General features: G+C 41.5%; 2 protein-coding genes and 2 long non-coding RNA genes across 5 annotated transcripts; 2 read left to right on the top strand and 2 right to left on the bottom strand.

Moving 5' to 3' along the window:
* Positions 1-27,025: 27,025 nt before the first annotated feature.
* Positions 27,026-33,999, bottom strand: LOC139622666 (uncharacterized). Its single transcript, XR_011691360.1, has 4 exons — positions 33,467-33,999; positions 32,649-33,365; positions 32,261-32,387; positions 27,026-31,148 (listed from the first exon to the last, which is right to left on the bottom strand). It is a non-coding gene; the product is annotated as an uncharacterized lncRNA (long non-coding RNA).
* Positions 34,000-35,733: 1,734 nt separating this feature from the next.
* Positions 35,734-39,084, top strand: six3a (SIX homeobox 3a). The gene is made up of 2 exons (XM_071480153.1): positions 35,734-36,667; positions 38,574-39,084. The coding sequence occupies exons 1-2, from the start codon at positions 35,976-35,978 to the stop codon at positions 38,764-38,766; spliced, it is 885 nt and encodes a 294-aa protein (XP_071336254.1). The 5' UTR covers positions 35,734-35,975; the 3' UTR covers positions 38,767-39,084.
* Positions 39,085-59,392: 20,308 nt separating this feature from the next.
* six2a (SIX homeobox 2a) lies at positions 59,393-63,287 on the bottom strand. Its single transcript, XM_071480152.1, has 2 exons — positions 62,396-63,287; positions 59,393-60,805 (listed from the first exon to the last, which is right to left on the bottom strand). Exons 1-2 carry the CDS (start codon positions 62,953-62,955, stop codon positions 60,493-60,495), a joined length of 873 nt encoding a protein of 290 aa, XP_071336253.1. The 5' UTR covers positions 62,956-63,287; the 3' UTR covers positions 59,393-60,492.
* A 271-nt stretch (positions 63,288-63,558) lies between these two features.
* On the top strand, positions 63,559-104,519 carry LOC139622664 (uncharacterized). 2 transcript variants are annotated; one of them, XR_011691359.1, is made up of 5 exons: positions 63,559-64,549; positions 75,425-75,596; positions 98,198-98,242; positions 99,367-103,549; positions 103,833-104,518. It is a non-coding gene; the product is annotated as an uncharacterized lncRNA (long non-coding RNA). The 2 variants fall into 2 exon arrangements; XR_011691358.1 differs by having other exon boundaries at positions 63,570-64,549; positions 99,367-104,519.
* Positions 104,520-144,179: the final 39,660 nt, after the last annotated feature.

Genomic DNA, 144,179 nt, shown 5'->3' with positions numbered 1-144,179 from the left:
ACAAGATTAGTGGCAGCGGATCATGTTTGATTGGGAAGCTCCAAAACAGCCCTCAGGCAACAACTGTGAGACAAGTTGTTGCCTGGCCTGTAGTCAGCGGGAAGGAAATCGTGAAATACATGTGCAAATAAATCAGGACAAGAGGACAATCTGTACTCTCTACGTCACTCTCTCTGACCAACCCACGTCAGTGTGTCTCGCTGTTTTATGTTGCTGCAGATCTGTCCAGCTCACTCTGAGAAGCAGGAGACAACAAAGTGCACTCCAAAGTAATTTTGCCTTTGATTTCGAGATTGAGCTGTGGAGTCATGTCTTTTTATAGAGCTGGACACATATACACACACACACTCACACAACCACGGTCACACACACTCAGGAGTATCTGTAATCCCTAGTTGAGACAGGCAGACACCCCCGGTGCATCACTCTCCCGTTCATTTCATAGATCTGTCATCGTCCCTGGACAAAAGCACCTAGCCAGGATGACTAATCTGCGCTCAGCTCGCTGTCCTGGCTGACTCAGGCTGCCATGTCGATTCTATTTCAGACGTGACTCAGCGATCGCTGAAGCGAGCTATGATTGGAATGGAGACAAGTCACACAAAGGGGAGACAGAGACAAAGATGGAAAGAGAGCAGCAGAGAGGGGGATAAAGAGGGATTCTATTTATTCTGAACTCATTAAAACTTAGTCAAACGATGAAAGATGACTAGAAGCATAGCAGTGCTTTTATCAATGTGTGTGTGTGTGTGTCTCAGTCTTCTCCAGTTTTCCCCCCAGCAATGACAGTGAGGGCTCCAGGGCTGACACAGGGGACAGCCCACCTCAGCCTGGCCCAGAAACCCTCACCTTGTCTGGGCCACTAAGCACACCGCAGCCCCCTCCGTCACCAAGCGTACCCATCCAGACAGTGATGCTGCTGGGCTGAGGAGACTGGGACAGAAGCGGTTTTGGGAGTTGGGGTGCAGGTTGACAGGCTGTCACACCAAATGTATACACACACAATTGCAACACACACACACACACACACACAGCATGAACATACAATTTCAATATGATGATATGTGAGAGAGACTACGTCACTGTTTCTCCCTTCTTCCCGTCTTTCCCCCAACCCCATCCACCAGCACAACCACCAACCTGCAGTGTCCTGACAGATCATCGTCAACGACACAAACTGGTGAGCTAAGCAGAGTCTAACAAGCATACACACCGGCACATACAACATACAAAGACACACAAACACTCCCTTACACACACTCATACAGACAGGGGGTAACTTGCACAAAGAAGCACATGCATGCTTGATAGAACTGCAAGAACACACAAACCTGCACACAAATCCTTTTCACTGGAAACCACACATTGTTTAGCAACAAAGACTTGAGAGTTGTGGTGGGGTGAACCAAAGGTTTGACATGGCACAGATATAAGAGTTAACTAACCACACTGTGGGCAAAGCAAGAGCAGCGGTAATTGTTAAGAAATAAACATTGATCTGTTAGACTGGGACAAAAAGGCTTGAGGTTTTAGATGAGCAACGTCTGCTGCCTGATGTTGGAGACCCTCTATTCTGGCCTCTGTCACTCTCAATGTCTTTCCCACAGATACATTGCAGATCGTTGGGCCTGCTGTCTTTGCCAGGCAGTGGTACACCATTCCTGCTGAATTATTCACGTCTTGCGGAGAAGAGGAGCAGAGAGAGAGAGAGAGAGAGAGAGACAGACCGTATAAAGCCAAGCTAATTAAAGTAGCGGTATTAAAAGTGTGCCCGTGTCTCTTCCAAGAAGAGAGGAAAGAGAGATCAGCGGTGATACCTTTCCTCTCTCCGCGTCTCTATCACTCGTCCCCCCGCCTCCTCCTTCTCTCGCTTCACTTATCCCCCTCTTCCCTCGGCTTTCTCAGGAAAATTACAACCTGACTGCTCACTTTAATATTTCAGCATCTAAGTGAGTGTGACAGGCTCTCCTTTGTGTCGTTCTCTCGCCCCCTCCTCCTTCCTGTGTCCCTACTTCCATCCATCCACCCACCCCTTTCTCTCCCTGCCCCAACCTCCTCTTGTCGTTTGCTTATCGTTCCCCCGATGGTTCAACTTTTACCATGTGACAGGAGAGAGAGAGAGAGAGAGAGAGAGAGAGAGAGAGAGAGAGATGGGGTGGGAGAGAGATAGAGAGATGGGGTGGGAGATGGAAAAAACAAAAACAAATCAGGCTCAAACGGGAGACGGCTCTGCCAGGCTATCAGGCTGTCTCTCTCTGTCTCTCACTGAGTTCCATGACACATACACGACCATGAACCTACAATGAGGAGAAGTATCGCTTCACCTTGATTTACGCCACTCACACTCATGCTCAGGGCTTTCGATGTACACAGGCAGTGTTTCAAAGTGACAGCGAGGGTAGTGATCTCATCCACGGAGACAGACATGGCCTCACAGTGGAGGGTTATGTGTGCCGCTGTGTGTATGTGTGTATTAGAAGTCACCTCCTATGCTTGAGCCACTTCAGCTCATGGGTTCCTTTTGAAAAGACGCCTGCTGCAACCAAAACACCAATGCCCTTTTGTATGTCTGCACCTACACTCATATGTACCATTGTGAGTGAATATGAATGTGTGTGTGGACACGTATTATACACACATGTATTATACATGTCAAAGTATGAGAGGTGTACTTGTTGGTGGAGTGATAAGAGTGTGTTATTGGAGGTGAATAGCCTCGAAGATGGCTCGGTGTGTTGTGTGTTCATAGGCACTATGATACACATCAATGATTTATCTAGTCTCCCCTACTCCCCATTCATTCTATTTTCATCTCTGCCATTTGATATCCCTGTCCGCTTCCACCCTCCAAACACGGCGTATTATGTCCAGAAAGTGAGCGAGAAATATAGAGAGCGCCTGAGGAAACGAGCCCTTTGCTCCAATAAGTAGGAAACTTAATGGTGTAACAACAGCTCACCAGCAACGTAAGCTGCTGTTGCACCCAAGCACCGCAGGAATTACATATCTGCACCTCACACATGCACTGGTGTGTCTGTACGCGAACAGTGGTTCATACACAAGAAGAATCACACACACAAACAGAAACTCTGGACGAGACGAACAAGTAGCGACGTAGACAACATTGATCCTATAATTTACTCCTCTCTGTCAAGCCACAAGGCTATTGATAAAATAATTCCATATGCGGGTCTCGGCCACTGCCAAATTGCTAAAATGGGGCTGCTCTACTTAAAGCGTGTTCCATAATGGTTTTGGCATTGATCGCGGCTCTCCCTCACTCATTCCCAATGCAAACAAACCCCATTCAACCGCAGAACTTGAGAGCAAGAAAGGGTACACGAGCACGCCCTAACCACACACGCACACTCACACACAGAGACCTGAGTGGCAAACACAACACGCACAGACCGACACTTTAACATGCTTATACAGAGCATGCACACACAGACTTTCAGCGCACGCTCTGCTGTTTAAGTGTGTGTTCATCAAACGCTGAAATGAACTATTTGCCGTGGGTTACAGAGTAGAGCTGCACTGTGCGGTGACAGGCAGGTTTTAGGAACGATAGGAAGATTAAGGCCAGTTGAAAGGCCAATTTGACCCCATTTTTACTCTGACGGTACAGCTGACCAATTTCCTGCTGCTGAGTTGCCCACAGGCTGGAATCACACACATATACACACATACAGTAGGTATACTGTAGTGGCAATCTTCTCTCTGTCTGGTAATCCACATCACTGCTATTACAGTCGGTGTATTGGCAATAAGCTTGACGTGACGTGTATCTTCAGAGGCAGTAATTCACTTTAAAAGGTTTACTCAGAACAAAAAAAAAGATTCGCTCTGTTTGTGCTGGATTTGGCACAGCAGTCAAAATTAGCAGCATAACTAAGGGAGCATTTCAACATTTTTGCTTCTAAATCACTAAACATGTCTCCTTAATTCTTAATATGGCCCTTACATGTACAATATGCACGTGTTTGCATGGTTAAACATACAATACCTGTGAGTGAGGGCATGCATGTGTACATGGATACACACACATAGCCACAGACCTGAGCTGCTGTCGGTGACAGAGTGGGTGTGGTGAAAAGTTAAATTCTTTATTTCAGGCAGAAATATGGTGAAGGAGCAATAAAAGAAGCCAAGGCAGAAAGTCACTGTCAGGCTGTCGAGACAGGATATGTTTGAGCCACATTTTTCAGCTTTCCTCCTTCTTCTGTGTGACAGAACAGATCTGATTTCATTTGAATCAACACGGCGGTCTACACAGACATTTTAATTGCTCACGTTTCTCCTGTGGTTTTCATGCATAACGCTGACCCGATGCATTCTTTTAGGTTGCGTTTTACATGTTGCCAAAACACAGGTGACCATACACAAGTACTGTGGCTGATCCCATCCTGTAGACACTGAGGGTGCTGCAGCTGAACTGAACTGCTGACGTGCTGCTTTCATCACACAGCATCTGTAGACATGTTGTTAGAGTACACACACACTAAACTTCTTGGAGACTGAATCAGTGTGTCTTTTTTTTTTTTTTTCAGTTTTACAAACTGAGTTTTTCAAAAATCTTCCCTAAAATGCTGTTTGGCTTTTCATGTGGATGGGGATCAGTTAACAGGTCACATCACTTTAAGCATTTTTTTAAAGTGATCATTTTAAGCTTGTTTGAAAGAGAAAATAAAATGATTTAAATAGGACAATAAAAACAACTGACTGTGATTTTGGACATATTGAAACACAATATAACTGATGGTGAGACTCACTGGAGTCAATGGTCTGTGTCCCACTGCTATCACCAGATGTTGGCTGTGATGTTGCACAACGGGAGGATGAAGAGGAGATTTATCCATTTTCTCGTTATTCTTCCTCCTGAAAACACACAGTGTTTTCACATGTAGATAGTGTTTTCAAATTCATCATGAGAGAGGGAAAGAGCTGAGAAGTGTGACAGTGGAAACATAACACAGAGAGGGGAGAGAGATGCACAGGACAGAGAAGGGTGAGAGAGAGATAGAGTGTGACACAAAAGGAGAGAGAAGGAGAGTCCAGCTGGTGGCAGAAACAGAGAGAGATGTAAGGATATGACACCTCCTGTCTCGGCACTGGCCCTCGCTGGCCTTTGCTGGAACATACATGACAGCGCTGTCACACTCATTTACTCTCCCTCTCTCCATCAAGAGATATATGGAGTGTGGAGGAGAGTCACACACAGTGGGCGAGAGAGGGGCAGACAGGAAAAAAGGGGAGAAGAATGAGAGCAGGAAAGAGGCAGGGAGGAAAAAAAAGAAAGACAGAAAGGTTGATGCAGTGACTGCATCAACTCACTTTCACATTGCTTCCACACTGGTGTCTCTCAGCCTGCCACAGTACTAATGTCCTTGACATACCACCAGCCTGTGTGTGTCTGTGTGTGGCTCCACTCCTCATAAGGCAAAAAAGCACTTTTACTGTAATTGCATTTTTTTTAGCAAGTACATGTGTGTTTCCAAAGCCAGCATAAAATGAGAGAGAAGTGGGAAATAGCATTATTAGCAGTGGTACTAGTATTACATAAAGGACCCAAACCTTACATCCATGTGACTGTTTGTGCTCCCATTCGACCACAAGAGCATTACTGGACGTTAAGACTGAAAGCTGCTCTGCATTAAAAAAAAATGCAAAGGGCCATGTTGGTTTAGGGCATGTTGCTTCACGTACTGGTGAGACGATGAAATATGATCCAGGGAGTCTGGTTCGAGCTATAGAGCCATGAGTTTGAAGTTTTCTACCAGGAGTGTAGACTTGGGATTGGCTCCAGCCCCCCCCGCAACCTGGTTCAGATAAGCGGTATAGATAATAGATGGATGGATGTATGTACACTTGCAAAAATCTGATTGGCCTATGCAGTGAGTTGCTGGATGATACCGCCTTGTGGCAAAAGTTGAGCTGCTGTGTTCACAACCACACTGCCTCAACACAGGGTTCCCATTGTAAATGAGGTCTTGACAAAAGCTCAGTTGGGAGTCAGACCATTTATTTTTATATGTGTGAAATTTTCCAATTTCCCAAAACAAATTGTACATAGAAAGTCACACAGTTGTATATCTTGTCGTCTTGAAAACAAAGTGCCTTTAACCTATTGTTGGATCGCTCGTTCATGCTGTGGCCTTATAAAATGTTCAGCATCCATCCAGAATATTTCTCTGAACATCGATTATTGACAGGTTGCTCAATTAACAGAAATCACAACAATATTCACTGTCCGCTTTAAGCCTCTCCAACATACCTTTTGTTAGGAATATCTTGTGCAAAACTCTCTAGGAAACCTCACAATATTTATCACCAATACACCACATTATATTCCAGTTCAATTCTCCATTCAAAAAATGCCCAAAAACACTGGTACTCATTTTGTGTTGGATCGGGTTCTGGTCAGGGCTAGAAATCCCTCATGGGCCTGGCTCTGTGTACCTGGGCACTGTCAGTGTCAAACTGATGCCACAATCTTGGAAACATGCTATTGCGTAAAATGCTATTATCTGCTGTTGTGTTGAGATTTATCCAAATTAGAATTTAAGACCAAACCAAGAAAAACAGCCCCAAACCAAGAGTACACACAAGTAGTATTGGCCATAATGGACAATAAGTATATTATCATTATCATCTATGTTATTAACATAACAAATGCTGATGAATAAAATTGAATAAACTGTAGAGTACATATTCATATTCGCCCCTCCTCCCCTCTTCAACCTTACTTTGCTCCCACCATCCATATTCATGCCTGTAGAAGCAGGCGGGAGAGAAAACATCTCAGGGCGTCCTGTGATTTGCATGTGATAAATAAATGAGGTGAACCAATCAAGAGGCCTGTGTGTGTGTGTGTATGTGTGTGTGTTTGTGAGTGTGTGTGTGTGTGTATTTGTGTGTGTTTGTGAGTGTGTATGTGTGTGTGTGCTCGTGTCTGTGATGCTCAGCTGGTTAAAATTGCATGACAGAAGTGAGGGGGGGGGGGGGGTGAGAGAAGCAAAAAAAATGAAAGAAAAAAAAATGGCTGGTCCAGCACAGTAGTTAGTTTATGTAAAGAAAGAGAAACACTGAGTGAGAGAGAGAGAGGGGGGGGGGGGGGGGGGGGATGGGAAATGCAGAGTCTTGGAGGGCCCTGTCACACCGCTCGACACAATAATGAATTTCAAATAAGTTATTCACTTCAGGAGTAAGTGGCTGGCACCCACTCCTTACAGCTGGTTTGTTGAGATAATTGATTTTCAAATAGTTTTGAGGACGAGGACGAGGAACGGGGATGGGGGCTGGTGGAGGGAGAGGAGAGGAAAGGAGGGGAGGGGGGGGGTAAGGGGTTGCCGAGCGAACAGGGGATGACAACTACAACAGGGTGGTGTGCATATGTGTAGCACTGGTGCTTTGGAGTGTGTGCATGTCAATTATGTGTGTGTGGTGTGTGGGAGAGAAGTTACAGGGATGTTTTAATTCGCGTAGGAAAGAGGCCGTGTCGGAATGGTGGCCGGGGTGCTAGCTGTAATTAAACTGATACAGCTCTGCAGGCACACACACACACACACACACACACACACACACATATGTGGGAAAGATTAATTTTTCATGTCTCACACGTCTACTTCATCTCTGCTGTCTCTCCTCTCTCGTCCCGGCTCAGGGCATGTTGGCTAGCTAAACTTTGTGCTGCCTCTCGCTGGGCTGTTAACATGGCAGCCCTCCTGCGCTGGCTGCACTGACACAGATAACTGAGCATCCGGGATGACAGCAACACAGACTCAATGAGATGCATTAGTGGCAGGATTTGAATTGACAATGTAATTTACCACATCTCTCTCTCTCTCTCTCCCTCTCCCTCCTCTGCTAAGTCTCTCCCTCTCTATCTCTCCCCACCACCCTCTTCTCGCTATCTCTCTGTTTAATTCATAGCAAGAGGGAGAAAGTGATGTGAGGAAACTCAAGCAGCCGCCGGGATTTCCATCATGAATATGTTTAACACGCGAAACATCATACAGGAGAGAGGTAGAGATAGAAGAGGGAGCAGTGTCCAGCCAAACAGCGATTGTCCTCTCGCATCAGATCATTTTCAAACTGTAATTTTGAACAGATGCTACTAATATAAGAAGGTTTTCAAATTTATTAGAACCTTTTTTTTCGTGTGCGTATATCATAAGTATCAACTGGCAAAAATGCTAATTGCTCTTAAAATAGTTTTGATCAGATCTCTACCATTGTCTGCTGTAGTTTCAATGTGCAGAAAGTCTTTAAAGTGTAGAAAGGGTAGCATACGTTAGCACTGCAAACATTTCATTTGAAAGATCTAAATTTTCATAAATAACGTATGATTTGTGTTTTTATATTCATTTGATTTAGGTGTTGAGGTATGAGCCATAGTATTATAAAATGAAATTGCTCCTCCTGGCTTTTTTTTTTAAGCGTTCCAAAGCACCAGCCCAGTAATTATATCCATATTTAAGAATAATGCAGCAGCAGTTTCCATGAACCACGGCTCTGGACCGGTCCAGAAAGTAGCTTGACAACTATGACAACAACCTGTCCTAAACCCTAGGTGGTTTTTGCCACCTAACCGTACCTGTACTTTGGTTGTCACATATCCAGATGACGTTGGCAACGAACTTTCAAAAACTTTCTGTCATTGAAACTAATCCAGGATTTACAGAATCATCCACCATTAATGCTGTTCGACGGTTAACACACCTCCCTACTATTTCCATGACTTGAGTTCTCAAGAGACAGCACAGCTTTGGCCTTGGGCCTAGATACTCATTTAGACCATAATTGAGCTATAAGCTTAAAGGGTAATCGGTATAGCCTCTGTTTAGCACCTGACTGTCAGTTCATGTGTGTGTGTGTGTGTGTGCGTGTGCATTTGAAACCCAATCCTTGTCATTGTGCAAGAGGAGGAGTCAGGAGCAGGCTCTGTGCAGACATGTACACAATCTCTGGAGCCAAATTCTCACATAGGACAGAGAGTTGCAGACACACACACACATACACATGCACACACATGGGCTAATTGCACACACTTGAAAGCACACACTCAAAACACAATAGTTTTTTTGTGTTTGTGTGCATGTGTGCATATGTACATGCGCTTGTGTGTATTCTTTCTGATTCAGATTGACAGGATGCTTAGGAGGCTGTGTGCTCACTATAATTACACACACTTGAGAAATGTCGGCTCTCGGTGTTGGAGGGGGGTGTAATCAACGCTCTCTCTGCCGTACACACACACACACGCACACATGCACGCACACACACCTGACATTCTTGCAAAGATTAGCAACACACCTCTTTGCTCTGGAATCCAATCTGAGGATGAAGAAAATAAGTCAGGTACACACACACTCACACACAAACAAAGGAAGCATCACTGTCATCACAGTCATCATCAGTGACAGCTGTTGTCTTATCATCAAATCTGTCATCATCATCACTATCATCATCACCTTCATTGTTGCATTTTGTTGGCAGCAATCTTCGTTTATTACTTTAGTCAAAAGCTTGTGAAGTATAATTCCATTTGCGTGTGCACACACCTACACACCCATACGCACACATAAAACGCACGCAGTGGAATAACACTTCCAGCTCTTGTTTTAGTGTCTGTGGACTGCCACGCCACATTCAAGTTCACGTTGAGGTGAGATATTAAGAAAACAGCATAGGCAGACACCAAGTGAACCAAAGAGATTTGTTTGTTTATGGACAGTTCCTACCAAACTGTCAGTGTTGCGCCTGTGCTGAGTATGTAGCATTTCACAGTTCACTTTTGATATTACAGCAAAATACGAGGATAATGCAAATCATTTCACCGTGGTTGCAAAACTTCATCTATATTTATATATGTTTTTCAAAATTCATCTCAAACATGTCCCCAAATCAAAATAGGTGTTTTAAAGCGACACATCACCACTGTTCATAAAATAATTTATTCACTATGTCCAATCTGTCACTCCTGTAGTTGAAGTCTAGTTTGGTTTCGGCAGGTAAAGCTATGTGGGTAAGGCCTTCATGGGTAAAAGAAATCAGCGCTGACTGCTGGTTGGAAACATTGTGCAACATGATTTTTGATGTCAAAGTCACAAAGTTTGTTCAACATCAAAACTTCTTCTGCCGCTCCTACTGAGAGACATGAGTCATTACTGACAGGAGAATTGCAGCAGGGTTTTTTTTTTTTTTTTGGGCGAGGAAAATGTAAACAGGTCATTTTAACAAACAATCAAATAAATAATCAAACAACTGTTGAGGACAGCGACTGTCATTTTTCCTCTGGATCTCTAAACTTATTTGTTAAAGCAACATTGTACAACCTAAGCTGAGTAAAAGTGTCTGTCTTTTTTGTTCCTACTGGGCACCTTAATTACCTCTGGCACCATTTACCAGAGGTTATTAAGGAACAGCTGTCTCCTCCCTATGTTTATGTATGTATGTTTCTGCCCTCCAATCTCAGCCCTTAGGCGACCAGTCCTGCCTTTTAGCATAACAAGCGTACACTCTGCTGTCCAGGTTCCATGGCCATTATTCTGCACCCTGTGGTCCCTGCATTCCCAAGTACTCCCCCAGGTCCAGGGCCTCCCGCAGGCCAGTGTTGAGGGAACACTGTTTTCATTAAGACGGTCATTTTCTGCACACTGTGATTTGTGTGCGTTCTTTTAAATAGTTTTTAAAAAGCCAGGGCCCCTTGCATTAAATACCGCCGCAGTAGAACTATTAAGTGGAGAGAAGCATGCCGGACGAACTGTCATTGTTATGGCATTTCAATTCCAACGCAATGGGATGGCGTTAAGACAGACAGACACACACACACACACACACACACACACACCTCCTTGGCCCCTGTTACAGACAGACGGCACATAAACATCTAAACACTGCTCCACGCTTCTTTTTTCCATCCTTATTGCTTTTGCACAGCTTTTATTATTACTTAGACAAGAGGAACTACAGCCCACACTCACACACACACACACCTATATGCTTACTTTTACACACTCACATACACACAACCTTCCACTGTCTCCTCTTTACCAGCAGCCATTATTCCCCTTTCCCGAACTTCAAGACAGGCAAATTAATTACGGCCTTCTTGATCTAGAAACAATTATGATTACGCCGCGGCCTCCTCAGCAGCCTCAAAGTGTCATGGCTGCCACTCCCAGTATCTTTGAAGTGTCGTGCTGGTGGATGGCACTATTAGTGTGGCACTGCATCTTATCACCATGGCCCCATCACCCTCCTAAGAACTCTGAGGGAGGGTACCCTCTAATAATTAATAATTACCAAATTTAACTGCAGATATGCTTTTTCTCATTAGGAAGAGAGAGAGAGATACTTGATAATTTCTATGTGTATGTGTGTGTGTGTATGTGTGTGTGTACATTTGTGTATAAGTGTATGCTTTGGCATGTGTCTTTGCAACCCTTTTTCTTACAAAACACATAACAGCATAATTACAAAATATCAACACTGTGTATCTTGTGCTTACCCTAACCTTAACCAAGTGTTTCAAGTCGCCTAAACACAACTATGAAAGTGTTAATGATGCTTTAGTTGCCAGGGGCCTGTTTCACCAAATCTGCAACACACAAGCTGCAATTTGTGGAGTGTGAGCATCTCCCCTCTTTCTCTCATACTTCTGATATATAGATGAGTCACAAATTTAAGCAACAACCTGAGAAATTAGTGGAGAAACAGGATGTCAATGAGCATGAGGGGTCAGAGAATGGTTTGACGAGTATGAAAATTATGTGAATCAAATGCTATGGCCTTCACAGTCATCAGAATGGTGTTCATATCTTCAGCAGAGCTCAGACACTCGTAGAGTCAATGCCAAGGTGCACTGAAGCTGTTCTGGTGGCACACGGTGGCCAAACATCTCACTAAGACACTTGTTAGTTTGCTATCTAAATTGTCAGCTGTCTGTATACGCAAGGGCATGCAGGAGCCTCTTTTTCTAGAATTTGCTAGTTACAATCTTTTGTAAAACTGCATGCTGCCACTATTTGCAATCAGTGGAAAACCTGTGCTTACGAAACCACCTTTGTGAAACAGGCCCCAGGAGCAGATAATGTGAGCGAGATGCTGTGAGTTTTTTTTTTTGTGTGTGTGTTTTTGAAAGTTATTTCTGGGCTGTGCTTTTTCTTTCATTCACGAATTCAGTGTACCTCTGAAAGACCTCACAGAACTGAAAATTAGTGTGTTCACCTAAGCTGATGAATACCCACATCTACTGAAGAGTCATTAAACCCAGATGTGAATGCTGATTGTAACCTTTTTCACTGCTGACAAAAGCCAGGTATCAGCAGGCCGTAGCGTGTTTTTGACCAGTAAAAAGTGGCTTTAATGTGGCGCAGCATAGTGTGGAGACTTAATGATCATCACACTCCAATTTCTTTTAAATGAGTCAGTAGAGTCAAGTTCATACAAGTTTAACCAATCAAAATTGTCACAGAAGTTGGGCAGATAGAGAAGATTTTCAGGTATTAAGGTATATTCAGGTATTTCTATCATACATCAGCTGATAGAAATTATTCATACATCAACAATGATTGAAGGAGTATTTGTTTTAACCCTGGTGATGTGGTGTTTTTATGTGTGTTGTTTCCGATAAACATGAAGTGCAGAAAGACACAGTGTGTGTCCACAGGCATGAATACGTTTGTTTGTCCTGAGTGGACAGAGAGCTGGTTTAGCCAGACAGACATTTTATCAGTCTCCCCTATCATAACTGAGACACGCACTCAGTCATGTTCACGTCAACTCTCTGTCGGTAGCATAGCAAAGCCTACAGGGGGCACAGACTCACACGCGTACACACATACTCAGACACACACTCACACACCCACGTGTCCCAGATTCTAACACAGAAAAGCACTTCATGGACAGGCTGTCTGGGGAAAGGTGTGGACAAGATATTTTGTGGCCTTTTTCTTGGAGCTGCTGAGCTACGCTAATAGTTCTGCATGCGCGCACACACACACACATACACAAACAGACACACACAGAGCCCTAAGAGACAGGTCTCACTCCACTGTGTGGGGCTGAATCCCTGACAGCACCCGTGTTTCACAGTAAGAGACCCCTATTTCTGCCACCCAGAGGGAGGGCAGGAGAGACAGAAACCAGCGAGAGTGAAGCAGCCAGAAAAGATAAAGTTGTCCCCATGTTTTTGCCTCGTGCTCCTTCCTGCCGTCTTTGCTGTGGTACAATACATCAGCAGCATGAGACCTGCATCTTTATACAGCCAAGCTGCGAAAAAATGGAATTATTTCTCTCAAATGATGTGTGACCCCAAAGGTCGTTCCCAGTTCTCAAGTCTTTGTACAGCAGTCCATGTTCCCCTGAATGAAAAGCCTGCTTATCAATAAAGAGGCCAAGCACTATGAAAGGCCAGAATGTGGGGAGGAAGAAAGGGCTGACTTTTAAAGGTTTGGTCTGCAGGAAAGGCAGCACACGTGGCTGACAGAATAAATGGCAAACTCATAAACCCTCGCCTATTCAGCTCAACTGCAGAGCTGAAAACAACAATAAACACCTGCATCTCGGAGACTCTGGAGTGTGTGTTTGTCAGATGTGTCTCAGTGAGGAGGTGATGCACAGATGTGTATGCATATGAATGTGTGGATGTATTCTGTACAGATAAACTTTTTTTATGTTGCTTTCATTTGCGTTACACACATTATGCAAAGATGGTGCAGACAAGTCGGTCAATCAAATGTGCAACATAAAACATCCAGAATAGCACAATATAACCTACACCTGGAGAAAATCTATAGTGTTTATTCCTCATAAATGTTTTTATTTGCTAAGATTCATGCAAACATGAATCATAAATCACAAATATTTTGAATATGGCAACAGAAAAGCCTTGAAAACAGTTGCCTCTTTCACAGAATTTAGTTGCGAAGTCGCTTAAAAGGTTGGTTCACCCAAATGACAAAATAGCACTTAACTCTTGTTGTATCTAACCATGCAGAAAATTCATATGGGGTATTTATTTTGTAGAAAGTTGTTCCAATAAAAACTATTCACAGCGAGGACAGTGGATTATCCAGAGTGACACGGACACTTGTTTTGGAAAGACAAGTCACTGTTGAATTTTTAAGTGTAATTTTCAATGCTGCAGCACTCACCTCCGGTGTATTGCTTTTGGGTTGTATTGTATTAATTTTGAAGAATGCAATCATCTTTTAGGCAGACAGAATTCAAGCCACATTTAAAAACAAAGCCATGTATTTAATGAGCTTTGGAAATGACTTTTGGAGTTCTTAATTAGCTTGCATTTCAACAGGATCTTATGCCATTGCCAAAATGTCAGTCATACCACACACTTGTGTCTTGGCTTGTATTTTGAAATGTGCAGGGAAAAGAGAAAAACATCCGTGGCTCTGCTATACAATTTATTTATCTAAGAAACACAATGGGAACGTATTCTTCAGGATGGAACGCCGCAAAAAGGTCAAATCAATCAATCAATCCCTCGCGCCCATCTCTCACTGCTCATCCCGCTTCCTGTCACTCATGATTTCTCTAGTTTCTCATGACTCCTTTGGCATCATCCCTCCCTCCTCTGTTCCCTCTACAGCTTGTTCTCAACATTCTGCCTCCAGGAAAATAACATTACACCCTGCTACTGAAAGGGCTTTTTGCATGTGTGTGTGTGTGCGTGTGTGTGTGCATGTGTTCACATGCATATGGGCAGGCAGTGGTTTGGGTGTGTGTGTGTGTGTGTCAGTACCTGTTTATATTCATGCTGTGTGCTTTTAGATGTTTGTGTGAATGACTCCATGTGTGTATGTGTCGGTGCATGTGCACACACACACACACACACACACACACACAGAGGTCTGGTGGATTGGGTTTTTCAGCTTCATGGCTGCCCCTGGCCTCCACAACACTCCCACAATCAACCTTCCCCTGCCTGCCTCACTGCTCTGACCTGGGCTATTGTCCGGGCACAAAGCACTTTGGAGAGCAGCACCTCACCAGGCATTAGCATTTTAATCACAACACACGTAAACATTGCAATGTCGCATGAGTGTAAAGCCTGTCCACAAAACGCGAATATGTCAGTAAAGAAGTGATTTTATTTTAGGAAAAAAAAAATCATCTCTGTCACAATAGGAACAAAAAACAGAGAACAGTCATCAGAACAGAATAATAACAGGGTTTTTCTCAGTTAATAAACTACTTTACTCTCTGCTTCAGCTTGTCTGCCTTATTTTTCTCACAATGCTTCCATTACCTCTCCAGCTCCTGCTGATCCACAGGTGTTTAAACAGAATCAAGGCTTACACATACTCTGTCTTTGTCCAAAGGTGGACGTTCATCCTTCTTAAAGATTACAGTTTAGATTTATGACCTGAGACTGTGCAGGCTACTTCCCATTGAGCTAACTGCATTTAAAAACTGTTGCATAAAGAAATGATTAAAGAAAATGCAGAAACACCTTCTAACGGAAGATGCCATTTGGTGCTGTGCTTTTATGCAGCGTGGAAAATAATGTAACCATTTGAATTTATTACCATCACTGCTTTTGGTATGTTGTTATTTTGTTGTGTGTGACCTGAGAGTTTTTGTTTGGCCGTGCACATCATGTGAAACTGCTCACTGTCAATCACCTGACGCCCACAGGGTGAGGTGGTAATCTCAGCCAGGAATACTGTCACATTAAACTTCACTATCACCTCCACAGTAGTCATTTAGCTGGGATGTAATTATAGGCCGCAAGTTACTTACCTTTATGTAAGGTGTGTTTGTGTGTTTTAAACGACGAAACAATCACTCCTCTAATTAAAAGGTAACATGAGACTCTAAATGTTTTTGGTTTTTTTTTTTCAAACTATGTGTTAGTCAACACTGACATCACCTGATAATGCTGATATGGTGAATGTAGTTGGCTATTTACACATCCAACAGACAAAAAAACACCAGCATTTATTTGGAGTTGTGTTACTGTTACACCTGATATTCAGTCTCTTTTTAGCTCTTTTTTGGTCTCCACCACTTCCTCAAGGAGATATCTGGCTCTTTATCTGCTAAATGCTCCACTATGTTCCTCAGCCAGCCACTAACTTTACCTGCTGTTTAAAAGTATTTATGGGGTTAATGAGTGTTTTTTTCTGAAACTGCTGCTGCTGCTCTGATAAAGAGGCTGTGACGATGATCCAGAGCAGGACCAGCTCCACAACCAAAGCAATGGGCAGAGAGATGCTCATATGCCTGTGGGTTTGTCAGTGCGAGCGACTCTTTTACATCACATGAGGTCATTTGATCCATTGATTATATGATAAATACTGATTGGTGCAGCTTAAAGCAAGTTTCATGCTGTCTTTACATATTTAATGCTTTTTGTTTGTCTTCCATAAACACTTGGTCATGATTCAGGCAATTAAAGCTGGTCGGGGATTTGCTGTTGCCATGTTGTGTGTTCTGCCTTTCTATGTCACAATGTAAAACCTCCTGAGAGAAACAGTGACAATCGGCAACAGGTTAACACTGGCTCCCGCAGGTATCGTGAAAGAAATCCCCACACTTACATGAAAATCACCCATTTATAAAAAGAGGTGTCATATTCCAGGTGACTCCTGTGCCATGCAGCTACGCCTTGGAAAAAAAAATCATAACCAGGCTAAAAATATGCAGCCTGCCTGAATGAAGGCATGAGGAAGAGGATGAGATATCCTCCGTCTTAAAAGCAGTCTTCCTCTTTCATGCCATCCTACTCTCCGATTGGTATAACAGGTAATTAGTGGTGTGTCATGGCCCTGGGGAGCTGAGAAAGGAGGAAAAGGTGGGTGAGGAGAGAGACAGAGAGAGAGAGAGATTTCTGATTACCTGACAAGTTAGGGCTGGAAAGGCTACACTTAGCCCATTAAAGATTTTTCGTTCAGCATGACATTTGAGAGCAGCTGCGAAGCTGCGAGCCACCTTGCCATTTCCCTGTACACTGGGCATCCATTTAGGGACAGGGGATGGAGAGAGAGAGAGAGAGAGAGAGAGGCCACCTGGCCACAGTGGCACAAATGGATTTCATTCACCAAGGTGAACTGTAGTACGCTGATAAATGCACTTCCTTGAATGTCAGCAAATGTCACCCGAGAAGCTATTTGCCACCACTTTAATAGCTTCCCCCGACTTATGGAGGGAGTGACAGAAAGTAAGAAGGTATGCGGTGAGAGAAGGAAGATGATGAGTCACATGGAGTGAGAGACAGACAGAAGTGAGGGGACAAACAAAAACGCACACATGTACGAGGCAACACACAAATCGGCAGAGGGATTAGGCCGGAGAGAAAGAGAACAGATGAGAACAAGGCTGGGCTATTGTCACTTCCACATGATTAAGCAATTAGCTATTTGAGATGTCTCCAACAAGGTGGTGCAGCTAGACAGAAGTGGCTATTTAGAACATAATCCCCTCTCTTGCTTTCCTGCTCTCGAACTTATCTTCATATCTGTTCATGTGTCTCTGCATCTGAATATCCCTCAACCTATGCATGCATTTACAGTATGTTTCTGTCTGCCTGTTTCCCTCTCTCTCTTCCGTGCACATACACACACATGTATACACACACACACACACCCACACACACACATGCACACTCACCCTTGTGTGTTCAAGCAAGAGTTGACATCATTAAGTGTAATGTGAGAACTTGCAGGTACTGTTGATGCCTCTGCTTCCTGAGAACTGTCACACAGGGCTTCAGTTAATCGGTGCACGCACATGCGCACACACACACACATGCACGCACAGAAATATGAATAGACAGAAAGCTGCATAAACACCTTTTAGCACACAGAGCTGTCAAGGCAAGGGAAGGCAAACCAATAATAATTAAAACTAAACCAGCAACTGTTAGTCGGCATTTGAAAATGTCTTTGGTTGTGCTTCATCTCAAGTCATCGCCCTCCTCAAGATGCCTCAGCCTCAACCTGATAACAAACGCTTTAACCCCTGAACAGAGAAAATGAATAACAGGAGGCTCTAGCTCCTTAATCCTGTTGTTTCTTTGCACCAATATTTTTCCTTTTTTTTTCTTTTGTGTCTGTGCACAACTTTTCCAGTGCTTTTACGACTGCACATATGCTCAACGTGCTCGAATTTAGTATGAACAAATATTGTTGTACATGTGAGTGTGTGTAGGTTGTTTTGACTGCATGAGGACAACGCTGGCTGCAGCCAATCCTAATCCCCCATTCATTTCCACAAGCAGTTGCTAAGGTTACAAATTACCTTTGGTGCTGGTAAGTGGTTTCTTTTATGACACTGGATGCCCTAATCCTTTTACTGAATACATATTTCATTTAGGATTAGCACAACAACGGATACAGTTGTTCTTACAATATTCCAACTCCAGCACTGTTTTGTTCATGCTCATCAGACACACCGCTTGCATATCAATGCCTGACTCTTATTTAAAATAACTAAATAAATTAATAAATCATTTTTTTGTTGTTTTTTTTTTAATTCTGGTGTGCTCTGTCTTTTTCCAAACTAGAGTTGTAGGAAAGCCTGAGGGAAGTGAAACTCAATCAGTCAGGTAGTGTTAGAGAGGTAACAACACAGCTATTATCTAGTAAACAATCGATTAGACCGCACTATTCTCCTTTTCAGGCTTCTGTGGTGTGTTCAGAGTGTTTTCTGACACATGCCAACAATGGAGACTGTTTCTTTCCTTTAATCTTCCCCAACAGTTGTTACACACTTACCTGACTGCTTTTAATGAAAAATAGGAAGGAACTTTTAAGTTTTTCAGGAACTGAATTTCACTGGTTGAACATGACAAAAGCTAATGGTGGGTTGACATCCTGATTCAGTGTATTCTGTGCTGCCTAAGGATTCAAGGCCATCAGGTGGAGTAAACTACACCCAGTGAGGTGATGGCATGTTTTCTCTCTCTCACATCAGCTCTTTCCAGTGTGAGTGTGAACTTTTCTGACATAAACCCTTCTTCTTCTGAAGTGTGACAGGATTTGCTCATTAACATGCAAACACAACTTTTATGATTTACTTTTTTTTTTAAGAAAAAAAAAAACCAAAGTATATATTAAGTATTTAGTTTATTTATGTGACACATTGCATACACAAAGGCAATTCAAGTAAATACAATACATTTAAAACACAAATTAGAGAAATAAATTAAATTAATTAAAGAAGGAAAACATAAATAAATAGGAGCATGTTCGGGATATTAGAAGATGGTCTGAGTGTTTAAGATTAAGTAGAAAACACAAGTTTTTTTTTTTTTTTGGTTTTAAATCAGACTCCTGGAAGCTTGTTCCACTAATGTGCAGTATAACTAAATCCTGCGTCTCCATGTTTTTGCTTTGTTTGCGGGAACAGTTAACACACCAGCACCTGATGACCAGAGAGATCAAGAGGGTGCACATCATAAAAGCTACTGGAAAAAATGTGTTGTGGTCTTTAACCATGCAGAGGGTTTTCAAGACAAAGCGGTGGTGTTTTAAACTCTACATGTTCACTTTTCTTTGTCTTTGCTAGGATCCTATCAGCTGCAGCCTGAGAGGCTTTTTTTTTTTGGAGGGGGGAGACAAGAGAAAAAGACTGTTGAAGCTCAACCTGCTGGAAATAAAAGGGTGGATAGGTTTCTCTGAGTCCTGCCTGGACTTGAAAGCTCTGATTCTAGCTGATTTTAAGATTATGGTTGAGTTTGTTTCTGACTTGATGTGGCTATTAGAATTTCTAACTGAGCCTATCCAGCAGGATTTCTCTCTGCATTCAACCGGAACACAGAGATGTGCTCTGAGGAAAACAATGCTTCCTTTTAATGTGCTTCATCTTCCTCCTCTTTCTATTTTTTTTCTACTTTCTCGTGACTGATTCGGGTCTCTTCCTCGTAGACAGAGTAGAGACAAGACGCTAAAAGCAGCGACCGACTGACTGGGATGTTGTGATCTCATTTGATAGCTAACTACCTGCCCAACTGCTTAATAACGAACTGTTTTGATAATTGGCTGCTACTAACTGACTGGCTGACTGGTGGGCTGAATGACTGATGGGCATATTGACTGGCTGCCTGTCTGCCTGCCAAACTGACTGACTGGCTGACTATTGAGGCTTAGTCCTGCTATGTGGTGAGATCATCATCACTGGAAAGCACAACAAAAGACTGATGGGAAGAGACTGTCAGCTCATGTGTGTGTGTGTCTGTGTGTGTGTGTGTGGGGTGGGGATGGGGGTGGGGGGTGGGGGTCTGTGTAAGTGTGTGATGGCTTCATCCCTGTATCAACACAGTTCTTTCTGTGGATGAGTCAGTAGGCAAGGCCTGACCATCATCCTCTCTCATCTGTCTTTATCGTGCGCGCGCGCACACACACATACACACACACACACATACATGCAGGAAATCAAAAAGCTCTCAGCACACATACACACACAAAATGTGGGCTTGGGGGTGAAGTGGTGCTTAGAAGGAGTGAACTTGGGGTCAGGGTGGAGAGAGACAAGAGAAGGACAGATAACCCTTCTGTTGGACGCACTGTGTTTTATTTTCAGCGCCTCTAAATGGCTGTTCTTGTTGACTAATCCTGCAATTTTAAACCGTAACATCTCCTCTAAACTATTCATAAACTACTCGGGATTTTACAGTCAGACCATAGTTACACATTTCCCAAAAGCTGACTCTCTCCTCTCGCTTTTAAGCGTGAGGCATGAGATGAAGAGAGCAGCAGACAGAGAGAAATGACAGTAAGAGCGAGGCCCTTGTTAGGAGGGACACATGGGGGAAGGGATTTAGTGTAACACCCAGCTGTCTACCTGTCTGTCTTATTGAGGGAAAGTGGGGTTTTCAGTGTAACACAGAGCCAAGCTGTTCTCCTCTGTGGCAGCTACAAGTGTGTGTGTGTGTGTGTGTGTGTGTGTGTGTGTGTGTGTACCCTCCTTGCTTGCTTGGTCTCAGGGGCACCATGGTGAGGAGGAGATAGGCAGACAACCAAAATCTCTCTCTCTCTCTCTCTCTCTTGCTCTCTCTCTCCTGTCTCCAGTATATAAATGTCTCCTTACAGACACAAAGAGAAAAAGAGAGGATGAGAAACACTGATTGAGAAGGAAACAGAGGGAAGGCAACAACACACCAGGCCCTCTCCATGCCAACGCAGAGTGTGAATCTCAGTCACCTGCTTTGAGGATGTACGACTTCTTCCACTCCCCCTCTCTCTCTGTTTCTTCATCTGTTCTGTCTTTCTCTCTTTTCCCTCTCTTGTTCCTCCTGTTATCCTTCCTCCCATCTTCTCTTCCCTGAGAGAAAGGTCTGAGAGAGAGGCAGTCCTGTTTGGGTTGCTTCATTCATGTGTAGTCATCCTCTGCCATGAGATGCTGGAAACAGCGGTCATCCTCCATGTAGGAAACATCATTACATTTCTTTCAGAACATATTTGCTCATAAGACAAGGTTGCGTAATATTTACTTTAGGTTGAAAGATCATCTTAAATTTTGTCCATGACAGAAATGTTTTATCTGCAGGTTTTTTTTTGTATGTTGTCTGGGTGATTAGTGTTAGTGTAAATGATATTGTGTAATAATATAGCAACTATTGTAATGTATTATTAAACTTAGTTATCTAAAAAGAAAGTATTAAAAGGGAAACATCATGACAGTATTTTTCATACTATCACATGAACTAAAATTACTTTTTTCACTCAGTTGCAGTTGGCTTTCAATGCTAATATAATAGTTTATTATGGAGGAAACTGACTTTACATAAAGTGAAATAAATCACATATACCATGTCAATTTCCAGTTACATACTATCTTAATTTAGCTAACCATATTTCATTTAATGAGATTAAAGTAAAAGAGACACCAAATTGGTTTATAAACTTTTTTTTTTTAACAAATAGAAAATGTAATAGTAGAATTTAGTCTTTCAAGATGAATATTAAATATTTTTCTCATCTAGAGAAAAAATATTTCTATTTCAACTGTTAAACTTAATATGCAAAAAGAAGCTGTAGAGAAAGCCCAGTATGACTGCTGCCATCTGCATAGCACAGAATGCAATAGCTAATGCAATAGATTTCTTTTAACATATAAGAATCTCAGCCTTTAATGATTAGTGGTTCACTTCTGAAAGAAATAATCTACTTCATATGATAGAGACATAACTTCCATAATGCAGTGGTTCTTGCTGCATTAGAGAAAAGCCCAGTAAAATGGTTTTGGCAATTAAAATGGTGGATAACCCACCTGACCTGCAGGCAGTTATCCCTAATGAGATAATAATAATCTCTGCTAAAAAAAAGAACATTTATATCTATTTGATTTCAGTAACTTACATCACTGTTATGCTGCTTAAATGTGGATGAATATTCATCAAAGTCTTGATGCAAAGGCGCAGAGGAGGAATTGTGTTAATCATGGGGAGGTTCACTGACTTCTTTCTGATAGTTAAAACATTTACCATCAAGCAGTTTTTTTTAACAGAGGGCAAAGAATACAAGTACAAGCCACAAATTAAAACATAGAGGCACAGCAGTGAAAAAAGTTGCCCTTTGTGCTTAATGATTATTGATTTGTTGTCTGCCTTCAGATAATTGTGTTTGCAGAAAAAGTGCCAAGGTTCGTTTTTTTGTTTTGTGTGTGTGTGTGTGTGTTTTTTTTTCCTCAGTATTTTCCTTGCTGTGAAATCTGTAAAATGACACTCCGCCGTTTGAATATAAAACCTTGAAAAGGGCTTGAAAGAAGCTGCATAAACCGCGGCCGCCTTCAGCAGCCAGCCTGTGTGAGGATATAAATAGACACCAGACTTCACAAGCACAAACACAAAAGATTTCTCAGGGAGCCACGGAGGGATGCGAAGTGCTAAACTCACCAGCGCCCAGTGACGTGGTGATATTGGTCGCTTTCCTGCCGGGGGAAGATTTAATAAACGCAGAAAAACAAACACGGTCTGTGCGGTGACGGGGTTGTTGCGGGGTGAGGACGGTGGCGCACTGGACACATCCTCCGGTAGGAAGGAAGCGGAGTTGTGGAAAAAAAAAAAAAGCAAACAGGAGCCACGGTCGGGTCTCTGTAACCCCGCCGTGAACCCTCGACCTTACCTTCCGACTACTTCCCATTACCTCTGCACGACACTGCAGCCCACATACCGCAGAGCGCACACGCACACGCAAGCATTGTGCGGGGCTGTTTGGAAGGGGTGGAGGGGAGCGGCGAGGGCGGCGGCGTGCTGTTCACGGAGGGGTCAAAAGAATGAAAACCACCATGTCCGCAGGGCAATTACAAAAAAGGCATGAAAGCTGGATGCTCTGTGCAGCCACAGAGAACCGGGAGAGAAAAGATTATGTCGCAGCTCGGCATACACGGATTTTATTTTATTTATTTATTTATTTTTTTTTAGCCTGTGAAAAACAGCCATGTTGCTCACTGTTAAACTGAAGAAGTTACATTTCATTTTTCTCATTTTATCTCTTTTGATGGAGGATGAAAAGGGTTCACAGCCAACAAGAAATCAAAACTGAATAGATACAACTCGCATATTAAATGAAAAGCATCTGGGAAAAGTTATATTCATGAGTTTTGGCTTTACTAATTCTACATTTTCAGGATAACAACAAATACCCCATCACGGAAATTACTCATTATTTAATGGATATTATTGTGGTGTTACAAGAAGAATGTCTTAAGAGTAAATTCAGTAAAAAAAAAAAAAAAGAAAAGAAAAAATATATTTACAATAAAACCTATAGCCTATAAGGATTTATAGCTGAGGGAACTGGGCCACAGTATGTATCTTTTACCCATAACAGCCTATAGGATAAAAACTCTTTGAATTTCGGTTTGGTTAACAACTAAAAGTCACACTACAAGTCATCGCCATAATTTAAGTTTATTTATTTTTTTTTTAATGGCTCACACCACAATGAACTATCGTGAATATTGCCAGACCATGTTGTTATGATAATTAAAAATGTTTTATAAACTGTGAAGAAGATTTGTGCAGTTGAATCAATATTCCCAAGGAAAAGTCACTGTCTAATTTCTATACAATTCGTTTTATGGTGACAATATATATCACATTTTTACTTAGTGTTCCATTAATATTCCTGACATATGTTGGTCTCTATAAATTACAATATCGTGAATTAGACATTATAGGTATTAGGCTTTATGGAGCCTGGCAGTTGTGGTATTACAGTTATTTTTCTGTAGTTTGGTAATGCTTTTGGCCTAAGTAAGTGGATGAGCCGTCTCTGCAATGTTAAAAGATAATAGGTTAAGTGAGTGGAAAGGTCGTGGTTGCTTAAGAGGGGAAATGAAGCGGCCACAGGAGACACGGCGGAGGGCAGATCCACAACTACAGCTGCCACACATGAATGTTTGATAAGCGGGCGGGATAATGGCCTCCTAAATCAGTGGAACATAAACATCTCCATCACGCTCTGACATCTGCCATCCAAAGCTAATAACCTGCACCTGAATAATGAATGAGCATTTTTCAAAAAATAAAGCTGACATAACTCACTGTGTCCTACAGCAGGACGGATTTAGGTCAGGTCTGCAGTGTGGTAATTCCGTTTGTTTCGGTCCATCTGAAACATTGCAGCGCTTATGGTGAGTGTCTCGGTGGTGGGAGTGTCACTTCAGGTGTTTGTTGCTTGGTGCTTGGGGTGTTTTGGTTTTTTTTTTTTTTTTTTTGGAATTTGCGTGTGTAGGTTGCACAGAGGGGATGGCAGGTTGCATGCTGGCTCCAGTGGGTTCAGCAGAGTGCGTATGAGCCCCATGCGTATGAAAACATTATGGTTTCAATAGCAGGGAGTGGGTGTGCGTGGTGAGCGTATCTAACTTGATACAAACTACTGATACTGTCAGGCAAACAGCACTGTGGTGAGGCAAACCTGCCCGCCACACACAGCCAGGAAACAGGTATGTTTTAGGCTGCAGTTCGTTGCACAAAGACAGACCGAGAGAATTATTAGAAGAAAAAAAACACTGAGAACCATTTCTATTCTTTGTAGGGAGTCATGGCCTGGACCAAATTGAACTAACCACTAAATTCATTATTTTTCCACAAATAAAGGGCTTTTCATAGAAATAATAGAAACATTTGTGTCGTTTGGTCCTTCGGGGTTCACTTTTTAAGACTTCAAATCGATTATTTCTGCATAGTGATTTAACAAGTATCGGCGGTGACGCTGGATCTCAGAGGATGAGCTGCAGAATCTAAATCCTGGTGAAGGATGCTGGTTTCAGGGCCTCGTGATTTAAAATGAGGCTTTACACACTGTATAATAATAACAGTTATTATAATGATGATCTTTATAATAACACTTTCAGAATAAGCAGTATACAAACATTTAATAAACTGTAACATTGTGCTACACAGATATAGGGACATTGTTTATTTATCTTTATTAATGAACAGTATTTGTCAACAATTAGCCTACAATTTGTTCTATTAGGACAAATAAACTATTTATTAAATGTTTATAAACTGCTTTTAAACATAAAAACGACCTAAAATGTTACAGGCTACAACAACAGTAAAAAAACTATAAGAATAAGACGAATGATAAATAAGGAACAGAATAGCCTATAGGTCTATCCTTGCTGCTGATTGTTAGTTCTATTAGGCTGTTCAACACTGCACACACACACACACACACACACTCACACACACACAAACAAACAAACAAACACACACACACACACACACAGACGACGTGCTGCATGTTGGCATTATTTCTACATAGCACTTGAATTCGTGCGGACCTGCTCTGAGGGTCAAGCTGCTGTTGACCTGTTGCACCTTTCCTCTCCTGTCCTTGCGCCTCTACAGTGGACCAGATCACCCCCCCCCCCCACCCCCCACCCCCCCACCCCCTCACCCCTCCCTCTCCCCTGCTCTCCCAGACGTCCGCTATTGATCTGGCGAGCTAAACGGAGATGTGTGACACAGATCAGATCGGACGGGAGCTGCTCACCCGTGAGTAACCGCCCCTCTGCCGCCGCATCCCTCCGTTATTATCCTGTAAGCTAATATCCAGCTAGAGGACGATTAGTTCCGGTCCTCGCCTCTGATTGGCTGCTGAGTCACGGTGACGCGGGCGACTGGATAAACGCGCACCTGAGATTTCATAAACAGACAAGCGCCGTACAACACCTGCGCCAATCTGTTGCCTAGCAACCATTAGGCTGTGTAGCTCCCTATTTGAGGATTTTTTTTTTTTTTTTTTTTTTGTCGTCAAAGAAAAGAAACCAAATATTGGATCCATTCTCAAAACGTGTGTTATTTATCTCTAATTAGCATCATTGTCTTTCACAAGTGTTTTGCGGTTGTTATGAAAGTGACGCACTCAGCACAGCAGCCCAGCCGCGTCTCCGGACCGCACGGTTTCAAAGGTGATGCAGGACCGAGTGGACGGACGTAAACAGCCCTGTCTGTTTATCAGCCCTGTCTGTGAAAACAAGTGTTTCTTCTTTTAGGTCAGAACTGGAAAGAACTTGCGATTCCTTCACTCTCGGTTCAGGGAGATTGGCTATGTGCGATCATCAAACCCATCCTAAAGGAATATTTTGTGGGTGCCTTGGGAAATACCAATAGAAAAAGAGTCAGTACAAATTTAACAGATTCTAGTATACATAAGTATAACCTGTATTTTACATTTATAATGTAAAATACAGGTTATAGGTCTGCAAATAGGATACAGCCATAAATATATTCTAATAATATCTCTAGAAAGATGTTTCGAGGATTTAGGTTTTCTTAGTAAGAGATTTGTCTTAAAGAAAGGTTGGAAATAACATCATATTTAAGTAAGATGTTCTGAGACTTTGTAAGGCTTCTCCTGGTCTTTTAAATTAACTTTCACAGACACCCGGCAGTGTCAAGAGAGCAGTGTTTTTATAGCCTATTAAGGCGGTTATATCCCATTAATATTAATACCCTTGAAGTGGTGTGTAGGTGGCAGAGTAAGTAACCCTAAGATTAATTTGACAAAATCTCTTCAGCAAGTCCAGCAAAGTAAATATTGAATTAGGGTAAACAGTTTTAATGACAGGCAGCAATAGACAGTCCCAAAGATAATCAAAATAGAAGTGTTAGGAAAGTGTCACATCCAGCTATCTACCTTCCAGCAGCAACTACAGTGCACAGCCACTGCAGCAGTGAATAACTGTTTGCAACGACTCTGCCAGTCTGATATGCTGCCTTCCTGCCTGCTCAGGCCCTCTGCGCAGGAATTGTTCTCCTGAACAATGATCACAGCCGAGCAGACCAACAATCCCATGCACACTGAGCGGATATGACACGGCCCACCTCTTTTACACTTCATGCCTGTCTCAAACTTGACTTGGGGGTAAACGGGCAATCGAGTGGAGTAATGTCAAAATCTGCAGTGAAGGAGGAGGAGGAGGAGGAGAGAGAGAGAGAGAGGAGGGGGGGGTGGGGGGTGGGGGGGGGGGGGGGTGACGTAGGTTTTGTTCGTTGCGTGCCATGCAAACACCGCAACAAACAAAATGTGAGACAATGACAGGATCGTGGGTGACACGGTGACTGTAACCTTCACACAGACTCACACACACACACGCATATGAGAGAGAGAGAGAGAGAGAGAGAGAGAGAGAGAGAGAGAGAGAGAGAGAGAGAGAGAGTTACTCGATATGAATCTATAGATCACTCACATTAGTCGATTACACAATAAAGCTTTAATGAAGCATTTACCCGCTGAGAAAGGTTCAAGTTGTGCATATCGTGAGAACAGTTTGATGACAGTGACAGTCACTGCAAGTGTGAATACACTGAGTTACATTTCATCATAATGAGGAACATAATGCAGGTAAAAATACTCTGTTGCAAGTAAAAGTTCTGATCACAAATTCGGACTGAAGTGAATGTACAGAAGTATCACCAGCAAAATGTACTTAAAGTATCAAAAGTAAAGGTACTCATTACATATAATGGCCAATTTCAGAGTGATCAGAGAGAGTCATTATATATAGGCTAGTCCTATTATATGACTGTAAAGTTATTATGGATCCATTGATATGTAAGACATGTATGTTTTAGCTGGTCAAAGTGGGACTATTTTTAACTAGGCTACTTTATGCTGTTGTGCAGTTTAATATATAAAAATGCTTCATTTATTTGTTAAACAATTAAATATAAAATGGAAATCTCTAAACTGTACCTAAGTAAAGTAATTAAGTCAGGCTAAATGTAGCCCTACTTAGTTACTTTCTACTACTGATAAAGCCAGTCCACCTATGACTGGAGCAGCCTACTTCAGGACATCATCTTATAGTAACTTTATAATATTGAATTGCTCCTACTCAGAAAATAGAGCAGTTAAAAGCTGCTGCTACCTTGTAAAAACACTAAAAGCCAAATTAGTGTTTGTTATACTGTGTGTGTGTATGTGTGTGTGTGTGTGTATAGATAGATAGATAGATAGATAGATAGATCGACGCTTATTATATTATATTAAAATATAATAAAATATTATCACTGATGCATTAACATGCAGGGAGCATATTTAATGTTGTAATTGTTCAAGGTGAAACTAATTTTAGAACTTCATATGCTGTTGAATAGTTTATCCTGTGGCCTAATGTTTAAGATGCATGTGTAAAACCTATTCATTTGTAAAGTAGCAGCTGATAGGAAACACAAACACATCACAGTTGTACTAAGTGGCTACTTAGCACCTGAGTAAATGTGGGTTTCTTTCCACCACGGATTTACTGCTATGTTTGTCTTCTTGTATTACAGTATGCTGTTGTTTCATTCACACATCCTTATGATCTCCTCTACTATATCACTAGCTTATAAATAAGAGGCTATTTCATTACTGAAATGTTAAAATGGAAAAGGTCAGCCGTGGAGCATGTGGCCAGCCCAGCAGCATCTGATCCCCGGTTGAAAGGGAGTGCGCGGCTAAAGCGGTCTCTTTCTGTGCGCAGGCTGTCTGTGGCATCCACATCTCTCACATTAGTAAGCTCTGAGAGCGATGTGTCAGCCAGAGTAATTACGGCTTGTCAGCTTCTGTGACACCGGGCTAAAGGGCCATCTCCGCAGCCTCTATCTGCATCTAAGAGCCGGGGCGCTTAATCAGCCTTGACAGTCAAGCCCAAAACAGTCCTGTTTTGCTTAGAGATTTTCTATCAACATTTGTGCTGATGTAACTTTGGCCACCGTGTTACCTCTCTGGAGTCCAGAGTGCAGCTTGTAGGCCCACGCAGGCAGGTGACAGGCTGATATTCAAAGGTTGCTGAAATAAATTGTGGCCGAGCTGAGGAAGTGGAGGTCTTGTTTTGCTCTTTAAAAAAAAAAAAAAAAAAAAAAAGTCACAGGGGAATGGAAGGTGAGCATCATATGTAAAGCTCGGGGCAATGCATCTGATCTGCACCCATTATATTTATTTCTCCCTCCGTGTGTCCAGATCAACCCATCTACCTGGAAGAGTGAGCACACACGGCCTCCCCCAGCGCTGCTGCAGCTCTTTAAGGCGGGAGAGCGGGCGGCTGTGCGCTTAAACCGACAGTGAGAGAGACCACACCAGAAACTGCGTTTGTGATACGGAGTTAGCAGGACGAGGAAGAGCGATGAAATGATTTTTTTTTTAAGAAACATATCAAGGATGTGAAAACCAGACTGTTTTTCTGTCACTATCACCAGCAGGTGACAAAGTGCCAACAACCGCGAATATGTAGCCTAGTGTTGGCCACTTTGTCACCTGCTGGCTGCTGCTGGATGTAGATTTTTACAAGCAATGGTAAATCCCATCATCGCAAACATATTGCGACAATGTCCAAGCATATCACCCCTCATACTAAAATGTTCTGTCAGTTCAAGAGACAATACAATCTATGGGCTACAAAATCAAATAAGTGGGAGGGGACGTTTTATTTCCCAGATCACAAGCTGTGAAGAGGCTTGGACTATTTTCTGTCAGACTATGGCTCCTTTCTATTTCCACGTCAAAGAGAGAGAGCAGGCTTACAAATATATAAATGACCTCGCATATACAATACAGTGGTAGTCTGTAAGTCCAGAGAAGGTGCATGAAGGCGCGTCCAGTCGTTCATAACCGGAGCCAAGATAAAATTAAATAATGAATCTTGTTGGAATTTGCTTTTTAATCTCTCCCAAAATTTAGTGGAAGCCACCTGTTTGGGAAATGTTGACCGGCGGGGAGGGAGAGACCAGACGAGCCTAATTGATTTTTAAGTGGTGTCTCTGTGGGTTAGAGGAGTAAGAGGGGAGTCCACTTCAGGGATCCGCCAAACTCCTCCAGTTTGTACCTGAATTGAGGGGCATTGATGTGTTGCTGATGCGGCTCAACAAGCCACACTGGGGGCCAGATGAGGGGTGGACGGAGGGGCCAGAGCCCGAGCTGTGCTCGGTGCTCTGCTGGGGGATGGGGGGTGATTATAAGTGAACTTACTTCTGCAGAGGCAATAAGCTGACATGTCAAGCCTAATTCACCAAACAATAGAAGACATGTCAGGTTTGTGATACGGACACAGCCTCTCTCCTGCTCCTCTGTCCTGTCTCTCATCACACTTCTAATGATGAACAGACACCAGTCTGTAACACTGTTGTCAGTTTCAACATATTTAACTTACAGTCCGTAACACAGTGTGTTCACTTACAGCGCTTTATGATCAGGTGGGATTGCGCTATTATTAAGGTCAAGCGATACTTTGGTTGCTAACGTCACATTTTTTATAAAGATAGGTTATATGCACCACCCACCTTCATTAGACACACGTTATCTCTCTCTCTCTCTCTCTCTCTCTCTCACACACACACACACACACACACAGAGGCATGCATGCATGCATCATGGAGCCTGCAGGAGAAAAAGCAACTCTCTCTGAGTGAGCGGAAGAAAAGGGGGAGAGGGATGGCGGCTTGCAGCTCCACTCTTCCAGGGTCTCACACACAAGATCCGGGCGCACGGCTCCATTGAGTACGAGGAGGCTTTTGCATGGAGGTTCATTAGAAGTAACGAGTTGACACAAGGTAAATCTTAATGTTGAGGCGCCTTTCTCTACCGGCCCGGGGAGGAGCCCTCATTAACTGTCGCTAACAACCCGTGTAAATACACTGATTGGACAGCTCCGATACAAGCTCCCAGCCCTGCCAGGAAGTCCCCCTAATGAGACCACACAATAAAAACAATAAAAGAAAGGAGAGAGGGAGAGAGAGGGAGGGAGAGAGAGAGGGAGGGAGAGAGATATAGCTATTAAAAACTTTTGCAAAGATCATTGTGACAACACTTTCATAAAAAATTGTCCATTTCGTTTTTTTTCTATCTTTAATTTCAAATTAAGGCACCGTGGTGTTTAGTGTGAGCCGCACGGAGGGGCGACCTCTTGCACCTGTGACTGCAAGTACTAAGTTGGCAGCTGTTTACAGTTTGAAGGTGCAGTAACCGACTTCATTGTTTTGGCTCTTGCAGTCACTCGATCATGTACAAAATGGCATGCGTAATTTTAGTCTGGCCTATTAGCGATTTGACAAGGAAAAATAAAACAACATTGCCATAGCAGCAGGACATAGGCTTTATCTGAGAGCAGAATGTACTGCAAAAAATATCCAACACTTCAGCTTTAATTTTATCGTATTTTTCCCCAAACGCGCCGAAATGCTCAACAGTGATTTCATTCATTTTACGCGTTGCAGGAGTTTTGCAAAGACAAGTGTTTAAAAGCGTCTTAAAGCAAAACACAATATACTCAGTAGCTCTTTATCCATTACAATGAAAACGGTGCTGATTCTAAATTGTTATGAAAAAGCTGTAATGAAAACAGATGAAATCATCCCATCCCGTTGCCAGGGGTTTCACACATTTTCAGCGAGAAACGCATATTTTAAAACTGTGCTACATTCAACGACTTGTTCAGGTTGATACTTTTTACAGTGTGGACATGTAGAGTCTCCGTAGCCTGGCATGGCCAGCATGGGACGGAGGGGATTGTGCGCCCCGTCCCGACAGCATCACACATCTGCTCTGCAAAGGCACAGATCTCCCGGTGCTCGGTGAATAAAAATGACAAACGTACCAAATTAAAAACTTCACTTTTCTAATCTTGGAAAAATCTAATTACCTCTCTCAAACAGAAAATGCCTGACAGGTTTTTCATCATCATCTCATAAATATATATATATATTTTTTTTTAAGTGTGCGACAATGAAAATGTGTAGTTTACCGAACATCATATGCAAGTTCGCAGATGGAAACGGGTCAGCTTAAGCAGGACTTACAGGAGCGGCGGTTGGAGATCCGTCCTGATCTTGGACAAACTGACCAGTGGAATAGAAGTGAACCGGTGTCAGGTCCGGGCTCAAGCTCGAATGGTGACAGTCCGTGGACTGGAGCCTGCTCACAGCTCTGCAGGGGACGAAGAGGAGCAAGAGGAAAAAACAAGAAAGGGTAACCTCTGATACGACCGGCGAATTCACACATCATTCAAAATAAAATCCAGTTCATTTCTTGACATGTGAAAGGTAATTAAAAGTTCTCATGCGTTAAAAAAATAAAAAACACGAGCGCAAGTATACGTTCATATAAAACTATAAACAGGCAGATCCGTTTAAAAGGAATGAATGAAAATGGAAACCGTGATTTTTTTTTTTTTTTTTTGGTACGTACCCATCATTTCTCCAAAGTCTCGTCCTGTGCATTGTTGCGATGAATCCAGGATGGAGCAGCAGACACATGAGTCTCTCCTGTGTTTGCCAGGGAGGGGTGTGCTGCCTTTTCTGGCCAGCCTCTGCCAAACCGGGGTCAACGAGGGAGCAAAAAATAAAACAAGACCCTTTCTTTCGTGCCTTCTTTCTCTTTCCCTCTTACCTTTTACAGTCAACACCTTTTTCTTTCTTTCTCTCATCCGGTCCTCTTCTCCCTCTCTCACTCCCGTACATGACGTAACATCAGCTTTGTTTATTTGCTCCCCTTATTGGAACAGGCTGATAATGAAAAATAGCCTAACTTAGTAATTGGCAATTAACCAGTATGGTGACAACTGAGATTCAGTGCGTGCTGCAGGAACGGTCTGAGCCAAAGAGCAGCAGCATTTATTAACCAGCGAAAAACGAACTTTATTTATAGGAAACTTTTGCAGAGAAAGTTTGACTGAGTTTCTTACAGTCAGTAAGTAAGGTCACACAGGAAAAGAGAAGTCGGCGCAAAGCAGGCGGCAGGCGTGTCCGACTGCTTGACCAACACATTCCCAGCGTTTCAGCGCGCAAACTGCTGTTTGTGTTGTCGTGTCTGGAGGTTTAGGCTGCGAGTAAACGGAGAAGACGCTAAATGCTCCGTGTGCATTCAGAGCTCTCGTCCCCCGCTGCTCGGAACATTCAGCAAGCCCTCGGATAAACACACAATTACGGCAGGTGAATAAACTTGTTTGGGGGGTGTTAATTACATGCTTAACGTAAACAAAAGCCATGTAAAAGAATGTGAATTACCAGTGGCTTTTCCCCTCAATCCCCATTCAGGTTTTACATTTCATCCTCTAGTCTCTTCTAGGAGTGATTTCCGAATTGCCTGCGAGGGCTCCTCCCGAACAAGTCTCCCCCAAAACATAATGCTGGATAATACCTGCAGCCTGGGCTTAAATGGCGATCACCTAAATTGGTGCACCAGGAACCCAGTCAGGTGGGGTGGGGTGGGGGGTGTTGCATATTCGGAGTAATGCTGCTAAGCCTGCACTTTCAACCTAATGTCGGGGTCGTGCTTGCGTGCATGTGTGAGAGTGAGACACATACAGAAGGGGTGGAGGGGTGGTGGGGTGTGTGTGTGTGTGTGTGTGTGTGTGGAGGGGGGTGGGGGGGCTTCAGCTAGGAGGTTAGTTTTAACACCAGCATGAAAATACCAGCCTTTACTTCCAGTCCACGGAGCTTTCCAACGGGACCAATTCAAGTGCCACTTGGAATTAGTTCTCCCGAGGTTCGTATAGCAGCGCGGTGGGCAGGTTTGATCCCATATACCACCCAAACCCCCCCACCCACCCACCCCTCACACCCCCGCACAAACACGCAGGCACACAATCCCCCAAAGACGCGCACAAAACCCAACGCCTGACCCTGCAACAAGATCATCACCACCCCTGCTCTGTATCACACACACCTGCAAACACAGACACTTGCACAACACCTCTGCACGCACGTACACGCGCGAACCGAAGTACGAGCTTTTTGCCCAAAACTCCGCCGCGTAAACGCGCGTAAAATGTGCGTAATTGCACGCTGGCACCCGCAGTTGTTAAAGTGTGTCAGATAAGGTTAACTGCACGGTGAACAAAAACAGGTACATGCATGTCAAGCTGGTCTACTCACTGTCCCTCCAAGCTTGGAGTCGGTGGTCTATCTGGCCAGCCCCGGAGAATGTGCAAATCTGAGAGAGGGAAGGAAAAGTTTTGAATTCCTGAATGATTTTGTAGAAAGGCGGCTTAGGATCATTATGTCAGCTTTATTGAGGGCGGATTAAGCGGAGTCTAGATGCTACGCCTTGTACACGGCCCTTTCACAATGCGAGCACTGTTCGTGTTAGAGTGAACTCACACTATTTTAACACCCTATAAGCCCTGTCTAAATATGAAGCCGTTTTAGCCATAAACATGAAAATCACACCGCCGTGGCTACCGCTGTAAGCCGAATCCTGTGACTGGATGTGGACACTGATCATGTCCTTACCACCAGATCAAATACATGAGAACTGCTTTTATGTCCCCAAGACGCTTTCATGTTACCATTTGATTGTAATTCCAATACTAATGGTATTAATTAGAGGGCTGAACTGTCAAAAAAACCCCAAAAAACTGATAAACTGGTGGCATTAACGGGCGATGCCGTTGGCAAATTAACTGTCGAACTAAAACGCCATGACCTTTGTTTAATCAACACAACGCTGCGCATCGATATTCATTTGGAACAATAAATTTAGTTGGTTGGAGAGGAGGCAGCGGGCAGGGGGCCAGGGCTGCGCCCAGCGTCCCAGAGGCAAGGCCGGGGACAGCAGGAGGGGGAGCGGCATCACAGTGCAGTGCACCCGGACCAGCACCCACCCAACAACACACAGTGACCACACACCGGCGAGCCCGAGTACAGTCAGGCTCAGACCATGTCATCTTTTTTTTTTTTTTTTTTTTTTTTTTTAAATCACCGGCAAATCCAGGACAAAAGCCAAAAGATTACAGGACTGTGTCATAATTTCATCTTTTAGAAAACAAGAAAATGAAAAGTGATAACACAAATGAAAAGGAAAAACGCAGGAGACCCTAACGCCTTCCTTTCCTTCGCAAAAAAGAAAAAAATATGAAAGGACTGATAAAAAAAAAAAAGATAGCAAAAAGTAGCTAGACTACTACAGGAAAAACTATAGGAAAATAATGTGCAAATTGACCCGCTTCTATTCAAAACGTGTATTCCCGAGTTGCACCGGTTGTCCATTTGTCACCCATTTAAAGCTCCCTCTGCCTCCCTCCCTCCCTCCCCGTCTCTGCTAAGCATCTCCAGTCTACATATCTTCTTTAGCTTTAACGAGCCTCGTTAAGATCGCAATAATATTCCACCCTCTAATTGCTCATTCCATTCAGCAGATAGGCGAGCATTGGCTTGTGCCCGGTGTGCGCGGTGCGGTGGGAGGGTTGCTGTGGAGATCGGAGCCTCTGATAACCCCCTGTGCGTGCTGCACAAGTGGTGAAAGCCCGGCGCTACGTACTGGCTAATGATTGGCACGCTTGACAGTGATTGGCAGGGCTGCCATGACAACGCTACAACGACACCAAGAAGACCAATAGAAAAGGGAAACAAAATGTTTCAATGCTACACTCAACGGCGGATTTAGGGGGGAGATATTATGAGGCTGGTGTCATTAGGCGATAGCCATTGAAACATTCAATCTTTTTTTACTTGCCGTATTTTTTCGGTTTTCCCCTTTTTCTCGATAATTTTCTTTCTCTCTCAGGTCATTTCCATGGTTTTCAGATCCCCTTTAGAGCTTTATCCCTCCCATTTCTTCCTGCCAAACTTCGCTGATCGCCCTCTGCTCCTGGCGAACAGCGCTCCCACCACCAGGTCTCCAGAAGACTTGTCCATGTTTCAGCTACCGACCCTCAACTTCTCCCCGGAGCAGGTGGCGAGCGTCTGCGAGACGCTGGAGGAGACCGGGGACATCGAACGGCTGGGCCGCTTCCTCTGGTCCCTGCCGGTGGCTCCGGGAGCCTGCGAGGCGATCAACAAGCACGAATCCATCCTGCGCGCCCGGGCCGTGGTGGCGTTCCACACGGGGAATTTCAGAGACCTCTACCACATCCTGGAGAACCACAAGTTCACCAAGGACTCGCACGGCAAACTGCAGGCCATGTGGCTGGAAGCGCACTACCAGGAGGCCGAGAAGCTCCGCGGTCGTCCCCTCGGACCGGTCGATAAGTACCGGGTGCGGAAGAAGTTTCCGCTGCCTCGGACCATCTGGGACGGCGAGCAGAAGACGCACTGTTTCAAAGAGCGGACACGGAGCCTGCTGCGGGAGTGGTACCTTCAGGACCCATATCCAAACCCCAGCAAGAAAAGGGAACTGGCTCAAGCCACTGGACTCACTCCTACACAGGTCGGAAACTGGTTTAAAAACCGGAGGCAACGAGACAGAGCCGCGGCAGCCAAAAACAGGTTGGTGATTTTTTTATTTATTTTTTTTTGGCCTTACTGTAAAAACACAAGAATGTACAAAAGTTTGTCTAAAATGCATAAATTGAAAAGAAAAAGAAGAGGTTTTATAAAACATGTAGTTGTGCTTACGGACAGAGGCTGTGTCGGAAAGAGACGAGCCTGGCTGGCAGGGGGAGGGAGCAGGCTGCGGCGACATTTTTGTTATGAAGTGAAATCAGAACAAACATCGAAAACATCATTTACGCTGCTGTAAATGTCTGAAAGTATCCTCTGAAAAATGTATAATGCTTTTCTCTTCATGTCGAAGCGATTCTAAAAACATTTCCGGCAGGAATGTAATTCTACTCTGCAGCTATTTCACACAGAATAGTGAATTATCGTATAGAGAAAACACAACTAGTGCTAAACTCAAGTTAGGTTTCCAAACAACGGAATAATAAAATGATAATAATACAGCCCAAATCACCAACTGCAGCGCTGTTAAAGTGCACAGGCGAGTGCGCAGTGGTCTTTTGAAAAAGAGACAGCTTGTTTATCTTTTGCGTAAGAGTGAAAGTGCTGTAATCGTGGATAAAGTGTGTAAAAAGTACACGTATAAACATTACTGGACTTTACTTATTTACAGTATCACCACTATTTTGATGCTAATAGTGTGGAAAGCCTAATAATTTATTTTTAATAATTTAAAGGTAGGCTATAAAATAAACGGGACTGAATAAGCATTAATATCTATTTAGACAACAGTTAAATCTTTCTATTAGGGCCTTTGAATATTTTTGAAATTGTTCTGTTTTGCACTTAATTCAAATATTACTGTGATTGTTACCAAAGCTATGTGTGGGTTTATTTAAGCTCCACGTCTTATAATAGCTACATCTATCATGTGCTGTGGTGCATTTATCATTTGAACATCACATGGTACTTAGCATCGTTGAAAAAGATTATCTCAAAGGATAATAGAGATATTATTTTTATTACTTGACCAAAATGAGCATGGGTATTAAAAAGCATTGGAAGACATAGGCTGTATTCATAACATTAAGTGTGGTATCATTCCATTGAAATGCTATAATTGATTAGAAAATACCTCGGAGAGTACTAAGCCATATGAACACTATTCTAATCTTTTTGCTAAATGAAGAGATATATTTCCAGACTGACATTTATCCCGCCGTGGTGGAGTTATTATCATGAGTGGATTGGAGATAAACATTTAGGATGATTGGAGTAACCTGGATCTCGACGTCACTCATTCATACACTTCCATCAGACTGAAATACAACTGTGCCAAGGCATCACGACATTTTGAATTTGTACTAAAGGCTTGTATTTTATTTGTATAATAAATAACAATAATTTGGGTATGACAGTGCAGAGTCACGGAGCTTCATGGGATAAAACCGTGCAGCGATGACTGAGAATAAGAAACGTGGAGCTGCTGCACGTAAAAGCAGGACACAAACCAAAATAGCTACAGACTGCTGCTGCCATCAGACTGCTTTTACAAGAAAAAACACCAAGTCGGATTTAAAGCTTATTTTTTTCCTTAGTGATATGACACGTAATTTAAATCGCAGATTGCTGACTTGCGTGTTGATCAGTCTTAGTTTTGTAGAAAAAAACAAAACAAAACAAAGCAAAACAAAAAAAAAAAAACCCATTACATTTCTTCCAACATTTGGTAGTCTAAATAGTGCTGTGTTTTGTCCCCTGAAAGCTGGCTATTTGATAAAAGCATGCATGCATGGCTGGGGCCGGCAGGGGGAAAGAAAAGGCGAGTTTGAACCCCTATTTTGCAGGAGGAGGAGGGGAAGGGGGACATTCTCAGGTCTAATTGCCATTTCTCTCCATTTTTTTCTTCTTTTTTTTTTCTTTTCCTCCCCTCCTCGCTTCTTTTCTTCTCCAGGCTCCAGCACCAAGCAATAGGACCGACCGGTATGAGGTCCCTCTCAGAGGCCGGTCTCACCCCTCACAGCTCGGCAGAGTCGCCTTCAACCGCGGCCAGTCCCACCACCAGCGTTTCCAGTATGACAGAGAGAGTTGATACTGGGACGTCCATCCTGTCCGTCACGTCGAGCGACTCGGAGTGCGATGTATGATACGGAGGAAAAAAAAAAAAAAAAAAACACACACACAAAAACAAACAAAAAGAGAAATATTTACAGGGAAAATGGACCTGAGAGGAAGAAAAAAAGACTTATGAAATATCGCGGATGAAAAAAGGACCGATTGATATAAATATTAAAATAAAAAAAGAGATAAAAGCACGTCGTTTTTTTTTTTTTTTTTATTAAAAAGCGCTTTCAAAGGACCCACGCCTCCCCCTCCTCTTCATACCCCCACACCACCACCACCACTACTACTAGACTACTTGCATGATGTTTTTTTTTTTTTTTTTTTTTTTTTTTTTTTTTTTTTTTTGTAATCAGGGAAAATAACCTGAACGCAAGATTTTCCATCAGGAACATCGATCAGAGGGAATAAAAACAGATCGTCTTGGTGTCTTCGTCGCTTTTTTTTTTTCCCCCATCTCCGTTTTTAGTCCAAGTGGTGATGATGATGATGATGATGATGATGATGATGATGACGGCGAAGCAGCCGCCATGCAGACAAGATGCAATCCTGTTTTTACTTTGTGTTCATCAGACAATCATTTTAAGTCGTAAGCACCTTTTTTAATACACTTCTGTCACTGCCTGTGTGGGGTACATGGTCAAAAAAAAAAATGTCGAACGGAATCGTTTATGACTGTATCAGATTTTTATTTTTATTTTCAAAATTTTATATTGAATTATGTATATCTCAAATAATGCGGTCATTCTCCCGGTCTGTAATATACGTGTAGAAATATGCTTGTACATAATTATTGCTCTCCCCCGTCTCATCCTCTTTTCTATCCCTTCCTCACTTTTCTTGACTTGGTGTTCCTACATAAAATATTTGTCAAAACTTACAACTGAAGTGCTCTAGGCGTTTTTGTTGCTTTTGGTTGTTTTTTTGGGGGGGAGGGGGGTGGGGGTGTTGATAATGGCATATGTTAACAGTCACATTTAAGGAAAAAAAAAAAAAAAGAAAAGTGAAAGAGCTTATTACTACACTTATTCAAGTCTACAGGCTGCCCCCCTCCTCTCCTCTCTGCCGCCCCAGGGTCGCTCAGAGCGCTTATTTACATTAGCCCATTCAGTGTTTCTGTCTGGCGTGGTTATTATGTTAACGCAACATACATCTCTAAATCAAATACAGCATTCAATTTGCTACACCTCTGCACGATGTCTGTCATTCCATCCGATTACGCATAAGGATATTGATAAGTGGCTAAGCACATGTTCATATTGGGTCATTATTGGATTGTGGAAGAATTAATGCTCATCGTGGCTTATGCCATAGGTTGTGTAGTCAGGGGGCTGAACTAAAATTAGTTTGGTTTTATTTCGGGAACAGGGTTAACCCGGGTTTAAAAGACTATTTACCATACTGGGGTAAAATGTTCGGTCTTTTAAAGTTGGATTTTATTTTCCAGAAGTTATACTTTAGCCCTTTCTTGTTTCATCATTCCACCCGTGGTTCAAACCCATGTGATGTAGGTGAAATCACCCTATATGACTGTCTCTGTATCCTACACAAATTCTGGCAAATGTCAACGTCATGCAGCACTTAAAAATGTGAGTGCTATTTCCCCTTTTGTTTACCGTTGCTAGTGAATACAGAAATTAAGTAAACGCGCCATTAAATGGGCTAATCACGATGGGACTCCTCCCCTGTCCCAATCTCCCATTGTGGCCCGCTGAAAAGAGCTTTTCTTCCACGGACGAGAACCATTTCCCCCCTCCAAAAAAAGGCTTTCTCTCCTGCAGTCCCTTTCCATCTAAATCCCCAACCAATTATGCTGCAGACCAGGGCAGATCTGCTATAGGACACTGTTGCAGGAACTATAGTTTTGGTAGAAACACTTGCGCAAAGATTTCTGCCTCCTAGTAGCAGCGCCGAGGATCTCCCCATGTAAACACGGCCCTTTACTAACTGCGGGCACTTCTGTAATACGCGAGTCCCTGTGAGGGTTGCAGTCATGTCTCTGGCAAGAGAAAGTGGGACAGGAGGCTGTTTGGCTCAGGGAGACCGCAGGACGTTCAGAGAGTGGAGACTGGCGTGAAAGCCACGGCGGCGACGTCAACAGTGTGAACAGTGTCAACCAGGACAGATTTGTCCCCGAACTTTGATTTTTTTTAGGGGACACCTGACAGTGAATCTTTGCCGTCTCCAACAACTGTTAACACAGCCCCTTTAGGCCTGCTGTGGTGACAGGGATGAACAGGATGTTTGGGTTATTTTTCCAGGAGTTTGGTAATTTTGTGCAAACTCTGAAAGCTTAAATACAAAATAGTATGGGCGGTGTGAGAGTGTGCGTAAGTGCGCAAAAAAAGAGGTTGGAAGAGGGTATTTAACATTTAGAAGAGAGGCCAGGAAACCAATTCGCATACAAAACGTTTTAAATAATATTGTTTTCATTTGTTAATCGAATGGCTATAAATTAGTGAGAGAGGAGGCCGTGCGCACCGGCGACTGAAACACCAAACATTAACCATAGGTCCAAAGATAGGTGCCATGTGTAAACTACTTGTTTTATTGTTGTAAAATGAAATCCTCTCTGCTGAATCTGAGCCGAACAACAAAAGTTGGGCTTGTTATAAATAGTAAACTTTGTCGTAGATACTTTAGGTCTGGCTGGGGATTATGTTTATTTCTGCATCAATGTTACCAGTCTCCACTGGATGAAATGTGCTATCTGCATGCATAAATCTCCCCCCAGACGGATACCAATCAAAACACAAAAACAAGTGTGTCAAAAGCTCCAGCCACACGACTCAATAGGCCTGTGATCCTGAAATAAACGAGGCCATAATGCAGTCAAACGCAAAGCTCAGCTCCCTGCTGAAACAAACCATCTCACCACTCACTGGCAGTCGATTGCAGATGAAGTAAATCTGTATCATATTTTAAACCCATTCCGGGTCTTAAATCGGCCTGCCAGAGACAGATAGGCCCTATCAAGAGCACCGAGGGGCCATGGCACAGCCGCACCACCAGACCCTTATCATACACCCCCCACCTCTCCATTTACGCACTCCACAAGTTTTATTGGCTGCGACAAGTCCCGGCTATGATTGAGATTAAATTAATCGTAAACTGAAGAGCATTTTTATCGGCAAAGGAGGACACGAGGATTAGGGCTATATCTGTGAGATGGAGCCACAGATATGGACTCATGAATACAAAACAAGCCATGAATGGGCTTCATTTGCGCAACGTTACGTTCATTAAACCCACGGCTCTGGCAACACAGTGTAAATATGCAGATATAAACTTAACTTACTAGAGGAAAAAAAGCAAACAACAAAAAAAAAAAAAAAAAACAAGACAAGCGACGTGTTTGAAATTATGTGTAGAAGAAAAGTCAACTGAAGATGCAAACTTTGTCGTTTTTCTACAGCCCTGCATGGATGCGTTGCGCAGGCACATTATACACAAAAACAGTACTATAATGGATTTCAACAAATACGCCATCAACCTATGCGTTAAAGAAATACAATAGGAATTCCACTTTAGTATATGATATAGAGACACACCAGAAGTCAATCTTAATTAAACACCACAATGATTTTCCATTAGAGCATGTTCCACCATGTAAATGAGACGCATGTGAACAGGTACGGGATTGTCCGCGCTGTTAACATATGTAGGCCAGAGTGGCAGCAGGAAAAAAGTGCTGGAAGTGTGAGTCTATCTGTTGCTGGCTGGGGTCATTAACAGTGGGGGAGCTCTTGTTCGTGATCTGTCAACTCAAATATGGATCACAAGACAAAGGAACTTAGCGAGGAGTAATCTCTGTGTGTGATACTTTCATGAGAGTAAACGAGAATGTGAGACAAGTGCGGCAACAATGGAGACTCGCATGTTTTTCTGTTTTCGCCCTGTGAAGTTGTTTTCTGTTTATCTGTGCAAGTGCGTCTGTCAAACAAGATCTGCATGAGCACCAAGCTGAACGTCAACAACATAAAGACGATTAATTTATTTTTTTTATGGCTCCCAGATTTGAAGTCACAGTGATTTAAAGTGTCTTTAAGAGGAGAACAGCTCAAGCGGACGCTGCTCTGGAAAATAGAACTTATTTGTGTTTGGACTGATGGCTGTTTGCATCGCGATGATCCCCTCAGAGGTCACAGTTTACCTTCCTTTTCACTCCACAACATCTTGTATTTCGAAGTTAATGCAGGCGCTGTCAATCCAACTATAGGGAACAAGAGAAAGGAGGGTGGGTGAAGGGGGTGGGGTGGGGGTGGGGGGGCTATTAGGCCGGAGTCTGGCGGTGAGAAATACTTGCCCTGCCCTGTTTTTTCTCGGATTTCACCAGTTAACTGAACACAACTTTTCTATTAGTGTGTATTCATGCAGCACCCAAAGAGCACCAGTTTCCCTTTAGCCTCACCAGCGCGGCTGTCAGTGCAGGAATGAGCGGGGCCCTTTGGACTAAACTTTGTGCTCCCTCTCTCTCCTTTCTTCAATAGGTAAGACACAGGGCTGCAGCATTCCTCTTGACTGAGAGGTAATTTATACTAAGTTATATGACCATGACCTGCCATGCTGTATAGACGCAGAGCTACTCTCCTCCTTTGCTGGCTCATTATGTGAAAAAGCCTCCTAGCATGAAATTAGCCATGCCTGTAAAGGCCAAAGCAACAGTGTCTGCATTAATTATAGATTATATATTCACATTACCATCAACTTTAAATCACAACTATCCTGCAACACATTTTGGAGGAATTAAAGCAAATAGCGGCAGTTTTTTCTCACATGATGACAATAAAAATGTCATAAAAACCCAATAAACTCAGGTGGAATGATATATATTTTGAAATGGATATATGGTAATGGTGATGCGTGCTGTGGGGCCCTTTTATAATTTGGCGTGGCTCCAAACAGGTAAACCATGAAATGTGTGACATTTTGACTTTTTGTGTCATTTCCATTGTGTGTGTCCGTGTCCGAGGTGCGTAAATTGTGCGTTTTTACCAACGCGAGGCGCCATGCACCTGCTGCTTGTTGTCAACCGATCAATTCCCCCAACCCCAGCACACACACACGCACACGCACACACACACACACACACACACACACACACACAGGCTCTCTGTCGGGCACACACACACTCTCAAAGAGGAGGGCAGCGTTTTAAAAATGTTCTATTAAATTGTAATTTGGAGGTCACACAAGGCAGGAGGCGATGATACAGGATCAGCGGTGTATAAGCTTTCATTATATGTAGGCTGCCGTATACAGGCAGATGGGATCATTCTTCATGGTCAGGTTGGGGGGGGGGGGGGGTCAAGAAATACTTCAGTCTAATGCTTATTAGTGTGGACTGCCATTGCACAAGCCTCATCTTTTTAAAACAAGCATAACATGAAAGCAACCCAACTCTGGCTTACTCAAGCGAACACGATACATGCACGCGCATTGCCTTGCACGCACAGCACGTATGGAGTCTGTGTGTGTGTGTGTGTGTGTGTGTGTGTGTGTGTGTTGGGGTGGGGTGGGGGCCCTTGGTGCAGGCTGTGATCTCTCGCCTTGTGCACACCGAGTGGACAGAGGGCTGAGCAGCTTAAATAGAGCCCCCGCACCTGTGTTTTCTACCGCCGTTCTCAGGCCTTCTTAGCATGGCACTGTACAACACTGATGTATGCACTGAGGACCGCGCCACACACACACACACACACACACACACACACACACACACCATGTGCCAGAAATACAAGGGAAGGATGAGGGAGTTTGTCTTCAGCATGAGGCTGCAGTGGATGATTAAACTGAAATCCGCCATACTTGCCCACACTCCCTCCTCCAGTCATATTTTGGTTAAAGATTATTATGAACCAACTTAAACAGCTCCTCCTTGACCACTTTTTACAATCAAAATAAAGAATCATATCTTGATAAACTGGCCCACCACAGCCTTTCCTTCATTTATACTCTACAGCGTCTCATCTCTGCTCTCACTCACTTTGTAAATAACCCCACACATCTCTACTGAATCTTTGTCTATCTGCAAGAAAACCACTAAAACAGACTCAGTCCTCTTCTCGGACCCGGTGCGTTTTGCTGACACGTCACCCTTTGACTCCCCCTTTTCCTTCCATGAATTGGTGATTGTTCCCTGGTCTGATGCTGCTGCTGAAGGCTATTGTCTGTCAGCTGGAGCTCCTGCCTGCCGTGGTACTGAAAGCACCAGATGAACCTGGTCCCACTTTGGACCGAGTTTTGGGAGGGTAATTCATGAAAAGCTTGTCCAATTTGTTCCAGGTCAACAATGTAAATCGGGCTAATGACACCTAAGGCCTTTGGCATTTAAGACTGTACATCTATATAAATAAATAAATCAATAAAGTCGTTTGGATGGTGTGTATATCTCTCAAAATGTACCATCTTTTATTGTCCATTTAAGGCCTATTTCAAAGTAAAAGTGAAGTTGTTAGAAAATGACAGTTAATGTTACACATTTTGTTTTTAAATACACACCTCAGAGCAGTGTGCTATTGTTATGTTCAGGGTGTTTATGATGGGAAATGACATAAGGGAAAATCATAATATATTCAGGATATAATTATTTTATTTGTTATTTGCTTCTGTGTGGATGAATACAAGCGGATTGTTGATTTTTTTCTGGACAAATTATGTCCTTTAAATGTCAGCTCACAAAGGCTCATATGCACTATGCGAAATATGTATTGCACTATAATCATTCAGCATATATCACAGTGATTGGCCTAATATGTGACACACCTAAAAAGCCTCTGCTTATTACAGCTTGCCTGGTGACACGCCTCCTTTTTGTGCCCATGCACTTAACAAAAGGTCAGGGATTGACTGGGGCCTGGGTGTCCTTATCAATTTAACCTCCATTTACAAAGCCATAGGATGGATTAACTGGGATGCCAGCCTCCCCAAGCCACAAACAGCCCCGGCCAGAGGAAAGTCCACACCATGAGGGGTGGGGGAGAGCAGTGGTGGGATGGGCAGGTGCAAAGCCGGCCAGACTGAAGGCTGAGCAGAGCCGAGAGCCAAACGTGTTCTTTGACTGCCATCTAGAGGAATCTTGTGGAAGAGACATGACCCCAAAGTATCTTTCCGAACTGTTCCTTTTTAGCTTGCACCTCTGGCATGGGAGGCAAAGAGTTCCAAAATTCAAGGTGTTTGACTTTTCTAGTAATCTGCTGAAAAGTTTAAAGTTTTTTGTGAATGCTGCATTACAAGTATTTAAAATGGTCTTACTGTATATACATCTCTCCAGTTTTCAGCCTGGTATAAATGGTGTCTTTTCAAATGTCTGTATTTGGCTGCTCAACATGAGTCCGTGCTGGTGGAGCCTCCAATGTTTCCAGCAGAGTGTTTTGTAAGTGGTTTTACCCACTAGTCTGAGCACTGCTTGGCTGTAATCTACAGCAGAGAGACAAACTGTCCCATCAGTGCTCCGAGTCAAGTCCATGGGCCCTCTTCCTCGTGCTCTAGTTAATGTCAGTGGAGGCACGAACATACATATACAGGCTTGCACCACAGGGACAACTGCTGGCCACTGAAGTCATGGTGCCCACACACATACACATAGTGTATACAGACTGTACAGGGCGCATTCATTAAAGTTTCATTGCTTGAAAGTCAAATGATGTTGGAACACTGAACCAGCTCCTCCATTTAGTGCTAGATCAAGGATTCAGACGCCAGAGAGTGTAATGGAACCCCTGATCCCTGGTTAATTTTTCAAAACTGATACCCTGAGTTTTACTGAGGCAGTCCACGAGCCAAGTGACTGGAGGAGGGGGCATAATGGTGTCCGCTGGAGCACAGCCTTTTAGAGTTTAACTCCCCTATTGTGGAGAGCAGGGGCGGAGGGAGCGAGAGGACAGAAAACATGCAACAGAGAAGGTTTCACTGTAAATGGACAGTAAAATGCTTACGGCAAACAGGCCTGAATCCACCATTAAATCATTGCAGGGGGAGAAGGGGATGCCAGTATGTTACTACACGCCATAAGCAATAACTTCTTCATCTCCCCATTACGGATCCATTCATATGTCCTAAAATGGTTTCAGCCTGATTTCAGGTTCATATGAGTGTATGAGTAACCATTATCTGGGGTCACTGGAGCCGGTTTGCAGTCCCACCAGCTCAGGAGATACATCCAACATTCACAGCCTTATTAGCTAACAGAGCCTGGAGGTAAACATGCACTTTGGGAGAAAAATGATTGGATCTGTGTATTTTAAATTCACTTTTTAAAAGCATATAAGTCAAAGGGCCCATAGAATATTAATTGCAAGATGAATAAATAAATTGTATCTATGTAAACACAGGCAAACGCCATGTTGTATTCTGTGGTAACATTTAAAGAACATACCTGGATCCTGTATGAGGAGCTAAATTGTAGTCTGCTCATCTTCCCTCCTCATATATTCAGCTCCATTTATCCAACTGAAAGGTTTTACTTGTCGTGGCCGCTCTTGGATGGAGATTAACCATCTGGAAAAATGGGAGAAAGTTGAATGAAATTCCTGTTTCAAATCCACCCTTCGTGATTCATTGTCTATGAGAGCATCTACTTAAGAGGTTCATGTAAGATGTACCTTGCTAGTTAATAACTGGCTCAGGGCTCCAGAGGCCCTCAGCCGAAGCTGGCTCTTTTGTCCGACCACTTTTTCTATTTTTAATAGGTTCCTGTACATGAGTCCGCCACGGAGCATCTTTAAAGCGCCTCTTTAAAAACGGCCCCTGTCCCAAGGTGGCCTCCAAAACACATGCATTATTGAAGCCTGCGCCGGCCTTTTCCTCCACACTCCCTTCACTCAGTCCAGTTCAGCAAGCAGCAGCAGCAGCTGCATGGCTCCCATAAGAGCTGGGCAAGGAGAAAGAAAACATGGCCCGAGTGTTCAGAGCTCAGAGACCAGAGGTATGACTATGAAGGTGGATGAAAGAGGAGCAGTTACAGGTCAAAATATCAAATATCCTGCACAAGTTCACATCGTCACTGAAGTTTAGACGTTTCTGTTCAGCTCAAGAATGTTTCTCAGTGAGGTGATCCGCTCTGGTAGTGTAAATACAATGACACAAAAACATTAGTGAACTAAAAGGAAAGATGATATATCACACTTACAATTCTCACAAGGAGTTAATACATCACAAAGAATTTAAACAGTATCAGAAAAATGCAAAACAATGTCTAAATCATTCCTTTTTCAAGATTTTGCATACATGAAACACTGAATATGAATCAATTAAATTTCCAAAACGCATATTTTCAGAGGTGTCCTGTGTAATATGAAAACTGAAAAGAATATTTTAGTTTCATCCATATACTGCCTTTTTTAATCCAACATCAAATCTTTGGCTTTTTGTCAGTATCTCCTTTTCTCTCTGCCTTACACACACAAACACACACACACACACACACCATCAAAATTGAATGCGAGCAGTTGGAGAGAATTGAGAGAGGGCAAAGGGAGAGGTTGAGAGCTGTGTAAATGGTCAATTGGCTTAACTCAGTGGTGTCTGTTCTTGGTGTGACGATGTCAGTGGGCAATGTGCAAATGTGCACTCTTTTGATTTCCCTGATGTAATCCTCTGCAGCGTACTGGTGGCCCATAAAGCCCCGAGGAGGAGAGATGAGTGAGATGCGGGATAGTGTTTGTTCTGGGATTAAGATATCACTTCCTCGCGTTCATTCATTTCAAATGTCTCGTGCATGCAGAGCAGCAGAGTAAACACTGTATGTATGAGTCTGAATGCACACACAGGAACACACTCTCGCTCACAGTATACACATGAGCTTTGTGAGTCTGCACTTGTATTTACCTGTCTCATTATGTTACACTGCCATCTAGTGATCTATAAAAACCCACATCCACCTGAAACAATCTGCAAATCTGTCTACAGTGAAATAATTATTCACTCTTACATTACCTGGAAGTCACAATGTGGGGGAAGGACTGTTTCACTTTCACTTTTACGCTGACGCATCATTTTTCCTTTTAAGCAGCAAATGTTTGTAAAAGTTTTGCATCATTCAGCATGTAATTGCTCAGCTATCTGCACTGTCTCTGTACTGCTGTTGAGAAACAGTAGGAAGTTTTTCTTGAAGTGAAGTGTTATACTGAATATAGCAATGTCACAGGAATGTGGGTTATTAAAGGGAAAATGACAAAATGAAATTTCACAATGCAAATGGCTAATTGTAGTTTTATTATCAATCTCCCGAGTATTTATCATTAGAAATATTTTAGCAGGTTATAATATAATTACATATTCTGCCATTGTGCATGACTGCCAACAGCAAGAAATCAGTCAGTGACACCACAACTTAAAGTCAAAAGCTGTGACTGTGATTAACATTGTTAGTTGGTATCATGATATCACATAGTAATGTGATAATGTACAGTAAGATGCAACTTTTTCCTGTTTCTGAAAGGACCTTAAATGCACTCATGGAAGTAGATGAAGTAAATGAAGCTTCATAGAGTTAATTTAACACCATAACACATGAACTCCATTAAACAACCTTGACTAGCTGCTTATTGTGCAATCACTGTAATATCCCTCTCCTCTCACAAATACCACAAAATTGTGGCCACTCCAAATCGTGATGGAACAAATCCATGTTATATTCAGTGTGTACAACAACATACTGCTACATTTACAGAAGCCTGGAATTATTTTCATCTTTGCCTCGATGTGCCTCACTGTGCAAACAGAAGTCATGCAGCAATCAAAAGAAATGTGGTACTTAAACCACAAGGGGTCATCATGAGCTCAAAGTTGAACATTTCACTTCATGAAATGAAAAGATGGAAGTGACAAAAAAACCCCAAAAAACCCTGAAAGACAGAAGAAATCAAAAGAGCGACAGTATTTGGCATGCCTTCATTAATAATGCATTACATGCAAAGCTTTTGTATATACAGTATATATTCATACATCCACAGCCTTCCTGTTGTCTATGCAAGCCGCTGATGGCACTCCTAGCTTCCAGATCCATTCCAGTAGTTACACGTGTATGTGCCAAGTCAAGTGTACAATAAATTACAAATGGAGAAGCTTTAAGGTCACTGACAGATACCCCCTCACACACACACACACACACCCCACCACCATCCCCACCCCCACCCCTGGTCTATGCCTACCTCTCATTGTGTAGTGAAATTATACCCGTGGCATGTTTTCTGCATTTCTCACTACAAAATTGCTTTGGCTGAAACCCAGGAGCATTTGAAGTGCAGCAGAGAAGCTAATCAAGCAGCAAGTGAACGGCAACAAAGCAAAAGAGACTTCAAGCAGCTGCCACTGCTGTGGGTGAGAAGAAAGATAACAACAAGAGGAGTCCTCAGCTTGGAAACCAGTCTAGTGTAAGTTATCAGGAAGAAGACGACAGAGGGGCGACGGGGAGGGATGGGAAACAGATGGAGGGACTGAGAAAGAAGGAGCTGCAGCTATTTTTTTTTTACATTTTTCATGGTGACTTAACTCAAGTATGAAAACACAAACTGAACAAGAATGTGGATTTGAAAGACATTTATGACTATTGTACTGACATTATATCCACCATTAATAATGTATCTGCTATCATGTGACCACATCTCTTTCCATCATCTTGTCTTTTTTTGCAAACTTTCAGTTACTACAACATAATCTGTCCGCTCTGGGAAGCAACAACAGATGGTTTTGTGTGTGTTCAGTATACATGTTGCCGAAGTCATCTTTCTTTAATAAAAGAAACTTACACAATACTGAAGTGCTCTAGCTGTACTTTGTGTGGATGTAAGACGTGTGATTTCAATACATCATTTATATTGTTAACATGGTTGCTGAGTGCCAACATTCGATGAATCTGACCTCAGATACTCATTCACATTTTTAAATATGAGCTTTTTAGCACGTCATAGCAGCATAAGCATGTTTTTCTAAACAAAATAAACACCATAAAGTGCAATACAGAACATTAATTACTTTCTTTATCACTCAAAAATTATATTCTTGAAATGGGAAATAACAATAATTGCTGGGATTACCACCATGGGTTATCACGATTCATCACTGTCTGACACAGACTGTTCCCGCAGGCGACCAATAGGTAACACCTGAACTTAACTTTAAACCTTATATAAACTTTTCCCCCAGATTGTTTCATTTATTGTATTATTATAAGTGCTGGTCTAATGTCTGTTTTTGGTTGGGTTTTTTTTATGATGTTTATGATTTTATTCCAGTTGCAGTTTTCTGTGTTTTATTATTTGTCCTAGTGTTGGTTGTAAATAGCTCTTATTGGGCCACCATGTGCACTGTTTAAAAAAAAGGACGGGTGGATGAATGAATAAATGAATTCACCTGTTTATATAATTTGCTCCATTTTTTTCTGTATAAACCTGATGAAGATGCATTTTTCTAGCCCATTTAAGAAAGTCTTTTTATATTTTTACTTGATGCACTGTCCATTACCCATATTTTTTTTTACTTGGTAAACTTTTTTTTTACAGTACAGAGTAGTACTAGTAGTAGTAATAATAGTACCTATTTTTCCAAAATGCAACTGCAGGGTTATCAGAGGCAAGCTGTTCTAACTTTTGAGTTTTGTTCATCACTGTTGTCGGTGGGTCTTCTCTGCATCGCCTCTTTACATACCTGCAGTTGCACTTACTGATCACTAGGAGAAAGCAGTGTTTAGCTTACTCAGGGCTTGTCAGCCCTTTCTACTCAGAACTCAGCTGCCTTCCAATAAATTATAGAGAAAACCAAATACTTAACTTTCATCACGTCTGTTCTGAGGTTTTGTTACTCTTTAAACAAATCTACACCACACTAAGTGGAGTGAACACAATGTGGCAATGTGTGTCTGTACAGTATGTGAGTGGGGGGGGGGGGGGGGGGGGGGGGGGTTTCATGGGCATCTATGTCTCAGGTCACTTCGTGTTTATTGTTGTCATAGGATCACATAAAACAGTTCATGTTTATCAAGCAGGCGCATTTATTTACACTTGCCTCTCTTTTTTCCTCAATTTACAGATGTGTTGCTATGGTTAAAACCTTCCCCTCTCAGGTGCAGGGAATGCATGTACACGACCACAACCCACATGTGGCCATGCTGTTATTGCCCACCTAACTGTGAGGGATATTAAAGTTGTAATCTACAAATGAGATGCTATTTTTCAGCTAAGTGCCAACATTAACACATGTAGACACACACACACACACAGTTGAGTGCTGAGTCAACGGTCAGGCAGGTTGAACCCGTTAGTGTGTTTAGCTGGAAACAGATGAAGCTGCACTGTACACACTAAGATCGACAGGCTTAGTGTGCACAATCAACACCAACACTGATTAATCAAAATTAGAGGGAAGTTCCCTGAATCCAGTCCTGAGCTGGAGCAGACAAGCCCAGAGCAGGATATGAATAAGTTCCATAACCGTCCGTTCCTTACAACAACAAATACAGGTTAAAAAAGAGTTGTGTAATAGTGCAGAGGGTTCAAGGTTTAAGACCAATCCTGTTTTCTCTGTCTCGTTACTATATTAGTACTCTTTCCTTTTTCTATTAAGTATTTAGGGAAATATTTAGAACAAGAAAACTTACTAACTTAACAATGCAATGTAAAGAACACAGTTACGAACACTAAAAAGAAGATACAGGCTATGTTGTCACATAAAGGTCAATGGGACAGGAAAGCCAATGCAAGCTGCATTAATAATGTGCAGAGGTCAGACATCATATATATTCATATATATATATAAAAGAGCTGTTGTCTCACAAATTTTACATCTTCATGTGTATATGTTACTATAATATCAGATACTACAACAGTAATGAAAGGGTGACTAAACTGATGAATGGACTAGTTTTACAATAATTTATCTGGGTGTCACTCTGTACTGCTAGTTGATATAACATCAAGTAAAAGTCTAGATAGGCTGCATGTGAAATACAGCGCACTATGAAAATCTTGTGCATGATTTAACCTGCCCTTTGGCGTTCAGAGTGAACACCCAGCGAAAGCATAAAGAATGGTGTAGTTAATCTTTACGGTGGACAGATTTAATGGAACGGTGTCAAGTGACAATAGCTGGAAAAGCCATCGAAGTGAACCTAATGCGATCAGAATAGCCCGTGTCTGTCTCCCATCTAGGAATTTACAGTAGGGGAGAAAGCCCAGGTGAGTCTTTCCTAACCCCAACCCCCCCCCCCCCTTCCACATGCACACATACACACACACACAAGTGTACAAACACACACCCACAAATACTACAACCCTTTCCTCTTCACCTTTTAGACCAACACATGCTCAAACACACACACACCGAAGCTCCTAAAAATCTATGTAGCTCTCACTGCAAAGCTTTACTTCAAATGCCTCTATTTAGCAGCATATAAACATTAAGGTGTAAGAAATCTAAGTGTTAATTAGTGTATCTGTCAACAGCTGTAGCTCCTCCTGTGGGCAACCACAACCACTTAGGGCTGGTGTGTAAACAGATAAATGAATGAAATGAAAATACAGTAAAATATGTCTATAAAAAAATGTCTTCATGTGAGAATTTATAATTGCTCACAAATACTGTACCCCCATAAAAATGTCCTTATATCTGTGGACAATTACATTATAGTGTGTTGTCATTTATAAACTGTTGCATATATAAATTCTAATCCTAGATTAAAATAGTATAACTGAGGCCAAAGAAGCTCAGTGTTTCACTCTGAACTCTTCATTTGTTGATACGTCTCTCCCTGTCTCAGGACCTGGTCTGCCAGGTGACCTTTCACCCGAGCAAAGGGCACCCGCAGTGTGCTTATGTGTGTGTGAGAGTGTGTGTTTTGTAACTGTACGCGTCCAGCACACGGGGAGTGCATTAATGCTCATACTCCCCTGGCCATCCCTCTCTCTCTCTCTCTTTTTTGACCGTAACTCTACACCATGCACCCTCACCCCAACCTACCCCCCCGTCTCCTCCTCCTCGCTCCCAAAGCCCCCTACTGTTTTATCCTGTTTTATGGGACACACCTGATACACCAAAAAATGCATAATGGCTGAGGAGAGGCCGAAATCAATGAGCTCATCAATAAACACACCACCGAGTTTGACCTCCAAGTGCCGTAAAATTAAATAGAAACCAAAAGAAGAGGCTTTACATGTCGGACTTGCTTGTGTTCTGAAAGCAAAATGTTTGGAGTATATCCAGTGGTACCATGACCACTGACCATTTTCTCAATGGCTGTATATTATTTGCAGTAGCCTACTGTTATTTACAGTATGGTTCCTGATATATTTTTGTCATAGACCAGTCAAATAATTTAAAGGCCAAATGTGTAACCCAGGACTAAAGAAATTACGTTAATCTTTTATTAATAAAATAATGAAAATGATTTAGTTTGTGCCTGCTGATCATAATTAAATATGTAGACTACTTTGTTTACAAAAAATACTGATGTAAACAACCACAGACAACATCAGAAAACACTGATTTATTATTATTATTTTACAGTGTTGCTTAATGCATTACTGTAAAATACCTGTCAGTTAATTCTGGAGCGATTACAGGTTCCCAGCCTGTGTTCGAAATTTTCACCTGGCAGACCAGGACAACCTGTGTTTTAAATTTTGGTGCTGGAGTTTGGGTTGGCTTTGCCTTCAAAGTTTATATTTTACCCTGAGGTCTGCTTGTGTTTGAGCTTTCCCCCAAAATACAGGGTTGATTTTGGGTGAGGCTCTGAGAACAAAGATTTGTGTGGCACAAACCGCCATCGTAATACTGATGAACTTTCATTCTTTCAGCCATTCATGTATGCCTGTAAACACCGGCCCAGTCTCGCCTGTTGGAATGACTTCATCAGCCAAAATCAGACAGTCTGTGAAACATTTCCAGTTATATTTGAATCCGTGATATATTTAGGTGCAGCCCAAATCCCCCTTGGCTCAGCTGGCATTTTCCACCATCACATACGAATCACTATAAAGCTTCAACATTATTTTCATACATTAGGTAATTTATTTTTTAAAAAGATTTTATGACATTTATTCCAAAATGAACTGTGTGTAATAGAAAAACACAAAAGACTATTTTATACTGCTCGTGCATTATACTTGATGCTAAAAAAATCACAACTTAGTTTGGTAAAATTATTAAAGGTAGAAGTTAAATTTGGTGCATTCTGGTATTTTACCTTTTAGAGCAAATTGTTTACTGTCCTGCTTCTCCTCCTCCTGGCAATGCAATTGCAGCTCTTACATTATCCAGTCATGGTTTTTACATTAAATCATACATTACATCCTCAAAGAGGAATTTCAGTATTAAACATGTTATTCTCATTCCACATGATAGTTTCATCTGTGTTTATGAATGGTCTGCTGTTACCTGCAACCAGAGGAGAGGGAAGAGTTTGTCTTCCTCACTAACTGTTGACTGAAGTCTATGTGCAGTTCAGATCCAGTAAAAGTGAATATGATAAACACATTGGACCGGCTATATGTTACATGATGCATAAAAATATGTATTTTTAATGTAAAAGATCAGGTTATCATTCAAAATTAAAACAAATGAAGTTATAAATAAATTGGTACACACACTGTTTTGCATTGCTGTGGAAGCCCACAGTGAAAAGTGAGCATTGAATGATAGTGAGGGTGCAACCAGTCGATGTCCCTCTGTCATCTGAACTCACTTTCCACTTTGCAGTCACAGTATATCAGTGATGTTAATCCCAGCTGTCTTACTAAGTTGTTGCAGCCACAAACCTCCAGAAGCAACAAGTGGTGCGAATTGTTAACTGTTCACACTCGGTGCCATCATTTGTTTCAGAAATATTTGTTGTGCACTGTTCTACGATCATTACAGCCAGTCAAGCTTTAAGTTTTGACAGTTAACCGGGACAGTGACTGGAATCAGAGCTTTGTCACCTGCTGCACATTTTGTCTGCAGGATCATTCGGGTTATCTTAAGACCAGTGGATTTCATCTTTAAACTGCGACAGTGGTTTGACAAACCACCCATGGCCCACAGGACCTGAGTTTAAGCCTCTCTGTTCTGCTGAAGTTTCCTTGAGCAAAAATAGTGAATCTCCTCCAGCTCTGAGGCAGCTGCTATAAAAGTCTGACCTCTGACCTCCCTGAGTGGGGTCTAAGTGAAAAGAGAATTTTCCCACTGGGGCCAATAATGTGTCACATTATAACTATCATCACTGTACCTGACAGTGTTGACATCACTTATAAAACTCCCAGGTTAATGAGGCTCTGATGCTTATCACATCATGCTGCTGGGTGAAAGCCTTGTATCCTGACTCGGTGACTTCTGTGCATCAAATAAGTTAAAAGATGATCTGTTCATTCACTGGACTGAGAAAAAATCAGTTTGGATAATGTCAGAAATGGCATCAACATTCATTTAACTTTTTTTTGGCTTTTTTTCTTATTTGGAAAAAATTTGAAATACAAATGTTTTACCTTACAACAGTGACCCCATACATGACTTCACTCACTGCTCATTGTGATCATCTACTCTCTTTGCAATGGCTGCTTCCTCAATCTTCTCCACAGTTTGTCAGTTAGTGCAGTTAGTGTGTTTACTGTGAAGGTGAAGCAGAGCATCACTGTGTTCATCGACAAATCTCAGTCAATTTTAACAAGCCTTTCATTTTCTGCATTTCGGGTTGAATTTTAAAATAAGCCACCAGTTTATGTCTTACATAAGGACAGCTCCCGTCCACCCTCTCAACAGGCAGGTAACCCACTGTGCACCTTTTTACAGTAATGTGGGTCGTAAAAGTAATAACTATAACATTTGCTAAGTATTTCAACGGAAACCCCCTCCTTCAAAAATTGGAGCATAATAGGCATCGACCAAATTATACTCAGAAATCCTTGTATCCAGATGCACGTTTCTGAGAGAATCTTTGATATAAGAACAATATAAGATCAGCCTAATGTCTTCATGTGGCTGCACTGATCTGCCTCTTTTTTCTTGATTTCTTTACTCATTTTTTTTTCGTCATTTAATGAGCAATAGACCTGACAACTGCAAATAATTACCGCAGGAAAAAATAATAATTAATAAGGAATAAAAAAGTACAAAATAAGAACGAAAACTTCTGCTAATGTCAGGTCAGTATATTTAATTATATTAGCGAAACCAACTGAAGCAGAGGAACTTTAAAATTAAATTTCATCTGCCTGAACCAGACACGGAAATTAAGGGAATTTATTTCGCTGCTGATTTTCCAATAAAAAAATTAAGATTTTTTAAAATGAAAAAATATTGTCATTTAATTATAAGATGCAATAAAACAGCGTAGTCAAAATGCATAAAAATGTCTATTTAAAAAGTTATAATAATATAATACCGACACATTTCATGTCTGTTGGCTCTTCAGTATAAGAGAGTGCATTTAGTGCTAATGATTAGGCAGTGATGTAATAATGACAGTAATAACTCATTCCTGATTTGGCCCGGGCCTATCAGTCATGGAGCAGCAACAGATCTCAGTTCAGACCAACTCTTTCTTTCATAATCTATGAAAGTGAATAGACGTGATCTTTACAAAGCCACGATTCAACATTCCCTCCTGATTGCTTCATGATTCGAGTCCTGGGGCGAAGTGGGACTAACTCCACTACAAGATTGTTTGCCTCAGCACTTGACGTTTAATATCCGCAACATCCTCACTCTGTGTTGAATTGACAGGCGATTAAATAGCCTGCAGATGAATTTGAGCGAGAAACCCCGACGAGTCCGCACCTGTCTAAGTGTTTATGCTGACTCCTCTGCTGCTCTCAGGGCCGGCCATCATTCCCGTCAGACAGCCCGCCGGAGCCAAACTAGTGCGCGCCTTGTTAGGCCTTTTCTTCAACACTGGCGGATTTTCCTAACATCTTCTGCCCAAAAAAAACTTTTAATAGCCACTCCTCCCCTCCATGGGCACACATGCCGCACTCACAATGCCAGTTCAAGTTCCCGTTTCAAGCCTTATGGGAAACAAGAGAGAGCGAAAGTACCAGGAGACGAAACTCGCAGCACTTCGCGGGGTTACAGGGTTGGTTTGGTGAGAGACCAACTATTCCGTGTTATGTCTCCTCACAAGCCGCTGTTATAGGCTTGTTTTGAGTGGACCCATATGCACCGCAGTCCTCGTTAATTACAAAGTGGGGGCTTTGAGCTGCATGTGTAATTGACCTTCATGCGCCAGAAGCTGTAGCCTACACAACAAGGTGCGACTGATCCTCGGCGTTTCCAGTCGAGGGGGGGGGGGGGGGGGGGGGGGGGGGGGGGGGCATATTCATATTTACACTCCCAGTCAGAGCTGCCCGGGCCTATAAGGGAATTTATTACTCCGCCATAATGTTCCTTTGCTGTTGTTTGACGTTTTTAAAAGAAAATAGTTCCCCAGCCAGCCTAAACAAAAAACAGCATCCAGTAAACTAATACGCTGACATATCACATCTTCAAAGTCACTGTCATTGCGAGTTGGGGTTTGTAATTACGCATGTTTGCTATTTTCCGCAAATAGGAGGTGGAGGTGGAGGTGGAGGTGGAGGTGGAGGGGCGGGGGGGGGGGGGGGGGGGGGGGGGGGGGGTTACACGGCTGTTCAAACAAAGTGTCTTCTTTCAACGCCCGTTTCCAGTTTTGTGTTTTTTCTCTCTCTCCGCCAAACACTACGGCACTTTTGTTCTCCTGAGCCCAGCGCAGAGATAAGGTGTCATCACTCCAACATCAAGGCTCCCGGTCGGAGGAGCTCGGCCCTGCCTCGACGGCCACACGCCACATGCGTCAGTCTCTTGACTGGTGTTGTTTTTACAAAGGACTGCACCGAGTGTCGACATTTGTCTTCTTTTTTTTTCTTCCTCTTTCATTTTGTCATTTTAACATCATGACTCAGGTGAACTTTGACCTTAAGTCAGCGATCATCATTGGAAAAACCTGTCTATGAAAAAAACTCTCTCCTTTAATAGATGTGTTTACTCATACTAAAATATATTCCCTACATTTAAAAAGGAGATTACATTGGTATTCTGCTTACTGCGTATTTTCCTCCTCTGTATTTCCACGAGCCTGGGAATGAATTGGGGAATGAGGAGAAACAGATAGTTATATCCACCGTAACGACTTCCCCCGCAGCATTTATGATTAGACGGCGGATAATCCCGGGATACCGACCAGTGCACGCCGGCAGACTGCCCACACATAAAGCACAATATCCCCTTTCTGAGGGCAGGCATATGTGTCAAAGGCTAAGAGCTCCAGGTTTTTTGTAATGTTATCTGATTATACTTTTCCCTGACGTTATGAAGGAACTGGTGGTTCCGAGCTCATTCATAAACCAGAGGAAATGTAACCAGCTTTGGCTCAGCTCAGAATTATAGCTTGGGTGTATTATATATGTGCATTTCTGCAATCAAGGTGAAAACAGAACTAGACCTAATCCTTAAAAATCCTCCATTAAAAGCGCAAATGAATGTTTTTGAAAAACACACACACATTATCCAGTAGACAAACATCCTCTGATGGTGTAAAGGTTGACATTTGCCACTTATAATGTGGGAATGTTTGCTTTTTGTAAATACTTTTGACAATGTCACCCATCTTACATATAGATAAGGAGGCGACCCGCAGGGATATAAACGAAAAATGTCAAGAATCATTCAGAATCAAAGAAATCCTCGATTTTAATCCATGTAGTTCTTTTTCTTTTATTGTAAAGGGTATATGAAACTATAGGTGAATCGTTTTATGTTTCATCATTTATCGCAAAGTTTACATGCAGTCTCTTTCCAAATGAAAATGCAAATAATAATAATAATAATAGTAATAATAATAATAATAATAATAATAATAATAATATCAAGAGATTAAGATATTGCATCTTATCATGGCTCTTATAAAACACTTGAGATATCATACCCCATCAACCCCAACCCACCCCACTCAAAAAAAGTGAATTGCTTATGGCTCTCTTGGAAAACCCTATGTAAACAAAAAGGCGATGGGGTACCTTTAACTCGGTTCCTATAGAGTCTGCTGATACATCTAAACCCCTAAAATAACAACGGTAATTGTAACAAGAATTAAGACATTTTATTGTTATTGTTTTCAACAATATAACACGTTACGTTATTACATTCCGGTAAAATACGTTTCCCTTTTTTTCTTCTTTCTTTCTTTCTTTTATTTCCTAAAACGACCTAAATCCACCTCACCTTTAGTCTGCACCACCACTGCAAAAAAAAAAAAAAAAAAAAAAAAAAAAAATGATCCGTCTTATCAAGTCATGTCACCTCAAACCTGTGCATCGTTTGAGTTATATTGTCCTTTCAGAGAATATGAGAGAATTTATGAGAAAATATGCCAACAGGTTGAGAAAGGCGACTGTTTCAAGTTGGTCTGTTTCGAAATTTTAAGTGCTCTGCTTTGACACTTGCTTCTAGAAAATCCTCGAAACAAGTGGAAGTTTGACTGGGGGGTAGGTGGACCTGCTGCGCTTGCTGGCAGATTTCTCCCACTTGCTTAAAAAGACTTTAAATGTTAAATGATTCGTTAGGGTGGCTGTTCGCAGTTTTCCAGTCTGGCTGACTTGCATCTTGCAGCAAGTGCTCAAAGCTCCTCTCACGCCACCTTGCAAATCACTTTTCCAAAAAAAAAAAAAAAAAAAAAAAAAAAACAACAACAAAAAAACAAAACAAAAAACCCCCCAAAAAACTAAAAAAAACAAAAGAAACTGTGCTCTCTGTCCCCCTTCGATGCCGTTTTTTTAAGAGCCAAGGTCCACTAGATTAGAAGACATAGGGTTCAGTATGGTGTCATGGTGCAATGAGTGGTGATGGTGCACCGAGTCTGCACCGCTCGGTACCGGGATGGCGCTGGGTCCCGGCGGGGGAGCGAGGCCGTGCAGGGACGGTAAACCGGCGTTTGAGCCGAGGAGCAGAGCCGGACTCGAAGACGTGTGATCCGGTGTCCCGGAGGGTGTTTTATCGTCATCCGAGCTCCCCAATAGAGTTTTATTTCCATTCATGGAAGAAGTCAATGGGTTGTGACTATTGCTGTTGGAGTTCTCGTTGTTTTCCCTGCGAGCAGAAAACACAATCACTTGTTAGTCTGGTCAAAGTGCAGACAAACTCGTACACACACACACACACACACACACACACACACACACACACACTATACAGCAAGGAAGGAGAATGTTTGAGAAATGTGATCAAGTTGCAACACTTTTTAAAACCATCTACAATCCAGATCACACTGAATAAAAACTAGAAAATAAAAGTTAATAAAACTAAAATTAAATACGTGTAAACCCGGTTAAACTAATTATTTCAAAGTTGTTAGAAAAAAACTACTGAATTCTTAAAAGACAAACACGTAGGCCTACACACACACATGCAAAAAACAGTGTTGTCCATGCTCCTGTGTGCACTGGGATATTAATTAGGTTGCGCCATATTTACAAGAGCCATAATAAGCCTCATTCAAGTATAAATGTTTAGTCGAATGATTTATTAATGCATCTATCAGTAACGCATTCATGCACACATGTTCCAAGGTGCAAACAATTAGGAAGTCATTGAAATAATTAGAGGCTATCGCTCAGTTGACCACAGCGGTGCACAGAGTTACAGTAAATGGTCCTAATGCTAACCTGTGCCTGAAAAATAATTAATCTATTTGCCTGTTGGCCCTGCTTTAATCATTTGTATTTATAGCAAATGGATCAAACCAGAGGGACCTGCGGGTAAAGACGCATATCACTGTGGGTAAGAGGGGCTTTAGACATCTGATTAAATGACAGGTCTAATTATTGCTAAACATGTGCATGTTGCGTATGGCATAGTTCATATGTTTGCAGTGGTGAGTAAGGCTTTTCTTAGTGGGAGGACATGATTTACGTGGAGCTTTCAGCCCGAATTAGTGGCCAGAGGGTGAAAGAAGACACCAACCCAGCGAACACCTGACTAAAACACGTCTCCCAGACCTCTCTGCGCGCCTGCCTGTGTAATTTCCAAACTTTGAAAAGTACAAACGACTCCGAATGAAATGTCAACCGGGCTCATGTGGAGGACACAGAGCCCGGCACACAAATCACACCGCAAAACAACTTTTAAACATGTTCTGAGATGTTTTTCCTCCGTATCCACCACTGCAGTATCTGGAGGGTTAAAGTATATCTTCTCTGATCTGAACGTGAAAGTCAAATGTTCATCTTATAATAAGTGTGATGACTAAAACATAAAAGTGGGGTAAATGTAGCTTTTATAACCTTGTAATTTACCTGACAACGAGCCTTTAATTTTCCGCATTTCAACTTTTACGCACGGCATGCACAATTATCACAAGTTTACTAAACCTTAAAGTCTGAGAAAGGGGCTCCTTCGAATATTATTTGCCACAAATAGACACAGGTGCCTGGATAGGACTTGGACGATTAGTCAAGAACTAAAACAAATATATATTATTGTTTGGACAAAGCAATAAACTGCCAGAAATTATATTGCACAAGCGCACAGTGGTAACAGTGGTTGTGTGTGACTCAGCAACATCTTTTGTATTGAACTTTAACTTAATGAATATTACTCTGCCTATTCTTGCTTGATGTCATAATAACAAAAAAAAGAACAAGATGAGCCTTTTCTGAGAAATGCAGTGTTTGCTCCTACCTTTCCTTTGCCTCCGCTGCTCGGTCTCTCTGCCGTCGGTTTTTGAACCAGTTGCTGACCTGCGTGGTGGTGAGTCCCGTGGCCTCGGCCAGCTCTCTTTTCTCCCGCGGAGACGGATACGGGTTGTGGGTGTACCACTCTCGGAGGATGCTCCGGCTCTTCTCCTTGAAGCAGTAGCTCGTCTCTTCTCCGTCCCAGATAGAGCGGGGCAGGGGGAACTTTCTCCTGACGCGGTACTTCCCCACGGCGCCGAGCGGGCGGCCTCTCAGCTTCTCCGCCTCGATGTAGTGCGCTTTGAGCCACAGCTGCTGCAGCTTCGGGTGGTTGTGCGGCGAAAACTGGTGGCTCTCCAGAATCTTGTAGAGCTCTCGGAAGTTCCCCCGGTGGAAGGCCACTACGGCTTTCGCTTTGAGGACGCTCTCATTTTTGTGGAGGTGTTCGCACGCCGGGAGCGACCAGAGGAAGCGCCCCAGCCGCTCGATGTTCCCTCCTTGTTGGAGGACTTCGCAGACACACGCAACTTGTTCCTGCGTAAAACCAAACGTCGGAAGCATGGACATGGCGACAACGTAAACCACTGCAGATTATATTGTGCCTTACTTCCACGTCTCTCCTCTCAGTCTCACATTAAATCAAAACGCATTAAGTCCATAAGCGACAAAAAGGTCCCCAAAAGAGCAGGCTAAAACTTAAACTGACCACGGCGAGGTAATATCCAACTGCGTACTGAGGAATAAACTCAAGTCCATTCAGCCGTGCAAAACCCCAGGCGACAGCTCCTCATAAAGTTAGTGAGAAAGAGAGAAAGTTGCTACTCCTTCCACCGTCCTCCTCCACCTTTTCTATGCCGTTTCAACATAACCTACTCCCGCAGACCGGGCTCGCTGGCTCGTTTTAATAATATTATTCTAAGCTGGCAAGACAAGCGATTATATGAACTCTGATTGGTCGGTTATTTGACCCGGGGATGGTGAGGATAAGACAATAGCCTTAGTCAAATTATTTGCCATGGTTACGCTGTCACTCAAAGTAACCTGATATGCTTTGAGGTGGCTCCCTGGCAAAGTCAACCCGATTGTTCCCTTCAAGAGACGCCCGCCTACCAATAGAAATATTGCTCAGATTTTTCTTCTAAAACAGTTTTTTTTCTGTTTGCCGTCACGTTGACAGACACCTCGGGCAGCCAAAGAGCGCAGAGCTGGGAGAGTGTGGAGAGGGAGAGCAGCGCCGATCCAGCAGCTGGGGGAAGGATGGCGCCAGAGCGCACAGAGCCTGCTGCAGTATGTCTTCACGGCCCCTGGCAGCTCTCACATATCAATCAAGATTTCCACAACGCCCGGAAACTTTAAAGTTAGTTACGTTCATCATTTCATGGGAGAAGTTACCGTCAACTGCAGACAACAAGCGATGCAGCGTCTAATGAAACGCTCGCAGAGATACCTGACCTCCTTATGGAGGCTACTATGAAGCAAACAATACAATAAATATAAATAAAAAATAACTTAGGGCGGCGTTTTATGTTTGCTACCTCCAATCTATTTAGATCTATTTTATCTGCCTTCGTTTGAAGTTGTAAAAAAGTATCAGTTAACTTTTTAGAAAGGTATTTTAGTGAAGTGGGTTCTAAGGTAATTGGAAATAGTCGACTCCTCTCGCCAGCTACTGTAATAATAATAATAAACAAAACATTTTAGACCTTCGAAGAGGTCCAGACAGCTTTTGCTTTAGAAAGCATTTATCAAATATATTTGATAACTTTGCATGCACTGCACTGTACAGCCTACGAACTGTGCGCTATAATATCCATAAATCAGCTGCAAGCGCGTCTGGTAACTAATTATAACTAATTAAAGGATTAAAAAAAAAAAAAAAACAACTCTAATCTGGTATAAATATGATCTTTTTGCACGAAGTGAATGTTGTTCTTTGGTCGATTGCATGTTGCCATGATAAGGTCGATTCTTCAATGCATGTGACAACAAAGATGATAATGAATATCTGAATGAGGGGTGAGGCAGAGGCTGCAGGAGCGCACAGAATCTGGAGGTGCCAGGAGGAGTCCGGGTGTGCTGTGCGGGTTCCTGGACAGGGAGCAGAGGAGGAGAGTCAGCCGGGCAACCGGAGAGGAGAGAAACGGCATCATCCAGGACACCGGTGAGAGAAACATTTCCGTCTGTATCGAAGTCATCTGGCTGACACGGTTTAGTGCAGCGGAGGAAGATGAAGCCAGAGATCATCAGAATCACAAAGAGTTGAGGACCTGAGTAATCACTTCAACTCGATGATGATGATGATGATGATGGTGGTGATGATGATTGGGAGAAACAAAGAGGAGAGGTGTAGGAAACAGTGAGGGGATGGATTTTAGAGAGAGGAGCTTTTGTGAATCACTGAGGAGAAAGTGATGCGATGCTTGCTGAAATGTTTTCTCCGGCGACAGACCTCTGCTCTCCAGGCTGCAGAGAGAAGAGTGGCACAAAATCACGGTCTTTCGGTTTGTTGTGGTGTCGTGGCCGTTGTCAGGTGCGACGGAGACGTGTGTCACACGGACAGGCATGTGTGTTATTGACTGTTGGGCCAAAGATTGACCAGTTAGATCTCTATCGCCTCACCATGGGACCTCTTCATTAGAGACACGATTGTCAGTTACACCCGCACTCAGTATCACATCACTCCACACTGCTGCCTCAAACCACACACACACACACACACACACACACACACACACACACACACACACACACACACACACACACACCACTACTTCTGTCTCAGCCGGCAGACCTGTTTCAGCTTAAAGTTAGGCTACCTGTGGACTTTAAAAAAAAAAAACTCAAACATATTCCACTCCAGAGAGAAAATGAAATGACAAGTAGTGTGCAAAAATTAAAGCTTTCATTATTATTATTTTTATTATTAGGCTATTATCAATATTTTATTATTATTATTATAACTGTTAGGTATTATATGTATGTCAGGCCTACATTTTATATTTTCAAAAAACAGGTTGCAAATAAATATAAGCAGCACAAGTCCCAGCAAGGAGCTATTTCAAATCTCAGGGGTATATAAAAAATATTTTTTAGTGATGTCAGAATCATTTTTCGCTCAGGTCTCAACTTCACTTTTGCTCCAGAGCAATTTGTCAGTATTGTTCCTCTGCACCGGCCTGATAGCGAAGAGCTATTTCATCTAAGTCGCGGCTCTTTAAAATGAATTATTGGCGTAATTATGAAGTTAGTTTATCGCAAGAGATGAGTCCTGTAAGAGGAGCCTGATCCCTGTTTCCGTGTTGTGTTCTCCCTCTGTTTAATAAATTGACTTGGGTTTCGCCTGAAGCGCAGATCTCAGAGAGCATTAGGGCATTAGGCTGACTGATGGTAATCGTCAGGGGACCGGGCTTCGGCTGAAATGGATAGTGAGAAAAACAAGGAAGCAATTTAACCTTACACACATACTGTATGTAATGTATGCTCATGTAGCCTACTGTCTATTTGACTTCCACGTAAAATACATCAGAAAAGAGACGCAATAAATAATACTACTAATAATAATTATAATGATGATAATGTATTTAAAGAAAAAAATAGCAGGCCACATATTACCGCGATAAAACCTAGCAGATGTACAGTTAAATCACTTTCTGAATGTGTTTTCGTGTGTGGACTGAGCCAGTGAGAGAAAATGTGCAGAGAGCTGCGGCGCAGAGACGCGACAGCGATGAGTGAAAATATGAGCGACTCGGTTTGACAGACGTGACATTTTAAACCGATTTCATGATAAAACGTATCATCTCTGTCCATCTAACACAAACACCTAAAGGCCTCGTAACTGAGCCCAAAACACACAGGAGGCTCTCCCACCGGTGAGAGAGGCGCTGCCGTCTCTCTCACAGTGGTCACTCTATTTTCCAGGGAGGTTATGTATGCGTTTCACATCAAAGGCCATTCATTCAAAGCCTTTTCATTCATTTAAAGATGTATTTAAATACTCACCGTGAGGCTGTTATTGGAAACTGACATGTTGCTACATTTTATTCCTTTAGCTTTGTTCTTAATTTTCTTTTTTTTTGGTAAAGTCCGTCACCTCTGCTTTAACTGCTGGCTGCTGAGCTCTTTGCTTCCCTACAGGAGGGCCTGTGAGCCTAGCTCATCCCTGCCGCACTCTGTCTTTAGTCATTTGGATTATTTTTGGGTGATGATGGTGCAGATGTAACTAAAATAGGGCCCATGCCCCCAGATTGAGTTTAGGATGGCCCCCCATCTTGGGGCTCTCATTAGATGTCATTCTGATGAGATGACACACTATACGAGGATTATTGTTTGGGAAACAGGTATATAAGTATAGCAGGTGTCTAACCCTCTTTGTAATTACTGCCAAACATTAAATCAAAGCAGATGGAGTACTGTGGGATAAGATCGTGTTCAGTGTGGGTCTTTTTTTTTGTTTTGTTTTTTTTTTGGCATTTTTATATAAGAAAGTTTGAGATAATCTCTCCCTGCAGAGACTGTCCCACTCATCATGTTGACATCTTCTAGATCAACACCTGCTCCCGAAAAAGTTAAAACAAACTAGAGTGTAGATACAAACAGTGTAGTGCATCTTCATTGTGCTGGTCTGTTCATGGTCAGAACGCCTGGCTGTGTGCACCAGCAGTGACAAGGCAAATCGGGGCCCAGTGTCTGGCCCTTGACAGTGTTTGTAAACCACTTGTTTCCACTGATCAGTCTGATCAGAGGGCTCCAGCTCTGAAACGGTAATTATTACGCACGCTGATGAATGGAGATCACGTTTCTTCTAATAGCCAACCCGCTATTTTCACAACCTCCCACCGCTCACCTCGGCCACTCTCCACCACGACCTCCACTAATTGAGCTGATTATTGCAAGATGTGTGTTTTGGTGTGTGTTGCAAAGTCTATGTGTTGGTGTGGGGCTGCGTAGGAGGGGATGTGGCTTTTATCCCATAAGACTGCTACATGCACTGACCTAAGACAAGCGCAACAAGGGGTTGATGAGTAACATTCTTTCAGACAGACATCCAAATGTTGGGCCGAGAGAGAGGGAAATTATTAAAACCAGAACCTCTGTGTCTACACTGGTTAAGGGGATATGAATGAGGGTCTATCCAATAATTGGTTGTTTACATCTATCTTGTTACCCCAGAGGCCAGGGCTATCCTATAGAGCAAGGAGGAGATTTCACTAAACCGCACAGGCAAGCAGCAGGGAGGGGTGGGGATGAAGGGGCGGGGCAGAGGGTGTGTGTGTGTGTGTGTGTGTGTGTGTGTGTAAGTCTTGTCTTGATTTCCAGAAGGCTCTGACCGGTCGGCAGGTTCATCAAACTGGACCGTTTACATTTCAGCCCCAGTGTAGAATATACAGGCCTGCACAAAACGCAGCAATTTAACAGGCAGTTAAAAGGTGAGTGGAGCATCACCTTCAGCTGATGATCATCACAGGGCAAATACCAGCGTTAACTAAACCAGGTAGAGAAGAATATCACTTCTATCTTTTTTCATGACACACCTTTTCAACATGCAGCAGGAGCAGCAGCAGCCTCCATGAATGTATGGTCTAGTAAATAATATACTTACACACTGTAAATAAACTATGGTCTGTAGGCTGCTGACTTAAAGCACAAAGACTCAATATTAGAATTCTCCATGATATATAAATTTGACAGTCAGTTTAAATATGAAAATATAATATTATCAAATAATTTTACTCTTTATCAGGTTGGAAAAGCTTCTGAGTCAACACTGACTATATAATAATAAAGTTTCTCATGAAACCAGTGTAATTTAATTCGAGGTTTTGTGCTTTGCTACCTAATGTTTAATTAATGCTTTAATCAAATATTATTCACAAACTCATCACTTGATCAAAGAATCAAAGAACAGTATTAGACAGAAATAAAATAGAAACTGGTTTATTGAACTTCAACTAGCAGCTAAGCTGTTTTCATCTGGCTAAAATTAGTTTTTTTGCTTTTATCTTAAACAAAATAATCTGAACATGAACACTGGTTAAGGCAAAAAAAAAAAAAAAAGCCTTAACCAATCAGTGCTCCACTGCCCGGCCACTACCACCACACTGCTGAGGAACACACTTACACCTAAATTGCAGCTGGTCTGAACACCGGAGCAAACAGCAGCAAGTGTCTGTTTTTCAACAAGGCTGGTCATTGGACCTGATGAGAGAGAGTGTGTGTGTGTGTGTGTGTGTGTGTGTGAGAGGGAGAGAGAGAGAGGGAGACACAGAAAGTGAGAGAGAGCGTGCTGCTTGCTGCTGAGGTTAATTTATTCGATCAATCACTCCATTTGATTCCTGTTTATTTTCAGGAGTCACACGGTCATTTCAGCTGCACACTGAGCCCTTTATGCACTGCCAAGGCGTTTCCCCTCAACCACTAAGACTGTATAGCATGCATTCGGCTATAATTTGGAGAGGAGAGTGGTTCCAGCACTTCTCAGATATTTCACGGTTCCTAACCTTTATGGTGAAATCCCCTCAGACCTGTCTCTTGTCAAACCTGCAGTGTGCAGACATGCAGGTATACGAGCTTCACACATACACTGATTTATGTCAACGCTGTGGGCTTGTTTTAAATGACTGCAAACACACTCCAGTGTGGAATTATGTATTATTATCGTCTACAATTTGGCAAATGGTGCACAGGCCAAAGTGTGTAGCCTCTCCACGAACGCATTTTCTTTTGAACAGGCCCATAGGCTGAATGTTTTCACTGTGAATTTCTTTTTTTTTTTTTTTTTAAAAAGTATTTTTACCTGAACTACTTTTTACTCTCTACTTTATGTTTCATCTGACTGACACTCTAGATTCAAACTAATAAAGTTTGCATGGATTTTCGTGTGCAGTTGATTCAGTTTGTAATATTGCATATTAACAATAAATTGTAAACCTAGCTTGAACTTAACCTGCTCCTTTGGAGTATTTTGTTACAGAAAGCAACTAAGAAACCGCCCTGGGACCAATATGTAGGATCAGATAAACCTTACGCTGCTCTGCATCCAAGTGGACAGAAGCCTGGGACATATAATTGGGTCATGATAACCAATTGCTTCTGATCATGTAACATTTGAAATAGCAAATAAATTTCTCTTTTGGCCAGAAACATGGGGGGAAAGCTTGCCCCACCCCTAAAACAAATAAAAAGAGGACTCGACTATGATACCACAATGTTATTTCTGTGCGAATAAGGCCAGAGCTCGGAGCAGAGCATATTTTGGAAACTGGTTTTACTAAAACACTAAAAGAAGCAAGGAGACACAAAACAACAACATGTCAAATAACCCACAAAAAGCTCTGCAGCTGACGTGCAGCTTTTACAGTCTGACTGCTTGTTAAGTTATTTACTCCCAGAAAACATGGCTCAGACAGCCAGAAAATGTGTGAAAGTTTGAAATGGGTATTCTCTTTAAGTCAAACAAGGGGACTTTTGTACCCTGTATGAATCTTATACATATTATACTATAGTATTCCTTTACACAACCCAAGCATTTCACTTAAAGCAAAAGTCTGCAGTATTGCTTAATGTTTTTCCCTCATGCAACATTCTTCCTCTTTTACAGAGCTGGAACTCATATGTCAGGAAAGAATTTATTAAAGGCGACCCGCTGTAATTAGCAATGTGCTAATGCTTGAATTTGTATCCATTCCTGTATGCAGGGTTTTTACAGCCCTTCGTGGTTTCACTTGAAACACAGGCTTGACCCTGTGTCACTGGCCATATGGGCAGTAAATAGTTCCATGATAGAGTCAGTGGTTTTACTGATACTGTACCGCAGAGAAACTTCTATTATACATCAAACTACATGGTGTTTTTTTATGACATGAAGATGATTGACAAGGAATTTTTGATAACATGATAGGTCCTGCGCTTTTTGAATTAGCCTCAGTGTGCACGGGTTGAAAAGAGCTCGACACAAGCTGCTGTAACTTTTAACCTACATGTTGAAATTTATTTCTACACATATACTCGATGTTTTTATGACATGAAACTATTTTTTTTAACATCATATAAATGATTGCAATTGAAACCGGGGGCTTGAATTCTGACAACATAATCTGCTTTGCACTAGCATTAATTACCTATGTCATCCCTGAAGAGTCAATGGACACCCTACACTGCAGCCCACTTACACGATACCATCAGCCTCGGTTTTAATTGGATTGTTTCATATGGATTAAATGCAATACGAGAGGTCATCGGGTGCTACCAAGAAAAAAAGAGTCTGCAGCCATGCAAGAGACTTTGTGAGGCTGGACTTCAGCACAGTGATGACTTGCTTTGTTTAGCTTAACATTTGTTTATCAGCACAAAGTACGGTTCAGACACTACAGAAAAAGTCAGGGAATCACCAACATTTTTACAAATTATCCTGGGGGGGGGGGGGCTGGGTTTGAGTGCTTGTTGGGACATTTTACTCTAACCCACAAATGTCAACCTCATGGTGGCGCTTGATGAAAAGTCAGGGTAGCACCAAAGTCATTATGATACATCATCTGGGATCCATGAAAGTCTGTACAAAATCTGGCACCAAACACAGGGTCACAGGGTATGTCACTGGGTGACAAGTCAAAAGTATCAACAAAGACTGATGACAGATCAACATTGCCATCCCTATAGCCATGATACTAGCATGGCTGATACTTAAAAAAAACCTGCACATAAAAAGACAGATTGTTTCAGGCAGCTGATCCTTGTTTCCAAAGAACACAAATAACTTTGATAGGGGACAGATTTGTGCTGTCATCACAGCAGACCACCACAAAAAGACCAGATCAGATCTTCTGATCAGTCCCTGTTGGCGCTGCTGCCTTGTATTTACAGTACAGCTCTTACTTTTATCTTTTCACAGTTTTTTTATGCATCCAGTGCATTAGTAATTCAGGCTCTGCAAACCCCATTACCACTCTGAAGCCTCCAAGAAATCCCATTAATGTGTCTACATTCATCGTCTAAATGACTTCTCTCTCATTAAACCAAACCATCCATCAAACCCTCTGCTGTATTCTGCTCACTATTGAGCAACATATGAGATATTGTGAAGATGAAAGCAAGTGTTTACTTTGTAAATAGAAATGTGGAACCATGTATCGCTCATTTGTTTTTATATGGAAGAATTGGATTTCATGATTGCTTTTTAATTCTGCCTGTAGGGTATATTAAATGCCTGCAAACCTCTGAACACTTTGTCCAGGAAACTAACAATTATAGTCAATCTGAGCGTATGGCAACCGCAGCTATTTGAGAGAAAAGATGGGGCTCAAGCTGAGGAACTGCCTCATGCATCATTACATTTAACTTAGGTTTAGTTTCTCCATATATTGTTGCTGTTTATGCCAATGATTCAAACGATTCCCTTTTGAATGTTTCTCTTAAAGCCAGGGCAGAAATTATAATGCAGGATTTCTCTTTACAGCAAATGATATTTGGACAAGCACGACTATAATAGCGTGATAGCTTCTTTAAATCCTTCAGCGACCGCTTGCCGAACATTCACTGTCAACATTTTTTAATCACTCACGGCTACTCAGAAAAACGTCCTTAAGGTTATGGAAAATATGAAAAAACTTGAAGCACAAGACAGGATGCATTGATTTTAATATCTAACCAAACCCTGACTCACCATGACCCCCTCCCATCAACTTATTCAAAGAATACTTCTGTTTCTCTTATTAATATCTTGTTCTGTTAAAGACCACTCAAAGGTGAGGGGCAGAAGAAGGACTGACCTATGAACTGAGAGTTTGTTTTGTAGGTCAACTCTCTTAAGTGCCTTTGACCCATTCAGTATGTCCATATAACTACTGCCACTTTGTCAAACAGGCGGTCAGTTCTTCAACAGCTCTGTTTTTAGTAAATGGGCTGACTGCAAGATGAGGACCACACCATTAATCTGTGCAATACAGTTTTGTATATTCAAAACAATGATATGGATTAGTGATTATTTGTCTGTTGATTTGCTGTGAAGCTTGACTTGGGAATGTCATGGTCTGTGCTTTCCACCAGGTCAATATGGTGGGGGTTGTGACTAAAGCATCAGTATTATAGCCCTGCGTAGAATTGCCAAGGATTCATATCTGCTTAGTTTCCCTGAGAGTGTAGTGGTTTGATCTGAGAGGGCTCCCCAGACCACCAAGGAAAAGTTGGAGACGAGCTGATAATGATATACAGCATGAGCTACGACAGACCCAGAGCTTTCTGTACCAGCTCTGGAGGTCATCCCTAGTGAAGACGTGCCTGTCGGCGTGCAGGGGGATGATGAGCTTTCACACAAACAGAAAGAGGGGATTACTGTCAATTGCTCCCAAATTGCAATAATACCCGCTGCAGGGCCACCCACACATGTGCTGAGAGACAAGTGATAAATTGCTACATATGTCCATTCCACAGTGGCAACTCCTGACACCAGCGATCTCCATTCTTTAATGCTGTGTGACATGCAGAAACAAGTGGAAAGGCCCTGACTGTAAGAGACACTGTCAAAAATGTTGACTTGGATAGGGAGGTTTAAAATAGAGCCTTGTTTCATTAGCACTCACAATCTTCAGTTGGTTCAGCTTTAATGAGATATTTATCATTTGAAAAGTGTACCATTTACTTTTACCTTATAATTTAGAGTTTAAATGTTTAAAAAAAGGTTACAATTATTACATTTTGATCGACATCACGGCGCCCTATCATACTGAGCAGTAACATATTGAAGAATTCCACCACACAAGGATTTTTTAGCAACTCGATTTTTCAGCCACTCAAAATGAATACGGCATATCATATTTTGAAACTAAACCCTTCAATAGGCTCTGATGTAGGAATACATGGTAATTAGTTCTGATCATATCATTCCTCTGCCTGAGAGCCAAGCAGATGGCTAATCCAGTCCCAGTATCTAATCAGAGCAGTCATTCTAATGACAGTATAATTTCATAAGAGGCCTTTGTTTCAGAATATTCAGGAGCAGCATGGGGGAGATCGGAGAGATTCATCATCAGCGCAGATTGGAAACAGGCCCTAATAAATGACACATTTGCTTCCTGCCTGCCTGTGTTAGGGCAGAATGCAGTGAATGTGGTACAGTGTGTGTGTGTGTGTGTGTGTGTGTGTGTGTGTATGTGTGTATGTGTGTGTGTGTGTGTGTAGGGAAGGAATGACATGGTTGGAGTGTGTGGGTGGACAGCAGCTGCAGCCCTCTCTGTGTGCTTCTCTGAATATGTATGTGTATGTATGCCTGTGTGTGTGTGTGTGTGTGTGTGTGTGTGTGTGTGTGTGTGTTGTATCTTTAGCAGTGAGAGCATCAGAGGTCAGTCAAGTTAATGGATGAGGCATTAATATAGAATTTACACCTTAAGGTCAGGGCACCAAAAGTGAAATCAGTGCTTGCGATGCAGCTGGTGACTCAAGTGTGTGTGTGTGTGTGTGTGTGTGTGTGTGTGTGTGTGTGTGTGTGTGTGTGTGTGTGTGTATGTGTGTGTGTAGTCTCTCACAGTAGTGTTAGCCCATACAGAACTCTTTACCGCTCTGATATGAAAACAAACGCCTGAGAGATTTCTGAGACAGACAAAAAAGAGAAATGCAAAGAGAAATGACACCCATAAAATTACACGCCACAGTAAAATTCAACCATGTTCCTGTGTCTGCTACACATTGAGACACCAATCCGTGAAAAGACTTATTATTTACAGCGCTGTGGGAAGTCACCGCTCAGCACAGACAGATAAAAATATGTAGACACACGACAGCAGGATCTTCTTTTCTCCAACTTAAAGCGCAGAGCCGTTTATCATGTTGGATCTCAGATTGCTGTTTCCTGCAAACTGCATGTAGCCTGATGTTGTGCTTCCACCTTGGGAAGGAGTGTCCTGGGGTCAGGAAGTGAATATGACACACACACACACACAGAGATACACAGTGAATCTTTCCCCGACTTCCTCACTTGCTCTCGCATGCACACAAAGGTACGCGGTTAAATTCATTCACCACCGCGCACAGCTTCGTATTGGGTTGATGGAGGGGGCAGGCAGGGTTGTTGCAGCCAGAGTCATATTTACATCAGCCACTGTAATATTATCAATAAAAGCCAAGAGGACAGCAGCTCGCCATAACTCACTACAGGCAGGGAGCACCACAGCTGTTCAGAGTTCATCTTCCTCTGAAGCAGCGGGGGTTACGAAGAGAGATGTTACAGCAGGGACAAAGAAAAAGACCAAGGAAGGAAAAAAGGCGAGTAGAAAGAAAAGAGGACAGATGAAGAGACAAAAGAGGGGGATGGGTGACGGTAATTCATAGACAGGTATCCAACATAAAGCTATTACTGGGAAATAATATTTTATCATTAGGGCTGCAACTAATGATTATTTTCATTATGTTTATTATTTAATTGATGGTAATAAATTAATTCTTTAGTTTAGAAATTTTTTTTTTAAAATGCTCATCACAATTTCCAGGATGCTCAGTGACGTCTTCAGATGTCTCGTCCAGACACCAAAAAACAACAAATTTAAAATCATATAAAACAATGGAAAAGGTAGAACCAGAGAACGTTTTGTATGTTTGATTGATGAATGACTCAAATGATGGTGAAATGGTATCATGATTATATGATTGTACTGAATTATTGCTTTAAAAAATTCTGTCGTCCAAATGAATAATCTCAAGCTACTTTTAGTCAACAGTAACGAACTGAGGTATTAGGATTTCTGTATGATGTATTAGTGAATGATGGACCACAGGTCAGTGAACACCAGTTTGATCACTGTATATGAAATTTTTCATGCAGTCGCCATTTCATGATAAACTAAATATTTAGGTCAGGTCATCTGTGCCATTATATTGGTTTTAGCTACATAACCCAATTGATTCAAACAAACTGAACGAAAGAGGAAACTGATTTTGTAAGTCATGGACTGATGTGGACTGATGAATTCAGAATGAATCAATATGAGTTGTACTCTCATGCATGCTAGCAATCATCTGGTTTTTTTTCTGTCTTTTGTGAAACTAGGTGTCACGTCTCATTTTGGAATGATGCTCTTCAAATACTTCATCACCGGCCTTCTCAGTTTCGCTGCAGATGCTGGCTGACCTCACTGGATGACCTCACCAATCACAGATCAAAGTGGTTGGGTTTCTGGCTGGTCAGGTTAATCAGAGGACCACCCTGAAGAACCAATCAGGTAACATCTTACTTGACTTAAAGGACTTAGGCTGCTTTTGAAGAGTAACTCTGTTTGTTTCCTCCAGTGATGTACATGTTTGAGATTCTGCTGTTTTCTCTGAGCATGTCAGTGAGTGTCTTTTGGGAGATTCTGGACTTTGATTTCAATTACATCAGTCATTAGTCATGATTGATTTGTTTCATTTTGGGCTTTGAATAACATGGGCATGCACGCACAAAATTAGTGGAGTGAGGCAAATAAAAGGGAAAAAAATAATCAGAGGTTTATACATAAAGTAAAGAATTCTTGAGCACCAAAACCTCATTAAACAGAAATCTAACGCCTGAAATTAACATTGGAAGGCAAAAAATTCCAGTCACATTGGAGTATGACAAGAGAGTGTGTATGCGTGCATACATGCATGTATGTGTGTGTGTGTGTGTGTGTGTGTGTGTCCGTGTGTGCTGCTAAGAATGGAGTGCTTGTATCACTTGCCCCTTTTTGAGGGGAAGTGACATGAGATACTTAAAGAACAAAATTGCCTCACTTAGCCAAACAAACTACTTCTCCTGACACACACACACTCTCACTCACGCACACATGCATACACACACACTCGTACTCGCACACACTCGTCGAGGGCGCTCTAATGGCCAATAAACTCAGGATGTTCGTTCCTCCTCTCAGGCTCACAAAAACCGAACAGCGAAATTATTAAGAGTAAAAGGATTCCACTGTAGCTCTGCCTAATGACCACACACACACACACACACACACACAGAGTTTGAGGGTCAGTGGAGGCTGAAGCAGATAGGATGTACATAATAACCCTAACATGGCTTTTATAAGCCTTCAGCTCTTTTGAAACGACAACGGCTGGGAGAGAATCCAGGCCTGCTTATAAAAATACTGAGCATTCTGGAGCAAGACTTTGAAGTTTTTTCTACCTCATCTCTACAGAAGAAACACTCAGGTTTATGGATACATGTGTCGGTGCAAACAGAAAGACTACCAGTGGATATGAATGTGTACAGGGTTGCACTCTTTAGGCAAGATTAGTGTGAAAAGGTCAAAAGTCATGAAGAGATGGATATAAAGTTGTCAGATTACTGCCGTCAAGCCCAATGTTACATCTAATATATGAACAGGGGATTTCAGATGAAACCTTCAAGTCTTCAAGAATTTAGAAAATATAATATGACTGAATAAAAAGAATTAGTGTTATGTAACGGAGGATCTTAATGTGAATCTTGAGCTCTAAGATAAGACATCCTACTCTACTCGGCACATAAATAACCTAAGAGACTTTAAAGAAGAGAAGAAATATGAAATACAGTGGTGGGGTTTTGATGCAGAGAGACACAGGTTGCTAACAAAAATTTACAGTGCATTTCCTTCCTTGTCTTAATACTCCCTCTTGAACCGTTTACAAATTATTGTCTGGTCTCAGCTGGTAAATTCACTTTCCCTCCAAAGAACAATTTTTGCTCTAATCCCTCTACAAATTTCAAGAATTCTGTCATTTTATGGGGATGGATAAAAGGGGGGGACTGGGCCATGTACAGTGCAAGTGTGTGTGTGTGTGCTTGTGAGGAAGAGAAAGTACACCCCCCCCACCCCTCCACCCCCCAATACCTCTAATGGTTTCTTTCAGGACCATATGTCCTTTGCGTCAGCACAGCAGCAGTACGGCCTCTACAGTTACAGTCGGGTTCAGTGTGAAAGACAGACATGTTGTATAATAGAAGGTGGGAGGTGGAAGGTGGAGGGCATTAAGTTGTGTGTGTGTGTGTGTGTGTGTGTGTGTGTGTGTGTGTGTGTGTGTGAAGCAGGGAGGGGGAAGGGGGGCTTCAGAGCGTTTTTGAAGAAGCAGATCTCTCCGTATTGCCTTACCATCAATAAATCTAGGAGCTCGCTATAGTGCTGACATAAATTAGCTTGCAAACGCCCCCTCCCCCCTCCCCCTCCCAACCCCACCTACCTATCTGAAACCTCACTACCACCTCAACCTCTTCTAAAACACACACACGCAGCTGATAACCCCCCCCCCCCCCCCCCCCTCCTCAAACCCTGATTGGAACTTTATATCAATAGGTGTCATGCTCTCTAGTTGCACATGCAAATAGTGCACTTACAGGCAAACACGTGCATGCATGCACGCTTTGCACACAAACTGACACACGGCAGCACAGACACCCACAGCCTTTTGGGTAATTAGTAGTCTCTCTCGGCGGTGAGCGCATTTCCTCCTCAGGGTCAGTGATAGCAAAATGCCTGTTAAACTTTATATTCCCTGATGGGGCGGAAAAGAGAGCGAAACAGAGGGAGAGTGCACTCTCATTAACACACTGCTCTGTGTTTGTGTGTGTGTGTGTAAGCCAGGAGTTAAACATGTGTGTGTGTAGCTGTCTGGGTGGCGTTTCCATGCTCAGGACCAAGTCTTGTAAAGGTGAAAAGATACTCTTTAACCTCAATTTAGACCGAGCCTTAAAACTCCATACTGGATGTGTGAGGAGAAGAGGTACAATATGTGTGTGTTTTAGTCTCTGTATTGTCTCCTTTCCTCAACAATCTGGGAAATTAAAGAAATGTTTAATTATTTTATGCAAAATCGCATGATTGGATAACTGTCCAGTGATGGAAACAAAAAGCACACTGACTGCTTTGATATTGAAAATGACTGAGCACTGAAAGAATTAACTGATTTATTCATTGGCTGCACAATAGAAGTCAGTTTTCATTCATTTCTTTGGCTTATGTAATAGTAAAATAGTATGTTGAGGTTTTGGACGGTTGGTCAGACAAAAGTTATTATTTTTTTGTTTTTGCATGTGTGTAGATGTGCTCAATTAACTGATGCAGTTGTTAGGCTTTTATTTAGTATGTAATTATCAACAGATTTATTACTATTTACTATTATGCCTTGGAATGAAACTGACATTATTAGTTTAACATTTTGTTCACATTTTGCATATTCTAACAAAACAGAAGAAATACATGTTATTCTACAGTAACTAGAAGAAAATTGACAACTAAATACTTTACATCTATCCACCCAGATCCACTTTATATAACAAATAATTTTCCTGTTTACAAAAAGATGGATGTTGGAGATTTTAATGGACTCAGCAAAAAAAGCTGCTCTGAGGCACTTTCACATTGTAAAACACACACACTTTTGGTGAATTAAAGAGATTCTGTAGATAGCTCTGAAAGCTTATCCTGTGCACCTCAGCAGATTCTAAAGCTCTTTTTCTTATGTGATCATTTTAGGTAATTGAATAAATTCCCAGAGCTCTGGGTGGAATTAGAAGAAGCTAGACTTTGGTCAGAGGAGAGCTTTTAAGAAACCAGGGAGCACACATCAGAGGCCCAGCAGTCGATGGTAATGTAATGAACGTTTACATTTACCTGCCTCTCACCTTTTCTGTTGGTATATACCCACAATCTGCACTGCACTCGTCAAAGCGCTCGTCCTGTTTGTTTTCATAAATATACTGTATCTCTTTTTTTCCCCTCCTCATCTCTCGCCGCCTCGTCCCTGCTTCGAAAATGAAATATTTGGTGTTTCAGTGCGGGGGCTGATCTGTGGTGAGTGTGCGTGTGTGTGTGTGTGTGTAAAGGGGGGGTGGTGGTGGCAGAAAGCTGTTCACGATGCCAGAACTAGCACTTCTGGTTGGAAAAACGGGGTCCGAGTTTTCGTCAGACGTGCAGCACAGACAGACATGGAGAAGGAAAGGCTTTTTGAAAGTGCAGTCCAAGAGCAACAGAAAACACTCCCTCTTGACCGTGTGGTCAAAAATGGATGTAGAGGGAGAGGCGGCCTCTGGCGTGACGCCTGGAGAGAAGGGGGAGCAAACTCACCCACCTCAGCCTGCACTGCGCCCCCATCTCCGCTGCCAGCTGCAGGCCATGGGTGTATGGAAAGACGGAGCTAAAGATGGAGGGAAACAGGTAGAGCCGAGAGGGAGGGAGAGGCAGACAGATAAAGAGAGAGCATCAGTGAGAAAGACGGGCAGATAGAGAGACACAATCACGTATAAAAGCGCCAGGGAGAGGATACTGAGAAGCACGGAGGCATATAATGAACAAGGTCAGAAAGACATCGCTTGGCAGAACAGGAAATGATACAGGATATATCCTGTCTTTCTCTCTCTCTCTCTCCCTCTGCACTCTCTGAGGCGTGTGCTGTAAGTGACAGCGCTGCAGAGGGAAGTTGACATTGCTGAAGTATGAATTTCACCCGTTTGTGTTTTGCAGAAAACACGGAATCGAGGCTGTCTGTCTGGATCAGGGGCTGGGCCCTTGACCCCTGGATGACCCCGCCGGCACACATGGCAGGGTTTTATTGGCCAGTCAGATTCAATTTATTAAACACTGTGCAACTCTATTCTCAGCTTTTGAGTTAGTCTTTCCAAATGTGGTTGTGATATGCATTTGGAAACAGATATGAAAGGTATGTCAACCCTTTCTATGACCACTGATGGCCTCTTGTTTTAGATACACACTGTTTTCTTCACAGTATTTTCACATTAACTCGCGCGTATGATAAAGTACAATACACACATTTATATAAAACTCACGTTTAAATGTTGTATGTTCTTGTACTTCTCCGCTCAGAATAAAACCAACATGTAGTAAAAGACAGTTATCCTTATATATACAGATTACTTAGAAACTAAAAGAGGACGTTTGTCTCCAACAAGACAGACAGATCTGATCCAGATGATGAACATGATACAATACGTCCTTTAACAGTGAAACACAAACAATTCCCATGTGGTATGCAAGAATACATATTTGCATACACATATATATTTAGGCAAAGATACACACACACACACACACACACACACACACACACACACACACACGTGCGCTCACACAACAGTAGGTAATAGGATATGCTTGGCTATGGAGTGGTAGGGTAAAGTGAGACCTTCCTGTAATCAAAAGAAACAGCGTGCTACAATAAAGGCTGTTTTGAAATGGTCTGTGGCCTGAGGGATGGACCCTCTGTTGGAATGAGGAAGAGAAAATGGACAATAAGCTGTGTGTCACAGAGAGAATAGAATAGAGTAAAGTAGAGTAGAGCAGCAGAGAAGTGGCTGGCTGCAAGTCTTAATGACACAGTGTTCCGCTGCGTTTAGATCTCTCGTCTGTTCTTCCTTTGTCTTCTTTTCTTTTCTCCTCTTTTGTCCTCTCTTCTCTCCTGGTGTTGCAGGTTGCAGTGTGTTTGTGAGTCTCTTGGGTGAGATCCATCAGTTGAATGGATAGAGGCTATGCAACAGCAGCACTAATGCGAAAGGAGGGCAGGGCGTATTCCCTTTCCAAAATCCACAGAAAACGCCAGTCTGGAATCAATCTGGTATCACACTACTGGCCCCGAAACACACACAAATACACACATTTTAATCTTTAACCCTGGTGAGACGGGCCTGTGCTATTTTTCATCCCTGTAAGTTTATGTGTTGTAATGTTGTATCAGGTCTGGGATATGGTTCTCCGCTACATCTCTGACTTCACCTGCTGCTGAAGCTCTTTACCAGAGCACTGGGAGTTAACTGCTGTCATAAATAGTCAAAGGAGTGTGTGCAGCGATCTGCAGGGCAACACAGGGCAAAGATATATCTGACAGGAAAAGAGCAAATCTCCTCTCCATGCTACCTGCTGTAAAAAGTCATGTGTCAGCGCTCGCAGCCTCAGATTAGACAAAAGCTATTTCTCTATTTCTGAAGAAATAAAGAAATAAATAAAGAGAAAGTATGTGAGGTGTCTACAGCACACTTAAGTTGATTTGCCGGAGCACATGGACAGAGCATTTACAACATGAGATAAATCATGTCAGTTCAGAGAGTATCAAAGCTCATTGTGAATTTGTAAGCAGCACAAAAAACTTCTGATTTTTACCAAACTTTTTCCCCCTCTTTTGAGACCGTTTGACGTGAAAATATTCATCTATTTACCTATTTAACAGAATTGAAATATAATCATATTTCAATTCTGTTTGATATAAATTCCAGCAAAGCATCAGCGGAGATATAAACAGAATTTGCTGTCAGTCACATGGTGTATCCTAAACACATTTATCAAGCTTGTTTTGTTTCTTGTCCTCACTGGAACCAGCAGCCAATACCACTAAGTCATGTTTTTTTTTCTTTTTTTCACCATAAACCAGACGTTGACTTTGTGTGGTTAATGAAAACCCCTCTCTTCATTAACATTTTTTAAATAAATGATTCTCATGATTGCTCTCAGTCATAAGAGTAAAACAGCTTCTGGTTAGCTTCTGCTGTCAGTAATATCTGTGGTGCAGTCTTTGACTTGCATCATTGCATGCATACACACTAATACAGAAGAGAAGATCAGGTCTCATGATTGTAGAAGTGTCAGCTGCAATGAAAAACGGTGACAATTTTCATGTTCTCACTGTAGGCAGTCTAAATATGTAAAATTTGTTCTGAGGGTGGTGCTATATGAAACGCAATGGGTGGCATTAAAACTAAAATTGAGCTCACTGAGCGTATAAAAAAAGAGTTCATCCTCAGGTGGGCAGAACACGTTCAGAAACTTTGACAGGAATCTGCTCAATAAATAATATTGACATTTCTTTTGTAAAAGTAGAGACCACAAACATCCAAAGGACATTCAACAAAAATCTGGCGACTGGTTGAATGTTGTTGGTTGTACCATCAACTAACCATCATTAGCCACGACACTAGGAAGAGAATAGATGATTATTTTTAGGAAGCTGAACTCCCATTGTTTTGTCATGTCTGTTTACCAAGACCTCTGTGGCGTGTTTATCAGTGTACAAAATCATGCTTATTTACCAGAAAAGACACAGGGGATTGTCCCTTAAACAGCAATGCACATAATCTTTTCTGTGGCTGATTGCTATCATTGCTGAAGTGGATGTATAGTAGTGCAAAGCCAAATTAGACAGTGTCCTCTTTTCCCGTAAAGAGTCATTGTTCTTCACTTCTAAAATGCTCTTAGATTTATCTGTCAGCCATCAGGGCAGCTTCTCCAGGGCCAAACCAGACCAACAAGTGAACAGACAGCGTATTGTTCCTCCGTGGCTCTTTGCTGCCTCACCTCTGTCTCTGCCTGCTTAATTAAAGGTTAATTACGTAGAATAAATGTGCACCGCCCGTGAATGCTCCATATTTCTGTTTCCATCTGCACAGTCTGTGCACAGACTGGATAGGATATCTGGAATTTATCAACTAGTTCGGAGTCAGGCTTTACCTAACTCAGAGTGTCAGCAGGTAAAAAAGCAACATATGGGAGTGTGGGGTGCGTGTCTTTGCACATAGGCATATGCACACACCACACAGACACACACAGACACACACAGAAGAATTCAGCACTCCCTGCGTCATTTTTAATCAAGAATACGATCCCTCATCCCATCTGGGTTTTCTGACTTGGTGGGCTGCAGCATGCATCAGTTTATGAAGGAGCTAAGACACACACGCACAGCGATATGCACACACGCACATACATATGCAAAAACGGATAGACAATCTGCGGGGTTGCTAAATCTGAGACCACCAGCTGTATGCTGGGCGTTTGGCCTTAGCCATTGCAAAGAGCAGATGGTACCACTCTATTATTCCACAGGGGTAGCCACTGTAGCAGCCACTCTGACACAAATACACACAAACACACAGATATACAGGATCTGGTTTGGTTTACGGAAACAATTGTTTCCGTAAGTCGCACAAAAGCAGGTGTATTTTCTAGAACATTATCATAAACTCTAATAATTATCTCTGTCGGGTGTGTGTGTGTGTGTGTGTGTGTCTTGTGTCTTTGTTCTCCTTAAGGTTGATTTAGTCAGTAAATCCTTGTCCTAGTGTTGGAGACGTCCTCATCACACCGTGATTCCCTCTGCTCACTTACTGAATTGGCTTTTTTTGTGTGTGTGTGTCTATGTATGTGTAATGTGTGTGTATGAGGACAGAGGTCAATAAGATAACATTTGGTGGACCACCTGCCAGGAAGCTCAGTTTGCTAAATACAAAGTCTCATCTAACCCATCACTGTGTGTGTGTGTGTGTGTTTGTGTGTGTGTGTGTGTGTGTGTGTTGGGAGCCATTTACCTGAACGACTGAGGTGCAAAAGTATTTGATTACTGATAATGTAACAGGACAAGAACCACATGAAGAAGAAGCAGAGCAGACCATGCAAGCTGTGGGTTTCTACCACAGACACACACACACACACACACACACACACACCTGTGAACACACGTCAAAACCGTACACAAAAATACGCATGCAAATAGCACACACAAGTCCTCTCTTTTGTTACACTGCCCAAACTCTCACCTAAAAACAATGTAGACAGAATTGAAACTGATTTATAGAGAGTTTGTAAAAGCCATCTCCATCTTTAGAAGTGTTTGCTCTTAAATGGGGCCTACGTGACAGGAATGCACAACCAGACGTCACCTTTGCTTGTCATTAGTGCCAGATGGAAATTGTTACTATTGGAGTAGACATTAACAAGTTCTGCTACCAGCTCACTGCCTCATAACCTGGAGGAGAGAGGTGCCTACATCATTAGCTTTAACTAGCTACACTGATAGCAACACACAGGGTGGTTCACACAGAGAGAGAGAGAGAGAGACAGAGAGAGAGAGAGAGAGAGAGAGACAGGTACAGAGACAAAAAGGTGATTAAAATGAATAGTTGTGGTTGTGACCAATGATATGATATAGATTAAATAAAGATGTGTCCATTCATCTATAAGAACAAAGTTTAAGTTCTTATCCACAAGAGATTAAAGATGGACTGAACACATTTTTACTGTGTCTGTGTTCATTCAGCCGTGCGTCTACAAAGGGCTACGCATACACCTTCAGTGTCTAGATGTCTGTGCACGTGCCTCACAACCAGAGGAATTTTAATTGTCTGAGACAAAGGAGGATTTAATTTTTTCCCAGTACATCTATCTTTCACTCCTTCACTCTCCCTTTGCTTCTTTTTTTTCGCCGTCCTTTCTTCCATGAAACAATAAAATCGTCTGGCCTCTAAGTTATGGAGAGCTTTTGAAGTGGCTGTAGGAGCCAGTAAATTTAGTGGGCACCTTTGGGAGCTGGTTCAGTGGTGCATTGGCTGTACCTATATTTCATGTGTGCACGTGCACGTGCCTGTGTGAGTATGTGTGTCTTTGCATGTGCATGCACGCTCACATGAATCACGGTGGTGCCTCTGTTTCTGTGTGTGACACAAATGTGTTTAGATTTGGTGTGTGCTCGTGCACGTGTATGTGTGTGTGTGTGTGTGTGTAAATATTCGTGTGACTCTATTTCATACTCACTCTGATTTGTGGCTGTCTACATCAAGTTTCCCAGGATGTTGTAAATCTTGCTGGACAAACTGTGTTAGAGCTAGATGCACATGCACATGTCTGTGGTATGTGTGTGTGTGTGTGTGTACTTGTGTGTGTGTGTGAATTTGCACTACGTATTGTATCAGTACTGGGTTGTCTTTGACCATCTGTGGCCAACCATTTCCCACTGGTGCTAGTTGGCCTTTCAGAGCATTGAATCTGTGGCAGAGACAGTGGATAAAAGAAATCTCTCTGATTGTTTGAACAGTCTCGCAATCCATCTCTCCACCGATCTGTTGCATCATATTTTTCTAATTATGATATTACAAGACATTTATAATAACATACACGGTATTTTAAGTTGGTGACAGAAGAGGCAGAAATGTGAAAACACAAAAGAGGGAAAGATGTTGAAAGATGTAGGAGAAAATGAATAGCCTTTTTTTTAATGTAACTTCCCTGTCTATCTCTCTCTGCTCCTGTCCGTTCTTTTTTCTTCTCCACCTCTCTCTCTCTCTCTCTCTCTCTCTTTCTCTCTCAGTTTTCCTAGACACCTGTGCAGGTCTAGTGTTTCAGCCGAGTCCCTGAAAAATAAATGTGGAGCTCCAATCTCTTAATCCACTCGGCTCCACGCAGCCACGTCACATGACACCGCCACGGCCGTCCTGATGCCCAGACAACATTGGAGGGAGAGTTTGTTTAGTGTGTGTGTGTGTCTTTGAGACAGAGAGAGCCAAAGAAAGAGAAAGCAACAAGAAAGTATACAATTGCTAGGGTACACAGGTTTCTGTGTTCGTGTGTTACATACGCCACTCGTTGTTCAGTCCAGTTTGTTTGTGGGTCCTGGTCATCTGTGTCTGTCTGAGCGTCTGCATGCTGAATGTTTTTTAAGAAGAGGAACTGAAGTTGGGAAAAGAGGGACAGACTAATCTTTTTCATCCAAATCAAGGTCCGTGGTCCATGTTTTGTGTGTGTGTGTGTGTGTGTGTGTGTGTGTGTGTGTGTGAGTGAGTGAGTGCGCATGTGTGTTTGGGATGATACCCTATCCACAGCAATCAGTCTGACCTCCACTCTGGAGTGAACTGCTCTCAATGATTAATGGATCTGCCTCCGTGCTCAGTCGCCAAGGCAACCCGAAACCTGATAGCCCTCAGGAATTCGCTAGCTCGCCCTCAAAGTTAGGCTGTGTGTGTGTGTGAGTGTGTGTGTGTGTGTGTGTGTGTGTGTGTGTGTTGCTAGGCTGTGGGTGGGAGACAGAGTGAGGCTAAATGTGACTCTTTGGAAAGATGGAGTTGGTTGTGGTAAAGGTGGGAGAGGAGGAGGGAGGGAGGTCTGATTCAGTAAATAAAACAAGGTGATTTCTATTCTGCATTTTTCAGTCTATTTTTGTTTTCTGAAATGTATCTTCTGCATTTTAACAGTCAGTCATGACAGTCTAACCATTCATGTCCAGAAACCTTAAATCTTAAAGAGCATCATTTTAGGCCATTAGTATCACAGTTTGTTGAACTTTTGGAGCACGTGAAATCACACCATCACCAAGAGTCACCTCCTCCTAAGGTTTAAATCCCCAGCACCCAGATTCACAGCAGCAATCTATACTTTGTGTCAAGATCGTTTATTTGTGCGACCAAGCCTCGGTCAAAATGAGTAATTGTGGATGAATAAGTGCATTTGCATGTGTACAGATGCATCGATGTGTCTGCGTGTAGAAGCTTGTGTGAGTCCATCTGAACCCGCTGATGAGTAAATCCATGTTAACAAGATGGCAGCTCTTGAGTTGAAGTGCTGCTGCCCAGCTTGTGGACTATATGCTTGACAGACCAACTTAACACTACAATGTTATTTTCAAAGGGCCACTTAACACTTCATTGATCTGGAGACCATGGGGGCTCATTAGACGCAGGCTCAGGCCTGCGTCTAGCAGTCTGCTGCTTTCATATCAATGAAGAAGAGCTAATATAGATGATTTCTCACTTTTTAATCCCTTCTAGCAACCACAGAGTCTCTGCATAGGGCCTAAAATGGTTCAGACAAACTGGCTCAGCCATGGATATGATGAGGTGATGAAGAGCTACAGTGTTCAGTGTTGTTAGTCTCCAGGTCTCCATGTGTATGATTTTGAGCTTTTCAACAGAGAAACAATGTTTTCTAGGAAAGACATCTCACATCTTAGGCTGTTTAACCGTCTTAAATCAGGGGCTCTGTGTCTTCAGTGTATCAGTTCTCACATACAAGTTGTATGTGACTAAGGTCTGAACGTGAATGTGTCTCTGTGTGTTTGCGTAGGTATCTTGTATCCGGGCCATTGTGATTGTTGAGGGATGAATCTCAGGCAGGAAACCACACAGACAGCACGCTCAAAATCTCTGCACTGTCCTTACCATGGACTGAAATATCATCCCTGTGTGTGTGTGTGTGTGTGTGTGTGTGAGAGAGAGACAAAGTTAGAGAGAGAAAATGACAGGGAGAGCGAGACGGTACTTAACATACTGTATGTGCATCTTTGTGGCATTATATGGAAGTACTGTAGCCAGCACTCTCAGCTTCAAGTGATCGTATCTGTGGGTCCTTTAAGTTTTATTCCACTGTGAATAAAACTCAACTTTCTGTTTTCCTCTTTCTTTCACCTCACTATCTAGAACTTGTAATGAAACACAGATTTATATGCAATCGTTTTGTTTTTTGAATTAGCATTTTGGCTAACGGAAACAACAAGAACAAAGAAATTAGGTAATTTATATGGTAATACAGCTGAAATCAACTTTGTTTGTTTGTATACAAGTCACATCTCTATGGTTATTAATTTTGGGGGGTTATAAAGTGTGCATGCAGATGCTTCTCATAAATATCAACAAACTACAGCAGTATGATCAGGATTTCTTTGATTAGTTCAGGAAAAAAACTATCAAGAGACCAAAACATGTTTCTGATTCGTTCCACTGACAGATACTGATCACATAGTGGAGGTGTTCAAGTGTACATGTGTGTATATTAGAGTGCGTGTGTGTTCGTATGTTACTGTCTGGGTCTATGTGTGTATGTGCTGAGTGACGGACGCAGCGGGGGTATCTGTGACAGTGTGTCAGGCATGTAAACCCAGCCTGACCTGGTCTACTATGGCCCTCCAGGTCCCTCCAGTGCATGTGCGCACGCACACGCACACACACACACGCACGCACACACACACACACACACACACACACACACACACACACACACACACACACACACACAGTTCTTTTTTGTCTGTTCCTGGCTAAGCTTCCTGCGTTCTCACACTAGTTGAGACAGGCAGACCTTTGCTGCTTCACCAATAGGATGCTGCTGTTCTAACTTGTGGTAATGTTTTTCTAATGAGGCAAGTTTTCAGCAGAGTAACACTGATGTTTTTGCAGACAGATTTTCTCACACCAGTAAACTACTAAAACTGCAATATGGATTTACTTCAAAGGTTGGGTAAGACTTTAAACAGGCTGTGACTCAGTTACCTTCAGTTATTTGTATTAGATGACAGGTTGTCTGATAACTAAGCATCTAGCTATGGTTGAAAGATAAGGGTCAAGCAACGCAATTTTCAATTTATGGAAAAGATAACATTTTAGGTATTTAAGGATTTTATGGATTTGCCAAAATATGGAAAACAACATTTTATCTCAGAGGTACATCAGGACCGTAATGGTCTAAACATTCAGCTTTTCAGTAAGATGCAGGATCAGTCTGAGATAGTTGCTACAGCATGTGTCAGCTGAAAGTATAGATTGGATGGGAAAAGTTGTTAGACTTGATTTTTAGCACTAAAACCGTAAGTATTTATTTTCTGAAGGGTCTGACTCTGGTCAAATTCAGTGAACTTAAAGTACTTCAGTGTAAATCATATCAAATCTGTGCACAAAGAAAATTAAGTTATCTATTGCCAGTGCAGGAATTTCACTTTTTCTTTGAGATGAAATATATAAAAATGTTTCAGTGTACACAAGACATTCCATAAGTAACCATGTTGGAGACAGCTGATACCTTCAATAGATTCATAATGTCAAATCAAGAACTTTAATGTGCAACTGTGAACTCAGGCTGTAAGATTATACCTAGACAGAACTACAGCAGAGACAGGCATCGCACACACAGAGCAGGTAACTCATATCAAGCTTTTCATTTAGGTGTAGTTCGCAGGTGGTTTTTATACGGTTTGCCAAACTTGTATATGTTATAGATGATATTGGTTAGCTCCAAGGATACATCGAAAATCTGTAAATGTAAAAAAGGACTTTTGGATGAGCGCAACAATGTCAACCTCAAACACCCCAAACACATACACCGCCTACGTTTGCAGAGGCAGTGTATGTGTTTGTTCATTTACAATTATCCATAAACAAGCTAAAGTCAGACAAAGTTCAAGCAGACATAATGTGCAGTTTTTCCAACCACTGAGGCAAAAGCAACAGAAATATTAAATCGTAGCAGAACATCCGACCCGTCCTCTCATCTGACATGAAGACGCATCTGTGTCTCTACTCAGGAATAAATGCTTAGGAAGTTCAATGAAATGTTTGTTGTTGTGTTGTGTGTTTGTGCGCATGTATCTTCCCCCACTGACATGATAATTGTTTGTGAGATTTAAAATGAGGGGCCTCTGTGTGTGTGTGTGTGTGTGTGTGTGTGTGAGGTGAATGAGAAGAGGGACAGAGGAGGGATAGAGAGAGTATAAAGTGTGTTAACATTTAGTGCACGTTCACATGAATGTATAGTGGACATGTGTGTGAGAAAATAAGAATAAAGAAAAGGAAAACATGAAAACCAGGTCAGGTTATCGGTCACAGCTTACTTATACTGTATGACAGTGAGCCTGAGGAAATCAATGATTGGACCTGTCATTTGTCAATGAATACCAGAATGTTTAACTCCATCTGTCACCCTGTCTTTCACACTCTGTGCCCTGACGAGTGGCTGGAATTAGTCAGAATCAAAACACTGACATGTCTCCAAGTCACTTTTTGTAAAGGGAAAGAACAACTCTTTCTCCTACAGCTATGACACCACGGTGCTGTGGATTTATATCAGTCTACTTTGTGCCATACACACTCTTAACTCTTAAAGGGGCCTGGGGCAAAAATGAATTAAGGACCACCTCGTCTGAACAATACTTTACTCCTGCTTGAAAAAAGAAAAGTTTGCTAAGAACTAAAGTGACCAGCTGTTTTAGGAACTCATTTACCCTCTCTAAATAATGGAACTGCATATTCATGTCCTGTTTGTGAAGAATTACATATTCAGTAGGAACAACAGGGCTTTGAAATTAATGCATCAGGCGCGGTAGAGAAGTCAAAAAGTGTTGAGAGAAGGTTTAACTTATTGGTTTGGGTGTTTACATGGGCTTTGTTGACAGCAAAAAAAAAAAAAAAAGAAAAGAAAAATCACCAAGCTCATCCTTTAAGGCATTCTGGACTGAAGCAAAGTGAAATTAGGGAAGAAAGTGAAACCCTAAAGGCAGAGAGCACCCTTTAGTACAATTAATAAACATTTTTTTGAAAAAGATCAGAGCAGAAAGAGCAGGATAACACCACTGTATATCTGTTTGCCTATATATGTATAAGCTTTAGTTTGCATGCATACATCTACCTCTGAACCTGTGGAAAACCACGGGTTAATATCACTGCGTGCATTCACATGTGCATTCTAACATGTGTGTGCGATGAGAAGCCTGACAAAATGAAAGGCAGCGAGCAGAGCAGGGTTCAGTAAAGGCCAGACCTCTAGCCCTAATCAGGTTACATGATTAATGAGGGAGGGAAATGGGCTCATGTTGTATTAAGAAAATGTGTGTTTGAACCCAAAGCGGCGGGTATCAGCAGCCTAATGCATCAGCCATCGACTGGACACCTGAGATCCACAGTCTGCTGCGCTGTTAGCTCGGTCCCAGCGGAGAGACGCCGCATCGATTCTCCTAAAACTCCCTCTCATTCACTTACTTTCTTCCTGTTTCTCTCTTTTATTTTTTTACTTTTCTCTTTTCTGTTTCTCATTTTTATCCTTCATGTCCTTCCATGCCTTTTGTGCATTTCTTTCACACCTCCTTTGTTTCATTTAATTACCCCTTTCCTGCTTCTCTTTTCACTCTGCTCTTTTTCGGATCCTTAATCTGTCTTGCTCCTCTTTCCTTACCTCCTTTCACCACTACACTAACAGCCTCGCTGGGTTTGCACACACTGCACAATAGCATCAGTGTTTTCTGTGTCTGTTTTTTTGCCTCTGTGTGATTTAGGTTCATTTCTGGCATTGGAGCAATGGCCAACACTCAGCCCTCGCAGCCCAAACACTGAACAGTCATTTAATCTCTGTGACTCGCCGCACCACAGGCTTGTCTGATATATTAGCTAGCGCTGCCTCATCCAATAAAGACCGCATCCACTCAGTGAGTGTGTGAAATGTACTGTGGTAGCAAGAACACTAGGTTTCTATAACAAGACAAAAGTTTATTCATTATTCATGTCCACAAGGTTCCACGAAAATAAGATTATTGGACAGTGTTTGTATCAAAACAAGATTGACTTAATAAGCAGCGCAGCAGTTTCACCGCAGCTATTAACAGAGTGACAGTTACATTTTGACTCAGCTCTTGGCCCTGCTGGGTGAAAGTAGCTGTTGTGTTATTTTTGGGAGCCAATTAGACAGCCTCTGTGGTTCTTTGAAGCTGACTGAATCTTGACACTCTCTGGGGAGGCGAGTTGTTATGTGCACAGTAGTTGTAGCACATACACAGTCATTAGTCTGGATTCAAACACAGACACAGCTAAACCGGAGCTCCTACTCATTTTCCTAAAACAATATTCACTGTTCTGTCTTATCAACAGAAGCAATTGTGGTGCACTAAATTGTAGTGTATTAATTTATGTGGGTTGACTCCTGGCTCAGCTGTGTTCAAGTGGATGCTGAGTTTAGTACAGTGAGGGATGGCGGCTGTGGTAAGGAAAAGGCCAAAGTGTCACAGGGTCCACAGTAGAAAAAAGTGTCCTTTTGGCAGCAGGTGAAAAGTAATAGTGTTTAGTTATATAAACAGAGAAGAAATATGTATCGAAATGAGGGTACAATGATGTTATGACACGGACAAAGTTGAATTTTTCCTCAATGTGATGTTTCAGAGTTTACTCCTTCGGTCATGTGAATATGCCAGATTTATGAATAATCAGAGTACAGTCTGTGTTTGCTCTCCTCAACTGAACCATCATCTCCAATGAGATAGTTTACTCAGAAAAGTTCAGTTACTGACTCAAACAAAGGAGAAGTATAAGGCGTTCATTAAAACAAAATAACCCCAGGCTCAGAGAATCAAAGCAATAAAGCAGACTGGATAAATAAATAAATGAATGAAATGAAGATCATGGAATCAAGTCAGAGAAATGGTGAGGAGACCACAAGAAACCCTTAAGATATGGAAACAAACCTGCAATATATAGACAAACGATTAGCGTACTATGTCATCAGTAAAGATGATTCATTGTTGTATCGTTGGAACCTGATGTACACACATGCACATGCACTACACTATATGTAAACACATATACAAACATGAGCACACAAATGCATACAGTACAAACACATGCAGACACACACACACACACACTATGGATACTGCAAAGACAGCAAGGAAAATATCTGTGTTTTGAAAGTATTACCAGTCATATTTTCATATTTCTTTCCCCCGCTGTTATAATTTTCTCCCCTGTCAAACAAATCAAAACGCCAAGACCAAACGGAGGCTGAAGGAGCGCCTCAGATTTTCCACTGTCAGGTTCACAAACGCGCTGCTCTTACAAACAGGCTCTGTGCAAGAAGACATGACCTGTGTGTGTTTGTGGATCTGTGCACTGCGACGGTGTGTGTGTGTGTGCGTTTAAGATGGTGTTGACTTTGAGGTCAGTGAGAATGGTACAGCTCATTCTGTTTGAACTGTACTTCCCTATTATGCAAGCAAATATATAATTAATAAACAACCATTAAATAAATGAGAAGCATTCTATTTGAAAATATTTTTTTCTCCAACAGGCTAAATCATAGTGCATAATTCTGCTATTTTAATTCTAATCATTTAATTTAATGTCACCTAATTACTTATGTCAGAATCTAATATCAACATTTTTGTTTTCTTATTGAAATCATGATTGATGCTCCGAGTAATGCTGTGTGAGCGTTTGTATGATGTGGTAGAAATGTAGTTTGGATTTCATGACAAGAGATTGTGTCTGGGCCACAGATGTTTAACCACTTCTATATAGGACTCGAGTTTTTATTCTGAGCTGACTTTTTCAATCTGTTCTGTTACTGCAAAGGGGACATTTCCATTCACTGAAGTGACTATGTGTTGAATGAAATATTTAATGTGTAGGTTAAAACATACAAAATGAAAAAATTTAAATAATTCAATATGTGATTAATGTATTTTGAAATTTCTAAAGACTGTAATTCTCGCTAATAACAGGCGAAATCAAATCCTCTACAGTGTCTTGATGTTTTTATTCCACAAGCCATCTGCCATGCTAAACTGAAACTAAATATATCATAGCAAAAAAAGAAAAAAACTGGGATGATGAAGCAAGAGTCCATTTCATCTCCCAAACAGGATGGCCAGGCGATCCGCTGCCTTCTGGTTACATTTCCCCTCAGAGCGCCATCCGTCATCAAAGGGTCAGGGGTCGGGAGATTCATCAAAACAGTTTGTGCAGTGTGAGGTACACAAAGGAGCCTCTCAGGATTAGAGATGGCCTGCTCTGTTTATGGCTGTCTACATTAAGAGCTATCCCATCATCACCCGGGCCTGCTTGGTGTGAACTCATCAACCATTCCAATGGGCTGACATGGCGACCCATCGCACACACAGCCCTCTTACTGCACTTTCTTTCTCTGCAGCACACACCATGGGAGGGGAACAATAATCAAGATGTACTTTAGTTACACCTTTGAGTACTACTACTTTCCTGAGTACTACTGTTCATTTCCTTCTGGTTGTGTTTTCCTTTTTAGGTATGAACACCTAAAGTGAGAACTTTTACAGAGCATTGGAGTAGCTCAGGATGCCATCGAGAAGACAGCCATTTAATTACAATTTTTTTTACAACATTCACAAACTCTGAAATGAACTAAAATGAGAACCTTTTGTTGAGTTACTGTGAAACTCACATATTTCCCAGACTCTCTTATGTTTTGAATAAACTAGCTGAATTTTTTTTTTTTTTTATCTCTGTTTATAAGATTTCAAAACTCTTTCCACATCTGTCTCAACAGAAAAAAGTGCAAGGATTAGAAATTGACTTTACTGCAAAAGCCGTTCTATTTAGTGAGGCTGAACTGATGGAAAGGCACCAAAATGTGCACATCCCACTTACTGTCATCACTGCTTTTTGCAGTGTATTTCCTGAGTTATCATCAGGGTTAACCCAGTAGTGATGCTCTCGCTTTATTAGTTTGGCCAGGATATCTAGTCACATGGTACTCATCCACAGGCAACAGTTGATGCCTATTGTGTTTGACATACTTTGATTGCTATACAGCCGTTGTGGAACAGGAACTTGCCCCAAACATCAGAGTGGCCTATTTAGTACATTTTGGTTTTCATATTTTCTTCAGGATGATTGCTGCACAAGCCCAGACAGACAGAAGTCAAGAGTGAGAGTTACCAAAACTATCTCCATGATGAATTTCTGATGAACTGTTTGGTTCACATGCTGCTCCGCAGTGAAAAATCTGGCACTGACAAAATGGAGTCCATATATCTCTCTGTGCGTCTCCTTCTCTCTGTGTTCTTGCCTAAAAACTGTGCTGGCTCCATTAGCTGGTGTTTGGACACCTGTAGGGGCTCGGGACTCGACAAGCACGGCTGTCAACGAGGGGCTTTGGTAAATCGAGAGATTATCCAAACAGTGGGACACTAGCTAATAAAAACAAGCCCCCCGTTCACTGCATTAGCGCTGCATTAGCGCAGAGGGTAGGAAGAATGGGGACCCGGGGATCTGAGTGATGCACAGTCCAAAGCTGTTAAAGGGATCTTCTGTAAATTATTAGTGATTTATTGCTGGCTGTAGTTATTAGATTAGTTATAGGAGTGCTTCCTTGTTTGAGGAAGGTGAGGAGCGGAGTGTAGTTCTGAGACACATTTGTAGGAGTGTTTAACCAGAGAAAGCCTAGAATATAAAATATAACAAGAAAAATATTATATGCTGCAGATTAGTCTCATTAACTGAGCTGTTCATCAGCTGTTTAATGAGAGGACAGAGAAATGTAGCAAATACTCTTCAATATTTCTTACCTTCAAAAATACCTTAAAAACCTTCAAAAGCTAAAGTTAGGTTATATCCTCATTCAGTTTTCTGCAAAATAAATACATCTTAATTATATTTGTAATTGGAATATTTTGCAAACCAGCAGAAACTTGTTTCAGTTGCTTTAAATGGGCTTTTTGAATTGCAACAAAAGAGATGTTCAGGTCTCACCAAAAATTCAGGAAAAAAAAAAAAAAAAATCAACAACACAAGATGACAAAATAATAATTAGGAAGCAGCTTGTTTTACAGTTGGCTGAGTTTTCAGCGTGCAGGCTGTAGGCTACATGAGCAGGGCAGGAGGAACAGTAAGCACAGTATATTCTCTGCCGCCGTACAGCAGTCTCGCTCAGGGTGTGTGTATGGGCATAAACCTCAATTTCTGGCCATGACATTTATTAACTCCTACAAATACAACAGCTGCTGCTTTTTTCTCACAGCACGGAAAATGAAATCATCTAATTTCCTTCACATAACCTTGTGTTTTTGTGAAGTTTCTCAGGCTGAATTAAGGGAAAGGTTTCAATGCATTAAATCATTTATTTACACAGTAAAACGTCTCCTTTTCCACCACTGACCAACACAGCGTAGGTGCCTTAACACACTGTAATCCATTTATACAGTCAGCTAATATATGGGCAGGGGTTAAGGGTTTAATTTAAAGCAAATTAGATTGGCTAAAATAAATCTGCTTCATGTTTCTGACTAATACATATGCAGAGTTCTCACTGTCCTGGTGTTTAACTTTTATACAATTTGAGACTGTGTGATATAAAAAGTCTCAAAAATAAATACATTATATAAATGTATTCATGTATTTATTCAAAGACTTGCAAAGGATAACTTTGCAGATACCGTATGAGCAGGTTTAATGCCAATAACTGTTAGCGAGACAGCATAATGTCATTAGGGTGTAATTGCTGGTCTCTGAGGTGGTAAGGACACTGCTGGCAATAACACTCAGAGAGAGGGAATTTGCCTTTTATTAAAAACTGCTTTGGTGACTGGGAGTAAATTCATTATCTGACTCTATTAGCTCAGCAGAGTGGGAATAAACCGAGGAGGGGTACCACAAAATGCCTCAGGCGAATGTGTTTGTGCATTCTATTTATGTGTGTGTGTTGTTTTGTTGGTTTTTTTTTTTTTATCATGGCTCATAAACAAAAGAGTGTCTTTAGATTGACTAGTATAAGTTATCTCAGGAGTGGCTTTGCTTTCCCTGATTGAAAGTCCTTTTTAAATCCAGAGATGACTGTAAAATCATCCTTTAAGGCAAATTTATGGTGAGAAACTGGCAGATGATGCATCTCGTTTGTCATAAATAACATCTTTTCAGTCCCAATCCTAATTGAGGAGTTTGAAAACAAGAAAGCTGTAAACTTTAAAGATAGAAACATTTCTGGTTTTTAACACAGAGCAGCGGGTGATACAAACACGTGGGGATATTTTGTGTTGTCTGCAGCTACAGATACCACATGTTCAGACACACACACTTGCATAGTGTGGCCCTGAGCGATCATTTATCATAAATACATATACAGTCATTTATATCAGGGGAAACGGGCAGTCCTTGGCTCATCTTCTCCATCCTCCCATCCTGCTTGGATTTACAGCACAGAGCCCTTTTCAGCCCCTGTACATCCACTCATCTCCCACCACTTTACCCAGCTCTCTGCCGCTGCCAGCCTGTTTCTCCTTACAGCCCATAATAATCCCCCAAAAAGCCTCTCAGGGTCTGTGTTTCCCAACACTCAGAGCCGAAACACAATGGAAGCTCAGCAAGAGGCACAGCGAAACAGAAGAGATCAGTCAGTGTGATGAATGCATACACATCTGTGGGAGATTTCCTCTGTAGATAAAATGAACACTTACTGGTTTTTAGCTTTTTTTCTTTCCATTTTTTCCCCACTGCTGCGAGTTAGATATAAATCTCAAAGACCAGATTTGTGGGGGTCCTGGACTGCACTGTTTGAGAATAATGAAATAATGCTTAACTTCATGCATATCAACAAAGAAACACGTTAATACTGACGTCTGAAGCACAGGTTGCACAGTCTTGTGTCAATCTTCCCTCACGTCTCTCCGATGTGTTAAAGTTGCTGACACCTGTGCTCATGATCTGTGGCTTGTAATAACACTGATCTAGGAACCGAAAGGGCATGCTGCTGTTGAGTCACTCAGCCATTTAATAACACACAGAGCACCATGCAATTCTTATCTCTAAAACTCGCGCCGACCACAGCCCTGATGCAGGAGCGAGGAATTACCATGCTTAATTTAACTTCATCAACATGTCTCCTCTTAGTTACTTTTCCCTTTTTCCCTGCGCTGCGGGGCAGAGACTGGAGGGGAATAATTTGTTGGTGTGGCTGTGACAGTGGAGGTAGGAGCGTACAGAGGTTTAGGGACCAGACTGTGTGGGCCTATCAGGTTGCAGTATTGAATCGCGGTCTGCCTTCAGACGTAACAGAGTTCAGAGCGAGAAAAAAATCCATGAAATGAAGAATTATCAATCTGTATGTGGAGTAGGAAGAGTAGGAAGGAAATGTGAAAAATATTTGTATTTCCTTTACTGTATTTGAGAGATTAAATCATGAGTAAAAGGAAAATATGTAAAACATTGAAAACAAAAAAAGGGAAGTCTGAGACCACTTCCCTATTCCAGTGAATGGGAAAGTGGTCTAGGACGTTTGGACACAACTGTACTTATTTACTGTTGTGGAGGTATAGAGTCTAATAAAGGAGTTTTATTTAAACAATAGTGGAGTAACAGGAGCCTGTCAAATTTCAGCAGCACTTGACTTTTTGTGGCCAAAGCAGAAATAAACACTTAACGATCCTCAGATTGTGGTTTCTTATTACTAACTATAAATTACCATGATTGAACCATCAGCAATACTTCTGCAATATGAAACAGAGTCTGTTGTTTTTTATTTTATTTTGTTAAAGTTTCCTTCTCACACAGGGAAGCTGCAGATGAATGAGACAGACGAAGATGGAGATTCAGCAGGTAACCTTCAAAAGTTCATCACAATTATTTTTATTTTCATTTATTTTGTACCGTTATATTTTATGCCTTGTATTCGCATCTTATCTTTTACTGTGTTGTAAGGTCTCATTCAGTGCCCTGAAAGATGCCTATAAATAAAATGTTTATTATTATTGTTGTTGTTGTTGTTTTTGTTGTTATTATTGTTGTTGTTATTATTGTTATTATCACTGTCCATGAAGAATAATAATTCTGATGTAAATAAAAATTTACTTATATGTTTACAAAGACATATGACTAACATTAAAGTTTTTGATCAAGAAAGAATTTGCTCAGGATGTAAATGGAGATAAATTTAAAATGTTCCACTGGCTGAAATAAATCCCATCTAACATTTGCTTTGTGTGAATTGTCAGTACAAAGTATTTGGCTGCAAACAGCACTTTGATTTCATTTAGACACTTTCTTTCAGATTATCTCACGTATGTTAAATATTTATGGGTGTGTAGCCTGATGCACACTGTACATCTCTGCATTCATTCCTACAACATTTTAATTAAACTGCTGAAAAAATGCTCCCCCGGGATCACGTCCACAATTCAACATGAAGTCCAGCCCTCGAGAAAAGATCACTTTATAGTCTGACACCAGCGCCAATGGGAAAGTGGTCTCAGACTTTTGGGCCTCACTGTATATCCCTGTGCGAGAATGATAAAAATCATCTGTCTGAATAGTAATACTATTCAGCTGTCAAACTGACAGGAGCAAACCTAATATTGTGTTTGCAGACACTTCCTGTCACATTGGCCTACTGCACCGTCACGACTGACAGAGGGCCATTTATCTCTGCTGTGCCTACCCACCATTTGGTGGCACTTTTGCTGCGCCTCTGCTGTAGACGCAGTAGGCGGATCACTTCTGCTAATGGCTCAGGGACCTGTTGAGTCAGATTTTAGATTTGCTGTTCTGCACAGCAGGCTCAACTCGCTGTGTTGTGCAGCTAATTTAACCCCAATCCATAGTTGAGCTTCTCTGTTCTAATGTTTTACCTTAAGATGCAAAATTGTGAGACTTTAAACTGCCGCAAAAGAGAAAAATTAAAACACCTCTACTTTATTTTTTCCACTTTTTTGTGTGTGTTCAAGGGACAAGAGTTTGTGAGGTGACTGCTTGCAACGTCTGAAGCCGATCAGGAACAGATGGACAGGGTGATGACCCCCCCCCCCCCCAGCAAGCAAGAGCAGCGGCACAACTGCCACTCAAAATCCCAGCGTGTGGATGTGTGTGAGTGTAGATTTGTGCATCGGAGGAAGATGGGGGGGGGGGGGTTGTGTTATGGCTCTCAGGGTGCTACGGCAAACAGGGTCCCCATGAGTGACTGACAATCCTCCAACATCTGTTCCATGCAAAACACTCTTTCTTCCTCACTCTCACTTCTTCACTAACGATCTCCCTGACTCGGTCTCTGTTGTCTCCCTGGCTGTCTCTTCCCCACACACACACACACACACACACACACACACACATACAGTTAGATGATCTTTTCATTTTACAGTAAAGCCAAGAGGAATGGGGAAATTAGATTAGGGCAGAATAAGATACTCCATTTATGATGTGGCTCTTTGCAGGGTTCTCTGCATGGTTGACAGAGGAGGCTACAGACGGCACTGATGCCTTTACCCTTCTCTTCTCCTTCCTCGCTCACTCTGTTGCCCCCCCCCTGCCCAACCCACCCACCACCATTCCTTGCTCAATGATCAGGTTTCTTTTTGCCCATCAGTGGAGAGGGGGAGGAGAAGAAGGGGATAAGGGGGGGGTGTTCTGATCAATGGCAGGAAACCAGACGATGGGAAGACATGAAATAGATAGGCCCCATAACCTACCTACCTACCAGGATACCGCAATCACTTCTCTCTCTCTCCATCTATTCCTTGCTCACTTTTGTGTTCCTATCTGTAATTCACACATGCACAAAGGTGCACACGCGCGCGTGCACACACACACACACACACACACACACACACACACACACACACACACACACACACACACACACACACACACACACACACACACACACACACACACACACACACACACAGTCTTCTCTGTTGAAACACAGTCCAGACATCACACATACAAACACGCATCTGACCGCAAACATGCTGCAAAAAACACACAGCAGCACCTACTTTCAGAGTCTGATATGCCAACACACACATAAACACACACACACACACACACACACACACACTCAACACTGCAGACTGCACAAAGTGTGTATAGCTTTCCCTTTAGGCTGAATGCATACCTACTCACCTGTCCCTTATGGGAAAATGACTAATAACAACCAAAATTAGAATATATTTTTCTCCCAGCTCTATGCAAATCTCAAACATATTGCTTTCTGTCTCCAGGGGGCCACACATTCCCACACATGAATATACTTAGAGGTGCAACTGAGAGGGACACAAACGCATACACACACTTCACCCAAGATATGTGTAATTAGGACAGACAAAGAGAGTAGCTGTCTCGTTTGAGTTTATTAATTTGTGGTATTGCTATTGGTGTTTATTGCTAGCATTTTATGGTGGACGACGACGCTGCTCATTCCTTGAGGCGCTTATTAGCAGAACGGGTATTTGCCGGTTATTTAAATCTATCTCTCTGGATCAAATTATGCAGTATTAGATTCTGGCAGAGTTATGAAACTAACACTGATAATACAGTGGGAAAAGGTGGAGACTTCATTATATTCAAAGACTGTGCTGAACTTGATCTCATTGGTTCCTGTGTCAAAGCTTTATTGGAATTTTTTTTTTAAAATCAGATCTGATTCGAGTGGCCGTAGTTGCAAGTTTGACAGCGATGCATATAGTGCGTCCTTGTATGTGTGCACACGCATATAGGTGTGTTTCTGATCTATACAGTGCAGACTACTGAGCTCTCTCGCCACCCCAGCTAACTCTTAACTCCTGTCAAAACAAGGAGTTTTAAATTGAATTAAGACTCCATGCTGCAGTCCCTGCTGAGCCCCCCCAACCAACGCCTTTAACACCCTACACTGCTCTGGGACACACACACCCACATTAACACACTGTGTATTCACAGACCTTTTACATGCAAATACGAATGCACAGACATCAATACTAACAACAATCTCAAAATGTACACACACTGTACACCTGAATTAACGACAACCAATGGAAATAGGTGTAATTTTTAAAACCTGCTAGAGCTCAGTGACCACACACACAAGCAGAGGCTACTAAAAGAGAATATTTTAAGTAAGATGAGGCCGGGCTCAGCCTTGAAACTCTGTAGCTGTTAATTCATTGCAGCTGAAACAGAGACGATGATACCTTCTCAGAGCTGGGAAGACTACAGACTGAGGATTTCTACTGCCCTGTTTTAAGAGTTTTGAAATTATGTTTGGGTGGTAAGTTGAACTGAAACGTGTGTACTGATGGTGCGTCCAGCAGGTTCAAAGGTCTGTGACTAAGAGGGGGATGTAGAACTAATATTATGCCACAGAAAAAAAGATTGTATCTTAATTTTTAATTTAAATGTTTTTAGCATGAGGGAATTTTCCTACAATGAGGATTTCTAAAATGTGAGGATTTCTGTGTTCAGAAGTTAATCTGCAATGGGTAATGTTTTTACTGTATGTTTTCATTTGATCGTCATATTAGTATTGATATTTGCCATTGATATTTATATCAAAAATTAATCTCTAAAAACAGCATTTTACAGATCGTATTCTGTAAGCACTAAAACCTGCTCACAGACAGCAAAAGACCAAAAGTGTGACTCACAGAGTGACTTAAAATATAACAGCAGTAAGCTGGTTCGTCTTTTGTCCTCTGTGATGTATGTTGCATAAGTGTCGATGTTCTGTGTTTTATCCAAAGATTTTCTTTCCAATTAGTTCAGTGTGTTGTTGGCAGTTCAAGTTACTCTATTAGAAATTATGTTAAAACAATATTATCTAAGTGAGAGGGTCATTAATCATCAGGCTGACAAGAGCTCTGGACATTGTTGACGAGTAATGAGTGTGTTACTAACCTTTAATACATTTGGGCTGCTGTTAGACAGGTGGATAATTAGTACATTGATGATGGTACAAAAATATTCTGTATACCATTAATTCTGGTGATTATGTGTCATTACTCAACTGAGAGGCACAATAAAAGGCCGGAGTTTTGTTTCATTTTTACAGTTTGAATTTTTGTCTTCTTTCGCATATTGAGAGCTTTGTAGCTGCAACCAGAAAGATATTACTTCATTCCTTGATATATTTATGTTTGTATTTGTTTGAGTATTTAATTGTTGTTTAATTCACATTGTAAGAAATTAAAAATACTTGTTTAAAGAAAAAACATGTCTGCAAAATTGTTGGCAAATTAATTCATATTCACAATATTTTTTTGCCAAAAAAGTGTAGTATTGTGACCATAAGTGTCACACAATTAACATACAATTAACAGTAAAAACTAGTCAGTGGTAAATGTAGTTATTTTTTTAAACACTGGATCTGCTCAGTGTTACATGTTATTATACAACTCATTATTTATGAAGGTCTGTATCGGCTACATGAATTTATGAATGAGCTGTTCTAGTCTGGCTCCCACAAATGAGAGTTAAGTGGTGTGCGGGACATAACCTTTGCTTGGGGAATGAGCAAAAGGTTACTGCAGTGTGTGTGTGTGTGTGTGTGTGTGTGTGTGTGTGTGTGAGTATTGAGCAAAGGCCACTGCAATGCAACCGAACACCAGCTCTTTGTCTGGGCAGCCGCTCACCACAGTCTGCTAACCAGAGTGCCTCCTTCCCTTCCTAATGCAATTCTTTAGTAGTATATTTATAATATTTATTTCAAATTACCATTACATGCTAAAGTTACATGAGATTAAATAACTTAATAATGGATAATTAAGTGGATATTGTTTGTTTTGGTTTTGTTTTTTTATTCTGCATATTTATTCTGTTTTAACTCTGGTTATGTTTTTATTGTTTCTTGGCCCAGACCTAAATGAGTATGTTTTTGTTCCAGCTTCAGCAATTATGATATATCTAGTTAAAAGTCTATCCTGTGTTAATGTAAAGCAGAGCTTGTGATGCTAAATGTATTTTATCACTAACAATAAAATTCACAGGTTTAATGAGCTATACAGAGTTCACGGATTTTCCCCAGAGACAAAGGAACAACAGGATGTAAAGGTTAAGACCAGAAAACCTCTCAGCTGTTTTACACTGCTCTGACATTCTGCATTTTGTTTTACAGTTCATAAACCACCTGTTGCATGGTGGGGAAAAAAAACAGTAAAGGTAAAAAATTTATAATTATACACAAGTTTTCAGGAGGTGAAAAACTAATACTAAAAGAAGTGAAACACTGATAGCATGGCTTTTAATTTTCCCACGCTGTAGTGAGGAGTGTGTTACAATATCTACCGTAAAATGTTTGTGTGAGGCTGGTAGTGTGTGCGTGTGTATGTGTATGCACATGCGTTTTCTGTCCCTCAAGAGACATGATAATTGTTTGTTGTGATATTGTAATGAAGCCCTCAGGCCCTCTTAAACTAATCAGCCTCCCTCTCTCTCTGTGCAGATAGATCAGTTGTCAGGGCTGTGGGCAGGGTGGTGCAGTGAAGCTCAGCGTCTGCCTTTTGGCCTTTGCCTTGCGTGACACATTCCCTGCCATTCCTGCCTAACACGTTAGCATGCAGCCTGCCTATCAATCAGCCCCTCAACTCCCCCATTCCAAGCTCCAGCTGTTGTTCCTTGTCACTCTGGAAGTGATGATACATGAGCAACATTTTAAGGTAATTCAGCTCAGCAACTCTGCCAACAATTACACCAATGGTATTTGAAGGGTTTTATACAAATGTTAATGTGTCATCTTGATCAAAGGTTTGCTACGTGATGTGCTATGTATGTGTCAGTCAGCAATCTCAGTGGGTTCTGTCAGATCATTCAGCACAGTTAGTAAAATATTAAATGGTTTTATCCTCTTTTTTTTTAATTCATAATTTTTTTTTGCATCACAAGTATGAGTCCCCTTCTACACTTCTGTGCAAAAACAACAAATCAAGGATCTATTTAATACATGAATCATAATCAGTGCAGATTTATATACTGGATTCAGTGGAAAAAAGTCAGAAAACTTAATAAGGTAATGCTCAAAATGCACTTCAAACATATTGTTGTTTTCTTTTCTAGACTCAACTGAAGCTCAACACTTTCTTGCATTTGTCACGTGATTAAATGAAATAAAAATCTGTGTTTGAAGTTAATTTAGTTTCTTTAAATTTGTGTGAATTTATGTGTGAATCAGTTTACTTGCCTGTAAATTACACAGTCAGCGTCAAACCGTTTTTGAATAGTTGCATAACAGGATAATATATAGAGGCAACAAATTACCGTTTTTTTGAGGAAGCTATATTACACACACTCACTGACACACACACAAACACACACGCACTTGAACCATGTGAGGAAAAAGGAAAAAAAACAATTATATACATATATATATATATATATATATATATATATATATATATATATATATATATATATAAAATTACCCTGCGAAAAATATATACGTAGCATTGTAGTTTTTTCTGGCATGGATCAATACTCAGATATGTTGTAAATTGTTGAGGACGGGTCAGGGCTGTATGGATTTGGCCAGCGGCTTACCGAGCTTACAAAACAGATTACCCTCCAGAGAATGAAGTGTAAATTAACTCTCACTGAGGATCTGGGTCTGTGGCATGCACCGTGTGTGTGTGTGTGTGATGACCATGATGACGGTGATGATGATTGGTTAATTGCAGGCAGCTTGCAAGTGCAGTGTAGAGCATATTCTTTGTGTGTTTGTGTGTTAGTGTGTGTGTGCATGCGTGGTGGTGGTTCACAGGTTGTAGTGGAAAGGGAGTGGCCTGCGGTGGCTGTGAAAGGCATGTAATATGTTTAAATAGAGCAAAGTAGTGTTTGGAGAATTGGTAATTACTTGCATCCCTCTCTGGCCATAGGGACACTGACCAGATCTCAGCCCTCCACCACACACACACACACATAGCACACACATACACAAAATATGTACACTCCACTATGAAACTCAGTCAAACACTCAACACAGAGTCATTCTGACAATCAACAGTCATCAGCAGTAGCCAGCAAAAGAAGCAGATGAAGTAGTTTAGTGAAAAGCTGCCTATTAGTGATTATAAATGTGACTAAAATATGAAGCGACACTTTACTTGACTTTAAAGCATAGCTCTAACACTTTCAGAGGTCTTCCCTGCAGGGTCATCAAAGATCTCCATTGCCTTCCACTGCACTGCAGCACAACCTAAAACTCCTCTCAACTCAATATCATTTGTCGTGCACCAAAATCGACAACTAGAAGTCATATCAGAATGGTAAGCGTAGTTATTTTTATATGTTGTTTGTTAGCTTGTAACTGGCAGTGGCTGACACAGTGTTAGTGGCTGTGCTAATGAAAACTGTGGCTCTCTGTACTGACAAAGTTTCTGTGACTGGTGAAAGAGCAGAGCGTATAAAGATAGTTAGGGGAGGAAACATCGGAGAGACAGCCACATGTTGGTGACCCAGACCCAGACTCAGATGAGGAGTCTGTTGTGACCAAAATCGGTGACTAGCAGACATATCAGAATGTTTAGCATGGTTAGCATCTTTTATTTGTTTATGTTTTTTGCAAGCTCGCAGCTGGCAGTGGCTAACACAGTGTTAGTGGTTGTGCTGATGCAAACTCTGGCTCTCTGTACTGACAAGGTTTCAGGTTTATTTTGCCCGCCCCCAATCCCCCCAAGTGGACAGGATTGGTTCTTTAGGTTATATGACATATGAATCCCTGGCTGTCTGAATCCAATTTTATTAGACTGTCATTGGTTCACTGCTGTTCCAAGGTGGAAATATTCAGCGATGGCGTTGACGGCTTATTTGGCTCATGAAATGTCTTGTATTATATAAAAAACATCTTATGGACATGTTAACAACGTTAAAAACTTGATTTCCATCGACGAGGATCTTTAAGAGGGAATGTGTGCATAATCCAGTTCTTGGCTCGCCACATCATGACCATATAATGCAAAGTCAGATGTCATTGCTCTGCTCCACCATACCACCCAAATCTGAACCTCTCAGAAACAATAAATACCACAATATTAGTTTAGAACAAGCGAGTAGAACATCCATTTTGTCCTTTGTCCACTATTTCATACAATCTGTCCGTGGAAAGTCAGTCTTTATATCCATTTCTGATCTAGCTGCTGTATGATTGTTGATCCCATCCCTCACCAATAGCAAGCAAAGTCAGAAAACTACAGAGACTGTGGTGTGGTGGTTTCTCAGTCTGTTGACAATTTCATGGCTCCAACATTTTGCACAAACTGCATGAAATGCAAAACAATTTCAGAATAATTCCAGAAAAATACAACAAAAAGACAAATTTAGTTCTGCATTAAAATGCAATCTCAATACAATTAAACAGTGCAGCAATAATGCTAGTAAGGCAGTGAGCTGTTGGAATGTCAGTCGTTCAGTTGCTTCTAAGCTGTATATCAGCCTTCGCTCTCAAGCCCTGGTCAAACCAGAGTGGCACAACCAAGTTCATTCACTTGTCCTTGCAAAATAGGTGGTACTAGAAGCTTGGTGATGAAATGACCTGCAAAGGTAGTTGATAAGCAACTATAGCTGGTGAGCTAACTGCTAACTGGCTAATCAGCTACACACATGCTAGCACACGTCAGTCTCAATAAACGTGAAAGATGCAAGATGGGTAATAAACTACAAAAGCTTCCTCTGTTTTGGACTATCCAGAAGTCATACTTGAACTGGATGCAAAAAACTGACTTCACACCCACCAGCGAATCCACTGATCAGAGATCAGAGTGATTACATTATGATTTCTCTGTGAAATGTTGCTGTTATGAATGCTCATGTCACCAGGCTTTTTGCTGTGGGGTCTAAAGTCGTTTTGCACCTACCCTTTTGCACATAGTGTGAATGGACACTGTTTGCGCTCACTGGGAGAATAGCATTGTGGTATAGGTGCAGATGACTGCCAGTGTATGGTTCAAATAAGACTGAAAGTGTTAGCACCAGGTGTTAGCACCTTCAGTGCAAAGGGACATATTTGCAGCAAGCTAAACATTTTTACTCAACAGCTGAGACAAATTAACACAAATTTAAACAATTAGGAGAAACAACTGCACATTTTTCATGCAGTTACAGAATGTAATAAAAAATAATTAATGAATAATGATAATTAACACCATTAATTAATTAAACAGTATTATATTCCTCATGTTCCTTATCCCTCAAGATGAAGAATCAGAGAGAAAGTCCTGTGTTAATTCAGCCATGTTAAAAAGTTTAGGTATGGTAATAGCAGTATAATGTCACTTTGAGCCTTATTCTGCTGCATTTTTCCAAAAAAGTAAAAAACTGACCAAAGATAATCAATTGAGAGTGAATGTCTTTAAAATAAAGTCAGGCAGCAGAGTGACATCAAGTCACATTTGCCTATGCTTGTGCGTGTGTGTACGTGTGCGTGTGTGTGCATGTGTGTGTGTGTGTTTTGGGTGAGAAGGTCACAGGTGGCGCCAAACTCAATTTCAGATTGAGTGTTTAACTTAACTTTCCACTGTCTCCCTTTTACCAGTTCTGGCACTTAGTACTAGTGAGACATCAAGATGTGACCACAATACCACATTCTGCGTAAGAGGACCTTTTTCTCACTCATAATATTGACTCTGATAATGTTTTCATCACTACGTGGCAACACCAGATCAGATGAACAGCATTCTGCACAAACCAAATACACAGCGGCTTCTACGTGAGCAAAGGACAGAGCCACTAATGTTGCTCTTACCTTTTTACCTCTGAATAAATAAAAGACGCTCTTTCACTTCTTCCTGAGTTGAGAAGCATGTGTGTGCTGTTCGCTCATCAAGACGCGCACTCTTGCTCTGCTCTTAGAGGCCTATCGTTTTGAGTGTTTCAAGGAAATGGACGTGAAAATATACAGAATTGGCTGTAATTATATGTGAAGGTTTATTTAAGTTTGAGGGTAACATGGAGAAAAAAGACAGACAGACAGAAATCCAGATGAGGGTCTTGTATGCGTGTTGAGCCGAGTGGGTTAAGCCTGTGTGAGTGTGTGTACTTGACCATGTATGTGTGTCTGTATTTCACATTGTGGCTTGATGATGTTGTCTGGGCCAATATGCTGGAGTGAATGGTTTGAATTTACTAGCCCGCGACAGTCAAATTGTCCTAATCACTAAGTAAATAGATACTTCCCCAAGCTATCAGGGCACATACGCCGACAAAACTGCCTCCAAGGAGGAGGTTGAGGGGTGAAAAAAGAGAAAACTTTCACTGTTAATTGTTGTTTTCCTTCTTATTCCAACATAAAAACACCCGGTGTAATTATTCATAAGTGCCACTTTGATTCGGGCAAATTTGTTTGAAAGAGGCTTAAGGTGTTTCGCTTGAGTTATTCCCTTACAGAGTTTGGGTTGTGCACTGAGGGTCTTATGCTTGCAGCGTTTTCAGTTAAATTGAAGCTGAGAGCTGGGGGTCGGATAGAATTACACACCTTGTGCCCCTTTCTGAATGACTTGCCTCTAATCTAACCCAATCTGGCTTTCTGCAAACCTTATGGTGCTATATTTCTTTACATGCGCTGGGTCTTAAGATAGGATAACAACTGATGAAGATAATCCACTCAAATGAATTAGATTTGTTAAAAAAATGCTTTTAGCTGGAGTGAATCACCACCTCTTGTAAACATTTAATTAAAGTTTACAGTGGATTATGTCCCGAAATTTGAGTCTATTTTGATTTAAGGCACAAACAAATGTGTACACTCATAACACAGGAAATTTGCTGGGATAAGCATCCGCAACAAGGCAATTATACCACATTATGTTGCTTTGCAAATACAAAACAGCTATAATTCAACAGCCAATCAATCTCTCAGGACCACCTTTTAGAGTTTTTGGATGGTTTATGTTTTAAAATCAAATTACCTAAAGACACTATACTGCTAAACATGCAACACTGTGTAATGTCAGCTAATTTACGGCATCCACACTCTGAACACCTGCAGTTTCTCCTGACCACTCACAAAATGTACCAACATAAATACTACAAATGCTGTTGGAAATCAAGGTATAGACCAGTCCGCGTATAGTTTACCAGTGATTTGGACGTTAGAGTGTAGCTCAGGCCAAGTCAGCAACCTTATACCGAAGTATAGAGTGTCTGTCATGCCGGGTTTACACTGGACCCATGTCTGGAACAGGAGAAGTGAGGATACTGTGACATACCAAGGAACTCTGACGTGGAGCACGTCTCACAGTGTCGGGGGGGGGATTACAAAAATGCCACAGATACAGATCTCATGTTTGGTCATTTTCCACTTTGGAATTTTGAAAGGAAAATTCATGAGCTTTGACGATGAAGTGTTGATGAGGTGATACTTCATGTGTGATGATCACATGAGGAAACGTGAGCTGCAGGACAGTTAGTTTTCAATTGTTGATACATTACTGTAAAATTCAACTGTGACTTGGGTAAATCACTCACAAGAACAGTGTAAACTCAAAATAACTTACAAATAACCAGTTTATAAAATAAATTTCTTATTTTAATCTACATATGTTTTGGCTTCCCATACTGTACACGATGGACCGTTATTTGAAGATTCCCATAGAAAAAAGAAAATCAGTACAAGGTCGTCTAGACACTAATGTATCAGATGTCTACATAACATGGCTTATAGGCGCTCCCAGTCTTCTTAACGTACCTAAACAGCAGCCGTGAGCTTTACAGTCTAACATTAACGACCACACCAAATACCACAGCCAGTGTTTAAACTGTAAACTGGAAATGAGGCAGCTCAGCGTGTATGTGTGTGTAACAGTAAGAACTATACTAATAGCTTTTAAGCAGTTTGTAATAGAGACACAGTTTTTACTGCATTGTGTATGCATGTGTGTTGAAAGTGTGTCTACGTCCCTGTGAGTGTGTGTGTGTGTGTGTTTATGGGCTAATTAGGATTGGAGTTACACCATAATTAGTTTTGTGGCATTCCCACAGCACAGCGTATCATGTTACAGCTCATATGCATAATTAGGGAAAATAAACATTCTGGGCTTTGGTTGGCTGTTATGAATCCTTCAACACTCTGCTTGTTTTTCCCTCTCTACTCCCCCCCCCCCCCCCCCCCCCCCCCCCCCCCCCCCCTCCCCCCCCTCCCACCTTTTATTTTCATCTTGTTTTGTGTACTTCACACATCAACACATTGTTTTTCCTTCCTTACAATTTTCCTGTGGTAAGAAAGGTGAGAGCTGGAGCCTGAACAGTTTCTATCCAATTTAAAGCAAAACACAGCTCTGCATCGAGACTGCATCACACTTTGGTTTTTAAAGGGCAACAATAAAAGACAGAAAGCAGCGTCCGTTGAGGATAAATTAAGACGTAGTAAAATGTCTTTTACAGCATCAGACTCCAACAAACACACACAACTTCTCCATGCATGAGTAGGTTTGGAGATAAGCTATTATAATTGTAGACAAGTATTTCTTTTCTGGTTCAGATTTCAGTGTACATGTCTAACTTTGGAGGTAGTGTTAGGTTGACCCTCTAGAGAGCCTCCTGTGGCACCTGAAGACTTTTACTGTCCAGGCAAGAAGCAAAAGTAAGAGCCCGTCACACTTTTGTGACAAAAAAGAAACTAGTAAATCATAAACCAAGCAGTGTTTCAGTGGGAATTACATCCTGCAGTTAAATATGTTAGAATAAAAATAAGCCTTGTGCTTCTTTGCTGTTTTGTGTCTCTCAGCTCTTCCTGAATGAGAGTCACAGAGTCCCTCAGGCCTTTTTTTTTCATATTGGCGCTCCAGAGCAGACACATGATGTCAATCCTACTATTTATTATGTTTATTTTGCTCTCTCTCTTTTCATAACATACTGGAAATGTCAGCCTCAGTTTCTAGCAATGTGTCTCTTGGCTGGACATGAAAAGACATGACAGCAAGGAGTCTATTTTTCCTCTGTGTGTGTGTGTGTGTATGTGTGTGTGTTCTACTGAAAGATTTTTCTTTACACTTCATGCTGACATTGACATTAGCCATTTAGATCTGTGTGTATTTGTGTTTCTCCAGAATCACAGACCATGCTCACTTGGCTGCAGTTGACATGTGTACTTGTTTGGGTATGTGCAAATGTGGGTGTGCGCCGAAGTATTTACAAATCTCTCTAATGAGAAATTATTGAGGTGCAGCACTGAATTTTCTTTGACACAGTCAATTTATTTTCCCAGGTAACATGTTCATATTTCAAAAGTGGCTTTTGCTCAATGGATGAAATTAAATATCACAGCAGGGGAGAAGTTATCCTCTGCCCCCATCTGTCCACTTCTTAAAGTTATGTTTACAAGGTTGATTTTAAAATGGTTGTGACCTGCGGGTGTTTATAAGGCAAGTTTAGCTTGTGAACATCTCAGAAGTCACTGGAACAGACTGGCTACAGGGGAAGAAATTAGTTCCAGAGAGAAGAGGGGAGGAGAAGAAGGAGAGGAGAGGAGAGGAGAGGAGAGGAGAGGAGAGGAGAGGAGAGGAAAGGAAAGGAAAGGAAGAGAGCAATCTAATATCAGGTCTGATTATGAATATCTGCACATCTAATTCTTTAGTGTTCTTTAGCGCACACAAAATCTGACAAGATGTCATATAACCTGAAATTAAAATATCTGTAGACGTGTAGATGCAAGCACATTTTTGTGTCTGCATGTGTATTTATGGGTGCTGGGGGTGCTTGTGCGAGGCCCACAGACTCACAGATTTCTGGGTGGACAGAGAGCAGATGTTAAGAACGTGCTGAATAACTGACTTGCTGATAATCAGCCTCCCATTACATGTGTTGGGATTTACGTGCGTGTGCAGACAAAAATTCAAGATGTACACTCTAGTAGCCGTATCAGAAGGGAGGGGATTACACATGCATCCATTCTTACCCACTTAAGTCTTACAGTACACCTCTAAATGTTCTAAGGTTGAGACTCAATCTAAGAAAAATGCGTACCCTCCTCTCTTAAACTCGTTGAGAAACACTTCTCTTAACTTTATGTTTTGTGATAGATTTTAAAAATATGATAAATTCCAATAAATCCCCAAGATGCAATCACTGAAATAAACAACATGAAATGTTAACAGATGATCTTATGAAGATTATGTCAATATCCTTTCAGAACTTATTCTTTTATGCCGTGTTAGATTTTTATCTGCTTATACTAAAAGATATAGGGTTGTATATACTATGTTTTCAGGACAGCCCATTTGGTCAGGATTAGTACATCACAAAGAATGTATTGGATGGATTTGAAGAAGTTAATTTGAGCCAAGGTCACGTAAACACTGGCTGATAGAATGGATTTGATTTCCATCAAATTCACCAGGGACGGATACACTTAACTCTACCTACATACACACGCACACACACACACACACACACACACACACACACTTTAACACAGACATACAAACACAGAGGCACCTGTAAAAGCTGAGCATAGTGTATAGTCTAGTGAGTACTTATTTCCACATAGAAAGACAGAAAGAAAGAAAGAAAGAAAGAAAGAAAGAAAGAAAGAAAGAAAGAAAGAAAGACTCCAATGGATCCACTCATGCTGTAGACACACACACACACATTCATTTACAGTCATTGCTGAGCCCATTTTGTTCAACAGCTGCATTTCCTCATGGCTCCGACTCAGCACATTTCCATCAACCACCTCTGCCAGACCACAACGCACTCTAACATCCCTCTTCAGCACACACACACACACACACACACACACACACACACACAGCTGAGTGCATTAGCTGTGTAGATTAATGAAAATGTCTTGCTGAACAAGGAAGAGAATACCTAGCACTGTGAAATTGCTTACAGACTGTATGTATGTGTGTGTATGTGTCAGAGGCAAGAACAGCATGTTTCATCTCAACCCTTGTTTCTCACTGCTACTACTTCTACTACTACTCTCTCTCTCTTTTTCCTTGTACCTCCCTCCTTCACGCTCCCTTGCTGGCCATTCATTTACACTTGTCAAGAGGTGGCCATTAAGCCCAAAAGCCTTTTCAGAAATTTTATTACAAAACCATTTGTATCCCTGAAAGAAAAATAAATCCAACATTCCCTGCGACTGCATTAGGGCCGCGGTTTGGTGATTTGTTTAGGTTGATAACACTCACGACCCACCAGCCACTCAAACACTGATGTGACTGGAAATAACTACTCTTTCGTTCTGTCATCCTTGCTCTCTTGCTTTCCTTCTTTCGTCCTCTCTCAGGGGCCACACAAGGGCCCTTGTCTGAATGTTAAACAGCTGGTTGTAACATAAATTCATACTTTATTTGACTTCTATCGGGAGAACAAGACATCTAATGAAGAAGGCCGTGTATGCAATGTAAGTGTATGTGTAAGAAAGAAAGAAAGAAAGAAAGAAAGAAAGAAAGAAAGAAAGAAAGAAAGGTTCTCAATAAAGCAGTTGGATTTGCTCAGAGTGCTTGTAAAATCAAGTGGGCCCAATCAAAATGGCTGGGGGAGGACTAACAGAGCAGATCCTGTCCCTAAAGTGTCCTACTGACTGTTTGTGCTTGTGCGCTAATATGTGTAAATGTGTCATTTTTGTTCTTTGTGAGTGCGGGTGCATATAAGTCATGTGTGTCTATAGTCCTGGAATTCAACAGTGTTTCTTCACTCAGCGTTTCACCCCAGAGCAACACATTCTTCCCAACCCCTGTTCAAAAACTTGAGCCTGATTTCCAGACTGTTTGTCTGGCTGTTTCATGGTCGCAGTGATTTCATGACAGTATCCATACGCAGGCGCGGGCGGATTGGGGTTTTATCTTCCTGACATAGTAGCAATTGTGCAATATGATGGCCTTGGAAAAGTAATGGCTATTCACATTGAGCTGCCAAAATGAAATCCAACTCTAGATGACTGGGGGAATGTTCCCACATTTCTTGTTAAATTGTCTCTGTCTGCTCATTCATTTCTGCAATTGTTTTTTACTGTCTTTCTTTCTCCTTCTTTCTTTTCTTTTTTTCCCGTCTTTCTCTCTTTTGCTCTTGGCACTCTCTCTCTCTCCACTGGGCTTTGTTTGAAGTCTGCTTCAGGCCAGTAAAGGGACTCCTCCATCCTTCCCGTGGCAGTATAAATGACAGCTAGTGAAACATGATACACTGGCCCACCGTTAAAAAAAAAAAGCCCCTGATAGCCATGCTGCTCGCTCTGTTAATCAAATCCGCCGTAATTGTCATCTGCAGATTTTAAAAGACGCAGAGGGGAAACCATAAGATAAACCTTTGAACCTACAGCCCTGGGGTCAGCGTTTGTGTGTGTGTGAGTGTCCTCAGGGATCGTCTGAGAGTTTGTATATGGTCACGCTGAGTTAAGGAGCTGTGTCTGAGTTCTGGATGGAGCGTCTCCTCAGGGAGCCTATCGTCCACCCACTCTTTGTCTCTTGGTCTGGTTGTCTGTTTCTATGTCTCCCCATGTTAAATCCTCCCACCCATTCTGTCTGTTTTTACTTTTTCTCTCTCTCATCCTTTGACTTTCTCCACCATTGGCCTCTTTTTCAACTGTAGCGTAGAAGCTAATTTTACCACAACAGTTATATGGTTGTCTCATGTTTTGAGTTATTTTTAAGACCAAGAAGTGACACATTAAAGTAAGTCACTCCTCTTCACAAAAGACTAATGGTTTTGGGTAAAAGAAGAACTTCGAGGAGGATCTGGGAGGACCGCTTTGGTCATGCTAGTTCTTTCATTCACATTCTTCCTACGTGTTTTTTTTTCTGATTCTATACAGCAATGACAGACAAGAAAGCACAAACAACGAAAGAAGATTAGACAAATTGTTACTATTCTTAAACTTAATTTGTATAAAATTAGTCATATAATGTACAACTATATAAATAATGTACAAAATATGTCCCCATTAACTCATTTTGAAAGCAAAAAGGTCAGGATCACATATAATGATGGCAGCTGCAGTTTAGAATGAATCTCCAGATTCTGACACCATGCCACTGCACACTTTTGACCATTTCTCATTTCCCAGCTCAGCCACAATCCCAAACCAACATGTGGCTCTTCGATCAGTTGAGTCTGACTGGTGGAAGGGGTGGTGTATGATCTGTGAATGATTCAGAGCCATTGTGAATAGCAACGACTGATGTCCTGCTACACGCCCAATGTGTAAATCCTTTATTGTGAAACTGTCTCAGAATGTGTTAGCATTAATTAACCAGGTCAAACAGGTTGTACACCTGTTATACTTAATAAATAAGAAGCAATTCTGATGTTGACAGATGAGTAATAATTATCTGTGACTGTTTTGGCAATAAAAACAATGCTAAATTGTTCTTTGTGAGACTAATTGGGAAATCTGAGTACATATTAGTCAGCTGTCTACATACTACACAATGAAGAGCTCAGGGAAGGAGAGAAACAGGGTGACAGCCAATCAAGGATATGAAACACAAAACGGTGCCAATAAATGACATGTGGTTACGCTCTTTTTGTGCCACCAGGAATCCACCCAGTGAATGAAATCCAAAGAGCTGACTCCCACTGGACAACCTGCATGACTTCACATCACTCAGCGAGTGTTTCACAGTGTAACAGACCATATTACAGCACCGGGCAAATATGCACTTTATCGCCTACTCAAGTCTTTGATTTTCCTTTCTGCTCCATTTGGATTGACATAAATTGTGCAATATGGTAGTCTTGATTTCTGCTCCAGGCGGACAGGCAGCTGGCTGGAGGGTGGAGAGACAGAGGGAGGACTGTGGGGGTCAGTTAACTACAGAAATTTAATTCTGTTCATCTCAAATGAAGCATTTGAGTCGTGACTGCGTTTATGTGTGTGTGCGTGCATGTCGATTCACACCAAAGGGCCACTGACCACACATTTAACAAGGTGTTCCGGTGATCCTGCAGACACAAGTGTTTACCCAAAGTCCTGACCTTCTTGCACTGACACTTTCACTGCTGATATAAATACCACACACACAAACAAACGCACATACACACGGCAGCAACGATGCAGGTAACTGAATCTTCTTTGTCCTCTATTCTCTCCATTGGCTGACACCTGTCACATGTCCTTGCTCTCAACCAATCAGATCCCACGTCCTTAATGATACAAAGGATATTTTTATACCAAGCACTTGTTGTTGAGAGGCCTTCTGTAAAAATTGTGTTAGGGTGGGAGTGAGATCATATTGGGTTGCAGTGCATGTACGTGTGTGTATGCATGTGTGTACGTGTGTGTGTGTGTGTGTGGTTTGAAACTGGATAGGTCAGAGAAGCCTGTGCTAATATGTCCTAAAGAATGCTTATGACGAGGTGCTAACTCGCAGTGATTGCAACTGCTGGTGGCAGACAGCAAGAGAGAGGGAGAGAGACAGACAGACAGAGAGAGAGAGTGGGAGAATGCTCCAATTTTATTTGGGTAACTGTGGAAAGGTCCCATCATGCTTCATGTTGACAGGACATTTATCAAACTGGAATGATGCAACTGCCCTAAGTCTCCTTTGTCACGTGGCGTGGTTCTAGTTACCCGATATATTTGTTGTTGAAAAATAGGTTCAAACATTTCGACAGCCCAAGAAGTGCATGACTCATGAAATATACTTATGGGTCCATTCACATATAAATCTATCAAATTTCTAAATTCTAATAATACAACCAGTTTGTTCTGATGTGATTGTTGGTGACGTCTAAAACGAAACCATTCTCAAAAGTCAAAATCCTAGTCACATACACACTCCTAGTTTACATGTTTCCATTCTAACATGAAATTGTTTTCCTTGACTGGCTGACCATGACACTGATATAATCAATTTTGGGTTCATATTTATTCCTTGACCTTTGTTATGTTAGCCATTTGATGGAGATCTGGCAGAGTTGAAACTTTGATTCTGTCTCAATACCTGCACTTGCAGTCTTGACCACGTAACTGTACGTTCACACACTGCCAGGTAGTTGACAAGTGTGTCATAAGTCTGCAAAAATGCAAACATGCAGTTATTGAAACCAAAGCTCCATGCACACCTCAGACAAATGAATGACATGATGGATTTAACCTGAATATTATTATTCAAGTCTAAATGGTAATAAGTTATGCCAGAGCTCAAAAAATTGCTATAATTTAAAATAAAAAAATGCATTCAACCAATCAGAATAGAGCTACAAATGAACTAATCAGAATATGGCTAAGAGTCAACCAATCAGAATGCAGCTACAAACTAACTACCGAATCAGTATACAGCTAAAAACCAATCGAAGTACAGCTACAATCCAACCAACCAATCAGAATGTCTTCAAACCACCAACTCTCAGAACATGGCTACAAACCAATCAATCAGAACACAGTTACACACTGACCAATCATATACAGTTACAAATCCAGCAATCAGAATACGACTAAGGGAAGGAGTTCACAAGGATAAAACCATGAGTCCAAGTGTTTGTGCCAAATTTGAAGAAATTCCCTCACGGCGTTACTGAGCTATTGCATTCACAAGAACGGGACAGACAGACAGACAGACAGACAGACGGACAGACGGACAGACGGACAGACGGACAGACTGAAAACCCAAAAACATAATGCCTCTGGCTTTGGCTGCTGCAGGTGCAGGGGCACAAAAATATATAAATATGTACTTGGTGTCTAATATCATGATGAGGTGCTTTACAGCTGTAAAACTTGCTCTAAAACTTCCCAGCTCATCAACTAGTGTGTGCTGGGAATGTATCCACTCTCACTAACCTCACTGATGGGTTAACACACTTTGAAAGGTTCCTTACAGTGCTGGTAATTGAGGAAAAACCTTCATAGCAAACTGCCATCACTGTGCTAACCGCATGGAAACGTGTGTGTGTACAGTATGTGTGTGTGCATTTGCATCTGTGTGTGTTTGTGTCCACGGCGGGCCAGTTTGCAGACCGGCCTGTGCATTAAGAGTGGAATATATGTAAAAGTTCTCATTCAGCAGTGTGTCATTTCCTTTTGATGTTCAAGCTCACTGTTTCCAGGCAGGAATTCGTTAACTCTGGAGACAGAAACAGGGGGAAAAAAGAGTGGTAGAGAAATAGGAAAACAGAAATTGGTCATATCTTCATGGTGCTGAAACCCCCGTCATTACCACACCCTCTGTCTTCATATACTATAATTCGCTTAACCACTCATGTTTTGATGCTGTCTTTCTCTCTCATTTCTACAGATGTCAAACATCACCGTGCTTACTCCGTTTACCGGTAGGAATCAGTGTATTTATGTGCTGAAACAAAAGCACACAAAAACACATTATGGTCATGGTGTGAGGCTTATTTTTTTATTTCTAATTCATGTTTATTGACAGTGCTAATGGAATCATGTTCATGTCTGCACATTTTGTCTAGTCTTACTCATGTGTGCTGTTTTACATGCCTGTTAAGTGTCCGCTGCTCACTCTGGCTGCGTTTGTATTTATGTGTGTAAGAATGTGTCCGTCTCCATCTGCATTTCATTGTGTGTACCTGAATGCATTCATGCGTATGTCTGTGTTTATCGATATAGCTAATGGATTTTCTGCTGGCTCAAAGTTTGTTGGTCCAGTAACCCAATACGGCAGTCAGTTTATAAGGCAAGCCTCCCGAATAGAAGCATGACTCATGACTCTGTCTGACACAACCGTCGATGACCTGACACCCATATCAGGTAGCAGGGGACATAGGGAGGGCTGGAGGGAGAAAGATGGAGGGAATAAGCGGAGGAATTGTGATGATCGATAGACCATCAAGCCAGAACGACATTTTAACCAGACGGGTGGGAAAAGAAAAATCTGAACGTTATAATGGAAGAAAAAAAAAAACACAGCAAAGTGAGGCAAGGCAGAAGTGAAAACACAGAAAGAGAGAGAATAAGAAGGAAAAAGATACCAGTGTTTTTCTCAATCCTGAACCCCAAAAATCAGATATTTCAGTGAATGCAAGAGGGAGGTCCTCCACATAACTGACTTTGACACACACACACACACACAAACTTATCATTAAGTTTAGTTATTAGTGAGATAATGAGTAAGTATGATCGGCAGAAAGATAGATAGTCAGGCTGGCTGCAGACAAAGAGTTACTCACACGAGCTGCTCTATAGGTAGAGGAGTACAGAGCAGATGATTTCCACAGGAGGTATATCTCCGTCTCTTTCTCTGTGCGAGATGACTCACATCTCACCATCTACCTCAAAGCCCTTCGCTTCCCTCTCATCCTCTGCCCTCGCCACATGAAAGGAGACTGCAAGGCATTTCTAACTCATGAAAGGGATTTGAGTTGAGCCATCTATAAAATGCTGTATGTCTGATGGTGACTGGGAGTTTGAAAAGAGCTTTTGTGACACCGCGGAGAGTGACTGGGGTGAAACCAGGGCTGCTGAACAGTATCTGGATATATACACTAAAGCTGGGCAATGACTATGAAGTAAGATTACACTGAGCTCTATGGACGCACATGTAGCTATCTGACTGCTCACGTAAACAGTGATATAAATGAAAGCAGACTTTGAAGCAGTTGGACACGTCTGGATCACAGAAGCAGACAAAAGCAGGATTGTCATTTCTAGCTGAGAACTAAATATAGCTCTATGATGGGTCTTTTTTTTTCTTAACAAGCATCCAGGACTGGCTCCCATGCAGTGGATGTTCCGGCCTTAAATGGGGATTTTTCATAACCTGTAAACCCACAAAATAATGAGGAGCTGACAAAAGACTCCTTGGGTTTGGAAGTAACACTCATTTACAACAGTCAGACAGTCCATTACAGTTTTTCTCTTGTATTTCTGGTTTTGAAAAGTCTAAAAAAAGACACCACCCTACTAAGTCTTTATAAGGAGAATATCACTCTTCTTACAGCTTGGTGCACACTGCCTCAGTGTGTCAATAAATCCAAAACCTGACAGGCCTACAATGCCTAGTTACAGTTGCTTTAGATTTGACAACCATGGTACAGGGGACAGGGTTTCATGATCAATTGCAAAGGCCAATTGACTAATAATAGATTTTTGAATATAAAATGCTATTAAAATGGATGAGTAGCAGGAGAGAGTCCATATCAAGGCCAAGTGAAAATGTCTAGGTTGATGGGACCATTATCATGTTTTGTGAATTTATATGAACACTGAACACTGCAGGTAATAAGGGATAAGTGAAAAAAGAGGTAAAAAGCAGATCAAAAAGAACAAGGTGGAAAGGAAATATAAACAAGCTGATCAAAGTCATCATAGGGAACAGGGGAATGAATGAGAGCGGATTAAAATCAAGAAGAAAGCACAAGAGAAGAAAGAAACAGGGGAATGACAAACTGATGGTGGAAGAAGTGAAGAATGCACAGAATTAAAGACAGAGAACAAGGAGCCCAAAAGTGAGGCAAAGCTGCAGAAATCAAATGGGAGACCTTAATGAGGACTTGGGTAGTTCAGATTGGAGTTTATACATCCACAGTGAAGGTGGTCTGGACTGAGCCATGACACGTCACACCATGATTAGCTTTAGCATTTCACCCCTCTATTCCCCCAGATTTTTCTCTCTCTGTCCTTTGCTTTATTCTAGTCCCGCGCCAGCTCCAACCGTCCCCCTGCATTGTTCTCAGGAAAAAAAAACAAAAAAGAAAAAAACAGAGGATGGATCGTCTTACCTTTTCAGGAAGACAGAAAAAAAAACAGGCAGAACCTAAAACTCCCTGAAAACACAGGGGAGAGAAGGGGGAAGCGATGGTGGTGGCAGAAGGAGGGAGGGGGAGAAGGGGGAAACAGAGAGGTGGAGGGTTTGATACAAGGAGGTTGACGCAGGGAAGAAAAAAACATGGTCCTTGATAATGATCACAACTGTCAGATAAAGAAACCATTGGTACTAAATCATACTTAACTGTATGCAAACACTTTTGCAGTAATAGAAATCATTTTTCACTCTCTCTCTCTCTCTCTCTCTCTCACACACACACACACACACACATATACCTGCAAGTTGCCTCATGTTGCACCATGAAAGCAGCATGAGTCATAACATTAATTACAACAGTTGATACTAAACTAAATATCAAGATTATATTCTTAACATAAATCACTCACACAGGAACATCACAGGCCTGTTTGTAAACTATAATTAGTGTAATTTTCAAATTACTTGATCTCAGTAAATGTTTTTGCACTGCACTGAAATGATTTCACAAATGAGCACTAACTTTGGCCTATGGTCAAACGTGCATACCATGTAATCACAATTTCAATAGTTTGATTCAAGCTGGAAATTTGGCTTGCATGTCAACCCCTTCTTCTCTCCCTAAGTCTTATTTTAAAAATTTCCAACTAGATTTACCTTGGTCCTTATAAAAAGTGTAAGCGTCAGTACAAACTATATAAATTCAATAACACTGTGTACGCCATGGTTCGTTATTCTGCGTCCGAATCACCCTTAAAGTACATGTGAATGTCTCGACACACCAAGTTATATTGGTTTACCATCTTAAAATCACGCCATACACTCTCGCTTTATATGTCAAGAGTTTTTCTTTGTCCACTGCATGATTCTTGGGTGACGAGTGCTAAAATAAGAGTTCAGTCCCTGTCTCGCCCTGCCTGTGAGCCATGGGCTATATCAGAGGGACTTTACAGAAAGCTGAGACTTCTCTCTCTCTCTCTCTCACACACACACACACACACAACGGCATACAGGGTGGATGTTATCGTCGTGATCAGGTATGTATGAGAAAAACGACACACACAGACTCACTTGCCCTCTAGATAAGGAGGTACAAGTTTCCAGCTTTCTACAGCAGCCATATCCTGTTACTAATACTCTGCCCTGGGCATGCACGCCTACACACACACACACACACACACACACACACACACACACACACACACACACACCATGCCCTGGGGCACAGGAACATCAACTTCCACTGTGGGCCTCAGTTTCTCACCCTTTTGCTGTGTTTCACCTCTCCATCACCTCTTATTTCACACTATGACCTTTTCACACCTGTTCACATATAACTGCAAAGACAAAGACATACACATGTGGTTGTGAAAACTGAGGCTCACACTGTCAGGTATCAGACGATCACACATTTTGCACTGATAAACAAGCATAAAGAAAAAAAACGGTAGCACTACACACATCTACGCTGGGACGGTGGAGCACTCCCATGCATCAATGCCCCCATTGTCAAGATGCCATTGAGATGTCCACTCCGATACAGTAGAAGACAAACACATTATATGCCACCAGTGTGTATTGTTCTAAACATGTAAATGTGTAAGGTATTTAAACACCAGATCATGCAGAATGCTAATATTTAGTAACTATAGACTTAATAATGTAAGGCGAGGAACAAAGCTTCCACAGAGGAATGAGTAGTTTCCTTTCCCACGCAGCGTTTAAGGCTGCATTTGCCCTTTTGACTCCAATAAATCAAACCAATAAACATATGACTGATTTACAGCTAACACAGAAGTGCAACAGGATTAGCAGCTTTGCAACATGATGCTAAATTGTGGACACATGCCTCTCATTATGTATCACTCCCGTCTTTCTGTCTCTGCGTCAGTGTAACAGCGTTTCTCTATCAACTGCGTTGTGTTGATTCAGAGGTCAAAGAGACAAGCCAGCAGGCAGACAGGTGTGAACAAGTATAAGCAGACAGATGTAATAGGATGCAAGTAATAGAGAAGAGAGTGCAGGTGAACACACTTTGGGTCACAAATGTCTGTAGATTTAGGGCTTCTCTCTTTTCCTGCTTCTCTGCTTCTGTTCTACTCTGGAACAGGTGCGACTCACTTCCTCAAGGCCAGGTTCAAAGGTCAAGACCTGAAACGCAACATCATGGCAGGGTTATGTGAATTTGACTCTAAAAGCTTCTATTTCCTTCTAGTCATCTGCATCCTTTTGACTGTCACGTCTTTCCTCAGCTTGCTCCAACTGTCTGTCTGCTTGACTTTTATCAGGAAAATATACATTCAGAAGTGGTTCAGTTCTTATATTGGTCAACTACATTGCAGAGCTACTTCCTGGTTTGACTTGAAGTAACTTACCTACTTATCATATTAACATGTACAAACTATTGCATGGTAATTCAATTTAGATCTTCATGTGTGACTTCAGATCGGACACATACCACCATAAACAGAACTGATAATATGTTCAGTAGTTTGGTCATCCAAGAGTTTAGGTTGAACCAAGAAACAGTTCAGCAATGCAGTGTATTCAAGTTAAAACTTTACAGTAAAAACTGAGAGAAATACATTTTAAGTTTCACTTTCTTTTATTTTGTAAAAATAAGTACTTTGGATAACTGGATTAAATGTAACTCCCTTAAAACCTGTCAGACCAGTGTTCATGCAGATTGTAAATGTCTATCTGTCATCAGACAAACTAACAAAATATGGTAAGTTACAATCTAACATCAGTATGCAACCTGGAAATACTTGCTGACACAATGATTTCAAAAACACCAACAATAAGCAGTTTTAAACAAGAAAGATTAGAGGATAAAGATGAAAAAAAAATCCCATAGTGGGTTTTCTTTTCTTATTCCTATTTTCCTTCATCCTCCACACCTCCCGTGTATCTCCTACTGATAATGTCAACACTAAGCTTAGCAGAAGCACCTGGATAACATGACAACCTGTCAACCTGTACCTAAACCTCCTAACACAGGACTACACACGCATATACACAACTGAGTAAGGTCTTGACATGTTCACTCAAAGCCTTAAGAGCGAGATTAGATTGGCCTATCGACAGTTTGCACACATGCACACACACACGCACACACAGTGGTTGGATGGACAGCTCCAACAGCACTAAATGGTAAACAGCAGGTTTTAGGTGACACTTCTGGAATGCAGAAAATGCTCTTTCATAATAAGCTGCTCTCTAACACTGCAGGGCAGGTCAATCTCTCTCTGTTTCTGTGTGTGTGTGTGTGGTGTGTGCACACACATGCACAAGCTGTTGATCAACTTTTTGGTGTGAGTAAACCTTTCCCGGCCAACTGTTCGTGCATACGTGCGTGTGTGTTAAAGTGGTGGATTTAGCATGATGAAGTGGTTTAAGCCTGCAGAGATTAGATGTGTGAACAGCTGAGCACATGGTGGCAAAACAGGACAGCCGACAAACTTAACTCGCGCACATGCTCAGTTTAAAATCTGAGTCCAAGCATTTCCATCAAAGAGAGGCAAAGATTGAGATTTTTGAGATTGAGAACACATTGTGGTGGAAGTCAATGTGAACTTTTTCTTAATAACCTAAAGTTTAATAATGCAGTAGTCACTAAAAGTGAATACTCTACTGCAAGACTGGATACTTTCAAGAGAAATGCATACGTTGTCTATGTCTATGTCACTGATCTGTTAACTATCAACATACAGTATTTGTGACTTGTCAATTAACAACATATACTCACTATGTTCATAGAAAACATAGTCAAGCTGCAATCATAATTCCAACAAAACAGTTATAGTTTTAGTATAGAAATCTTTAGGAGACAGGGTTGTCAATGGTGCAATTATAGGCACTATGATAACCAATAATCTTACCAGCTGTGTCAGACTGTACAATATCAATATTGATGCATGTCAGATGGTGTGATAAATGAAAATGTAGCAAAACAATTAACAGGCTTGGGCCATGGCACTTCTGTGAAACCAGCTGCAGTCTGGGAAATATAGCAACATGAAATGATGATTTAGCAAAGTGAGATAAATAGCCCATGCCCTTTAGCTCACCACAGTATTCTGCACCATTCACACTCACACTGTGGGAACTGGATCCTCAAATTCTGACACTGTTGGACTTTGAGACATGCTGTCTTTGGTTGGCAAAACTCTAAACTGGCTGTCAGTGAAGATTTCTTAGTGCACAATCTATGAACACCATTTCTGATAGACAACCACAGATTTCCACAGGACTGTCAACTGTTTCTGAACAGCACAAAGATCTTTAGGCATAAATAAATACTCAGTCACACATTCAGTAAGCACAGACATCACATTTAGACATTCTCACACTTGGGAACAGACACTTAATTGCCCCCATACAAGACTGACAACAGTGTATGTATTGTATGTGCAAGCTATGGGTGCTTGTAGGCATGTTTGTCCATTTTGCGCACTTGCACTCTCACATATCTTCCTTTGTCACTTTACCTGACAGACTGTCTGTAACAATTGTGCAATTCATGTCTGTTCATTAGATAGACAAACTGGTGCAACTACATCTGTCAATTGTAATAGCTCACAGTTTTCCTCATTTCAGATTCAGACACATACCTAAATATTTACCTGTTTTTGTTTTTTTTTTCTTTTAGCCGAGTGAAGGGCCATTGCGCGCGTGCATGTGTATGTGTGTGTGGGTTTCTGCGTGCGTCTGTGTGTTTGTGTGTGTGTGTGTGTGCGTGTGTGTGTGTCTGCTACTTGAGTGGTGACATACTCAGCACAAAGTCACAGAGAGTTCATCCAACAAGAACAGGAGGATCTGCCAGGACTGTCATGTCTCAACAACTTTACAGGAAAGCTGACACATACACACACACACACACACACACACACACACACACACACACACACACACACACACACACACACACACACACACACAAACGTACAAAGGAGACAATGCCCTCTGTATTCTATTCTACATGTCAAATATGAAAGCTTTTTAGTCTTCAGTGACTATAGAGTGGTAGCAGGAAAGAAAATGAGATTTGCAGTGGGTAGTAGCAAGTGAGGAATAAAAAAGTGCCTTTTCATGTGTATAAAAAAATGTCTAGAAACCACATTTTACATTCCTCGTTCTATTCCCATCCTAGTCTACAAACATTTCCTTGACCTACTGAAAAATGCTTAAAAACTCGGCCAAGTGTTAATCGAAAGAAAGAAGGTACAAGGTCACATATTTGGACAAAACATGAACTTCCCGCATCTTCCTCATGTCCCAGGAGGTTTGTGGAAGTCCCCTTTTGAAAGCTGAGAATGACTGGGTCTCTTACTCTGGTCAGGGCTTCATTCCCCTGGCCCATCCCTATCAAAGGCCCTCTGTTTGCGGGTAAAAGAGTCCAATTTCTGGGCCTCCCAGAAATAGGATGTATGGTGGCATGGAGAGAAGGGCCTGGAGTAGGGAGGTGCTAAGTGAGTGGGAGCCAAGCAAGAGCCTGGGGAGCGAGTAGGCCTGAGCTGCCGGACTAATGATTCCCTCACTGGGGAGAAGAGGAATGTCTGGTGAGGGAGAGGAGAGGAGACAGGGCCTATACAAGAGGGAGATGTGTGTTTGAGTGTGTTATTTGTAGATGTGCGTGAATGTGTGTTTGGACTGTATTTCCCCACAGCGCTCCAATTAGAGAGACCCTGGAGACAAATACATTCAGCACTTCATTCATAATACTCAGCAGTCAACTGTCAGCTGTGTACGCACACCTACATGCATGCGCTTACAGTCATCCAGGCACCATCATTAACCATGCACGTGCAAGAAACACAGACATTAATGTAGTCCCTCACACATTAAAATGTAAAACATGTCACTGATATAGCCAGGGTTACACATCTGAATCCCACTGGGACTACACAGGAAAAAACTGTATTCCCTCAAAGTACAGTGGATAAACGCAGCTTTTTCCGACCTGGTCTAACAGAGTACACACTTCATGAAGGAAAACTAACTATACAGGAAGTAAAGACAAATCACTCTAACATCAGTCTCTTTCAATGATAAGCTTCAATGTCCAAACGTTTACTTAGATTTATGAGTATAATATAAGGGCTGCAACTGACAAATATTTTCATTATCAATTCATCTGCTGATTATTGTCCTCCATTAATCAATTAATTGTAAAATGTCAGACAATTGTGAAAAATATCCAAATTCTCCAAGGTCACATCTACAAATGTCTTGTTTTGACTGACCAGCAATCAAAAACCCAAATATATTCTATTCACAATAATATTAAACAGCAAAATCTTCATGTTTGAGAAGCTGAAAACAGCAAATTATTTGGCATTTCTGCTTGACACGTGACTTAAACCATTACTTGATTATCAAAATATTTGCTGATGATTCTTTTTTTATCACCTAATTGATTAATCAACTAACCATTGCGGCTCAATATGATATTAATAATTAATAAGAAAAAAGGATATATGTGTTAGGCTATTTCTGAAAGGATCCTGCAGTAGTGTGGAGGTTTGTGACTTTAACCTTGCTAAAATGATGACAGTAATACTGTCAAGATGCACTAATTGCTCCGCCCCAGAGGTTTCCAAACGTTTTGGCTTGTTATCCTTTAAAAGGAAACAGTGTCTACTTGCACCCTGCACCACAGAGACCACCAAAGAGAAAAACATTTGTCAGATTGTTTCATTTGAATAACCGAATAAAAAATATCCAGTATTTTTCCTAGAACTAGAACTATTTTTCTTATTTTCCCCTTTTATGATCTCAAACCGCCAAGATTTATCTTACAAACCATTTTATCTCGTTAATGTTTATGTGCAATATCTATATGTGCAGTATAAATATAGATATAAACATGCTGTAGATACAGACACAGCATTTGTCTGTGCCAGAATAACTACATCTACACACGTAGCACTTGTGTGTAAGCATATATCTTGATCCTGCCTCACCCCACTCATCCCTGCTGCAGACAATAAAAGACGGAAGGTGGCAGAGCAATGGAGGGAAGGATGCGACTTTCCTGTGAAAATAAACGTGAAACAAACACCAAGTGCGTGGGGGTCAGGTTTCGTTGCTGTGACGACAGTGAACGTGAGGCAAAGGGCCATCGTAACTGGAGCTGGAATAAAATACTGTGAAGGTATGGCTTGTGAAATGCACACACACACACACACACACACACACAAGATTAAATTAAAAATATATGAAAGATCTCAATCCAACAGAATTTGGACTAATAATCACTCTAAACCCTCAACATCAGAAAACAATGGTGGAGTTTACTAAGACATTATATTATTCTTTATTCTTTTTCCATTCATTTGTCACCCATCTATATATGAGTGTATGAACAGCACATACAAAACACACAGAATCAGCACAGACCAGGGTAATTTGATGAGAACACACCATGGGATAACCTCCCACATGAGCGAGAAACATGACACTGTCAACACAGTTCTGGGAATTCCCACACACGTCACACAGACAGACACTCAAATGTACACATACTGTACATATACCCAGGAATAAAGTGTGTTCTTTCGAAGTATGCATTTTTAAATTATGACAGCTACCAGGTTATAACTTTAAAAACAATAAACAATAATACATTTCTTTATAAAGTCTTTCCTTGATAGTTAGACACAAATGTCTGTGTCATATTCTCCACTTGCATCAGTTTGTACACTAACTCAAACCATTATATGTTCCAGAAAAAAAGTTGCCAGAAAAAGATAAATGTCAGAGATTAATTTTACAACACTATGAATGAGCATGAAACTGTGACACAAATCTAAACGTGATGGCGGATGTAATATCAGGTATCAGTATGCTATGTGTGAAGACACATTACTCTGTTTCTCTTACTATTTCCCTCTCGCACTCGTCTTCTGTCTCACCTGAGCTAAAGGTCCTGGGAACAACACACTTACTCCTGCGGTGAGTGACAGCCCATGGCCCTGAGGCAGCAAGCTCCGCCTCCAGGTGAGGTCTGACCAGCTCAAGTTTCCATCTCAACTCCCTCATTCATCCCCTGCCTTCACCCCCTCTCTCTCATTTTCTCTAAATCAAAACTCTGCCACCTGACCTCACATACACACCAATGCAAAATTAGCAAACAAAGGCGCCAGTGTCTATAGATACATATGCAAAACTGGCACACACATAGTGTCTTAACATGGTGCACACAGACATACACACAAAGTGACACTTGTTGTAACACACACACACACTCACAGGACATATATACAGCAACAGAAAATTAAACCAAAAATGCACAATGTTTAGAGGGGGTAAAAGCTTGTGTGTGTCTTTGTGTGCGTGTGCGTGCTTGTGTGTGTGTGTGTGTGTGTGTGTGTGTGTGTGTGTGTGTGTGTCTGTGTGTGTCGGCGTATGTGTGTGTGTTTGTGTGTACACATGCAGAGCCTGAGGGAGTGTGGTTTCTATTACAGTGAAGCTTCCTTTCCCAGGTGAAACACCAAGCAGAGCAGGGCAGTGTAAAATCTCACAGCCTCGGGGGGGGATACAGCACCAGTCACACCCCCTCATGCCTCCACTAGTTTGCTCCCACCTGTCAATAAATTCACACTGATAATTCGATGAAAACCACAACACGTTAGTACTACTATTATCGGAACCATTATCTAAACACTATAAACCAGGTTTTCCTACTTGTATTGAGGATATAGTACAAGTAAGCGTAGCTGAACATTTTTTTTTACAGTTGGCTCTTCAACAGATGAGCAGTTCCCAACCTTTTTGCATGACAGACTGTTTTTATGTTGACAGTTTCACTGTGGACAACGCTCTCCTTCCCACAACTTTCTGGACCAACACACCACTCTCCAGCTCTTTGTTTCTGATTTAGAAACTTACGACATTTTCTGGAAAAGTTTTTACATTTTTCCTCAACCATAGCGTTTGAATTTTCAATGAAAATACACCATCCTTGTACAGTCATGATTCATTTTAGCTATGCAAAGTCTAAAGTGCACTCCCAAAAGTTCATGGAGCGGTCTGGCCCCTCGCTGCCAAGCGGTTAAAAGTCAAAACAAAAAAAAAAAAAGGCCAGCTACATTGTAAAGCCCTAAGTCAAACAATTCTCTAACAGTCAAGCTATTGAGCTATCTGTAAGGGTACAGTGTTGATATTAATATTTGCATGTACATGTGTATATGGAGAAAAAAGGGGATAGGAGGTGGAATTTGATTAAGGTGCTACATTGGGTGTATGCATGGACAAGAGCATGTGGCGAGCTGTTTGCGTAGGGTCGGTGAGAGGATGACTGTGTCGGCATGTGTCATTTTGTAAAAGCCAATCAGTAAGTATTGATACTCTGGTTAAAGTATGTAGAGCAGAGGTCGGAGGGAAGCACAGATTGAGCTGTGAGAAAATAAAACAAAGGGAGACAGCCATTTCAATGGAAGTGCCAAAAAGTGAGGTCTGAAAAATGTGTAAATTGAAACGGCCATACTTCAGGCCATTCATTTCCTGCGGTATCTGGGTAAATATTATGAACTCTACTCGAGACTACTGAGCACACTATCCATCATGACTCACACAAGCCAAGTTCAAGCTCACATGTACTCCTCGACCAACATAATTAGTTGGGAGAATTATAGAGTCTATATACACACAATGTGTGTGTGTGACTGTGCGTCTGATGTTAGTGTTTTACCCCTGGCAAGTTGGCAAGTTAGAGAAACATATTGCCTCATTCCAGGATACCGAGTTCCTGTAACTACAACAGGAAGCAAACCAAATCTGCACACACATGAACACTCATATAAAGATGCATATTTTTATAGAGTTCATAATTCTCCAGCTCAGCAGGCGTTGAATGAAGTTTTAAGTTCCATTATCCCCTATTTAATTTTACTTCTGAATCCAGGGTAAAGTACTTCTTGTGGTTTTAACTGTGGGAGAGATGCTGCATTTTTTATTTTTAAACTATGTAATTTTTTGCCAACCCACTTTACTAGCTTGGCTACACAGTGACGACTGCCTCATAAAACAACTTATTCACATCCTCTTCGCCTGATGCACCTGTGAGTACATACACTTGAACAACATAAGGTGATGACAGTTTTGCAACAGTGTAATCTCAGTTGTATCTGTTTGAGGTGTATACTGGAACAATGATAACTGCTCATGTGGAAATTAAACTTGGCTGCTATAAATAATTTTAGCCTCTTTTCATATTTTCTTAAATGATCTTCAGTGCTCCCTTCAGATCAGTAAAAAATGTCTCAACTTACAGGTCATTTTCTGATCTTCTGTATCAACCAAAACATAAAAGCTGAAACCCCAAAGTAGATTCTTACAGATAACTTAGTTGATCACAATTTTGCATTTACAAATGCAATGATTTTAACATATCCCCACAAATTATATTTCACCAGGAATTGTGCAATTTCAGTATCATTTGCCTCAGTTATCTTATGGAGTCACTGACTATGAGGGTGTTTGCACAGGAAACATGTCAGCCTGTTTGGAACATCATTTCTTGAACTCGCCATCACAACCACTCAAAATGTAAAACAAACGTAAACTTCACCAGTGGAAGCTGGGTTCATTTATTCCCCTCTATGTAAGGATAATTCTGGTTTGTTGCAAATTATTTTTATACTTTTTGTCATCATTTCTGTTGATAACAACAACATTATACTCACCAAGTAACCAGTTGATAAGATCTGGGAACATGGCAACATCACTTTCAGTTGTACCTCCAAATAAAACATTTTCGGAAACGTGATAAAACTGATGGCTTGTTTACAGCCTGTCTGGTCATCTGCTGTGTTGCCTTGTTACCAGAGTTCAGCAATTTAATATTATTAAAAGTGATGGAAACGTTGGCCAAAGCTGCGAAAATGAGACCACATCAACCGAATCCATGAAATAACCAAGGACAGCATGTTCTATCCCTGAGTGTGACACTCTACTCCTGCTAAGTCATTGTCTGCCTCTCTAAATAAGAGCGTCAACAGCCACAGAAGAGAGGGAGAAAGAGAGCAAGAGAGGATTGGGAACCCTTTCTCTCTCTCTGCAGGCCAACACAAATGGGAGATGAGGAGAGGTAACTGGATGGATTTCTCTCCTCATTCCAGTGCCTCCAACACTACCTGCCAGCTGGCCAGACAGAAGCAGAGACTTCTGGGATAGATTTATGTGTAGTGGTGGGTCTAAATTGGCCCCACATCAGGATGGCCTCTCACTAAAGTATTAATAATGATGGTTCCTGTTGGAGTGTGTGCGCAGGATTCTGGCAGCCTTTACGCGTCTGGCTTGCCCTCTCTAAGCTGTTCTCCGTCAGCATTACCACACAAGCACACGCACGTGCACGCACACGCACGTGCACGCACGCGCGCGCACACACACACACACACACACACACACACACAAAGAAGCACATTACCAGAAGCACTTGCAAAGCCCAACACACATGCATGCATGCACACGAACACACACCACCTCCTCATTCCCACTTGGCTCTGAATGAACCAACCACAATACACAAAGAGGCTCAGGAGATAGAGCATGATGACTAAAACTGCTTCTCATTCATCACTCTCTTTTCAACCCTCTCTCCCTCTCTCTCTCTCTCTCCCTCTCTCTCTCTCTCGCCTCTTTACTCACCCATCATAAATACCACTGGTGCGAGAAAATCTATTTCCCCCATGTCCTCACACATGCACACTATAATAGAGTCATTTCAATGCCTGTCTAAACAATCATTTCCATGTCTGAGGGAAGTTGGTTGATACTCGGCTGAAATGTGCTCAATATGCCCTGAAAAGCCACTGGCTTCTGGGGTGAAGTGGCTCGACACAAAGAGGTGTTTATCTGTCAGATGCTAGACGGTCTGAAGCACAGTGGCATTTTTAAGGCTTTAGAAACAACAGCAAACCAGACAAGTGTAAAACTGTCCTCTTTAGCCTGGATTTGACCACAGTTATATATCATAGAGGCTTGAAGGTTATATCCTCAATTTGCTACCATACTATTTGAGCTAAATTCACATAAATAACTAGTTTATATGTTCAATATGATGAGAACTTTGCATATTTGTCAATTGATCATAACAGGACAGGGGCCTATTTAAGTCTTGTGTTTATGAACATTACAGATCTAAACAAAACATTTAATAACATTTTAGTATCAGAAAACAACAATTTAAATTTAATCTTGTCGGTTGTTAGTCCTGTATTAAAACGCCTTTAAATCAGTTGTGACAGCATGCTGTGAATTTTATTTTGATGATATTTGGATCAGGTAAAAGTAGAATCATGGCCTACCATCCAAAATCCCACTTCATTCACTCATTAACTACTCCCTGTATCACTCAATACTTCACTATATATTGAACAGTAAAATGAAATTACAGACACATGTGAATTATGGTTATTTTGAAGTGTTGCACAACTGCAATGTTCACATCTATGAAATGCAACACATTGCACAGCAAGATTGTTAATAGAAAGTAGTAAACGTAACATTTACTGAAGAAAAAGGTCCATACAGTAATTGTGAAGCCATCATGCAATCACTGACCAATACCGTTTACATTTAAGTTGCCGTTTCACCCAAAGAAAAAAAATGAAATGCCAGTTTTAAAAATGTGATCTTTTCTCTCACAGTATAGAAGTGCCATACACTTCATGGTGATTTAAAATGAACACAATTACCTGCTTTTTGGTTCCAGTCAGTACAACCAGAGCCAAATGAAACACTATGAGAGTTCCCTCTCCTCCTGCACCATCCTGTCCTCTTTCCTCATCCTCACTACCTCCCGTTTCCATTATTTTAGTGCCCTCTCTTGCTTACCATCTATGTTCTGTCCCTATCACCCTCTTCTCCTCCATGTGGGAAGGTCATGTTGTGCCGTTCTGCTCTTTTCAAGAACACCACAGCCATCCATAGTGGCAGCCCGATAACTGTCACTAAGACTGTTAGAAAATCATTAACAACAGATCATGCTGCTCCACTGTAATCACAAACTGTTTGCTTTGGAAATGGTGGGTAAAACAAGTCAGTTACAAATGGTCAAAGTCTTGATTTAAAAGACTCAGATGTAAGATTTAGACAACGTTTGTGCAAATAGATGTAGAACTAAGAACATCTACATGTCCAAGTGGGAGAGAAGGAAAAAGGGAGAAGAAAAGAGATGTTAACAAGAGGGAGAGGCTCGTGGCCTTGATGTTGGAGAACCATTTTTTAAAACTGTGCAATAGCCAACATGCTCTCAGTGATCCAAGTGCTGATGTACGTCACTCACATGTAAAGATTTATGTCCTTTAAGCAACTGCACTTGTGGTCATTTTTTTCTGCAATCCAGGAAAAACAGATATCAGTGCCACTGGTGGTGATTAAAGCTGGATGCAAAACCAGGTTCTACCCAATTGCTTTATGTAAACACCGTCTCACTTTAAATATCTGTTACAACTACAGCATGAAGACAGAAACACAATGTGATGCAGCTTGTGTGCAAACACGTACACACATATACATACTGCGAACTGTCAAAGACTATCAGCACAATCCTGAAGAATGAAAGATTGGAGTGATCCTTACAGACAAGTACACACACACACACACACACACACATTCACACACAGAAACTCTAGTGGTTTCCAGTGGAGTAGAAATACCATTATACAGTTAACTGTACATTACAAATGGGCTGCCAACTGTCTCTGGAGTATCACATGACCACAGATGGCTCCTACGATTGGCTGGCTGGCAGAACGACATGAGTATCAGGTTTGCGATTGATTGGGTGATGTGTGGTGGAACAGATGGAACGGAGAGGAAGTGTATTCCCAGGAAACCACACCAAACCACTGGGTTTTTCCACAGGCAGGTGAGGTGGACACACACATTCTCTAACAAGACAACTCCTGAGCCTACACCTCTCTCGTTCTTTCTCTCTCTGACTGGCTCAAGCTCTTCCTGGCTCTCTCTCCAGCCATCACAGGCCATTTGGTTCTGCATAGATCTTCATTATATTTAATTACCATCTCAGGTTTCACTGGAATGAATCCACATGTGTGTGAGCTGGGGGGCATTCTTTTCCTTTCCTGATTCTGAAGTCATTTTTTATCTGTCTAAGAGGTACAATAAATTAACAAAAGACAAAAAGCAGAATTGACATACTTTTCCATGGCAAGATTTATACTGGAACTGCAGTGAAAAATCAGACTGTAAGTCTGCTTTGCCCGGGCAAGTCTCATGTTGTTACTGGCTGACCTGAGAAAACATCAAACATGACTGGTAATGTTGAAACTAACAAGACATTTGCTCAGGACTAAGCCAAAAATATGATGTGGAAGCAAACATCACAAATATTAACATATCCAGCCAATTTACCTGGAGGACATATTTTGCTATAGCAGTTTGACCTGACACCTTTATTTATTTATTTATTTCTATATTTTTTTCATCCTCTTTCCCACTTTTCTTTACTACTTCAGCAGGTGGCAGCACTCAAACTACAAAAAGGTCAAACATTTTAGATACAACATGACTGCAGATGAGGCTGTTAATATCTTGCGTAGATGTCACATTTTGGTTGTGTTGGAAACCTGACTGTCTTTACAATATCCTGCCAGCACCGGGACATTCATGCTACAAGAAAAATATATCTTTAAACTGATTTCAACTAGATTTTCAGTCACTTTGTTTTCAAACGTTTACGTGTTTGCTTGTGGTAGTTCACTTCACATTCATTCACTCATTAAAAAAAAAAAAACTTGAAGCATATCAGTGTATTTTACATGACTGAGTTATGATATAACCAAGAGAGCAGAGCAACACACATAGACATCCTTCACCCTATCCATTGTCACAATACAGCATAACTATTGCACCATCCAGTAATTAGTGTATTCTCTCTATTTGGAGGCTAGAACATTGTGCTGAGTTGGTCGTCCCACATTCAAATGCCAATAGAAGATGAGACTTTGCTGTGATTTCTGCAGCCTGTCCACAGCCCCGGGGAAGAAGCTGTTCCACAACCTGTTTGTGTGTGTGCTGGGGGTTCTCAGTCTACCTGAGGAGAGGGTGGCAAAGAGGGCGTTTCCAGGGTGTGCAGGATGAGGAGGCGGCTTGAATAGATGTCACTAAGGTTTGGGAGGGGAAAGCCGATTATCCTCTCAGCGGTCTTCACGATCCGCTGCAGGTCTTTTTTGTCCGCAGCGGTGCAGCTGGAGTACCACACAGTACAGCAATAAGTCAGGACACTCTCTATTGTGCAGTGGTAGCAGCTGATCAGCAGTCTCTGGGGAAGCCTGTTGCATCTCAGGGCCTGCAGGAAGAACAGCCTCTGCTGGGCTTTCTTGATGATGTAGGAGGTGTTCAGGCGCCAGGTCAGGTCCTCAGAAATGGCTGAGGTTTTAGGTATGGGGATTATGGTGGTAGTTTTCAGACAGGTGGGGACGGTTGCTGTAGTGATAGGTTGAAGATGTGTCTGAATACAGCAGTGAGCTGGTCAGTGCATGCCTTCAGTACTCATCCTGAAACGCCATCAGGCCCAGTTGCTTTATTGCAACTGATGTTGAGTAGTGCTCTCTTTACCTGACAGGTCTGGAGAGTGTAAGTTGTGAGGACTCACTTGACCAACAATGACATTTTTGTTTTTTATACATCAAGCAAGCCTAATGGCTAGAGTAGACAATATTTGCCTTGTGTACAACTGTATCATATTCTAGGACGCAACTGGTTGGGAAACACTGTTCAGCTCCAGAAAATGGCAGACCGGGCCTCTGAAAATAGTCTCATCTCATTCCTCCTTGGTGAACTATGGAGTATACATTTCAATATTTACTTGAAAAAAAAAACAAGACTTAAAAGAAAATCTATCTGCAGTGTTCCTCTCTCTGGGTTCATTCAACAACGCTATTCTTCCTCTGTGGGGAAATAAATTGTTCAACATTTCTCCACCATTACACAAAACCCAAAACTGGAGAAAAACAAACAAAAGCAACTGGAAATAGCCCCAGGAGCAAACAGCTAAACAAACTCAAATTCTTTTTGCTGATGCCTCTCTAGTTTTCTGTCTAGTAGGAGGTCAGCTCAGTCACTCTCTGGAAATAGGTAACTGAATTGTACTTTTTGGAAAAGCATGGGCCCCCATGTACAAGTCATTTTCTGAACCCATACCATTTTCCCTTTAAAATCGTATACCCAGTGTAGCCAGATGTACTTTTAAATAGTTTCCTGCCTTGCTTTATTTTATTTTATTGGCATTTTTACTATTTACTCCCAACGTGAATTGGCCATTACCCCCTGCACTTCAATCCATGATACTTCACATAAACACCAGTACACCGAGTCAGCAGCTGCTTTTTTCTCCTGGTTGCCATAATGTACCAAGAATGCCCAACCAGACGCAGTCACGAGTAGAGCATCCAGCCAAACCCTGAGCAACACTGCAAGGGACAGAGCCCTGGTGTAGGCCGTGGTGGGTGGTGATGGTTTTAACCTCTGCACCTCTGTGTAGGCCATTCATTCTGTTACCAACAGTCTTCAACTATTAATTTGTTGTGGATTTACAACCAATAAAATAATCACTCTGAACTTGAGAAAAACACTTTCAAACCTTTTGTACTGGATTGCCAAAATATGATAGTGGCAGTCATCATTAATAAAATAGATAATCTGCTATACATACTGTATAATGGAAGATTGCCACCAAGTGTTAACGGAAACCACTTTTCACCTATATGGTGAATCAAAAGGAACGCATCTAAGAGCCTACCTGTTACAGCACATCTGTGAAAAATTTGGTGTAAAAATGTACTCCTCCTGTACCACTATTTTTGAGTGTGCGGCCCACTGTGTTGAATTCTGCTTTGCTACAGAAACCTGTGGGGGTTTACAAAATGTCCTATGAAATCCAGCTGCTGTGAGCACACCAAATATCACTCACCAGATAACAATATGTATCTGCGCTGTTGAAGCACTTACAGCCTCACAAGAGAGGGAGTGTTTTGTGTCGTGCTACATTATGAATGGGATGATTTCGCTGGTGTCAAACTGTAAACTAGATGAAAACGGCTCATTTCATGGTAGACTACACCGGCAGGCAAAAACAGAGAAATCAATGATGGATCAGGAAAACAATCATACAACAGCTCACAGCAGCAGCAGTTTCACTCAACATCATCTACCTCACTCCTCTACCAAAACATACAATGACTTATTTTAAAAAGGACAAGACAAGGTGAGATTATTTGCAATATTACTTGAAGTTGCTCCAGACAGCAAGGTGGTGGTGCTGTACTGCATCTGTGAAAGAGCAGGGTTTCAAACATCCTGTGAGGAAATACCAGTGACCTTTTGTCTTCAGTTCAGAGTTAATAGCATTGCAGTGCAGGACCAGATGGACAACATTATGATTGTAATTCCCAAAGGGCAATTTAGGCTTACATATCACAGCTTCGATAAATGTTAATATCAGGTGTTGTGTACATGGTGTATGACTGGTGACTGTTGTGGCCTGTGTGAATGAAACTTATTATTTACTGTTAATCTAACAAATTTTGATGACTAATGACTGTTTACATTTTCTATTACAAGTCACTTTGTTTGCTTCTGAGAGCATTTCAGTACCTTGTGCTTAACCCATAATATGAAGGGATTTCTGTTGTTGGATAAGCTTGGGAAGTACACCAAGAAGACCACCTTTAAAAAAAACAAAACAATTGTAGTTGTTCACCTATGAACTCAAATGTAATGGGAACATCCATTTGACAAAACTGCAGGGTTTTAAATAAACTAATTACAGAAGGTGTGAAAATGCCCTTGATTTGCCATCAATTATTCTTCAGAGCCTTCCTAAAGTGTTTAGTTCCTCTTACAGGTGCATTTAAAATATAGCTACTGGGAATTTACAAAATCACTCTCACTGGGTTTATTATCTGTGTTCCCTAAAAGGTGTGCCACACCCTAAGATTTGTACTCCAGGTTAAATCCATGTCCAGGAAGAACTACTTTGGTTGCCTAAATCCATGTGTAATCTGTGTTAAGGAAATTGCTCCCATGTGTGTTACTGCTACTGACAGCACTATTAGGCTTCAGTATTAATGGCTTGCTGAAATACGCAGCTAAACAAACAACTGCCACTGCTAGCTAACCCTGTCTTTGCCCTGAGGGGTCTACACAGACTAGAGATGTTACTTGGCCCTTCATATGGTAGCAGCTGTGCTAACAGTTGCAACTTGAGTGGTCTGAAGTGCTAATGGTTATGACACATCTTGTGATACCAAGATGGAAAATTTTAATCCGCAAGTGAAATGACAGAAAGTTCAAGTCTTGTTCCACATAATGGTTTGTAATAAACCATAACTGGGGGTTCTGTTGTGTTTTTCCATGGTATTTTCATTTCATTTTCAAGGAGACGTCCCTACTGTCCAGACATTACAATTAATGCAGCCTATCAGATCATATTATCATAGATCATGAGTAGTTTTCATGGCCTCTTTGCTGTCCATACTGAAAATACAACCGTAAGCTACAGTACAGGGCTGCAATTAATATATTGTTTTTCCTCCCAGCTTCCCACAGGGAGTGGAAAAAAAACTTGATCCAGAGAAACTGTACTGAAACAGGTTTTCTGGAATATTCCATAACTTAACTGTTTCTGAGTGTAAATGAATTCCCCCTAAGCCACCGCTTCCTTCCTCCTCCTGACACAGGGTTGCTATGGTCTCAGACCGGGTTCCCTGTGGGATGACCAGGAGATATGTCGGTGAGATATGCCCATACACTCTCTGTATGTGTGTGTGTGTGTGTGTGTGTGTGTCACCATGGAGAATGGAGGGGGTGTGCCCAGACACCATGTCTATATGTGTTTGTGTGAATGTGTATGCTGCACTATAGGTCTGTGTGTGAGATATCACCAGTGTTTCTATATTGGGTGTGTATAAAGGCTTTGGCTATGGTAAATACCCAGAGGTGGCAGCCTAACCCAAACACTCAGCTGTCAATCACTGTAAGCCACCAACCACAGTCGTGACCTGGGAACAGGAAGAGGCCTTGTTGTCCCTGAACGGATCTTACTGTGTTACTCTGGAGGGAGCCATGTATATAGAGATGTATCTGTGTGTTTGACTTGCTATTCAGTATAATGTATGTTTGTGTGTAGTGGGAGTTCAGCATAAGTGGTGGACTTTTTGCTTCTGACTTCTCTAACAACCTTCAATCAACATAAGTGTATTAGCTTAATGTGATACATGTCCTAACTGCTAAATATGGTCAATGTAATATAATATACCTCTTCGCATAGACCGTGCCAAAAATGCTCCCACTTTACATAATATTATTGGTGGAATACAACACTTATTTAAACAGCAACTGAATCTGTACTTTTTACAAAACATGAGGTTAGAGAGTAGTTAATCTTCCTGGATTTTTTTTATCTTCAGTTAGAGATGGGGATAAATCTAATATGTTGGATTGGTGTTGGCCCTGATATCAACCCTATTAAGCGGTTTGGGTATATCAGCCATGACATAACTGTATGCATACAGTTTCTTTTTCAATGCCATTATAAAATTTAGTGTCTCTTATAGTTCCATTCATTAATTCAGGCTGCCAACGCAACGTTCCAGTGCCACAGAAATTCCTGGTTTAATGTTACCTTACATAAGAAAAGATTCCAGTGATTTCCACACAGTGAAGTATACAGATTTGAACTGGTATCAGAACAAGAGTCAGTATTGGCAGAAATCCTGAGTTTAGGCATTAGCAAAGGCATCGGGAGAAAAAAGCTGGATTGGTGCGCAGTTACTGTTAAATGCCCCCTACACACTAAAAACCACACTTGAGGTGTATGGCATTCTTGTTAAGTTATACATTGTTAGACTTCGTCAACGTAAAAAAGATTTGAGAAGTAAATTTACACAAGCTCATCTTGATACTTACATGTACAGAAAAAAAAATGCTTTTCTCTATATTCTTACATATGCATTGTCACCCCCTGTATATTGTTTGGCTGCCAGTTTCTTTCCTGCATTCATAAAGCTTTAAGCAATGCTCTAATTTATAACAGTATGCATGGTCCTTTCAAGCAAGAACAACATTAGCTGCCATATAGGCCTCAGTGTGGGTTTAAAATAATGAAGCCGATATATTTCATCAAAACTTAAAAACACAAGAGTCCTTTCTCTCACTCTTCCAACATGTTGGCACTGGTATACCTGGCAACCACAAAGTTATAGTCTGTTCATCTGTCTGTTATTGGTGCAGTCGCTCTATCTCTCCTCATTTATCTATTATTTTGTGCACATCTATTTTCTTTATTGTGTGTTTCTACTGAATGTAAAAAGGTATACAGGTACCTTGGTGATGCAAAAACAAAGTCAATCAAAACATTATTTCTGAAATTCTATGTACAGTATGAGGCTGTGGAGGACAGCTGGTGAACACCTGGCACCTATGAAAACATTGACCCAGGCAGGAATCACTGCTAAAGGAACTGTTCTCTTGACATACGCTGTCCTCTGGTTCCCTTTACCTGCTTTTCCACTCCACATCCAATAAGACTTAATACTGATTAAAACAAACACCCAGTCCTAAGGCATTAGCCACTTTTGTGGAGATAAGTGGCAAAGCTGCTGGAGACTGGGAATTGTTAGTGATGTAGTGGTGGTTTTAAAAATGGTGGCAAGGAGTTGGGAAATGAATATTAGCACAAGGGATGGCCTGGAGGAAAGAAAGGCAAGAGGAAAGGCTTGAAAGGAAAGAAGCTGCACCTTCCCCAAAGGGGCTGCTAACATTTTATCAGACTCACTCATTCACTGCCATTTACCTCACTGGGGAAGCCATTTTTAAGTTCTGGTGTGTGTGTGTGTGTGAGTGTGTGTGTGTGTGTGTGTGTGTGTGTGTGTGTGTGTGTGTGTGTGTGTGTGTGTGTGTGTGTGTGTGTGTGTGTGTGTGTGTGTGTGTGTGTGTGTGTGTGCGTGCGAGCTCACATGCTTAAGGTGCTTTTGCGGGATATGTAAATGTTATGGTTGTCGTCTATTCGATCACATTCACTTAAAAGGTTGTACTTCTTTACACTGAGCATCATGCCTTCCCTGCAAAGGCTAATGCAATCAGTACTAAAGACAAATTTTCTTCTCTGTTATTTGTGTGTCAGTGGCTCTGAGAGTCTGCTTTGTCGGGTGTCCTGGTGTGTGATGAAGTATGTGAAAGGTTGACGAAGAGTGTGTGAGAAAAGTAACAGACAGAGAGACAAAAACACATGTACTGTGTGTTTGTCTCTGAGCCAGTGAATGAAATATACGGCCTGAAGTGTGTGTGAGTGTGTATGTGTGTCCTGGCACGTGTGAGGTGGTGTGTGGGCGTCGAGAGGGAAAGCTCATAAAACCCATGATCACACTGATGAGGTCACAGGGAGTGAAACCGGAGAAAGCCTTTCATTTCCTGTCTCATTCCATCCCTCTCTCTCCTACTTCCATTCATCCATCTCTTCACTACCCTCCTGCCTATACTTCACTCCTGTTTTTCACCAGTGATGCCAGAAGCCTAAAGTCTTTCTCACCCTCTGGCTTTCTGGAATTTTTCAGTGTGTGCCACTCAACACTGGAAAACAAGAGTATGAAAGAGTTTTGTTTTTTTAATAGTGACTGCTTTCAACTTTCAAAAAATGAGACAAGTAAATATCATTCTTGGTTCACATGTTAAAACTCCTCTCACTTGTGCTCTGGTTTTGACCACTAATGTGCTCACACATGAAGTATTAGTGTATGTTATAATGGGTATGAACTTATTTTATACTCTTAAATATAAATCTACAAATTGTCAGAAAATGCTAATCACAATAAAAACCCAAGGTGACATCTTCAAATTATTATTATAATATTATTTTGTCCAACCAACTGTCCTGTACCTCAAAATATTCAATTCAGTTAGAGACAGGCAGAAAATCCAAATTAGATGGAATCAGGTAATGTTTAGCATTTTTGCTTGAAAATGGCTTTAAGATTGATCAGTTATCAAAATTATTGTTTTCAATCTGTCGATAAATCAATCCATTAATTGACTAAATATTGCAACTCTAAAACACACTGGTTTCTCCTTTGTCTCGTCTAAAATTCAATGTAAACACACATACTCTATAAATGAACTCCAAAAACATGCACACACACTACCCAAACAGCATAAAATGTATTTCTGTGAAGGGCATCAGAGAGCAGCACTAAAACAGATGAAATACGAACTCCAACTTCTTTAGCTATGCAGTCATGTGCAAAACTTGCAGCAGATAAAACTACAGACAATCTAAAAAGAAACTATTCTAAAGTGGGAATGTATTTTTAGGTGATCCACGTTGCAAAACTTTGGATGTCGACAGACAAGTTTACTGAAATGTTCAAATCAATAGGGAGTTGGTTGTAGTTTACTGTTCAATTGGCCACAATTCAAGGAAGCTACAGGGAGTTTGCCAAACAGTGGGATTTGCTAAAGTGAAATGCTGATTTCAACCGTTACCAAATGCTGGGAGTTTACGGGAGTACAATCTTTGGTCATGTTGTCAGTAAAATGTGTGTAGACCACAGACAAAAGTTTTTCTCACAAAACTTACAGCAGCAGCCAAAAGGGGACTGTACTGATGTCAGTGGTCAGACTGCTAACCTGGAGTTATTTTCTGTTGGAAGGAGAAACCAGTGCTAATCATTGCAATCACACTGGGCCAATCATTGCCATGGAACAACACAAAAGTAAACAGACAAGAAAGTGTTCACAGCACAGGCATCTGAGCAACATAGACTGTGACTAGAGGTGCAATACTCTCCTGCTTTACTTTAGATAGCAGGTACTTTAAATGTAGCAAGGCTATTTAACATGTTTCTTATTACTAGTGCAGCTAGTGAGTTACCTCTCAAAAAAAAGACTGTGTATCTGTCATGCTCATTCTGATTGTCAGTCAAAGTCATAGTCATGACTTATAAGCTTATTCTGACACACTGCTGTTGATAATATAGCATGCGGTTTCTCCAATATACTGTAAAGACAATGAATTGATTTTCCACTACAAATGCCCTAACATTTTATAAGTATAACTAAAAGATATACAGCTTTAAATACTGTAGCGTACTAAAGTATCTGAAACTAAAGCATTCATAAAAATAAGC

This window comes from Trachinotus anak, unplaced genomic scaffold (genome assembly GCF_046630095.1).
Source record: "Trachinotus anak isolate AG129_WGS33_773 ecotype Australia unplaced genomic scaffold, CSIRO_AGI_Tana_v1 ptg000007l, whole genome shotgun sequence".
NCBI lineage: Eukaryota > Metazoa > Chordata > Actinopteri > Carangiformes > Carangidae > Trachinotus > Trachinotus anak.
Note: the sequence above shows the minus strand (reverse complement) of the source record. Positions and strands in the feature narration are given on the sequence as shown.

What these genes read in the sequence shown, in the direction of transcription:
- six3a (XM_071480153.1), top strand. Translation starts at nt 35,976, where the DNA reads ATGGTTTTCAGATCCCCTTTAGAGCTTTATCCCTCCCATTTCTTCCTG. An exon ending in GCCGCGGCAGCCAAAAACAG is followed by an intron (nt 36,668 to 38,573) that starts GTTGGTGATTTT and finishes TTTCTTCTCCAG; the next exon opens with GCTCCAGCACCAAGCAATAG.
- six2a (XM_071480152.1), bottom strand. Translation starts at nt 62,955, where the DNA reads ATGTCCATGCTTCCGACGTTTGGTTTTACGCAGGAACAAGTTGCGTGT. An exon ending in GCAGCGGAGGCAAAGGAAAG is followed by an intron (nt 60,806 to 62,395) that starts GTAGGAGCAAAC and finishes TTCTGCTCGCAG; the next exon opens with GGAAAACAACGAGAACTCCA.